Here is a 144,179-nt window from a genome sequence, read left to right as displayed (position 1 = left end):
AGGAGGTTGTATATGCAGTACCCCTTTTACAAATGTCTGAACTTCAGGTACTGAAGCCAGTTCTTTCTGGAAGAAAATCGACAGGGCCGAAATTTGAACCTTAATGGACCCTAATTTTAGGCCCATAGACAGTCCTGTTTGCAGGAAATGGAGGAAACGACCCAGTTGAAATTCCTCTGTAGGGGCCTTCTTGGCCTCACACCACGCAACATATTTTCGCCAAATGCGGTGATAATGGTTTGCGGTTACATCCTTCCTGGCTTTGACCAGGGTAGGGATTACTTCATCTGGAATGCCTTTTTCCTTCAGGATCCGGCGTTCAACCGCCATGCCGTCAAACGCAGCCGCGGTAAGTCTTGGAACAGACAAGGCCCCTGCTGGAGCAGGTCCTTTCTTAGAGGTAGAGGCCACGGGTCTTCCGTGAGCATCTCCTGAAGTTCCGGGTACCAAGTCCTTCTTGGCCAATCCGGAACCACGAGTATCGTTCTTACTCCTCTCCTTCTTATGATTCTCAGTACTTTTGGTATGAGAGGCAGAGGAGGGAACACATACACTGACTGGAACACCCACGGTGTCACCAGAGCGTCCACCGCTATTGCCTGAGGGTCCCTTGACCTGGCGCAATATCTGTCTAATTTTTTGTTTAGACGTGACGCCATCATGTCCACCTTTGATTTTTCCCAACGGTTTACAATCAGGTGGAAGACTTCTGGGTGAAGTCCCCACTCTCCCGGGTGAAGGTCGTGTCTGCTGAGGAAGTCTGCTTCCCAGTTGTCCACTCCCGGAATGAACACTGCTGACAGAGCTATCACATGATTTTCCGCCCAGCGAAGAATCCTTGCAGCCTCTGCCATTGCCCTCCTGCTTCTCGTGCCGCCCTGTCTGTTTACGTGGGCGACTGACGTGATGTTGTCCGATTGGATCAATACCGCCTGACCCTGAAGCAGGGGTTTCGCTTGACTTAGGGCATTGTAAATGGCCCGTAGTTCCAGAATGTTTATATGAAGAGATGTTTCCATGCTTGACCACAAGCCCTGGAAGTTTTTTCCCTGTGTGACTGCTCCCCAGCCTCTCAGGCTTGCATCCGTGGTCACCAGGATCCAATCCTGAATGCCGAATCTGCGGCCCTCTAGAAGATGAGCACTCTGCAACCACCACAGGAGAGGCACCCTTGTCTTTGGTGACAGGGTTATCCGCTGCTGCATCTGAAGATGCGAACCGGACCATTTGTCCAGTAGATCCCACTGAAACGTTCTTGCATGGAATCTTCCGAATGGAATTGCTTCGTAAGAAGCCACCATTTTTCCCAGGACCCTCGTGCACTGATGCACTGACACCTGGGCTGGTTTTAGGAGGTTCCTGACTAGCTCGGATAACTCCTTGGCCTTCTCCTCCGGGAGAAAAACCTTCTTCTGGACTGTGTCCAGAATCATTCCTAGGAACAGAAGACGTGTCGTTGGAATCAGCTGCGATTTTGGAATATTTAGGATCCACCCGTGCTGACGTAACACTATCTGAGATAGTGCTACTCCGACTTCTAACTGTTCCCTGGACCTTGCCCTTATCAGGAGATCGTCCAAGTAAGGGATAATTAATACGCCTTTTCTTCGAAGAAGAATCATCATTTCGGCCATTACCTTGGTAAAGACCCGAGGTGCCGTGGACAACCCAAACGGCAGCGTCTGAAACTGATAATGACAGTCTTGTACTACAAACCTGAGATACCCTTGGTGAGAAGGGTAGATTGGGACGTGGAGATAAGCATCTTTGATGTCCAGAGACACCATATAGTCCCCTTCTTCCAGGTTCGCTATCACCGCTCTGAGTGATTCCATCTTGAATTTGAACCTTTTTATGTAAGTGTTCAAGGATTTCAGATTTAAAATTGGTCTCACCGAGCCGTCCGGCTTCGGTACCACAAACAGCGTGGAATAATACCCCTTTCCTTGTTGTAGGAGGGGTACCTTGATTATCACCTGCTGGGAATACAGCTTGTGAATGGCTTCCAGAACTGCCTCCCTGTCGGAGGGAGACTTTGGCAGAGCAGACTTCAGGAACCGGCGAGGGGGAAACGCCTCGAATTCCAGTTTGTACCCCTGCGATACTACCTGTAGAATCCAGGGATCCACTTGCGAGTGAGCCCACTGCGCGTTGAAATTCTTGAGACGGGCCCCCACCAAGCCTGAGTCTGCTTGTAAAGCCCCAGCGTCATGCTGAAGACTTGGCAGAAGCAGGGGAAGGCTTCTGATCCTGGGAAGCGGCTGCATGGTGCAGTCTTTTTCCCCTTCCTCTGCCCCGGGGCAGAAAGGAATGGCCTTTTGCTCGCTTGTATTTATGGGAACGAAAGGACTGAGTTTGAAAAGACGGTGTCTTTTTCTGTTGATGTGAAGTGACCTGGGGTAAGAAGGTGGACTTTCCAGCCGTTGCCGTGGCCACCAGGTCCGAAAGACCAGCCCCAAATAACTCCTCCCCTTTATACGGCAATACTTCCATATGTCGTTTGGAATCCGCATCCCCTGACCACTAGAGATGAGCGGGTTCGGTTTCTCTGAATCCGAACCCGCCAGAACTTCATGTTTTTTTTCACGGGTCCGAGCGACTCGGATCTTCCCGCCTTGCTCGGTTAACCCGAGCGCGCCCGAACGTCATCATGACGCTGTCGGATTCTCGCGAGGCTCGGATTATATCGCGAGACTCGGATTCTATATAAGGAGCCGCGCGTCGCCGCCATTTTCACACGTGCATTGAGATTGATAGGGAGAGGACGTGGCTGGCGTCCTCTCCGTTTAGAATAGATTAGAGAGACACTTGATTTACTAATTTTGGGGAGCATTAGGAGTACTCAGTACAGTGCAGAGTTTTGCTGATAGTGACCACCAGTTTTATTTATAATCCGTTCTCTGCCTGAAAAAAGCGATACACAGCACACAGTGACTCAGTCACATACCATATCTGTGTGCACTGCTCAGGCTCAGGCCAGTGTGCTGCATCATCTATTATCTATATATAATATTATATATATATCTGTCTGACTGCTCAGCTCACACAGCTTATAATTGTGGGGGAGACTGGGGAGCACTACTGCAGTGCCAGTTATAGGTTATAGCAGGAGCCAGGAGTACATAATATATTATATAGTGAGTGACCACCAGACACACAGTGCAGTTTATTTAATATATCCGTTCTCTGCCTGAAAAAAGCGATACACACAGTGACTCAGTCAGTCACATACCATATCTGTGTGCACTGCTCAGGCTCAGGCCAGTGTGCTGCATCATCTATATATATTATATATCTGTCTGACTGCTCAGCTCACACAGCTTTTAATTGTGGGGGAGACTGGGGAGCACTACTGCAGTGCCAGTTATAGGTTATAGCAGGAGCCAGGAGTACATAATATTATATTAAAATTAAACAGTGCACACTTTTGCTGCAGGAGTGCCACTGCCAGTGTGACTAGTGACCAGTGACCTGACCACCAGTATATATAATATTAGTAGTATACTATCTCTTTATCAACCAGTCTATATTAGCAGCAGACACAGTACAGTGCGGTAGTTCACGGCTGTGGCTACCTCTGTGTCGGCACTCGGCAGCCCGTCCATAATTGTATATACCACCTAACCGTGGTTTTTTTTTCTTTCTTTATACATACATACTAGTTACGAGTATACTATCTCTTTATCAACCAGTCTATATATTAGCAGCAGACACAGTACAGTGCGGTAGTTCACGGCTGTGGCTACCTCTGTGTCGGCACTCGGCAGCCCGTCCATAATTGTATATACCACCTAACCGTGGTTTTTTTTTCTTTCTTTATACATACATACTAGTTACGAGTATACTATCTCTTTATCAACCAGTCTATATATTAGCAGCAGACACAGTACAGTGCGGTAGTTCACGGCTGTGGCTACCTCTGTGTCGGCACTCGGCAGCCCGTCCATAATTGTATATACCACCTAACCGTGGTTTTTTTTTCTTTCTTTATACATACATACTAGTTACGAGTATACTATCTCTTTATCAACCAGTCTATATATTAGCAGCAGACACAGTACAGTGCGGTAGTTCACGGCTGTGGCTACCTCTGTGTCGGCACTCGGCAGCCCGTCCATAATTGTATATACCACCTAACCGTGGTTTTTTTTTCTTTCTTTATACATACATACTAGTTACGAGTATACTATCTCTTTATCAACCAGTCTATATATTAGCAGCAGACACAGTACAGTGCGGTAGTTCACGGCTGTGGCTACCTCTGTGTCGGCACTCGGCAGCCCGTCCTTAATTGTATATACCACCTAACCGTGGTTTTTTTTTTTCTTTCTTTATACATACATACTAGTTACGAGTATACTATCTCTTTATCAACCAGTCTATATATTAGCAGCAGACACAGTACAGTGCGGTAGTTCACGGCTGTGGCTACCTCTGTGTCGGCACTCGGCAGCCCGTCCATAATTGTATACTAGTATCCAATCCATCCATCTCCATTGTTTACCTGAGGTGCCTTTTAGTTGTGCCTATTAAAATATGGAGAACAAAAATGTTGAGGTTCCAAAATTAGGGAAAGATCAAGATCCACTTCCACCTCGTGCTGAAGCTGCTGCCACTAGTCATGGCCGAGACGATGAAATGCCAGCAACGTCGTCTGCCAAGGCCGATGCCCAATGTCATAGTACAGAGCATGTCAAATCCAAAACACCAAATATCAGTAAAAAAAGGACTCCAAAACCTAAAATAAAATTGTCGGAGGAGAAGCGTAAACTTGCCAATATGCCATTTACCACACGGAGTGGCAAGGAACGGCTGAGGCCCTGGCCTATGTTCATGGCTAGTGGTTCAGCTTCACATGAGGATGGAAGCACTCAGCCTCTCGCTAGAAAAATGAAAAGACTCAAGCTGGCAAAAGCAGCACAGCAAAGAACTGTGCATTCTTCGAAATCCCAAATCCACAAGGAGAGTCCAATTGTGTCGGTTGCGATGCCTGACCTTCCCAACACTGGACGTGAAGAGCATGCGCCTTCCACCATTTGCACGCCCCCTGCAAGTGCTGGAAGGAGCACCCGCAGTCCAGTTCCTGATAGTCAGATTGAAGATGTCAGTGTTGAAGTACACCAGGATGAGGAGGATATGGGTGTTGCTGGCGCTGGGGAGGAAATTGACCAGGAGGATTCTGATGGTGAGGTGGTTTGTTTAAGTCAGGCACCCGGGGAGACACCTGTTGTCCGTGGGAGGAATATGGCCGTTGACATGCCAGGTGAAAATACCAAAAAAATCAGCTCTTCGGTGTGGAGGTATTTCACCAGAAATGCGGACAACAGGTGTCAAGCCGTGTGTTCCCTTTGTCAAGCTGTAATAAGTAGGGGTAAGGACGTTAACCACCTCGGAACATCCTCCCTTATACGTCACCTGCAGCGCATTCATAATAAGTCAGTGACAAGTTCAAAAACTTTGGGTGACAGCGGAAGCAGTCCACTGACCAGTAAATCCCTTCCTCTTGTAACCAAGCTCACGCAAACCACCCCACCAACTCCCTCAGTGTCAATTTCCTCCTTCCCCAGGAATGCCAATAGTCCTGCAGGCCATGTCACTGGCAATTCTGACGAGTCCTCTCCTGCCTGGGATTCCTCCGATGCATCCTTGCGTGTAACGCCTACTGCTGCTGGCGCTGCTGTTGTTGCCGCTGGGAGTCGATGGTCATCCCAGAGGGGAAGTCGTAAGCCCACTTGTACTACTTCCAGTAAGCAATTGACTGTTCAACAGTCCTTTGCGAGGAAGATGAAATATCACAGCAGTCATCCTACTGCAAAGCGGATAACTGAGTCCTTGACAACTATGTTGGTGTTAGACGTGCGTCCGGTATCCGCCGTTAGTTCACAGGGAACTAGACAATTTATTGAGGCAGTGTGCCCCCGTTACCAAATACCATCTAGGTTCCACTTCTCTAGGCAGGCGATACCGAGAATGTACACGGACGTCAGAAAAAGACTCACCAGTGTCCTAAAAAATGCAGTTGTACCCAATGTCCACTTAACCACGGACATGTGGACAAGTGGAGCAGGGCAGGGTCAGGACTATATGACTGTGACAGCCCACTGGGTAGATGTATGGACTCCCGCCGCAAGAACAGCAGCGGCGGCACCAGTAGCAGCATCTCGCAAACGCCAACTCTTTCCTAGGCAGGCTACGCTTTGTATCACCGCTTTCCAGAATACGCACACAGCTGAAAACCTCTTACGGCAACTGAGGAAGATCATCGCGGAATGGCTTACCCCAATTGGACTCTCCTGTGGATTTGTGGCATCGGACAACGCCAGCAATATTGTGTGTGCATTAAATATGGGCAAATTCCAGCACGTCCCATGTTTTGCACATACCTTGAATTTGGTGGTGCAGAATTTTTTAAAAAACGACAGGGGCGTGCAAGAGATGCTGTCGGTGGCCAGAAAAATTGCGGGACACTTTCGGCGTACAGGCACCACGTACAGAAGACTGGAGCACCACCAAAAACAACTGAACCTGCCCTGCCATCATCTGAAGCAAGAAGTGGTAACGAGGTGGAATTCAACCCTCTATATGCTTCAGAGGTTGGAGGAGCAGCAAAAGGCCATTCAAGCCTATACAATTGAGCACGATATAGTAGGTGGAATGCACCTGTCTCAAGTGCAGTGGAGAATGATTTCAACGTTGTGCAAGGTTCTGATGCCCTTTGAACTTGCCACACGTGAAGTCAGTTCAGACACTGCCAGCCTGAGTCAGGTCATTCCCCTCATCAGGCTTTTGCAGAAGAAGCTGGAGGCATTGAAGAAGGAGCTAAAAGGGAGCGATTCCGCTAGGCATGTGGGACTTGTGGATGCAGCCCTTAATTCGCTTAACAAGGATTCACGGGTGGTCAATCTGTTGAAATCAGAGCACTACATTTTGGCCACCGTGCTCGATCCTAGATTTAAAGCCTACCTTGGATCTCTCTTTCCGGCAGACACAGGTCTGCTGGGGTTGAAAGACCTGCTGGTGACAAAATTGTCAAGTCAAGCGGAACGCGACCTGTCAACATCTCCTCCTTCACATTCTCCCGCAACTGGGGGTGCGAGGAAAAGTCTCAGAATTCCGAGCCCACCCGCTGGCGGTGATGCAGGGCAGTCTGGAGCGACTGCTGATGCTGACATCTGGTCCGGACTGAAGGACCTGACAACGATTACGGACATGTCGTCTACTGTCACTGCATATGATTCTCTCAACATTGATAGAATGGTGGAGGATTATATGAGTGACCGCATCCAAGTAGGCACGTCACACAGTCCGTACTTATACTGGCAGGAAAAAGAGGCAATTTGGAGGCCCTTGCACAAACTGGCTTTATTCTACCTAAGTTGCCCTCCCACAAGTGTGTACTCCGAAAGAGTGTTTAGTGCCGCCGCTCACCTTGTCAGCAATCGGCGTACGAGGTTACATCCAGAAAATGTGGAGAAGATGATGTTCATTAAAATGAATTATAATCAATTCCTCCGCGGAGACATTGACCAGCAGCAATTGCCTCCACAAAGTACACAGGGAGCTGAGATGGTGGATTCCAGTGGGGACGAATTGATAATCTGTGAGGAGGGGGATGTACACGGTGATATATCGGAGGGTGAAGATGAGGTGGACATCTTGCCTCTGTAGAGCCAGTTTGTGCAAGGAGAGATTAATTGCTTCTTTTTTGGGGGGGGTCCAAACCAACCCGTCATATCAGTCACAGTCGTGTGGCAGACCCTGTCACTGAAATGATGGGTTGGTTAAAGTGTGCATGTCCTGTTTTGTTTATACAACATAAGGGTGGGTGGGACTGGGAGGGCCCAAGGACAATTCCATCTTGCACCTCTTTTTTCTTTTCTTTTTCTTTGCATCATGTGCTGATTGGGGAGGGTTTTTTGGAAGGGACATCCTGCGTGACACTGCAGTGCCACTCCTAGATGGGCCCGGTGTTTGTGTCGGCCACTAGGGTCGCTAATCTTACTCACACAGTCAGCTACCTCATTGCGCCTCTTTTTTTCTTTGCGTCATGTGCTGTTTGGGGAGGGTTTTTTGGAAGGGACATCCTGCGTGACACTGCAGTGCCACTCCTAGATGGGCCCGGTGTTTGTGTCGGCCACTAGGGTCGCTAATCTTACTCACACAGCTACCTCATTGCGCCTCTTTTTTTCTTTGCGTCATGTGCTGTTTGGGGAGGGTTTTTTGGAAGGGACATCCTGCGTGACACTGCAGTGCCACTCCTAGATGGGCCCGGTGTTTGTGTCGGCCACTAGGGTCGCTTATCTTACTCACACAGCGACCTCGGTGCAAATTTTAGGACTAAAAATAATATTGTGAGGTGTGAGGTATTCAGAATAGACTGAAAATGAGTGGAAATTATGGTTTTTGAGGTTAATAATACTTTGGGATCAAAATGACCCCCAAATTCTATGATTTAAGCTGTTTTTTAGTGTTTTTTGAAAAAAACACCCGAATCCAAAACACACCCGAATCCGACAAAAAAAATTCGGTGAGGTTTTGCCAAAACGCGTTCGAACCCAAAACACGGCCGCGGAACCGAACCCAAAACCAAAACACAAAACCCGAAAAATTTCAGGCGCTCATCTCTACTGACCACTGACGCGTCCATAACGTTCTTCTGGCAGAGATGGACATAGCACTTACTCTTGATGCCAGGGTGCAAATATCCCTCTGTGCATCACGCATATATAGTAATGCATCCTTCAAATGCTCTATAGTTAACAATATATTGTCCCTATCCAGGGTATCAATATTTTCAGTCAGGGAATCCGACCACGCGACTCCAGCACTGCACATCCAGGCTGAAGCGATTGCTGGTCGCAGTATAACACCAGTATGTGTGTATATACTTTTTAGGATATTTTCCAGCCTTCTATCAGCTGGTTCTTTGAGGGTGGCCGTATCAGGAGACGGTAACGCTACTTGTTTAGATAAACGTGTGAGCGCCTTATCTACCCTAGGGGGTGTTTCCCAACGTGTCCTAACCTCTGATGGGAAAGGATATAGTGCCAATAATTTATTAGAAATTAGCAGTTTTTTGTCGGGAGAAACCCACGCTTTATCACATACCTCATTCAATTCATCTGACTCAGGAAAAACTATTGGTAGTTTTTTCACCCCCCACATAATACCCTTCTTAGTGGTATTTGTAGTGTCAGAAATGTGCAATGCTTCCTTCATTGCCGTGATCATGTAACGTGTGGCCCTACTGGACATTACGTTCGACTCATCACCGTCGACACTAGACTCCGTATCTGTGTCTGGGTCTGTGTCGACCCACTGAGGTAACGGGCGTTTTAGGGCCCCTGACGGTGTCTGAGACGCCTGGACAGGCACTAATTGATTTGCCGGCTGTCTCATGTCGTCAACAGTTTTTTGCAAAGTGTTGACATTATCACTTAATTGTTTGAACACGATCATCCAGTCAGGTGTCGACTCCCTAGGGGGTGACATCACTAACGCAGGCAATTTGCTCCGCCTCCACATCATTTTCCTCCTCATACATGTCGACACACACGTACCGACACACAGCACACACACCGGGAATGCTCTGATAGAGGACAGGACCCCACGAGCCCTTTGGAGAGACAGAGGGAGAGTCTGCCAGCACACACCCAGCGCTATATATATACACAGGGATAACCTTATATAAGTGTTATTCCCTTATAGCTGCTGTTTATATTGTCATTTGCTGCCAATAGTGCCCCCCCTTCTCTTTTTTACCCTGATTCTGAAGCAGGACTGCAGGGGAGAGTCAGGGAGCCGTCCTTCCAGCGGAACTGTGAGGGAAAATGGCGCTTGTGTGCTGAGGAGATAGGCTCCGCCCCTTCACGACGTCCTTATCTCCCGCTTTTTTGTGTAAAAATGGCAGGGGTTAAAATACATCCATATAGCCCAGGAGCTATATGTGATGTATTCTTTTGCCACCTAAGGTATTGTCATTTATATTGCGTCTCAGGGCGCTCCCCCCCAAGCGCCCTGCACCCTCAGTGACCGGAGTGTGAAGTGTGCTGAGAGCAATGGCGCACAGCTGCGGTGCTGTGCGCTACCTTAGTCTGAAGACAGGATTGTCTTCTGCCGCCGATTTCACCGGACCTCTTCGTCTCTTCTGGCTCTGTAAGGGGGACGGCGGCGCGGCTCCGGTGACCCATCCAGGCTGAACCTGTGATCGTCCCTCTGGAGCTAATGTCCAGTAGCCTAAGAAACCCGATCCACTCTGCACGCAGGTGAGTCCGTTTCTTCTCCCCTTAGTCCCACGATGCAGTGAGCCTGTTGCCAGCAGGACTCACTGAAAATAAAAAAACCTAAATTAAACTTTTATTCTAAGCAGCTCAGGAGAGCCACCTAGCCTGCACCCTTCTCGTTCGGGCACAAAAATCTAACTGAGGCTTGGAGGAGGGTCATAGGGGGAGGAGCCAGTGCACACCACCTGATCCTAAAGCTTTTATTCTTGTGTCCTGTCTCCTGCGGAGACGTTAATCCCCCATGGTCCTTACGGAGTCCCAGCATCCACTAGGACGTCAGAGAAAGAAAGATTCAGTACTATCTGGTGTGCACTGGCTCCTCCCTCTATGCCCCTCCTCCAGACCTCAGTTAAGGAAACTGTGCCCGGAAGAGCTGACATTACAAGGAAAGGATTGTGGAATCCAGGGTAAGACTCATACCAGCCACACCAATCACATCGTATAACTTGTGATAAACTTACCCAGTTAACAGTATGAACAAACAACAGAGCATCAACCAATGGATGCCAACATAACATAACCCTTTATTAAGCAATAACTATATACACGTATTGCAGAAAGTCCGCACTAGGGACGGGCGCCCAGCATCCACTACGAGAAATAGAATTACCGGTGAGTAAATGCTTATTTTCTCTAACGTCCTAGTGGATGCTGGGAACTCCGTAAGGACCATGGGGATTATACCAAAGCTCCCAAACGGGCGGGAGAGTGCGGATGACTCTGCAGCACCGAATGGGCAAACACCAGGTCCTCCTCAGCCAGGGTATCAAACTTGTAGAACTTTGCAAATGTGTTTGAACCCGACCAAGTAGCAGCTCGGCAAAGCTGTAATGCCGAGACCCCTCGGGCAGCCGCCCAAGAAGAGCCCACCTTACTTGTGGAATGGGCTTTTACTGATTTTGGATGCGGCAATCCAGCCGCAGAATGAGCCTGCTGAATCGTGTTACAGATCCAGCGAGCAATGGTTTGCTTTGAAGCAGGAGCACCCAGCTTGTTGGATGCATACAGAATAAACAGCGAGTCAGTTTTCCTGATTCCAGCTGTCCTGGCAACATAGATCTTCAAAGCCCTGACTACATCAAGCAACTTGGAATCCTCCAAGTCACGAGTAGCCGCAGGCACCACAATAGGTTGGTTCAGATGAAAAGCTGACACCACCTTTGGCAGGAACTGCGGACGAGTTCGCAATTCTGCTCTGTCCATATGGAAAACCAGATAGGGGCTTTTACATGACAAAGCCGCTAATTCTGACACACGCCTAGCCGAGGCTAGGGCCAACAGCATGACCACTTTCCACGTGAGATACTTTAGTTCCACCGTCTTAAGTGGCTCAAACCAGTGGGATTTCAGGAATTTTTGAAAGAAAATGGATAGGGCCGAAATCTGGACCTTTATGGACCCTAATTTCAGGCCCAAAGTCACACCCGACTGTAGGAAGTGCAGGAATCGACCCAGTTGGAATTCCTCTGTAGGGGCCTTCCTGGCCTCACACCAAGCAACATATTTTCGCCATATACGGTGATAATGTTTTGCTGTCACGTCCTTCCTAGCCTTTATCAGCGTAGGAATGACTGCTTCCGGAATGCCCTTTTCTGCTAGGATCCGGTGTTCAACCGCTATGCCGTCAAACGCAGCCGCGGTAAGTCTTGGAACAGACAGGGCCCTTGTTGTAACAGGTCCTGTCTGAGAGGCAGAGGCCACGGGTCCTCTGTGAGCATTTCTTGCAATTCCGGTTACCAAGTCCTTCTTGGCCAATCCGGAACAATTAGTATTGTTCTCACTCCTCTTTTTCTTACAATTCTCAGCACCTTTGGTATGAGAGGAAGAGGAGGAAACACATAGACCGACTGGAACACCCACGGTGTTACTAGTGCGTCCACAGCAATCGCCTGAGGGTCCCTTGACCTGGCGCAATATCTTTTTAGCTTTTTGTTGAGACGGGACGCCATCATGTCTACCTGTGGCAGTTCCCATCGAATTGCAATCTGCGTGAAGACTTCCTGATGAAGTCCCCACTCTCCCGGGTGGAGGTCGTGTTTGCTGAGGAAGTCTGCTTCCCAGTTGTCCACTCCCGGAATGAACACTGCTGACAGTGCGAATACGTGATTCTCCGCCCACCGAAGAATCCTGGTGGCTTCTGCCATTGCCACCCTGCTTCTTGTGCCGCCCTGGCGGTTCACATGGGCCACTGCCGTGATGTTGTCTGACTGAAACAGCACTGGTTGGTTTCGAAGCAGAGGCTCCGCTTGACTCAGGGCGTTGTATATGGCCCTTAGCTCCAGGATATTGATGTGCAGACAAGTCTCCTGACTTGACCACAACCCTTGGAAGTTTCTTCCTTGAGTGACTGCCCCCCACCCTCGGAGGCTTGCATCCGTGGTCACCAGGACCCAGTCCTGTATGCCGAATCTGCGGCCCTCGAGGAGGTGAGCACCTTGTAGCCACCACAGAAGAGACACCCTGGCCCTGGGGGACAGGGTGATCATCCGATGCATCTGAAGATGCGATCCGGACCACTTGTCCAGCAGATCCCACTGAAAGATCCTTGCATGGAACCTGCCGAAGGGAATGGCTTCGTAAGACGCCACCATCTTTCCCAGGACTCGTGTGCAGTGATGCACCGACACCTGTTTTGGCTTCAGGAGGTCTCTGACCAGAGTCACGAGCTCCTGAGCTTTCTCCTCCGGGAGAAACACCTTCTTCTGGTCTGTGTCCAGAATCATGCCCAGGAAGGGCAGACGCGTCGCAGGAATCAGCTGCGACTTTGGAATGTTCAGAATCCAGCCGTGCTGACGCAACACTACCTGAGAGTGTGCTACACTGATCAGCAACTTCTCCCTGGACCTCGCCTTTATGAGGAGATCGTCCAAGTATGGGATAATTGTAACCCCTTGCTTCCGAAGGAGCACCATCATCTCCGCCATCACTTTGGTAAAAACTCTCGGTGCCGTGGACAGGCCGAACGGCAACGTCTGGAATTGGTAATGACAGTCCCGTACCACAAACCTGAGGTACTCCTGATGAGGCGGATAAATGGGGACATGCAAGTAAGCATCCTTGATGTCCAGCGACACCATAAAATCCCCTTCCTCCAGGCTTGCAATGACCGCTCTGAGCGATTCCATTTTGAACTTGAATTTCTTCAGATAAAAGTTCAGGGATTTCAAATTTAAAATGGGTCTGACCGAACCGTCCGGTTTCGGTACCACAAACATAGTGGAATAGTAGCCCCTTCCCCGTTGAAGGGGGGGGACCTCTACCACCACTTTCTGGAGAAAAAGTTTGTGAATTGCCTCCACCACTATCTCCCTTTCCATGGGGGAAGCTGGTAAGGCCGATTTTAGGTAACGGTGAGGGGGCATCACCTCGAATTCCAGCTTGTATCCCTGAGACACAATTTGTATAGCCCAAGGATCCACCTGTGAGCGAACCCACTGGTGGCTGAAATGTCGGAGACGCGCCCCCACAGCTCCTGGCTCCGCCTGTGGAGCCCAAGCGTCATGCGGTGGACTTAGTGGAAGCGGGGGAAGACTTTTGTTCCTGGGAACTAGCTGCGTGGTGCAGCTTTTTTCCTCTACCCCTGCCTCTGGCAAGAAAGGACGCACCTCTGACCTTCTTGCTCCTCTGAGAACGAAAGGACTGCATTTGGTAATACGGTGCTTTCTTAGGTTGTGGAGGGACATAAGGCAAGAAATTTGACTTCCCAGCCGTAGCTGTGGAAACTAGGTCCGAGAGACCGTCCCCAAACAATTCCTCACCCTTGTAAGGTAAAACCTCCATGTGATTTTTAGAGTCGGTATCCCCTGTCCATTGCCGAGCCCACAGGACCCTTCTGGCAGAAATGGACATAGCGTTAACTCTAGAGCCCAGCAGGCAAATGTCCCTCTGGGCATCTCGCATATATAGGACCGCATCCTTGATATGTGCCAGGGTCAGTAGAACAGTGTCCCTGTCCAGGGTATCTAACTCCTCAGACAGAGAATCCGTCCATGCAGCTATCGCACTACACATCCAGGCCGAAGCAATTGCTGATCTCAGCAGTGTGCCAGAATGTGTATAAACTGACTTCAGGATAGCTTCCTGCTTCCTATCCGCAGGATCCTTTAGGGCGGCCGTATCCGGAGACGGCAGGGCCACCTTCTTGGACAAGCGTGTCAACGCCTTGTCTACCCTGGGGGAGGATTCCCAGCGTAACCTGTCCGTTGGCGGGAAAGGATACGCCATGAGTAATCTCTTGGAAACTATCACCTTCCTGTCAGGGGAATCCCACGCTTTTTCACATAACTCATTTAATTAATGGGAAGGGGGAAAAGTCACTTCATGCTTTTTCTCCCCATACATATAAATCCTCTTGTCAGGGACAGGATTTTCCTCAGAAATGTGTAATACATCCTTCATAGCTACAATCATGTAGCGGATGGCTTTAGTCATTTTAGGCTGCAACTTTGCCTCATCGTCATCGACACTGGAGTCAGATTCCGTGTCGACATCTGTGTCAACTATCTGGGATAGTGTGCGCTTTTGGGACCCTGACGGCCTCTGCGCTGCAGGAGCAGGCATGGGTTGAGACCCTGCCTGTCCCCCGGTTACAGTTTTATCCAATCTGTTATGCAAGGAGTTTACATTATCATTTAACACCTTCCACATATCCATCCAATCAGGTGTCGGCGGCGACACCACACTCAGCTGCACTTGTTCTGCCTCCACGTATCTTTCCTCATCAAACATGTCGACACAGGCGTACCGACACACAGCACACACACAGGGAATGCTCTGACTGAGGACAGGACCCCACAAAAGGCTTTTGGGGAGACAGAGAGAGAGTATGCCAGCACACACCCCAGCGCTATATAACCAAGGGATTACACAGTACCTTAGTGTTTACCCTGTAGCTGCTGTTAATATATATATATATATATATATATATATATATATATATACTGCGCCTAAATTTATGTGCCCCCCCCCTCTCTTTTTTACCCTCTAAAGCACCTGAATACTGCAGGGGAGAGCCTGGGGAGCGTCCTTCCAGCGGAGCTGTGAAGAGAAAATGGCGCTGGTGTGCTGAGGAAGAAGGCCCCGCCCCCTCAGCGGCGGGCTTCTGTCCCGCTTTAATGTATAAAAAATGTCGGGGGCTCTGGCATATATACAGTCCCAGACTGTATATATGCCTCTTTTTGCCAAAAAAGGTACTTAATTGCTGCCCAGGGCGCCCCCCCCTGCGCCCTGCACCCTACAGTGACCGGGGTGTGCTGTGGGAGCAATGGCGCACAGCTGCAGTGCTGTGCGCTACCTTAAGTGAAGACAGGAGTCTTCAGCCGCCGATTTCGATGTCTTCATGCTTCTGCAGCTTCTGTTCTTCTGGCTCTGCAAGGGGGACGGCGGCGCGGCTCCGGGAACGGACGATCAAGGTTAGGTACCTGTGTTCGATCCCTCTGGAGCTAATGGTGTCCAGTAGCCTAAGAAGCGCTACCTAGCTGCACGCAGGTAAGTTTGCTTCTCTCCCCTCAGTCCCTCGTAGCAGTGAGTCTGTTGCCAGCAGAAGCTCTCTGAAAATAAAAAACCTGACAAATACTTTCTTTTCTAGCAAGCTCAGGAGAGCCCACTAGGAGCACCCAGCTCTGGCCGGGCACAGATTCTAACTGAGGTCTGGAGGAGGGGCATAGAGGGAGGAGCCAGTGCACACCAGATAGTACTGAATCTTTCTTTAGAGTGCCCAGTCTCCTGCGGAGCCCGCTATTCCCCATGGTCCTTACGGAGTTCCCAGCATCCACTAGGACGTTAGAGAAACACACATAGCTATACACACACACCTAAACAGACATAGGAAAATACATATACAGTATATGCAGAAACACACACACCCATAGCTAAACACACACTCTTTACTTTCCATGTGTTTTCTTTTTCCACACTGTGCACCTCCTGGCTCTGGCTCCATCAAGGCTCCTCACTGCAGGGGCTGAGTGCACTGACTCACTCTTCAGTAGTACACACACCACAGACTGCTGCCGAGACTCCCCCTCCCCCGTATGTCCCAGCATGCAGTGTGAGGGCCAACACGGAGACCAGGAAGCTGAGAGCTGCAGCAGCAGTGCGGTGCAGAGATGAAGGGTGATGTGACTGATCACCCTCTCACTGGCGCCGGGGACCAGTGCCAGTGAGGCTTTCTCTGTTAGAACATGTAGCTCAGTGGCGGCAGCGTGTAATGAGTCACTGTGATTCACTACACTGCCGGCTGCGGGCTCCTACACAGCGCTGGGCGGCTCCATCAGTGAGGAGGCAGGAAGAGGGGCGGCACCATCAGTGAGGAGGCAGAGAGAGGGGCGGCACCATCAGTGAGGAGGCAGGGAGAGGGGCGGCACCATCAGTGAGGAGACACGGAGAGGGGCGGCTCCATCATTGAGGAGTGAAGGGTTACCTCTTCTGTCTTTGTAAATATTACTTTTTATATGATCAATTTCCTTATAATAGTTACAGTGTAAAAGTGAATATTTCTATTTCCCTAGTGAAGGGTTAAAACATGCTATATGAACTCTTATGTGTTTGCATGGATGCGTGCTGCCCTGTGCTAGGTGCCTTTGTCTCTCATACAGATACCAGGCCTGTGTGGGTCTGGCATCCAAGGTCAGTTCCATACCAGATGAAACTCGTTCTTTCTACCCAAATATACTGTGTTACAAAAACTTTGTTAAATGTTTGAGAAACTTGTAGAAAACCCATATATGGACATCCGCCTTTTTCTGTTCTGCCTGGTAACTATTAACGAACCAATGGGAGTGTAACGACATGTCAGTTACACCCATATGCATTGTCATATATACTTTTGTTAACTTCATAATAAACAGTGTGAATTTTTACTGCTTGTGTTGTGCATGTACCTTGTGGTTAAAGTTTACACTCCAGACGTCTAAGAGGCCATCACATCGAGGGTTAAGGTATAAGGGCAAATCCTTTCAGCTGGGGGCTATGTCCGGAATTCAGTGATCGTCCCTGAATGGTAAAAATAGAGAATTTATTGTCTGTCTTTGCCATACAGGATTGCGGTCATACACTGAAGCTGAATCCGTGTCAGTGTTCCGGGAACACGTGACAAGGTAATATTTAAGTCCGGGACTTAATATTACGAAGTTTTATGTAAAAGCATAAAACAGGTATCAGGGATACCATAGAATCTTTAATGTCTGGGACTTAAAGATACGTCTGAGAAAGGACCAGGCGTCCAAGCGCAATTCTCCAAAGACGTTAGTATCTGGGATACTTAAAAAAAAAAAAAATAGACCTGGGGTCTATACATAACGTAGATTATACCTCGATCTGATCGTCTATATATATATTCTTGTATGTTGTAGTGAGATAAGTTCTTATATTTGGTTCAGACGGCTGGTAAGTTTTCGTCTGCCAGATATCTTTACTCAAACACTTTTCTTGCTTCCTGTTTAAAACGCTGTATTTTTCTGACATCTTGTACGAATGGTAAGCGTACCCGTCAAAAGATTTCATGTTCTCATTATACAGATAATATTGTGATATTGTCAATGACTAATTAACTGGTGTTAGCTAATGCATGCATAGAAAGTTTTTGTAAATTGCATTTTTTGTTGTGAAATTGCATAGAAGGTTTTTTTTTTTGTAAACTGCATTTTTGTTGTGATATTGCATAGACAGTTGTTGTAAGTTGTTGTGGAAATTGCGTAGAAAGCTGGTGTAGATTGCATTTACTATGGGAGGGGGTCAGAGTAAGACAGTCATTTATCCCCCGCCCCTCCCTGGTGAGACATGCAAGATGTATGTCGCCCGCAACTCTACCTCAGAGTATTACTTAGTTAACCCATGGGTGGATAATTTAGCGGGATGGACAGAGAAAGCAGGACAGGACCCATTCCTACGGGAAGGCAGTAATTACCCTTTCTATATGGAGATTTAAGAAAAAATGTCAGTTTAGCACAGAAGCGAAACTGCAGAGAACTGTAAATCTTTTAAAATCCCTCTCGCCTCCCCCCCTTGCATTCCAATGTATCCTGCGCTCAGAGACACAAATCTCTTGGCAGCAGTAACCCTTTCACACTAGATGGGATCGCCTCCAACTTCACTGCTGGAGGGTGCGTCCACTAGCTCTATCCCTAGCACCAATAACCCAGAGTTTAGATAATAGTAAAACACTGTCCCAAGCCCACCATTACCCTCGATGGCTGTATATCTTATTTGCGCAAAGCTTGCAAAGGACGCAGCTATACACATATGAAGGAGGTCTTTAAAACCCGTGCTCCTTTGCCTGTGCTTTTTTTTTTTGCCTGTCGCTGTGGCTTGTAAACAGAAACCTTCATAGTCTGTTACTGCGTTTTGGAAAAGGTTTAAGGACTGCTGGACAGATGACGCTGGCTTACCTTTGCTTAACTCAGAAAGCTTACTCATTTCCCCACCCACTCATGCCTATCAGAGCTCCGGACGCTTTGACAGACAGAGCCAACCCCGCAGTCAGGGAAGATTCCAAAGACCCCGCGCACTGACGGGGCCCGGAGGAGGGTATCCCAGCCTTTATTCAACTCTCCCGTCATAGTAAAGATTCACCTCTGCTGCCACTTATTATAAATGGAAGTAAAATTCCCTTTTTAGTGGACAGCGGTGCAACAACCAGTGTTTTGTGTTCTGACTTATGCAGTATCCCCTCTCACCAGAAAAGATAGAAGGTCTCCGCCCCGTGATACAGCAATTCTTACAACAGGGTATTCTCAGACATATTGTATCACCATACTGTACTCCTGTGAACCCTGTTGCCAAAGCTGATGGCAGTATAAGATTTGTACAGAATCTCAGAGCGATCAATCAGCCAATTGTCCCGATTGCACCAATTGTTCCAGATGTAAACTCACTCATTTCTGCAATCCCTGCAGATGCTGCGTTCTTCTCTGTAATTGATTTGAAGAATGCCTTTTTTTCAGCATACCTGTAGATTCACAGACACAATTACTTTTTGCCTTTTCTTTTGAGGGTAAACAACTTACCTGGTGCAGATTATTGACGCACCTGTTGTCTCCAGGCCACATTGAGGCCCTGGCAACCTCACCATGGTTCAGTCCTGCTACAGTATGCAGATGATCTGCTGCTCTGTAGTAAAACTGAGGAGGCCTGCCGAGAGGATGGTGTTTCATTACTAAACTGGCTTTGTGAATGTGGACACAAGGTGTCCAAAATAAAAATGCAATGGTGTAAAAAGCATGTTGATTACTTAGGTTTTGTGCTCACTCAGGGAGAGAGGAAAGTCAGTCCACAACGCATACAGTCTGTATTGGGCCTGGTCACCCCAACTACCCAGAAGGAACTACTGTCCTTCCTGGGTATGGTAAATTACTGCAGACAGTGGATATCTGATTGCTCTTATTATGATAACATTTTGAGACAAGCCACACTGAAGGACAAGCCTAAAACTGTACAATGGTCACAAGAAATGTTAACTGCATATGAAAGTTTAAAATGTATGTTGATAAAAAGTCCGGCACTTGGCCTCCCCAGTTATGTGCTACCTTTCCATCTATATGCAAGGGACAATTGTAAAACCATGGCGGGGGTGCTCACACAGTTTCATGGAGGGAAGTTGCGCCCCGTGCATTTTTTTTCCAAAGTCATGCCAGTGTCTGTGCAAGGTATGCCTGCCTGCCTCAGGGCTTTGGCAGCCTGTGCAATGGTTGCAGAAATGGCCACTACCCTCACTTTAGGCCACATCACAGTACTCCACACCACACATGATGTCCTGGCAATACTTAAAGGCTTACACACACAGTACATGTCAGCACAACGCCTTAGTGGATATGAAGTACTCCTTTTGAGTAACCCTACCCTTACCATTAAGTACACTGCTAGTTCTTCTGGCCCTGCACCCATTCTCAATGCCCTTTTAGGCTTGAAAGGTCCCGAGGATGAACCACCCGACCTACATGACTGTGCTGCTTCCATTGAAGCTGAAACTTCTCCCAGACTTGACATGTCTCCCGTTCCCATACCAGGCGCAGACGTAGTTTTTGTTGACGGCTCATGTAGTAGGCCCAATGACAATACATACCAGGCTGGCTATGCCATTGTCACCCTCCCTGATACTGTGTTGGAAACCCTACCAATACCTTATCAGTCCGCGCAAGCTGCAGAACTCGTTGCACTCACTAGAGCATGTCCCTCCCTTGACAACGTCCATCTGCTCACTCAACTTCAAGCTGCTGCGACTAATGCTGATCTCTCCGACTGGACTTACCCAATTCTGCAGAAAAAATCCTAAATCAGGATTAATCTGCAAAGAGGGGAAACCCTGTATACCCCAGTCCAGTGCCCCTTTGCTCGTTGCCCAGTGCCGTGGTGTTGGTCACCGTGGTGAAGCCACAACACTCCTCCTACTAACCAATGATTTTTATGTTACTAATGCCAAATCACTTGTGGACCAGTATGTTAGCAGATGCATCACTTGCCTCAGGAACAACCCTAATAAAGCTAAACACCAGCATCTTGAATACCCCACAAAAGACTCTAGGTTACTCCCCATTTGAAATACTAATGGGCAGACCCTTTTCCTACACCCTGGGCTAAGAAACCACTAGTAATACAGGAAGGAGATCTAGAACTCATCAGAGAAGAGTATGTCAGGTCCCTGATAACAAAACTGAATGAAATTGAACATGAGGTTGTTTGTAAAAACCCTTTGAATCCACAGGAACCTACACACCCCTTTAAAGTCAGAGACAGAGTCGTGGTGAAGGTGCTCCCCAGGAACAAGAGCCCAGGAGACTTCACCTATGGTCCAGAGACAGAGGTCGTAGCAGTTACCCGAACAGCAGTCCTGACAGAGGAAAGTCCTGCCTGGATCCATGCATCCCGAGTAAAAAAGGTTCCTAGACCAGACCTAGAGAGGGAAGCAAGTGATTCCAGTGAGGTACGAACCGGGGCAGACAGCCCTGACCTCCCACCTAGCGAAGAAAGAAGAACAGAAGAAGATGAGGAACCTGTCCCCTATCTTTATCCTGGGGACTACCTTGATAGCCCTACTGGCCCTCACTCACCACACAATATGTGAGGTTGATATTACACACACTAATGGGATCCCCACCTTGTGGTATAATTCCTCTAACACACACGTAGCCACATATATCCTTGACTATTTTATGTTATATACAACAAAGAAGGAAATCAGGAATGTCTGAGACAGTATATATTTGTGTTACTGACGAATGGTACTATGACATTAGATATTATGGATCTAATTGTAATTCCTGGGAATATGTGGGGTGGAATACAGGAGTAGATTGGAAATATGGCCCATCATTTGCAAAAAAAATAGATGGAGCAAATATGGAGTACCCCTACTTTCTAGACTATCCATTCATAAGATGGATGAAGGCCCAAATTCATACAGGTTTAGACTAAACATAGTGAACCCTAGCAGAAGCGACAATGAGACTTATGTACTTGGTATATGGTGGCAAGCAGGGTACTATAGTGCAAGGCAAATGTTTTATTTGTGGGACATGTATAAAAAACCCAAAACAAACCTTTAAAGCCCCATATTGCCACTTCTAAAGATATGGTGGCTATTACTAACCCTACCTTTGAAGACACCCTAGCTATTGAAACTGGTTTCCCTGACATTAATTTTTGGTTGGAATGGATGAAGTATAGTGCTAACAAACACAATAAAAGCAACTGTTATGTCTGTGGCAAATCTAGGCCCCACCTAGGTACAGTGCCCCTTAATATACCCCTAGAACAGGAAAATTGTTTTTTTTTCAGCCTTTTTAATGACACCAAAACAAATGACAGTCAGTGCGAAATGTGGAAAAGGGAATATCCCATATTGTCAAAAAATCCCAACCCAGGAAGCACCATAACTATATATCCTGGAAACTACACTTGTTATACATCTAACACCACCACAGGGAGAAATTTAAAAACCTTCCCACCAGGGTATTGTGCAAATAAGCATATTCATACTTGTAACTTTAATTCTTGTAGGCATTATAGTTTATTGTGTAATCCCCTGTGGAAAGAAACTTACCTCCAAAGGCATTGATAAGGCCCTGATGTACTATGATATAACCACCAGTCCTGTCACCTCCTCTGATAGTAAGGGACCCGACGATTATGTCCAATATCTCAAGAACTGGAGGAACAAGAAAGGAGCCTCACTCAAGAATCATGTCATATAATAATCATGATTCTAAGAGGGGATTGAAGGGTTACCTCTTCTGTCTTTGTAAATATTACTTTTTATATGATCAATTTCCTTATAATAGTTACAGTGTAAAAGTGAATATTTCTATTTCCCTAGTGAAGGGTTAAAACATGCTATATGAACTCTTATGTGTTTGCATGGATGCGTGCTGCCCTGTGCTAGGTGCCTTTGTCTCTCATACAGATACCAGGCCTGTGTGGGTCTGGCATCCAAGGTCAGTTCCATACCAGATGAAACTCGTTCTTTCTACCCAAATATACTGTGTTACAAAAACTTTGTTAAATGTTTGAGAAACTTGTAGAAAACCCATATATGGACATCCGCCTTTTTCTGTTCTGCCTGGTAACTATTAACGAACCAATGGGAGTGTAACGACATGTCAGTTACACCCATATGCATTGTCATATATACTTTTGTTAACTTCATAATAAACAGTGTGAATTTTTACTGCTTGTGTTGTGCATGTACCTTGTGGTTAAAGTTTACACTCCAGACGTCTAAGAGGCCATCACATCGAGGGTTAAGGTATAAGGGCAAATCCTTTCAAGGAGACACGGAGAGGGGCGGCTCCATCAGTGGGGAGGCAGGGAGAGGGGCGGCTCCATCAGTGAGGAGACACGGAGAGGGGCGGCTCCATCAGTGAGGAGACACGGAGAGGGGCGGCACCATCAGTGAGGAGGCAGGGAGAGGGGCGGCACCATCAGTGAGGAGGCAGGGAGAGGGGCAGCACCATCAGTGAGGAGGCAGGGAGAGGGGCGGCACCATCAGTGAGGAGGCAGGGAGAGGGGTGGCTCCATCAGTGAGGAGACACGGAGAGGGGCGGCTCCATCAGTGAGGAGACACGGAGAGGGGCGGCTCCATCAGTGAGGAGACACGGAGAGGGGCGGCTCCATCAGTGATGAGACACGGAGAGGGGCGGCTCCATCAGTGAGGAGACACGGAGAGGGGCGGCTCCATCAGGCAGGGAGAGGGGCGGCACCATCAGTGAGGAGGCAGGGAGAGGGGCGGCTCCATCAGTGAGGAGGCAGGGAGAGGGGCGGCTCCATCAGTGAGGAGGCAGGGAGAGGGGCGGCTCCATCAGTGAGGAGGCAGGGAGAGGGGCGGCTCCATCAGTGAGGAGGCAGGGAGAGGGGTGGCACCATCAGTGAGGAGGTAGGGAGAGGGGCGGCACCATCAGTGAGGAGACACGGAGAGGGGCGGCTCCATCAGTGAGGTGCCGCTGCTGTCGTCTGTCAGGGCTGTAACACACTGGCCGGTTTCTCCCGGATGGCAAAAAGCCGGACAAAGTTTGTCCGGCTTTTTGCCATCCGGGAGAAACCGGCAGAGTCTCGCACACAGGACGGCTTTGAGCCGTGTGTGATGCTGTGCGCATGCGCAGCATCAGACACGGCTTCCGAAAAAACCGTTGTGTGTGAAAGCTCCCCTTCACACACACGGTTCACTGGCTGCAAAGACGGCCCGGCCGCCGGACCTTCCAGTGGTGAGACCCGGCTGCAACCCGGCAGCCGGGCCGGGGCCGTGCAGTGTGAAGGGACCCTAGCCCTCACACTGTTAACTACAATGCCGGCACGGGAAAAAGCCGTCCGGCTTTTTCCCGGCCGGCAAAAGCCGGTTAGTGTGTTTTAGCCCTCAGAATGACAGGCGCTGGCAGCCGGCATCAACAGCGCACATCAGAGCAAGGTCGCAGAGCGGGGAGAGCACCTCTCTGACCCAGCGCCTCCCTGCTTTGCAGGACCTTGCTGAGCGGGTAGCGCCGGCCCTGGTCCTCTTCCCTCATGTGCTTATCCTTTCTTACTTTAATAATCTTCAACTGGGGTGGTAGTCATGTGACCGCCGGTCGGCTGACCGACAGTCACATGACCTCCTCCGTGAGCCCGACGGCTCACTATCCCGATGGTCGGCATGCCGACCAACAGGGACTATTTCCACTCGTGGGTGTCCACGACACCCATAGAGTGGGAATAGAACCCGTGGCGACCGCAGGTCGCCACCGAGCCCGCAGCGTGGCGAGCGCAGCGAGCCCGCAAGGGGCTTGCTGCACTCGCCCCTCCCCGCCGGGATCCCGGCGTCAGTATGCTGCCGGGATCCCGGCGTCGGTAAGGTGACCGGCGGTCAGGAGACCGCCGGTCACCCGTACTACACCCCTTCAACTGCACCAACTCCAGCAGTCTTCTGCCACCTGATACTTATTCCAGTGACATCTGCTGATGTAGTTATGTTTATTTACCCTGTACTTGTCCTATACTGTCATCAACTGTAAGTTGCTGTTTTCCTGTTTGATTATTCATGTACTCTGTAATTGGGCGCTGCGGAACCCTTGTGGCGCCATATAAATAAAGGATAATAATAATAATACTGAATCCGGCATGTTTAAAGGTCTACTGATGTTTAGAAAACGAAACTACACTTTTGATTGGTTGCTAAGGACACACTTTGTTCTCCCACCACCACTGCATTCCAAATAACAGATGTGGGAAACTTGTGATTCTCAAGCTTTTGTGGAATTGCAAGTCCAAGCATGCTACCCTTAGTGCAAACTATGCTGGGTCCTGTAGTTCCACAACAACTTCCTAAGCCTGGCAGATATTAAATATCATATAGCAAGCACTTTCTGAATGCGCCCCTGGGGTGACTCAGGTGATGTTAGTCAGTATTATGCCGTTTGATAGTGAGTGAGTGACTGGTCTGACACTGTAGGTCTGAAAACTACAACTCCCGTCGTGCACTGCGCACAGACGCGCCTGGAATGCGGAAGTAACCACACTCAGCTGCGGGCTCGGGCAAGGCTAGTCACGTGATAACCCGGAAGGGAGAAACGTTGACAGTAACTGTGCTGCTGCTGCTGGCAGCCTGTCAGATCATCCGCTGCGTGGTGCAGCAGCTGTGACTGTGCGAGACAAGGAGAAATCACAGAGCTGCAGGTGGGAAGATAATCCCGATATTTACAGAGGGATTTCAGAGTTGCCTCTTCTGCGTTAGTATCCTCGGGTGAGCGTACTCCACCGGCGGCTACACGGGTGGCAGCCTACAGCCGTGACCCAGATATTGACACTTTTAATGCATAAGACATGCGAGCAGTGAGAGGCATCTCAGCAGAGATCCCCCGAGATAAACCAGAGACATCAGCAGAGACCTCCTGCAATAAGGCTGAAAGACATCTGCAGAGACCCCCTGCAGTAAACCTGAGAGACATCAGCAGAGACATTCTGTAATAAACCGAGAGACATCAGCAGAGACCTTCTGCATCAAGGCTGAGAGACATCAGCAGAGACCCCCTGCAATAAGGCTTGGAGACATCAGCAGAGACCCCCTGCAATAAGGCTTGGAGACATCAGCAGAGACCCCCTGCAATAAGGCTTGGAGACATCAGCAGAGACCCCCTGCAATAAGGCTTGGAGACATCAGCAGAGACCCCCTGCAATAAGGCTTTGAGACATAAGCAGAGACCCCCTAAAATAAAGCCTGAGAGACATCAGCAGAGACCTCCTGCAATAATACAGGGAGACATCAGCAGAGACTCCCTGCAAGCATTACAAGTGGCAGGATTGACAGTGACCTGCAGAAATACACCTAGCAAGCAGTGAGGGTGGGGTGATCCCATAAACTAGGCAACATGTCAACATGAGGTGAAAGCCTAACAGTCCTTGTGCTTCTGGCTGTGTAGCAGAGAGGACTGAGTCCTTCCTTTCTGCCATGCACGATGCAGTATTTTCTGTATGTACTCCTTGGCTCGGTGCTGTCCATCGCATCTCCACAGCCAGCATCTGATTCCCATCACCTGCGTCCCAGCCCAGGCCAGCCTTTGAACTCCTCTCACAACTCAGTCACACCTGTCTCTCCCACCTCCAGATCCATATCACCCTCTCCCACCACCACATCACCACCGGGATTTCTGCAGATTGGGGACGGCTGCTGCTTACAGTTTGACTTTCCAGAACATAAGGAGGGTGTTATAGTAGTGAGTGTTGGAGCTGCCTCTCGCACTTCAGAACTTAGTGTCTCTTCCCTGGACACATCGGTGTTGAAGGTCCTCAACGTGAGCCGTCGGGCTGGGGGTTTGCCAGATAAGTTCTTTGCACATATCTTGTCTGGGATGCCTGGCACTGCCCCCCTTCATTTGAGACTGAAGCTTCTAGGATCTATAATCGAAGAACGTGGTGATTTTTCTATCCATGTCGTTCCCAACACCGACGCTCCAGAATTGTCAGGATTTGCTGCGAGTCATTTCTCTGAAAGCCCCCTCCTCTATGGATTGCTGCCCATCCTCTTCATTAACAAATGTGCCTTTGGATGTAAGGTGGACCTCGAGGTGCTGAAGACCCTGATAAAGCGTCCTTACCCTCTTCTACTTGGCATTGTGGGACAGTTTGTATTGATGCCTATTTATGCATACTTTCTCTCCTTGCTTCTAGGACTCTCCCAGCCATTAGCATTGGGGTTGGTGGTCACCTGCTCCTCTCCAGGCGGCGGCGGTGGATATTTGTACAGTCTCTTGTTGGGTGGAGATGTAACTATAGCCATATCCATGACCTTGGTTTCCACGGTGGCCGCTGTGGGCCTGATGCCTCTCTCGTCCTCTCTCTACGGGCGTTTTCTTGGTGTGCACCATACGCTCCACATTCCTTTTTTAAAAATCTTTGCCACTTTGCTGTTTATAGCGGTGCCAATTTCTACAGGGATGTTGATAAAATGGCGCGTTCCTCAGTTATCCCGGATCCTACTCCTTGTAATAAAGCCTTTCAGTGTTGTACTGATGGTGGGAGGACTGTTCATGGCCTATCAGATGGGCTCATCCCTGCTGAGCCAAGTGCCCTCTATACTGGTGGTAGCTGGGATCAGTGTACCACTAGTGGGTCTTCTGACTGGATACGCACTTGCACTCTGCTTGCGTCTACCCATTCCCCAACGTCGGACGGTCAGCATTGAAGTTGGGGTACAGAATAGCCTTTTGGCCTTGGCAGTTCTACAACTCTCATTCCAACGCGCTGAAGCGGACCTTTCTTCTCAGGCACCGTTCCTAGTGGCGCTGAGTGGGACCTCCGAGATGTTGCTACTGGTCCTGTTACACCTTGCCTACCGAAAACTGAAAGGCAGTAACTGAGATATTGGCTGTGTTATACCAGCTGGCTTTACAACAAATGGTTTACATGCTGCAAGCTTGTATTTTTTTATTCCTGTATCCCTGTGGAGTTCTTTTTCAACTTTCCCCTTTTCTTCTGAAATTTCAAGCGGTGGAGCGTCCAACTTTTTCTAGACATTCCTTTAAACCACAAAAAAAGTCTTAATGATATTCAGTGACCTCAGGCAGAGATGTTTACAGTACGTTCACTGAGTAAGAAAATCTGATAGATCCCTCTAATGTCTCCTTTTAAATGGGGTTGGGTGATATTCCCGCGGTCACAATACCTGAAGCGGAATCTCGATGGTCAAAATCCCAATGAATTTTGGTGAGTATTCTAATCCATCCCTCCCGCAGCTTAACCCTAACCGTCCCCTCCTGCATCCTAACCCTAATACTCACCGATTCCGCAGCCAGTATTGTGACCGTGGGATCCTTACTACATCCCTTTATATGTGCCTATGGCTCTACATAATTGAAGCTATCCACCCTCCAATGTTTTTTTTTAATGCTACTCCTCTATACTTGTCCTCAAAAGCCAAAGGTCTGTGTTCAACGTATTTTATGCACTGAGGGGGAGAAATGGCTATTTTGATACAGTTACTTTGTAATGTATGCAGGGTATTGTTCTAACTTTTTTTTTTTTTTTTTTCCTGGTACAAATTAAACAAGTAAAACCAGAGAGGTTCCTGTGTGCATCTGAGACTGTCCAGTGTTTGAACAAATAATACGCCGTAATAGTCCACGCCAACCGTGGCACAGAATAATGCTAATATATTTATATTATTTTAATTGTTATGTATATAGGGGGTTATTCACTAAGGATTGCAGATTCCCTTTTGTAGCATGCTGGGGGCCGCCCATCGCAGGGCAAGGCCGCCCAGTATGCTAACTGGCGGGCACCAGCTGCAGCCGAAACTTATATTGCGGTCGCAGCAATTGTGGATGACCCCCTGCAAGGCTGCGTATGCAGGCGGTCAGCCGCCATTTTTCCCATCGGAGCGGCTGCGTGTGACATCAGGCAGCCCCCCCACCGAAAACGAAGCCAAACCGCCCCCATTTTCCATGTGCCACCCCCACAATGGTCCGTCGCCGCTCACCCCACGAACACCTCTGCCTTTCAATTAGGCAGAGGTGTTCGCACCCATTGCGAACCGATCACATTCGGCGCACACGCAGGACGGAACTGCAGTTGCATCGCTTAGCAAGGTGACATGAATAACCCCAGTAGCGCAGCCATTTTGCACAGCACCTTACAGAGAATATTTAGTCCGTCACATCACTCCCTATCCCAGTGAACCTTCTAATTCATATTCCCTATCACATGTACACAAGTACACACTATGGTAAATTTTTTGACAGAATCCAGTAACCTAGCTGCATGTTTTTGCAGTGTGGGAGGAAGTGGGGAACATGTAAACTCCACACAGAGCCTTTGTGGGAATTGTACCCAAGACCTAGGTGCTGTTAGGCAGTAAACTAACTACTACGTCACCCATGATGCTAAGTATCTTTATCCATCTATCCATCCTGAGCAATACAGGATTCAGGAAACTTCCACAGGTTGTATGAAAAAAAAAAAAAATGTATGTTTCAAAGTCAGGATTATCATTGACCTTTAAATGTTCTTTTTTTTTCCATAGGAAGTAGTTTTATACTTGATCTGTAGAAACCTCTGTTTGTAAGTACAGTGACTCCTGTACAGATTACATATATATCACGTGTGTATATGTGAGGTTGGAGCAGATATGTCTCTCTGATAAGATATTTACTTCCAAAGGTGCTGCAGCTGGAACATAAAACCCACTGATAACTGGAATTACGAGGAGTTTTGAATTAACAGGATTTTGGGTAACGATGATCAGAGGGGTGTATTATATATGTCGTTATTGCATAGAGAAAACTGCAGCTTCACTCATGATATATTTATTTATTTGATGTGTCATTTTTCTCAACTCCAGTACTTGCAGTACTTTTATGCTTTGAGATTTCCATGTATGGGAACAAGTGCCTGTGCACTGTTGTATATTTGACTGGTGCTCTCTAAACACCTGTATATTAAGTACATTGTGAAATCAGGGTTTTAATATTGTATGTTTGCACAGAGCAAATTGAGCAATGTTTGCAAAGCAGAAACTGGCATTCAGCATGAGATTGGGCTGTATGTTGCACCTTTTACCCTTATATCTTATAAACACTATAAGCACTGTGGATAATAATAATAAAAAAAAAAAAAATTATATATATATATATATATATATATATATAATGACACTCCCTACTGTAAATCTACATATATTTAGATGTTCCCAGGAACTGTGACCAATATACTGTAGGCCAAGGCTGCAGTCTACATGCCTTTATAGAGGTCAGAGAAATTGGTGGTGACTTTTATAACGTACGTAATAATGTACACTAGGTCAGGTGTATACAACATATGGCGCCCTTCAGATACTGTGGAACTACAAATCCCAGCATGCCTTGCCATAGTTTTAGCACTCCCTAAAGACAAAACTGTAGCAGGCGTGCTACGATGTGTAGTTCCACAACACCTGGAGGGCTGCATGTTGCATACCCATGTATTAGTCCTCCAGCTGCTGTGGAACTACATATCCCAGCATCCCTGCCTTAGTTTTTACATGCCTTAATAACAAAACTGTGGCAGGGTAAAACACTGGCAGCTACTGAATGCAGCACACAAATACCCAGGTAGCTTTATTGTAATGGCCCCCATACATCTGAGATGTATCAGGACAAGAGAATATTAAACGTTTAAAAATCCCAGTCCCGACCATTTTCAGTTGGATACCCCAGACAGATCGCAGATCTATGCTGTCCACTAATCCGTGGCTCCAGTCTGCGGATTGGCAGTGCAGGTGGGTGGGGAAATTAGGGCATCGCAGCCAGTGATGTATGGGGGCCATAACATTACAGTTTAGTGTTGAACTAGGATGCACTCCTCTACCATAGCTAAAGCTTTCCTCATATTTTACCCTCCACCCCTCTCTCCTTTGCAGTGCAACATGGGTTTGCCAAGATGCAAACATGCACCTTCCAGCTCAGTGGTTATCAACTCCAGTCCTCAAATACCCCCCAACAGGTCATGTTTTCAGGATTTCTGTATGTGGAAACAGGTGGCATACTTACTGACCAGCAAAATAGATCAGCTCAAATTAAAGAAATCCAGAAAACTTGACCCTGTTTGGGGATTTCGAGGACTTGGAGTTGTGATCTAGCTGGATTCACTCCTAACTGACCCTGAATGAGTCCAGATATACTGATTGTGTCTGTAGATGTTGAGTATGGGATCCCGGCGGTCAGCATACCGACACCGGGATCCCGGCCGCTAGAATGCCGGCAGGAGGGGGGGCGGAGCGCAACGACACTTACGAGTGGGAATAGCCTGTTAGCCGGGATTCCAGCTGGCGGCATTGTCAGTGGTCAGGATTCCTGCGTCGGTATCTTGACCGCTGGGATTCCGACTGCCGGCAATGTAACTACATCCCGTCTGTAGCATTTAGAAAGTTTAAAGGGCTAATATTGGTTTGGTGACCTCAATAATGTACTCGCCACCCATAATTTTTCGGGCACTGTCCTGCCATCCCACGTACCGGCTGCAGTGTCCCGCTGGGAAAAGGGGAGGTTGTGGAAGCACCCCTGCCTCTAAACACTACAGGGGCTGAGTCTGGGGGCAGCACTGGAAACACTGGGCATGCCTCCGGAGTGGCGGGAACATGGCGTGCTGCAAGGCTACACCCTCTTCCAAAGAGGTCATGCCCCTTTTTCAGACTCCCAAATGTTGGCAAATATGCAATAACTTTTATATAGTGTTAACAGAGGATGTATTTCTTTAGCCATTACCAAAATGATGAAAATCTAGTAAAGGGAAGTCTTACATTTACGTTTAAACGCATGATCTATGGTATCCCTGGTTAATTTGCGTTTATGGGCTGGATCACGTGACAGCCAATCAGTATGTTTGAAATGTCCTGCTTCACTTTCCATGCCATGGTGAGAAACAATGTGGTTCTCTGCCATCGATGGTAAAACTAGTAAACATTGCCCATATACCATCAATAGTTTCTAATCATCGATGGTCAATCCTGGTGTGAGTGTGAGGACCAATCACAAACCACAAACAAAACACTGATCATTGCTCCTCACAGATTTTGTAAGTTGGTTAACAAGAGTTTTACACTAAGTGGAACTGCAGCTTTAAAGCCATATTTGACAATCACTGAAAGATTCTACCCAATCCGGATTTTCCAGCTCTATACAATAGCTGTGACACAGGAAGCATTGACGTGAAACGCATTCATTTTACGCACAAATTGTTTATTGATAAAGTGTCAACATTTTTGCTTCAATGATTCAATGTGTGCATTATACTGTATATATCCATTATTGTCAGGCTAGAATACACAGGAAAGCTTCTCTGTGTGTGGAGCCGAGATCAGCATTGAATGTCCAGAGCTAAAAGTATATCTGCGCACCAGTGTGATTGGCATGACAACTTCCTACATATTCTATTTAATACGTAAAGTGATTATGGGCAGATTTGAAAGTTATATCTGCGCAACTTAAATATATTTCTCCTTCATGCCATAGGGGACACTGGAGTATTCATAACAGTGGGGTATAGATGGTGGTAGATATGCCTGATACAGTACATATTAGCTTTAAATATTACTGTATAAAATAAAAACTTTTATAACTGTCCGTAGTATTTGCAAAATAATGTAGAATGCAGGAGCCAATTAATAAATTATAGGAGCCTGCAGGATCGCTTAGAGAGCCACAGAAAATGTACATCCATGAACATCAATTGAAATTTCTCCCAAAAGTTAAGTGCTCCTAGTATTTGCCCACCCTCCTATATGCTTTATGTGACATTGCTTATATGGAAACAGTCCCACTTTCTAGACACATCCGAGGTTTTAAAAAATTTCCCCTGGAAATTACCCTTTTTTTTTTTTTTTACGAATATTGACTAAATAGTTATTGTGTTTTCCTGCTGAGCCTTCTAGTTCTACACAACTAGAAACAAGCAACTCTTTGAGATCCTGGGGCCATGAGGGGAGATGTTTTAAGCCTTGCAGAGAGCTAAATTTCAGAAGTTACCCAAAGCACCCAACCAGCTGCTGTCATTTCATAGATTGTGCTAGATAAATAACAAAATCTGACTGGGTGCTTTGGGTAGCGTCTCCACCTATCACTCCAAGGCTTGATACATCTTACCCTTGGACTGTTACTTTGACATACTGGAACGTCAGAGGATCGCTTTCAATGACTACTAACTTAACTTATATTGTCTAGACCCATCAGCTTGTACTCAATGTGGGAAGCCACTTATTAGCGTAGCCCTGTCTAATATGATAGGCGCTATATAATAAAACAATAATAAAACAATAAATAATAGAAGAACCCCTAAACCAAGTTAAGGACCTAACACCATGGACAATGCTTAAAGAGCTATTGCCAGTTCCAGGGACCAGGAAAATCACTTTCCTGTTGGGACAAATTAATGCTATATAGCTTATCTTTGAGGTACATGTCTTCATTGTTCTTAAAGGATTAGCCAATGTTTCTTATAGGCACCTTAGTGTACAGGTGTTATATGCTTGACCGGCATTTCATGATGTTAGTGGTCACAATACCGACCATGGAATCCCGATGGGGTAGGTAAGTACACTTACCCTCCCCAATACCCCCCTTAACCCTAACCCTCCCCGCAGCCTAACCCTAATCCTCCACGGTGGTGCCTAAACTTAACCTTCCCTTCCCCGTAGCCTAACCCAAACCAAACCGGGGGGTGCTAAGCCTGACACCCCCCCTTCCCAGCCGGCTTACACAACATTAAGGTGCATACTTGCGAATGGGGTGTTGGGTGTCAGGATTCTGGCGTCACCATTACAGCTGATGTCTGAGCTCTGGCGCCAACATTTTGGCCACGTATTGAGATATCGGCGCTGGATCCTGACAGCTTCCTTTAGTGTACGTAGTATGTTATTTTCTTTTATAACATTTTGAATAAGTTGCACTGTGAGACTGATAATGTGAGCGACTAAAGTACAGGGGCGTGTCATGAAGGTGTGGCCTGTCCCCAGGAGGTGTGGCCTAAGCCTAGCAGGCTCCATCTCCAGATACTCTTGTTTATAGGCTTATATGTTGTAACCCATGGAGTTATAATCATCATTAGGAACATGGATCCTCCCTTTTATATTTTTCTCACAACCATACAGATGGTGTCTACTCTTTCTTACAGTTCCCTTAAGCAACTGAATAAAACATACAGTAGTTGCCAGCATATTATTGGAAGAGACTGGAGGGCAGGCACATATAGGAGGTAAGGGTGTTGCACAGTGAATTATGTAATTGTAGCACATGCTGTAAACTTTAATTTGTGGCATTGGAATGCGTGGCCATGATGAACACAATTCATGGGGAAAGTGAGGAGATGATCGGGTAACATACTCTCTGGGGAGCAGAGGTGACAATCCTGACATTTGTAACTAACCCAGACATTAGGGGAGGGCAAGCAAGTATGATATTAACGGGTCTTGTCATGAAGCAGTGAAAACAGCGGAGAAGTGAGCCAGTGCAGAAGTTTCCCATGGCAACCAATCAGCTGCGACATATAATTTTATAGAATGCACTTTATAAATGTTACCTCAACACTGGTTGCCATGGGCAAATTCTCCACTGGCTCACTTCTTCACTCTTTTCACTGCTTCATGAATAGACCCCAAAATGTGAAACACCCATCAGCCATACCATTGAAACCACCTGCCTAATACTGTGTAGGTCCCCCTTGTACCACCAGAACAGCTCTGATCCATTGAGGCATGGACTCCACAAGACCTCTGGAGCTGTCCTGTGATAGCTGGTACAAAGACGATAACTGCAGATCCTTTAAGTCTTGTAACTTGGCAGGAACTCCATGGCTCGGACTTGTTTTTCCAGCACATTCCACAGATGCTTGTTCGTATTGAGGCCTGGGGAATTTGAAGGCCAAGTCAATAACTTGGGACTCTTTCTCATATTCCCTAATGTCCTACTGGACCTCTAGCATCTGTCAGGGAAAAGGAGAAGTGCCGGGAGCCGCTGGGGATATGCTGGAATGACCCAAGTGAGCAAGATATTTAAAAGGTACCCATACTGTGGGGCATAACAAGGTGTCCTGGGCAGTACTGTGTGGGGAATAATAAAGTGTCATTACTGTGTATGGCTTACTATAGTACAGGGGTAATTACTGTGTGGGGCATAATATGATAATATGGTGCAAGGGGCATTATGGTGCGGTGCATAATATGGTGCAGGAGGCATTGCAGTGTGGTGCATAATATGGTGCAAGGGACATTATGGTGTGCTGCATAATATGGTGCAAGGGGCATTACGGTGTTTGCATAATATGATGCAGGTGGCAAACCCCTTGTAGCGAGGGTACGCCACTTGTAGTGTGGCCACGCACTTTTTTTTTTAATAGGCATACGGAAATACTTACATATAAAAACGTCCGGGGGGGGGGGGGGGTTTGGGGGCGTCATTGCGTACGGTTAGCACTGGGAGCCAAATTGTCTAGTTACAGTATTAAATGAAGGTTTCAAAAATATTATGTCCGGGGGACATGGAGCTTGTATCAAAATGTTACGAATTTGCACTGTGTGTGCCAGACGCTCCTCTTCCCAAAAGGTCTGTTGTCAGCTGTGACATTGTGAGGTGAAACTCTCTACCTGATTGTGTAATGTTATTGCAATTCCCTGTATACCTTTAAAACAGAAATGCGCTCATTTTTTGTTTGTCATAGGATTGGTATTTCTTTGTGCAGGGATGGGATGATCTGTAGGTTTGGCCCCTGTGTCATTAACCTTTGAGGCTGACACTTGTGCTTAGAGCTGGGACCTAGCCACGGTTGCCATGGAAGCAGAGTAGTCCGCTTGCCCTGCAGGCAGTCAGGACAATAATAGACTCCGCTCTGACTACAGTAATTTGGGCTGTAGGTCTGTCATCAGTAGGTTTAATTACAGTAGTCACATAAAACAATAACAAGTTTACAACAGAAACCTGGCAGCGTATGTGCAACGGCACAAAAAAAAAAAAATGAACATATTTTTTTTAATCCTTGCCCATTTGGTGGTGTACAAATGGTAATGAAAGGGTTAAATGAGATTGTAGTAAAAAAAAAAAAAAAAGTGTTTAAGCCCTGGGGCCAAGCCCACAAGGAAAACTTCCTGCGACACTGAAGGTGCCGTGGACCAAGATCGATTGGGAACCACTGACGCAAGTCCTAAATAAAAAACACTGCTATAAAGCTGATGAGGATAATAAAGCAAAATAAACAGGCAGTCACGGAAACACTGTTGTTAGGGGTTGTGTTTATGTGACCGGCGGTCACAATACAAAAGCCAGGATCCAGGCATCTGAAAATCATAACCAGTCGGCATGCCGACCAACAGGGACTATTCCCGCTCGTGGGTGTCCACGGTACCCATAGAGTGGGAATAGGACCTGTGGACAAACGCAGTGAACCACCGAGCCTGCTGTGTGGCGAGCCTGCAAGGGGCTTTGTTGTGCCCGCCTCCCTGACATCCAACAGCCTGACCGCCACTCACACATACCCAACCCGCTCTGTGTTGTGTTGCAGAGCAAAGAAACAAACAAACAAAAGCCTTGACCTGATATAAATACTATACTAAAATAAAAAGCATAGAAGGAAGTTAGAAAGAAAACTAGAACTGGAACAGCTGCAGGTTGGCATGTATAAAGCCCATACGTTTGCCATCTGAAGGCGCAAACTTTTTTTATTTTAACCCTATACATATATTTGGTGTATTATCAATATATAATATGATATGCTAGACGCCCCCCAAAAGGCAATGAATACAACGTAGTGGGAGTTCCCTGGGCACCAATAGGGCAGATAAAGTATTATGGAGTAAATACTTAATCCGTAACAATAGTAAAAACAGAAAGTAGGATTTTGGTCATCGGTAAATCCTTTTCTCGTAGTCTGTAGAGGATGCTGGGGTCCACATTAGTACCATGGGGTATACACAGGTCCACTAGGAGCCATTGCCATTTTAAGAGTTTGAGAGTGTGGGCTGGCTCCTCCCTCTATGCCTCTCCTACCAGACTCAGTCTAGAAACGGTGCCCGAGGAGAGGGACATCTTCGAGAGAAGGATTTAACACAGATAGTGTCGAGATTCATACCAGCCCTCACACACACAAGCTTGAAACTCAGCAAGCGCTGAAACATTACTTACCAAGTAACAATGCAGTACTCAACTAAAACGAAGTTGTAATGAACCAAATAATGCTAGCAGGAAAACGAATCGCTGGGCGCGCGCCCAGCATCCTCTGCGGACTACGAGAAAAGGATTTACCAGTAGGTAACCAAAATCCTATTTTCCCTTACGTCCTAGAGGATGCTGGGGTCCACATTAGTGCCATGGGGATGTACCAAAGCTCCCAGAACGGGAGGGAGAGCGCGGAGGCTCCTGCAGAACTGATAGACCAAACTTCAGGTCCTCAGAGGCCAAAGTATCAAACTTGTAAAACTTTGCAGACGTGTTTGACCCAAACCTAGTTGCTGCTCGGCAAAGTTGTAACGCCGAGACACCCCGGGCAGCCGCCCAGGAAGACCTCACCTTACAGTAGAGTGGGCCTTAACAGACGTAGGACACGGCAATCCTGCCGTAGAATACGCATTCTGGATAGTGAACTTGATCCAGCAAGAGATTGTCTGCTTAGAAACAGGACACCCAATTTTCTTGGGATCATACAGGACAAACAGAGAGTCCGAGTTTCTGTGACGAGAAGTCCTCTTCACATAGATTTTCAGAGCCCTTACAACATCCAAGGACTTTGAAGAAATGGAGGAGTCAGTAGCAACTGGCACAATAGGTTGGTTGACATGAAATGCTGACACAACCTTCGGAAGAAACTGCTGATGTGTCCGGAGCTCAGCTCTATCTTCATGGAAGATCAAGTATGGGCTTTTACAAGACAAAGACCCCAACTCCAACATACGTCTAGCAGAAGCTAAAGCCAACAAAGTGACAGCCTTCAACGTAAGAAATTTGACCTCCCTTCCTGTAGAGGCTCAAACCAATCAAATTGGAGAAACTGCAACACCACGTTAAGATCCCATCGCGCCGTAGGCGGTACAAAAGGAGGTTGGATATACAGAACGCCCTTCAAAAAAGTCTGAACCTTTTGTTTCTGGAAGAAAATGGATAGGGCTGAAATCTGGACCTTCACAGATCCCAACCTCAGGCTCATATCCACCCCTGCTTGCAGGAAGAGGAGAAACCGTCCCAGTTGAAACTCCACCGTAGGAAACTTCTTGGACTCACACCAAGACACATTTTTTTTCAAATACGATGGTAATGTTTAGACGTTACTCCTTTCCTAGCCTGTATCAGGGTAGGAATAACCTTGTTCGGAATGCTCTTCTGAGCTAGAATCAGGCGTTCAACCTCCATGCCGTCAAACGAAGCCGTGGTAAGTCTTATTAGGTGAACGGCCCCTGCTGCAGCAGGTCCTCCCGAAGAGGAAGAGGCTCGGTTCGTTTAGCAGAAGATCCAGAAGGTCCGCGTACCAAACTCTTCTTGGCCAGTCTGGAGCAATGAGGATCGCTTGAACCTTTGTTCTCCTTATGAGCTTTAGAACTCTTGGGATAAGTGGAAGAGGTGGAAACACGTACACAGACTGGAACACCCACGGAGACACTAGGGCATCCACTGCCACTGCTTGTGGGTCCCTCGACCTGGAACAATGACGCCAAAGCTTCTTGTTGAGACGAGAGGCCATCATGTCTATTTGGGGTACTCCCCAAAGGTCTGTTATTTCCTTGAACACCTCCGGATGGAGGCCCCACTCCCCTGGATGGAGGTAGTGTCTGCTGAGGAGGTCTGCTTGGAAGGTTTCCCCTTGAGTGACTGCGCCCCAGCCCTGGAGACTTGCATCCGTGGTTAGAAGGATCCAGTCCTGAATCCCGAACCTGCGGCCCTCCAGAAGGTGAGGTAATTGCAGCCACCAGAGGAGTGAGATCCTAGCCTTCGGCGACAGACGTATTCTCTGGTGCATGTGTAGATGAGATCCCGACCATTTGTCCAGGAGATCCAGTTGGAAGGACCAAGCATGAAATCGCCCATACTGCAGCGCCTCATAAGAGGCTACCATCTTCCCCAGAAGGCGAATGCACTGATGAACCGACACCCGGGCTAGCTTCAGGACATCCTGGACCATTGTTTGTATCACCAACGCTTTTTCCTCTGGAAGAAACACCCTCTGCACTTTCGTGTCGAGGATCATTCCCAGAAAGTACAACCTCCTGGTTGGTTCCAAATGTGATTTTGGAAGATTCAGGATCCAACCATGTTCCCTGAGAAGCTAGGTCGTGACATCTATGGCCTGAAACAGCTTCTCCTTGGACGGTGCCTTTATCAGCAGATTGTCCAGATATGGAATTATATTCACCCCCTGTCTGCGGAGGAGAACCATAATTTCCGCCATCACCTTGGTAAATACCCTCAGTGCTGTGGAGAGGCCGAATAGCAGGGCCTGGAATTGAAAATGACAGTCCAACAGTGCGAATCGGAGATCAGCTTGATGGTGCGGCCAAATCGGAATGTGGAGGTACGCATCCTTGATATCCAGGGATACCAGGAATTCCCCCTCCTCCAGACCTGATATCACCGCCCTTAGAGACTCCATTTTGAACTTGAACTCCCTCAGAGAGGGGTTTAGTGATTTTAAGTTCAGAATGGGCCTGACCGAACCATCCAGTTTTGCATCTGGGGAGGAACTGGTACAATAACCTGTGCCTCCACCAACTTCTGGATGGCTCCCTGTAGGATAGCCCTGTCTGCCGGCAGAGTCGGCAAGCCTGATTTGAAGAACCGGTGAAGAGGGAGATCTTGAAATTCCAGCCAGTACCCCTGGGACACAATATCTAGTACCCAGGGATCCAGGCCGGACAACACCCAGACGTGACTGAAATATCCGAGTCTCGCCCCCACTGGCCCTACCTCCAGGCCACGTGGTCCACCACCATGCTGAGGACTTTGGCGTACCTGAAGCAGGTTTCTGTTCCTGGGAACCCGCAGCAGCAGGGTTCTTGGATTTTGGTCTACCTCCTCCAAAGAAGGTGTTGGACGGTTTGGCCTTTCTTGTTTTGGCAACCCGAAAGGACTGAGATGCGGCTGAAGAAAAAATAAGAATTTACTCACCGGTAATTCTATTTCTCGTAGTCCGTAGTGGATGCTGGGAACTCTGTAAGGACCATGGGGAATAGACGGGCTCCGCAGGAGACTGGGCACTCTAAAAGAAAGATTAGGTACTATCTGGTGTGCACTGGCTCCTCCCTCTATGCCCCTCCTCCAGACCTCAGTTAAGGAAACTGTGCCCGGAAGAGCTGACACAACAATGAAAGGATTTGGAATCCAGGATAAGACTCATACCAGCCACACCAATCACACCGTACAACTCGTGATAACCATACCCAGTTAACAGTATGAACAACAACTGAGCCTCAGTAACAGATGGCTCATAACAATAACCCTTTAGTTAAGCAATAACTATATACATGTATTGCAGAGAGTCCGCACTTGGGACGGGCGCCCAGCATCCACTACGGACTACGAGAAATAGAATTACCGGTGAGTAAATTCTTATTTTCTCTGACGTCCTAGTGGATGCTGGGAACTCCGTAAGGACCATGGGGATTATACCAAAGCTCCCAAACGGGCGGGAGAGTGCGGATGACTCTGCAGCACCGAATGAGCAAAGGGAAGGTCCTCCTCAGCCAGGGTATCAAACTTGTAGAACTGAGCAAATGTGTTTGAACCCGACCAAGTAGCAGCTCGGCAAAGCTGTAAAGCCGAGACCCCTCGGGCAGCCGCCCAAGAAGAGCCCACCTTCCTTGTGGAATGGGCTTTCACTGATTTAGGATGTGGCAATCCTGCCGCAGAATGAGCTTGCTGAATCGTGTTACAGATCCAGCGCGCAATAGTTTGCTTTGAACCAGGAGCACCCAGCTTGTTGGGTGCATGCAGGATAAACAGCGAGTCAGTTTTCCTGACTCCAGCCGTCCTGGCTACATAGATTTTCAAAGCCCTGACTACATCTGGTAACTTGGAGTCCTCCAAGTCCCGAGTAGCCGCAGGCACCACAATAGGTTGGTTCAAATGAAACGCTGATACCACCTTAGGGAGAAATTGGGGACGAGTCCTCAATTCTGCCCTGTCCATATGGAAGATCAGATAAGGGCTTTTACAAGACAAAGCCGCCAATTCTGACACACGCCTAGCCGAAGCTAAGGCCAATAGCATGACCACTTTCCACGTGAGATATTTTAGTTCCACGGTCTTAAGTGGCTCAAACCAGTGGGATTTCAGGAAACCCAACACAACGTTAAGATCCCAAGGTGCCACTGGAGGCACAAAAGGGGGCTGAATATGCAGCACTCCCTTAACAAACGTCTGAACTTCAAGCAATGAAGCCAGTTCTTTTTGAAAGAAAATAGATAGGGCCGAAATATGGACCTTTATGGATCCTAATTTTAGGCCCATAGTCACTCCTGACTTAGGAAGTGCAGGAATCGACCCAGCTGGAATTCCTCTGTAGGGGCCTTCCTGGCCTCACACCAAGCAACATATTTTCGCCATATACGGTGATAATGTTGTGCTGTCACGTCTTTCCTAGCCTTTATCAGCGTAGGAATCACTTCATCTGGAATGCCCTTTTCCGTTAGGATCCGGCGTTCAACCGCCATGCCGTCAAACGCAGCCGCAGTAAGTCTTGGAACAGACAGGGCCCCTGCTGTAACAGGTCCTGTCTGAGAGGCAGAGGCCATGGTTCCTCTGAGATCATTTCTTGTAGTTCTGGGTACCAAGTTCTTCTTGGCCAATCTGGAACGATGAGTATAGTTCTTACTCCTCTCTTTCTTACTATCCTCAGTACCTTGGGTATGAGAGGAAGAGGAGGGAACACATAAACCGACTGGTACACCCACGGTGTCACTAGTGCGTCCACAGCTATCGCCTGAGGGTCTCTTGACCTGGCGCAATATTTTTTTAGCTTTTTGTTGAGGCGGGACGCCATCATGTCCACCTGTGGCTGTTCCCAACGGTTTACAATCTGCGTGAAGACTTCTGGATGAAGTCCCCACTCTCCCGGGTGGAGGTCGTGCCTGCTGAGGAAGTCTGCTTCCCAGTTGTCCACTCCCGGAATGAACACTGCTGACAGTGCTAGCACGTGATTTTCCGTCCATCGGAGAATCCTTGTGGCTTCTGCCATCGCCATCCTGCTTCTCGTGCCGCCCTGGCGGTTTACATGGGCGACCGCCGTGATGTTGTCTGATTGAATCAGCACTGGTTGGTTTTGAAGCAGGGGCTCTGCTTGACTCAGGGCGTTGTAAATGGCCCTTAGTTCCAGTATATTTGTGTGTAGTGAAGTCTCCTGACTTGACCACTGTCCTTGGAAGTTCCTTCCCTGAGTGACTGCCCCCCATCCTCGGAGGCTTGCGTCCGTGGTCACCAGGACCCAGTCCTGTATGCCGAATCTGCGGCCCTCGAGAAGATGAGCACTCTGCAGCCACCACAGCAGAGACACCCTGGCCCTTGGGGACAGGGTGATCATTGCATGGAACCTGCCGAAGGGAATTGCTTCGTAAGAAGCCACCATCTTTCCCAGGACTCGCGTGCAGTGATGCACCGACACCTGTTTTGGTTTCAGGAGGTCCCTGACCAGAGATGACAATTCCTGGGCCTTCTCCACCGGGAGAAACACCTTCTTCTGTTCTGTGTCCAGAATCATGCCCAGGAAGAGCAGACGCGTCGCAGGAATCAGCTGCGACTTTGGGATATTCAGAATCCAGCCGTGCTGTTGCAACACTTCCCGAGAAAGTGCTATGCTGACTAACAACTGCTCTCTAGACCTCGCCTTTATAAGGAGATCGTCCAAGTACGGGATAATTATAACTCCCTTCCTCCGAAGGAGTATCATCATTTCGGCCATTACCTTGGTAAATATTCTCGGTGCCGTGGACAGACCAAACGGCAACGTCTGGAATTGGTAATGACAATCCTGTACCACAAACCTGAGGTACTCCTGGTGAGGTGGGTAAACGGGGACATGCAAGTAAGCATCCTTGATGTCCAGCGACACCATAAAATCCCCCTCTTCCAGGCTTGCAATAACCGCCCTGAGCGATTCCATTTTGAACTTGAACTTCCTTATATAAGTGTTCAAGGATTTTAAATTCAGAATGGGTCTCACCGAACCGTCTGGTTTCGGTACCACAAACATTGTGGAATAGTAACCCCGTCCCTGTTGAAGGAGGGGAACCTTGATTATCACCTGCTGGAGGTACAGCTTGTGAATTGCCGCCAGTACTACATCCCTTTCCCTGGGAGCAGCTGGCAAGGCTGATTTGAGGTAACGGCGAGGGGGAGTCGCCTCGAACTCCAGCTTGTATCCCTGAGATACAATTTGTACAGCCCAGAGATCCACTTGTGAGCGAACCCACTGGTTGCTGAAGTTTCGGAGACGCGCCCCCACCGCACCCGGCTCCACCTGTGGAGCCCCAGCGTCATGCGGTGGACTTAGAGGAAGCGGGGGAGGATTTTTGTTCCTGGGAACTGGCTGCCTGGTGCAGCTTCTTTCCTCTACCCCTGCCTCTGGGCAGAAAGGATGCGCCTCTGATCCGCTTGCCTTTCTGAGGCCGAAAGGACTGTACATGATAATACGGTGCTTTCTTAGGCTGTGAGGGAACCTGAGGTAAAAAAGTTGACTTCCCGGCTGTTGCCGTGGATACGAGGTCCGAGAGACCGTCCCCAAACAATTCCTCACCCTTATAAGGCAAAACCTCCATGTCTTTTAGAATCAGCATCACCTGTCCACTGCCGAGTCCATAATACTCTCCTGGCAGAAATGGACATTGCATTAATTCTAGATGCCAGCAGGCAAATGTCCCTCTGTGCATCCCTCATATATAAGACAACGTCTTTTATATGTTCTATGGTTAGCAAAATAGTATCCCTGTCGAGGGAATCAATGTTGTCTGACAGGGTATCAGACCATGCGGCTGCAGCACTACACATCCATGCTGAAGCAATAGCAGGTCTCAGTATAGTACCTGAGTGTGTATACACAGACTTCAGGATAGCTTCCTGCTTTCTATCAGCAGGCTCCTTTAAGGCGGCCGTATCCTGAGACGGCAGTGCCACCTTTTTTGATAAGCGTGTGAGCGCCTTGTCCACCCTAGGGGATGTTTCCCAACGTAACCTATCCGTTGGCGGGAAAGGGTACGCTATCAGTAACCTCTTAGAAATCACTAGTTTCTTATCGGGGGAACTCCACGCTTCCTCACACAATTCATTTAATTCATCAGATGGGGAAAAGTCACTGGCTGCTTTTTCTCCCCAAACATAATACCCTTCTTGGTATTAACCGGGTTAATATCAGAAATGTGCAATACATTTTTCATTGCAGTAATCATGCATCGGATGGCTTTAGTAGACTGCATTTGTCTCATCCTCATGTACACTGGAGTCAGACTCCGTGTCGACATCTGTGTCTACCATCTGAGCTAGCGGGCGTTTATGAGCCCCTGATGGCCTCTGAGACGCCTGGGCAGGCGCGGGCTGAGATCCCGGCTGTCCCAAGGCTGCTGCGTCATCGAACCTATTATGTAAGGAGTTGACACTGTCGGTTAAGACCTTCCACATATCCATCCAATCCGGTGTCGGCCCCGTCGGGGGCGACACCACACTTATCTGCCCTTGCTCCGCCTCCACGTAACCCTCCTCATCAAACATGTCGACACAGCCGTACCGACACACCGCACACACACAGGGAATGCTCTGACTGAGGACAGGACCCCACAAAGTCCTTTGGGGAGACAGAGAGAGAGTATGCCAGCACACACCACAGCGCTATATAACACAGGGATTTACACTATAATGAGTGATTTTTCCCAATAGCTGCTTAATATATATTATTTGCGCCTAAATGTATGTGCCCCCCCTCTCTTTTTTACCCTTCTTGTATCAGGAATACTGCAGGGGAGAGCCTGGGGAGCTGCTTCTAACGGAACTGTGAAGGAAAAATGGCGCTGATGTGCTGAGGAAGAAGGCCCCGCCCCCTCAGCGGCGGGCTTCTCCCTGCAGTTTCTGACTGAAAAATGGCGGGGGTTTTACACATATACAGTCACAGACTGTATTATGTGTATTTTTATGCCAAAAGTTGTTTCATTGCGTAGTATCAATTTTGCGATCAGCCGGCTCCTTTAAGGCGGTAGATCCTGGAACAGGCAAAACCACCTTTTTGGATATTCTGGATACAGATGCATCAACTATAGGTGGGTTTTCCCATTTTTTCCTATCCTCCTCAGGGAAGGGGTATGCAAGCAGAACTCTTCTAGGGATCTGGAATTTTTTCTCCGGGTTTACCCATGCTTTTTCAAAAATAGCATTTAATTCTTTGGACGCAGGGAAGGTTAGCGAGGCTTTCTTATTGTCAGTGAAGTAAGCCTCCTCAACCTGCTCAGGTGTTGTATCAGCAATATAATATTCAACACATCCCTAATAGCTTCTATCATCAACTGCACCCCTTTAGCAGAGATGCGGCCCCTCTGTGCACATCCCCATCACCGTCTGCCGTGTTAGAATCGGTATCCGTGTCATCTTGCATAATCTGGGCAAAAGCACGTTTGTGGGAACCTACAGAGGGGGGCCCTGAGGTAACAGAACCGGACCAAACTGCCATAGAGTTCTGTAAAACCTGAGTTGCAGATTCATTCTGTGCAACCCTAGTAGAAATTTGAGAAATCATAGATTTGATAGAGGCTAACCATTCAGGCTCCCTTGCTGGTATCTGCGCTAAACCAGTGCAATCCTGATTACATGGAATGAGATCATCCTGAGAGGGCATATCCTCTGCAGGTTATGACACAGAGTCCCTGGACATAGCTAAATGGAGACCCCAAACACTCCACACACACAGGGGAGGCTATACAGAGTTTCACCCCCAAGAATGGCAAGAGAGACACAGAGATTGGAGCCAACCCACACACAGCGCTTTCAAGGTATAGGGAGACCACAACCAGCGCTGACTGTGTACCTTAATAGGTTACACAGTCTGTACACAGCCTCCCTCCTTCCCCTTCTACAACCCCCTGGTACCGTAAGGGATAGCTGGAGTTGATCTGGAGGGACTGCTCTCACTGACAGCGTTTCTGCAGGCAGGAAAATGGCGCTGAACGCTGCTGGGTCCGCTCTGAGGAGAAGCTCCGTCCCCTTAATGGCGCTGTCTTCCCGCTCTTCAGGAGATTATACTGGCCTGAGGATTAATGCTGGCAGCGATCCTAGGACCCTGACAGAGGTCAGTGTAGGGTGTAGGCACTGGATCAGGGCGCCCCACACAGTGCCGCACTATGTACCGCTTAGCCCCAGAACGCAGTTAGTACTGCGCCCCATACCCTGTTGCCGCCATCTTCACACCGGCTCCCCGCTTGCTGTCGTGACTGACTCACCACAGATCTTCTGGCTCTGTAAGGGGGTGGCGGCATGCTGCCGGGGTGAGCGATCACCTGTGGCGGGGAACGTTCGATCCCCTCAGGAGCTCAGTGTCCTGTCAGCAGAGATAGTGGCTCAGACCCGCAGGGCGGACACTGCTCCCCCCCTTAGTGCCACGAGGCAGGGAGGCTGTTGCCAGAAACCTCCCTGTAAAATAAAAAACTCTAAAATAAACTTTTTCCAGAGAAGCTCTGTAGAGCTCCCCTAGCTGTGACCGGCTCCTCTGGGCACATTTTCTAAACTGAGTCTGGTAGGAGGGACATAGAGGGAGGAGCCAGCCCACACTCTCAAACTCTTAAAGTGCCAATGGCTTCTAGTGGACCCGTCTATACCCCATGGTACTAATGTGGAGCCCAGCATCCTCTAGGACGTAAGAGAAATATGTATATATGTAGCATGTTTGGAGACAAATGTGTCACATGTTGCATCTTTTTAAACAGGAAACTTTACATTCAAAATGTCACGCCAACCTTTATTGCAATTTTCATGGCTGTTCCCTAATCTCCTGAAGAACATTCTCGATATCTTCTGTAATGCGAGAAACATGGATCCCTAACCTATATGATGTGGCTTCCGTGTTATTTTCAACACTGTTGTTGTTGACTATTTTTCCAGGAGGCTGGGGTGGGTGACTTGGCCACTCTCCATCGAGTCAAATGTCAGTGGAAGCGGGGGTGTCAGTGGAATGGATCGTAAATGTGCGATTTTTCGCACATCTACGATCCATGCTGAATTAGGCCCATAGTGCTACAATGTAGCAGCCGCAGCTTTTTTCCAGTACAAGATCAGTTGTGTTCCGTATGCAGACTGTCACACACAATATGCACGTGTTATATCAAATTAATCTGCACAACCCCCGGTGTATCCTATTCGCATCGTGTTGCAACTAAGGTGCATTTTTGGCAAAAAAGATGCCCAACGCTAGCAGAGTTGCGTAGGACCTGGCGGCTCACTCACACTGGGCATCTCTTGCTGCACGGCGTATTGAGGATGGATGTATGAGGACACATCTGTGTAGGTTACTGCATATTTGCACTTCTGCAATTTGCTAATAAATACCCCTTTGTATAGATCTTTGCATTAATACATACAATTGCCTAACAAATACAAGAATAAGGTTCACATAGATAATTGATCATTAAACCCTGGGACTTTATTGTTTTAGGTTATAAATTGATGCTCTTACAAAACACAATGTATAGTGGCACTGCACAATTCCCTTGCACTGGGTATTACTACACCCTGCAGGGGGCGCAGAGACCTAATCCCAATAGGACACTAATACAAATGAACAGGAAGTAATCATTGTGGGCAGGAAGTGGCAATGTCTGCAATGTTTAGGAGGGCTGTCAATAAAACGTAATCAAAGTTTAATCAGTAAGGACGTAACAAGTGGGTTTGGTGCAAAATGAAGCAGAAACTAAAAATAAACCAATAATCAGAAGATTCAATTCTAAAATGTTACCAAGATACATGTGTAGGCCAGCAGTGTGATACCTGTACATGGTGGCGGAAATTCAGACCTGATCACTAGGCTGCGTTTTCATATAGCGGGCGATCAGGTCTAAACTGCGCATGTGTATGCACCGCGGTGCACAGGCACGTCGCAGGGGTACAAAGCGGATCGCCGTTCAGCGATGGGTTTGTGTGAAGGATCCATTCACACGGGCGTTCGCAAGGAGATTGACAGGAAGAGGGCGTTTGTGGGTGGTAACTGACCGTGTTCTGGGAGTGTTTGGAAAAACGCAGGCGTGTCCTGACGTCAATGCCGGCCCCGGACAGGCTGAAGCGATCACAGCGGCTGAGTAAGTCCTGGGTTACTCAGCGACTGCACAGGATCTGTTTGTACAGCTCTGCTACACATGCGTTCGCACACTTGCACAGCGAAAATACCCTCCCCCTGTAGGCGGCGACTCTCTGCTTGCAGCAGTGCAAAAATCGCTTGCTAGTGATCAGGTCTGAATTAGGCCCTCGGTCAAGTAATACTGCACAAAGTTATGGCTGTAAAAGTGGAAGCAGAATGGGCAATACCAAGATCTCACTCCACTACCTTGCTTTCTATTCTGCCTCAGGCACTATAGGGAGGGGAACCCATTTTCCAGAAATCCCTGGTTATACCCCTTTTTAGACCAAAATCCCTGGTCCGACCCAGAATTTTGGCTCTGACTCAGGTTATTCCTGGTTCGGGGCCCATTTACACTGCTGCAGTGTCACCTGTTCTACCGGTGCTTGGCGATGACATCATCCCATAGATTATAAGCTTGCGAGCAGGGCCTTCCTACCTCTACAACTATTTGTAATGACCCAGGTTGTCTTATAATTGTGTCCAGTTAACCGCAACGGAATTTGCTTTGCTATATAAGAATCTGTTACTAAATAATAAATAAATCTCCAAGCGCCAGTGAGCCGGCTCCCCCTATTCTATAAACATCCGTTTACACCTTCCCATTACCCGGGTCCTTCCCTTGTTTAACCATGGTCGCTACCCGGGTTCGATTCCCAGGACACTGGACCCAGATTATTTTTCTAAGACCCTTTCACAACGAGCCGCAACCTGGGGTCGACCCAGCAATAACTCTGGTTATTTCAGCAGTGTGAAAGGGGTATTATTTTGCTATTGCCAGTCCATGCAGGGAAGAGCTTCAGACTCTTTAAGGAACACTTGAGAACAAACACAAAGTGAACTTAAAACAAAAAGTGAAGGGTGGGGTGGAATAAAAGTATTCAGAGACAAAACAGAAAAAAAAATACATATTTTATACACATACATACTTACAACTTTCAAGCAGACTGAAGAAAAACATTACTGTTCTATTGCTTTAGGACAGTATACAGTTTCACATCTCGATTTCAAAATGGCAACTGTCCATATTTATTTGTGCAACTAGCGCTAACCACAATTTGTGAATAAAGTGGCCCAGTCACCCAGGCGCAGTCAAGGCAGACAATATGTGGTGTGAACCCAATATCCAACCTATAAAGTGGGAACTAGAGACATCACTGAGGCATGCAAGAGATGTCGCAAGTTACTAATGTACGGATAAGGCTCCATTCCCTTGAATATTGGTTCAGTCCACAAAATGGCTGCTACTGCTGCGTGTAGGTGAGGAAACCTCTTAAAAGAACTACGGGGACAAATCAACTGAGAGGTCAGAGGTCATTGTGATTTAAATCTCTAGCGCCAGTCACAATACCAAGGTTGGTTTGGCACGTTGTCCTTGGAAGACTCGTGAAAAGTCCTCAAACATTTCTAAAAAGCAAGATGGGTACATGTTTATTTTTCTCCCAGGCTCCCTTATTGGTGAGGAGATTACACCCTCGGTTTACCATGTTTTCTCATTGGCAGCCTCCCAAGGCTATTACACTAGGTAGGTTAACCCACCCGGTCACTGCTCACACTTACATATACAAGTAGAATACGCTTTCACAATATTATTTTAACCCCTTAATGTAAGATTATGACTTACATGGAAATATGTTATTGAAGAAAGAAAAAAAAATAATTAAAAACATCCAGGACAGACTATACTTGTTAAATTTTAGGCTTATGCAAATTTTACTTTGCGCCAGTCTTAAGCAGCACATAGCCCTCTGGGTAGGCTTCACTGGCAGTGGTGGTGCAAATTCTGTTTCTTCATTTTTCTATTACGTAAGATAGGATTCTTATATAGTTTTCAAACGTCCTTGCCTCTTGTCACAGATTCACACTTTTATTTTTTGGGGAAAAAGGATGGTCCAGGCCAGAAAAAAGCATTTTCCATAAGTAAATATGGGTAGCCGTCGAGTGCTTCTTGTCCCATGGTTCTAGTAGTGCTGAAGTGTGATCAGACATTTTCCATATATACGACACAGTTTTTTCTTACCTAACCAAATGTCTTAGGGTTGTTGTAATATAATAATCAAAGCTGGCGATCATTAAGTTGGCAAAAATGTTTCATTATTAAATGCTGGGAATCAGCTGGTAGTTACATAAATGAATGTGGTAACTTTTTATTCTGTGTTTTTTTAACCATCGGGTTGCAAAGTCTGTGAGGCATCTGCAAGTTGCGTGGGGAACAACTGCATCCCCTGTCCAGGAGCTTCCAAAGGTACCTACACAACATCCTGGATTACACTAGTACTCGTATATATTTCTTGTATCCTCTGTCGCTCTTGTAGTCTTCTACAGTAACCACACCCAAAGAGAAATCAATAGCAAAAATAAAAAAATAATAAACCACGGATGACAAGACTGTCTTGTGCAAATAAGTCCTCTGACCACTTGGTGGCGCCGGACACACACGGCTACCTCTTGTTTCAAATGTCTTCTGTGAAGAAGTGCAGAGAATGATACAGATGGCTTCCTACAGTCTCTTTATAATAATGTGTCCATGCTCTCTTCATTATAACTATCACAATGATCAAGAACTTTCCTGGGGAAAAATAGGGAAAAATGTAACCAGTTGTTTAATCGTCTCCATGTAAAGGTATTTGACATGAACATTTCATCACAACTCTGTGTTGATCTTGACCCTACCACTATATAACCCTCAGTCTGTAGCTTCTTGCTGCCTCCTTTCCCCCCTCATATCATGTCACTGTGCCTGTCACATGCAGCCACTAACACATCACTTATCTTTTGTTATACTCTGTGCTGCTGGGGGATCCTGCTCCTACCACTATATAACACAGTCTGTTACTTCCTACTGCCTCCATTCCCTCCTCACATGTCACTTTCCCTGTCACAACACTCATCTTTTGTTATACTCTGTGCTGCTGGGGGATCCTGCTCCTACCACTATAATTCACAGTCTGTGACTTCCTCCTGCCTCCATTCACTCCTCACATGTCACTTTCCCTGTCACAACACTCATCTTTTGTTATACTCTGTGCTGCTGGGGGAGCCTGCTCCTACCACTATATAACTCTCAGTCTGTGGCTTGCTGCTGCCTCCATTCCATTCTTATCACTGCTCCTGTCACACACAGCCCTGTCCTCACTGACACGTCCCTCGTTTCCTGATATACTCTACGCAGCTGAAGGACTTTGAATCTTTATACAACTCTCAGTGGAGGAAATTCAATTGCATGCGATGCTGTTTAGCTACAGGCACTAAATCACAAAGCTAAACAACATTGCATTCTATTGAATTCCCCCAGTCTGTGGTTTCCTGCTGCCTCTATTCCCCTCTGCACATCATGACACCTGTTGCATGCCGCTTTATAAACACAAGATCCATGCACTCACTTCCCGATATACTATGTGGTGTTTTTTAAGAAGCAATAATTAATGGGTGGCCATTGTTAAAATTCAATTGTTTTGGGCGCCCTTTAATAATCACACCCAATTAGACAGGGATTAGCTGTGTAAAGCAGCAAAACCGGATTAAACTAATGGCGCGAAGGGAAAAGTGCTATTTGGGCGCCCAAACAGCCGACTCTTCACACATTTCAGCTCGTTACCTCCGGGGGCTGCGAGTTGATTTATGTGCAACCGTGGCTATTCGTATGGAGCAACAATTGAATTGCCCCGTCAAGCGCCCAAAACGAACAGCCGTGGTAAAAACAATTGAATCACCCGCTAAGTGACATATACATACAATTATAAATTCAAGAGTTATAAGGAAATAAACAATAAGGTAGGAATAAGAATAAGGGAAGACTTAGGTACAGTAGGGACTACACCGTCATTTTATTAGTTGCAACATTCTGCTAATGCTGGGAGAATGATTATGTAACCAGGTGAGCATTACCTGGCCATGTCCTTGGTTTCTTGTCGTGTAGTAGGCATTTTAAGCACATCTATCAGCAGCGGGAGCCCTCCTTCTTTAATCAACAGGGGGCAGTATTTGTCCGCTAGATTAACAAAGAAAAACATGAATTATACCATGAAAAGGGACCAGCCGACCCTTGTTTCTACTTTATCAATAATATTTATGAGCTGTGAGTGATAGCAGTCCTTTGAGAAAATGTGTGTATGTGTGTGTATATATATATATATATATATATACACACACACACACACACACACACACACATACACTTATATATATTTATTATAAACAGTATATGTGCTATAGCATGAGTATGGAATCTTTGCGTGGAATTTTTTGTTTTGGGATAAGTTTTTTTTTTATACCTGTAATACAGAGCAAGACAACAGGGACTGACGTAAATAGCTGATTCATTCTCTGTACAGCGCTGCGGAATGTGTGTGTGCTATATAAATAACAGTTAATAAATAATACATGACTGTCAGTAATTACCACATGGCTCGGTAATTATCTTTTCAATCAATACAGCACAAATAGCTTATGCAGCAGTGTCACCGAGGGTATGTGGTTACAATACCGGCTGTCTCAATACCGACAGGGGTACTATACTGCCGCCGGAATACCAGCAAAATAGGTAATTCTTCCACTGTAGGTGTCCACAGCACCCACAGAGGGAGAATAGCCCGCTGGGGGCTTCATTGTGCCCGCCTCCTGCCGGCATTCTGGCGCGCAGGATGCCGATGTCGGTATACGGACATTCAGCATACCGTGTGTCGGCATCCCAAACAAATCCCGTCATCGAGGCATTACCACCCAGTGCAGACACTCTGCCACTGTGTAATCATGTAACCCAATGATCAGCTAATAATAACAGAAATATTCTAGCCTTGCTCTGCTACACCAGCCTGCAGAACCACAGGGAGACAATGACACTTTATTCTAGGCAGACAGCCAGGAGCAGTACAACTGTAACCTCATTGCCAGCCATACAGTAACCTGTGTTGACCACACAATAAGCTTGACGAGTTTATTCTTTAAGGTTCTCTGAACTTGCAAACCAGGGACAAGTTATAGGGGGTAATTCTGACTTGATCGCAGCAGAAATTTGTTAGCAGTTGGGCAAAACCATGTGCACTGCAGGGGGGGCAGATATAACATGTGCAGAGAGAGTTAGATTTGGGTGGGTTATATTGTTTCTGTGCGGGGTAAGTACTGGCTGCTTTATTTTTACACTGTAATTTAGATTTCTGTTTAAACACACCCCACCCAAATCTATCTCTCTCTGCACATGTTACACCTGCCCCCGCTGCAGTGCACATGGTTTTGCCCAACTGCAAACAAATTTGCTGCTGCGATCAACTCTGAATTACCCCCATAAATACATCTCCACAAGGGGCAACGCTTTCTGCTGGTTAAATAAATGTGGAAGGCTTCAAAGGAAGGGATTGGAAAATATTATTATTAGGTGTAGTTTTCTGTAAAGGACCTATGATACATTAGCCACATGATTTATCGAGAGACGTTCTATTACAAAGGAAATATAATTCTGTAACAATTTATAGAGAAGGGTTCTCCTAATCAAATGGACCAATCAATCTCCTTGTGTATTCAGCTACGATACATGGTGACACGTCTCTGCCACTGAGTTCTAATCATCCTCTCACCAACGTAGGAGAGTGGAGAATTCGTAAGACAGTCACTGCACTCGCCATTACCTATAATGCAAGGAGCTACTAAATACATCTATAGGCCCTTATTCAATTCCTGGCAATGCACAGCACGGTACAATACTGCACACTAACATCGTAAACTTTCCTGTAAAACCCTTTGGGGTACAAGGTAAAATTGCTGATGGTGGTCGTGAAGTGCCACCGTCCCAACCGCATTGTATTAATAGCTCCAACAAAATGACAAATGTCCCTTGGGGTTAGGAAGAGAGGCAACTGCGATACTCACGATATACAGATACAAGATTGTACAGGGCCCATGTCGCCCAATGCTGGCTGACCGGAGAAACATTCTGGGGTAGAAGCCGAAGAATTGGCTCAAATGACCTTCAGAACAGACAAAGAGCAGTTAGAGGAATCCTCAGGAGAGAAGGCACTTTGAGAATGAGGGTGGTAAATGTACTTTGAATGCCGTTTTCTTCTACCCAGACTAAAAAAACCCCAAGCCAAGCATTAACACATTATAATGAACTAGTAAAGGGACCCGGACCACCTTGGTCTGCCCCTGCATGCTCCGCCCCCTGCAATGACTGCTGCTGATCCGGTCCATCATTACGCCCCGATCCCCAGGCCCCCCCTTCAACTCTAACCTGTTCCCCCTACTTACCCCATCCCCTATCTGCGGCGCTAGGGCTGACCCATGGGAGCCATTGGAGGGGTGGCGCATGACCTGCCTTGTGCAGCATGCACTCTGTCCAGTTGGTGTCTAAAATGGATACCCCTTTGACAGTTTGACACGGTTGGTGTAGCGATTAGCATTAACGCCTCACAACACTGAGGTCCTGGGTTCGATTCCCACCAAGGTCTAGCTGTGTGGAGTTTGTATATGTTCCAAGCACTCATTTGTAAAAAATAACCCTCGTGTATGTGTGTGCGCGTGCAGGTGGTAGGAAATGTAGATTGTAAGCTCCTCTGCAGCAGAGACTGATGTGAATGGCCAAATATTCTTTGTACAGCGCTGCAGAGTGTGTGTGTGTGTGTACTATAGAAGTAACTTAGCAAACAACGTTACAACAGGACAGATTCACTTGTAATGATTACAGCCAGACAAACAGACCTTGGGAGCCAATGGAAGAATCTACCCAGACAAATCTATATATCGGAAGGTAATGAAAGAAGGGAAGGAGAACAGAAAGAGAAACAGCGTTCCACTGACCGGTAGTTAATATTCCTTCTGGAGCTGATATCCCAACTCTGAATTGCTGTCCACATACGTTCCTCCACCTCCTGGCGTGTCGGTCCTCCAATGTACCAGGACTGGGGTCCATCAAACATAATGTGTGACAGCACCCCGCAGGCATTGTAGGACACTTCAATCCCATCTGCTTTGCTTTCCAAGAGGTTGCTGCCAGTGGTGGAAGAGTCAGAGTCAGTGCATTAATCCCCTGACTCATTACTAAGTATAACCTAGCCAAGACAAGAACAGTACCTGAAAACTGTGATGAACTGTGACGTCATCAGCTGTGGCCGGAGTTCCCGCACCTCTGCCACATTTCCCAGAAGCCCCAGCATGTTGCGATGAAGTTCCTGCTTTTCTGGAAATTCCTATGGATGGCAAACAGACATCGTAGCAGCATCCGAAAGAATAAAACATTGCCTAGCAACAGCTCAGGAAGCGCGCTTACTCTTAGGCAATCCAGAAATAGTTTCATGCCGCTGTAATTGAGGAACATCTCACAGTTATCTGGGGTCTCATCTGTGATGTTCCACAGGGCACTCCATGAAAATTCCATCACCTGGTCACACTGCCAAAGAAGACAACCAGAATCAACACATTTACTATGGCGGTAATTAATCAGGTGGCAGTCCTCTTAGCTTGACGAGTTTTAATTAAAATAATTTCTTATGCAAATTACTTTGAAACACTTTAAATAAGGGATTTAATGCAAATGGATAATAGCTGAATAGCAGTGTGGGGCACACCAGACCTGTTATTTTGTTATGGCGCGATACACAATGGTTAAGTAAGAAGCCATTACCAGACAGAGGGTCTCACACTGTGATCGGAACTATTCACATTGGCTATGAGTAGGCCACAACGGGTTTAGTATGAAATACCTACAATCAAAAACCTCACTGTCAAAATCCCGACAACAATTGACCGACGGTCAAAATCCCGACAACAACTGACCGACGGTCAAAATCCCGACAAGGTCAAAATCCCAACAAGGTCAAAACACTGACATTTAAAATACCAACAAGGTCAAAATATCGTCATTTAAAATGTCAACAGGTAAAAAAGTTGACACGAGTTTTTAATATTTTTTGTTGTGTATGTCGACATGGACACCGTATAAGTGTACCGCGTCCCCTCGCATGGCTCGCTGCACTCAACATGCATCGGGCACTGTTATATTCCACCTCTAGGTCCAGTGGGATGGTAAAGCATGAACAAGTCGGTTTCAATGAAAAAAAAAATCCTGAAAAATTCATGGCGACTTTGTGACCTGTCGTCATTTTAAATGTCGGTATTTTGACCTTGTCGGAATTTTGACCGTTGGGATTTTGACTGTAGGTAAATTGACTGCATCCCGGCCACAACCTTAGGGTAAGGTGAAGGAGATGTCCTCCAGGAAGCAGACATGCTGTAGGCTGTCTGGAAGCTGCCATCAGAGTTTCTCTTAGTGGGGAGTACTGCTTCCATTATACTGCAAGGAAATGTACACCTCTCGATGCCTAACACACAATAAATGATAATGCTCGGTCCTGATTTTCTAGATTACCAATTATTTATATAGCGCACAGATATTCTGCAGCGCTTTACAGAGAATATTTGCTTATTCACACCAGTCCCTGCCCCAGTGGAGCTTACAATCTATGGGGCAGATGTATTAAGCCTGGAGAAGTGATAAAGCAGTGATAAGTGGAAGGTGATAACACACCAGCCAATCAGCTCCTAACTGCAAATTTACATATTGGAGCCGATTGGCTGTTGCGTTATCACCTTGCACTTATCACTACTTTATCACTTCTCCAGGATTAATACATCTGCCCCATTATTCCCTATCACATGTACACGCACACACATTCACGCTAGGGTTAATTTTGTTGGGAGCCAATTAACCTACCAGTACATTTTTGGATTGTGGGAGGAAAACCACGCAAGCACGGGGAGAATATAGAAACTCCGCACAGTTAGGGCCATGCTGGGAATGGAACCCATGACCTCAGTGCTGTGAGGCAGTAATGCTAACCATTACACCATCCGTACTGCCCCTTTTTGTATATTACAAAAAACCTGAAATAAAACGAAGAAGCCTTCTCTAACACACATCGCCACGGACATGAGATTAAATATTTACTAATATGGTCAGAATGAACAAAGCTGGCTGGATAAAGAACATACAGATGTGTCCTCATTCGTCTTTGCTGCAGTGACGCCAAACAGCCCCTCTTGGCACGCCAGGTCGCGTGAGAATCTTCTGGCACCGGGCGTCTTTTTTGCTTCCAATTTGCAGAAAATACATCTCAGTCGTAACACAATGCGACTACAGCAGAGACTGTGCTGATTGATATACTGTAGAACACTTGATCTGCGTGCAACTGATACCCCTTTTACACTCGCATGAAAATCCCGGGATATTGCACGTGAACGCGCATCATCCCGGGATTTTTCTCAGTGTAAATGGGTACAGGGACAATTTCCCGGGACGAGCATGCCGGGATTTCATCCCAGGTCTAAAGCAGGGTTGAACCCGGGACCGTCCCGGGAAGCTGGGTAGTGTGAAAGGGCCCGTCCCGGGATTCACTACCCGGGACTGTTAAAAGGCCTCCGATTGGAGCTTTCATGGGCTCAGAAAAGATGATGTCATCTTTCAGAGCCCATTCGCCTTGCCGGAGACCTCATCTTTATAATGATGACGGCTCTTCGACTCTCGTCCTCCTTCCCCAAGTTTGCTTAACAGACTGAGCTGCCCGGGAATGAAGCACTGATGCTTAAAATCATCGATGGGAGATCACATATATATTTTTATTTTTAATATATATATATATATATTTTTTTTAACCATCGATGGTTAGTGATTACATGGCTATCGATGGTAGCCATCGATTAGGGTGCTCCAATGTGTCCATCTCTCCTTTTCATGCCTCACTGCCTTTGGCTCCGCCTCCAGCTACGCCCCCAGCACCTGAATTATAGGGATATCCCGGGATCAGTGTAAATGGGGCTGTCCCGGGTCCATCCCAGGTCTTAGTGCAGTGTGAAAGGGGTCACTCCCGGGAATGCATCCTGGGACGCATCCCGGGAGTGACCCGGGAGTGCGAGTGTAAAAGGGGTATAAGTCTCTGAATCTGTACACAAAGTGCTACAGTGTACCAGAGGCAGCTGTTTTCCAATACAAGTTCTGCTCTGTATACAGATTTAGGGCCTAATTCAGACCTGATCGCAGCAGCAAAATCTTTCTGTAATGGGCAAAACCATGTGCAGTGCAGGTGGGGCAGATGTAACATGTGCAGAGAGCGTTAGATTTTGGGTGATATTGTTTCTGTGCAGGGTAAATACTGGCTGCTTTATGTTTACACTGCAATTTAGATTTCAGTTTGAACACACCACACCCAAATCTAACTCTCTCTGCACGTTACATCTGCCCCACCTGCACTGCACATGGTTTTGCTCATTAGAGAACAATTTTGCTGCTGCGATCAGGTCTGAATCACCCCCTTAGTCACACACAATATACAAGTGTCATATACCACTATTCAGCAAGTCTCATTGGGTGTCCTAGGGGCTAATTCAGACCTGATCGCTGAGCAGCGATTTTTGCAGCCCTGGGATTGGATAGTCGCCGCCTACAGGGGGAGTGTATTTTCGCTGTGCAAGAGTGTGATCGCATCTTTAGCAGAGCTGCACAAACAGATTTTGTGCAGTCTCTGCGCAGCCCGGGACTTACTCAGCCGCTGCGATCACATCAGGCTGTTCAGGACCAGATTTGACGTCAGACACCCTCCCTGTGAACGTTTGGTCCCGCCTGCGTTTTTCCAAACACTCCCTGAAAACGGTCAGTTGCCACCCACAATTGCCCTGTTCATGTCAATCTGCTTGCGATCGCCTGTGCGAATGGATCCTTCGCACAAACTCATCGCTGAGCGGCAATCCGCTTTGTAGCCGTGCAACGCGCCTGCGCATTGCGATGCATACACATGCGCAGTTTGTGTCTGATCGCCCGCTGTGCGAAAACGCACAGCAGCGATCAGGTCAGAACCGGCCCCCTAGTCACATTTCTTTGCGACTATGATGCATTTTCGGTTAATAAATAAATACGCCTGACATTAGAGCAGGGTTGCATGGGACTTGGCAGCTCACTCGCACCAGGCATCTTGTGCTACATGGAGTATTGAGGCTAGACTAAAAACATTTTCATTGTTAAATTATAGTGGAACCAATGTTCTTTATTTGCCTGAAATAAATACAATAAATAATGTTTATTCACCTTTCCACTAAGGAGTGGGTTCTTATTAAGTAAAAAAGCAGACTCAGTATTAACAAATAGACAAAACGATGATATATTGATAAACATTTTGCGCTGGATCCTGAGTTGCACGAGGCTGCATTCTGAATGGCAATGTACTGAAAATGGGGTGCCAATGCGACTATACACACGTCCTGATGTGTACGCATCTGCGTGATCGCACAGTCCCTCTTAGTTCTGTACGCGAGTGCAGCCACCATTATTATCATTGTCACTTATACGTATCCTATGCTAGGTGCAGGAGATCCATCCGAATTAGGAGTCCAGAATACATATATGACTAACTATGGCTACACACCAATAACATGCCAACAAGACTGTTCTCTTGCGTACAATCGCAATGCTGCCCCCCATTGGCCACCCAGGAAAGCTCATTTAGCGTCCGCAGACAAACGGCTGGGATCCGTTCGTAAATATGCGTGTGCAGGCTGGGACATGTGATCAGTGAGCGAAATATCACCGGAGGAGGCCGCAAAGTGAGTTCCGTGCGACCAAGAATCGGGCCCCGTGAAAAAATAAAAAAAATAAAAATAAAAAATTATATATATATATAATAAGAATTTACTCACCGGTAATTCTATTTCTCGTAGTCCGTAGTGGATGCTGGGAACTCCGTAAGGAACATGGGGAATACACGGGCTCCGCAGGAGACTGGGCACTCTAAGAAAGAATTAGGACTACTGGTGTGCACTGGCTCCTCCCTCTATGCCCCTCCTCCAGACCTCAGTTAGGGAAACTGTGCCCGGAAGAGCTGACGCTACAAGGAAGGGATTTGGAATCCCGGGTAAGACTCATACCAGCCACACCAATCACACCATACAACTCGTGATACTATACCCAGTTAACAGTATGAATAACAACTGAGCCTCACGCACAGATGGCTCATAACAATAACCCTTTAGTTAGGCAATAACTATATACAAGTATTGCAGACAATCCGCACTTGGGATGGGCGCCCAGCATCCACTACGGACTACGAGAAATAGAATTACCGGTGAGTAAATTCTTATTTTCTCTGACGTCCTAGTGGATGCTGGGAACTCCGTAAGGACCATGGGGATTATGCCAAAGCTCCCAAACGGGCGGGAGAGTGCGGACGACTCTGCAGCACCGCATGAGCAACTCAAGGTCCTCCTCAGCCAGGATATCAAACTTGTAGAATTTTGAAAACTTGTTTGACCCCGACCAGGTAGCAGCTCGGCAAAGTTGTAATGCCGAGACCCCTTGGGCAGGCGCCCAAGAAGAGCCCCCTTCCTCGTGGAATGGGCTTTTACTGATTTAGGATGCGGCAGTCCAGCCGCAGAATGTGCAAGTTGAATCACGCCACAGATCCAGCGAGCAATAGTCTGCTTAGAAGCAGGAGCACCCATTTGTTGGGTGCATGCAGGATAACAGCGAGACAGTATTTTTGACTCTAGCCGTCCTGGAAACATAAATTTTCAGGGCCCGGACTACATCCAGCAACTTGGAGGCCTCCAAGTCCCGAGTAGCCGCAGGCACCACAAAAGGTTGGTTCAAATGAAACGCTGATACCACCTTAGGGAGAAATTGGGGACGAATCCTCAATTCTGCCCTGTCCCTATGGAAGATCAGATAAGGGCTTTCACATGACAAAGCCGCCAATTCTGATACACGCCTAGCCGAAGCCAAGGCCAAATATATATATGACCACTTTCCACGTGAGATACTTCAACTCCACGTTCTGAAGTGGCTCAAAACAATGTGATTTTAGGAAAACCAACACTACGTTGAGATCCCAAGGTGCCACTGGAGGCACAAAAGGGGGCTGAATATGCAGCACTCCCTTAACAACGTCTGAACTTCAGGCAGCGTCTTTCCTAGCCTTTAACAGCGTAGGAATCACTTCATCTGGAAAGCCCTTTCCCGTTAGGATTCTGCGTTCAACCGCCAAGCCTTCAAACGCAGCCGCGGTAAGTCTTGGAACAGACAGGGCCCCTGCAGCAACAGGTCCGTCTGAGAGACAGAGGCTATGGGTCCTCCGAGATCATTTCTTGTAGTTCTGGGTACCAAGTTCTTCTTGGCCAATCCGGAACTACGAGTATAGTTCTTACTCCTCTCTTACTTACTATCCTCAGTACCTTGGGTATGAGAGGAAGAGGAGGGAACACATAAACCTACTGGTACACCCACGGTGTCACTAGTGCGTCCACAGCTATCGCCTGAGGGTCTCTTGACCTGGCGCAATACTTTTTTAGCTTTTTGTTTAGGCGGGACGCCATCATGTCCACCTGTGGCCGTTCCCAACGGTTCACAATCTGCGTGAAGACTTCTGGATGAAGTGCCCACTCTCCCGGGTGGAGGTCGTGCCTGCTGAGGAAGTCTGCTTCCTAGTTTTCCACACCCGGAATGAACACTGCTGACAGTGTTAGCACGTGATACTCCGCCCATCGGAGAATCCTTGTGGCTTCTGCCAACGCCATCCTGCTTCTTGTGCCGCCTTGTCGGTTTACATGGCCGACAGCCGTGGTGTTGTCTGACTGAATCAGCACCAGCTGGTTTTGAAGCAGGGGTACTTGCTGCCTTAGGGCATTGTAAATGGTCCTTAGGTCCAGAATATTTATGTGTAGGGAAGTCTCCTGACTCGACCATTGTCCTTGGAAATTTCTTCCCTGAGTGACTGCTCCCCAACCTCGGAGGCTTGCATCCGCGGTCACCAGGACCCAGTCCTGAATGCTGAATCTGCGGCCCTCGAGAAGATGAGCACTCTGCAGCCACCACAGCAAAGACACCCTGGCACCGGGGACAGGGTGATCAGCTGATTCATCTGAAAATGTGATCCTCACTAGTCTAACAGGTCCCGCTGAAAATTCCTTGCATGGAACCTGCCGAAGGGAATTGCTTCGTAAGAAGCTACCACCTTTTCCAGGACTAGCGTGCAATGATGCACCGACACCTGTTTTGGTTTTAGGAGGTCTCTGACCAGAGATGACAACTCCTTGGCCTTCTCCTCCGGGAGAAACACCTTCTTCTGTTCTGTGTCCAGAAACATACCCAATATCAGCAGACGCGTCGTAGGAACCAGCTGCGACTTTGGGATATTCAGAATCCAGCCGTGCTGTTGTAGCACTTCCTGAGATAGTGCTACTCCGATCAACGACTGCTCCTTGGACCTCGCCTTTATAAGGAGATCGTCCAAGTACGGGATAATTATAACTCCCTTCTTTCGAAGGAATTTCATCATTTTGACCATTACCTTGGTACACACCCTCGGTGCCGTGGACAGACCAAACGGCAACGTCTGGAATTGGTAATGGCAGTTCTGTACCACAACCTTGAGGTACTCCTGGTGAGGTGGGTAAATGGGGACATGTAGGTAAGCATCCATGATGTCCAGTGATACCATGTAATCCCCCTCTTCCAGGCTTGCAATAACCGCCCTGAGCGATTCCATTTTGAACTCGAACTTCCTTATATAAGTGTTCAAGGATTTCAAATTTAGACTGGGTCTCACCGAACAGTCTGGTTTCGGTACCACAAACATTGTGGAATAGTAACCCCATCCCTGTTGAAGGAGGGGAACTTTTATTATCACCTGCTGGAGGTACAGCTTGTGAATTGCCGCCAGTACTACCTCCCTGTCCTGGGGAGTAGTTGGCAAGGCTGATTTGAGGTAACGGCGAGGGGGAGACGCCTCGAATTCCAGCTTGTATCCCTGCGATACCACTTGTAGAACCCAGAGATCCACCTGTGAGCGAACCCACTGGTCGCTGAAGTTCCGGAGATGCGCCCCCACCGCACCCGGCTCCTCTGTGGAGCCCCAGCGTCATGCGGTGGACTCAGTAGAAGCAGGGGAGGATTTTTGTTCCTGGGAACTGGCTGTCTGGTGCAGCTTTTTCCCTCTCCCCCTGCCTCTGGGCAGAAAGGAAGCACCTTTGATCCGCTTGCCTTTCTGAGGCCGAAAGGACTGTACCTGATAGTACGGTGCTTTCTTAGGTTGTGAGGGAGCCTGAGGTAAAAATGTCGATTTCCCAGCTGTTGCTGTGGATACGAGGTCCGAGAGACCATCCCCAAACAATTCCTCACCCTTATAAGGCAAAACCGCCATGTGCCTTTTAGAATCAGCATCACCTGTCCACTGCCGGGTCCATAATACCCTCCTGGCAGAAATGGACATTGCATTAATTCTAGATGCCAGCCGGCAAATATCCCTCTGTGCATCCCTCATATATAAAAGACGACGTCTTTAATATGCTCTATGGTTAGCAAAATAGTATCCCTGTCGAGGGTATCAATATTATCTGACAGGGTATCAGACCACGCCGCAGCAGCTCTACACATCCATGCTGAAGCAATTGCAGGTCTCAGTATAGTACCTGAGTGTGTATATACAGACTTCAGGATAGCCTCCTGCTTTCTATCAGCAGGCTCCTTTAAGGCGGCCGTATCCTGAGACGGCAGTGCCACCTTTTTTGACAAGCGTGTGAGTGCCTTATCCACCCTAGGAGATATCTCCCAACGTGACCTATCCTCTGGCGGGAAAGGGTACGCCATCCGTAATTTTTTAGAAATTACCAGTTTCTTATCGGGGGAACCCCACGCTTCTTCACACACTTCATTTAACTCATCTGATGGGGGGAAAAACACTGGCTGCTTTTTCTCCCCAAACATAATACCCTTTTTAGTGGTACCTGGGTTAATGTCAGAAATGTGTAACACATTTTTCATTGCCGTAATCATGCAACGGATGCCCCTTGTGGATTGTGTATATGTCTCATCCTCGTCGACACTGGAGTCAGACTCCGTGTCGACATCTGTGTCTGCCATCTGAGGTAGCGGGCGTTTGTGAGCCCCTGATGGTCTTTGAGACGCCTGGGCAGGCACGGGCTGAGAAGCCGGCTGTCCCACGGCTGTTACATCATCCAGCCTTTTATGTAAGGAGTTGACACTGTCGGTTAATACCTTCCACATATCCATCCACTCTGGTGTCGACCCCGCAGGGGGTGACATCACATTTATCGGCACCTGCTCCGCCTCCACATAAGCCTCATCAAACGTGTCGACACAGCCGTACCGACACACCGCACACACACAGGGAATGCTCTGACTGAGGACAGGACCCCACAAAGTCCTTTGGGGAGACAGAGAGAGAGTATGCCAGCACACACCACAGCGCTATATAATTAGGGATTTACACTAACACAAAGTGATTTTTCCCTATAGCTGCTTTACATGTATAGTTTGCGCCTAAATTTTGTGCCCCCCCTCTCTTTTTAACCCTTTGAGCCTGGAAACTGCAGGGGAGAGCCTGGGGAGCTGTCTTCCAGCGGAACTGTGAAGAGAAAATGGTGCCAGTGTGCCGAGGGAGATAGCCCCGCCCCCTTCACGGCGGACTTCTCCAGCTCTTATATTAATATTATGGCAGGGGATTTTTGCACATATATAGTTTATTAGACTATATTATGGGCTTTTTGCCAATTTAAGGTACTCTAATTGCAGCCCGGGGCGCCCCCCCCAGCGCCCTGCACCCATCAGTGACCGGAGTATGTGGTGTGCATAGGGAGCAATGGCGCACAGCTGCAGTGCTGTGCGCTACCTTAATGAAGACCGGAGTCTTCAGCCGCCGATTTCCAGGACGTTCTTCTTGCTCCTAGCTCTGCTAGGGGGACGGCGGCGCGGCTCCGGGACCGGACGACCGAGGCTGGGCCTGTGTTCGATCCCCCTAGAGCTAATGGTGTCCAGTAGCCTAGAAGCCCAAGCTAGCTGCAAGCAGGTAGGTTTGCTTCTCTCCCCTAAGTCCCTCGTAGCAGTGAGTCTGTTGCCAGCAGATCTCACTGAAAATAAAAAACCTAACAAATACTTTCTTTACTAGAAGCTCAGGAGAGCCCCTAGTGTGCAACCAGCTCGAGCCGGGCACAGATTCTAACTGAGGTCTGGAGGAGGGGCATAGAGGGAGGAGCCAGTGCACACCAGATAGTACCTAATCTTTCTTTTAGAGTGCCCAGTCTCCTGCGGAGCCCGTCTATTCCCCATGGTCCTTACGGAGTTCCCAGCATCCACTAGGACGTCAGATAAATATATATATATATATATATATAGACTTATAATACATGGATGATCTATGATTGATTAAAGCATTGAACAAACCTTCTGAGTGCCGCCCATATCTTCACACACATAATATATATATATATATATATATATATATATATATATATATATATATATAGGAACCAGAGTCTAGTGCTCTGTAATTACTATACAAGAGGATACTACTCACTGTTTTGTCCTGGAGTTTCTTCTGTATTAGTTTCAGCATAGTCTATAGAGATAAAAATAGGATTTTGGTTACCTACCGGTAAATCCTTTTCTCGTAGTCCGTAGAGGATGCTGGGGTCTACATTAGTACCATGGGGTATAGACGGGTCCACCAGGAGCCACTGGCACTTTAAGAGTTTGAGAGTGTAGGCTGGCTCCTCCCTCTATGCCCCTCCTACCAGACTCACTCTAGAAACTGTGCCCGAGGAGACGGACATCTTCGAGAGAAGGATATAACACAGATAGTGGCGAGATTTATACCAGCTCATACATACAAGGCACATCAAGCTAACCAGCTTGAAAAGCTCAGCAACTGCTGAAACATTACTTACCAAGTAACAATGCAATACCTAACTAAACAAAGTTGTACTGAACCAAATAAAGGTTGCAGGAAAACGAAGCGCTGGGCGGGCGCCCAGCATCCTCTACGGACTACGAGAAAAGTATCTACCGGCAGGGAACCAAAATCCTATTTTCTCTTACGTCCTATAGGATGCTGGGGTCCACATTAGTACCATGGGGATGTACCAAAGCTCCCAGAACAGGAGGGAGAGCGCGGAGGCTACTGCAGAACTGATTGACTGAACGTCAGATCATCACAGGCCAAAGTATCGAACTTGTAGAACTTAGCAAACGTGTACGACCAAGACCAAGTTGCCGCTCGACAAAGTTGTAACGCATAAACACCCTGGGCAGCTGCCCAGGAAGACCCCACCTTACGAGTAGAGTGGGCCTTAACAGATTTTGGACACTGCAATCCTGCCGTAGAATAAGCATGCTGGATAGTGAACCTAATCCAGCGAGATATAGCCTGCTCTGAAGCAGGACACACAATTTTCTTGGGATCATACAGGACAAACAAAGAGTCCGATTTCCTGTGACGAGTAGTCCTCTTCGCATAGATTTTCAAAGCCCTCACAACATCCAAGGACTTTGACGAAATTGAGGAGTCAGTAGCCACTGGCACCACGATAGGTTGGTTGATATGAAATGCCGACACAACCTTTGGAAGAAACTGCTGACGTGTCCGGAGCTCAGCTCTATCTTCGTGGAATATCAAGTAAGGGCTTTTACAGGACAAAGCCCCCAGTTCTGACACACGTCTATCAGAAGCTAAGGCCAACAACGTGACAGCCTTCCATGTAAGAAATTTCACCTCTACCTCCTGTAGAGGCTCAAACCAGTTCGACTGGAGAAACTGCAACACCACGTTAAGATCCCAGGGCGCCATAAGCGGCACAAAGAGAGGCTGGATGTGCAGAACTCCTTTCAAAAAGGTCTGAACTTCAGGGAAGGCAGCCAATTGTTTCTGGAAGAAAATGGACAGGGCCAAAATCTGGACCTTCACAGATCCCAACCTTAGGCCCATATCCACACCTGCTTGCAGGAAGAGAAAACGTCCCAGTTGAAACTCCACCGCAGGAAACTTCTTGGACTCACACCAAGAGACATATTTCTTCCAAATACGATGATAATGTTTAGACGTTACCCCTTTCCTAGCCTGCATCAGGGTAGGAATGACCTTCTTCGGAAATGCCCTTCCGAGCTAGTATCAGGAGTTCAACCTCCATGCCGTCAAACGTAGCCGCGGTAAGTCTTGATAGGCGAACGGCCCCTGCGGCAGCAGGTCCTCCCGAAGAGGAAGAGGCCTTGGCTCTTCCTGCAAGAGATTCAGAAGGTCCGCGTACCAAGCCCGCCTTGGCCAGTCTGGTACAATGAGGATCGCTTGAACTCTTGTTCTCCTTACGAGCTTTAGAACTCTTGGAATGAGTGGGAGTGGTGGAAACACGTACACCAACTGTAACACCCACGGAGACACCAGGGCGTCCACTGCCACGGTTTGTGGGTCCCTCGACCTGGAACAATAGTGTCGAAGCTTCTTGTTGAGACGAGAGGCCATCATGTCTATTTGGGGTAAACCCCAAAGGTCTGTTATTTCCTTGAACACCTACGGATGGAGACCCCACTCCCCCGGATCGAGATCGTGTCTGCTGAGGAAGTCTGCTTCCCAACTGTCCACTCCCAGAATGAAGATTGCAGAGAGCGCCAACACGGTTTTTCTGCCCAGAGGATGATTCTCGTCACCTCTGACATCGCAGCTCTGCTCTTCGTTCCGCCCTGTCGGTTTATGTAAGCCACCGTCATTACATTGTCCGACTGTACTTGAATGGCCCGATTTCTTAGAAGATGAGCCGCCTGAAGAAGACCGTTGTAGACGGCTCTTAGTTCCAGGATGTTGATCGGCAGGCCGGCTTCCAGACTTGACCACCTTCCTGGGAAGGATTCCCCTTGAGTGACTGCGCCCCAGCCCCGGAGGCTCGCATCCGTGGTTAGAAGGACCCAGTCCTGAATCCCGAACCTGTGGCCCTCCAGAAGGTGAGGCAACTGGAGCCACCAGAGGAGTGAAATCCTGGCCTTTGGCGACAGACAAATTCTCTGGTGCATGTGTAGATGAGATCCTGACCACTTGTCCAGGAGATCCAGTTGGAAGGCCCGAGCATGGAACCTTCCGTACTGGAGAGCCTCGTAAAAGGCCACCATCTTTCCCAAAAGGCGAATGCATTGATGAACCGACACCCGGGCTGGCTTCAGGACATCCCGGACCATTGTTTGTATCACCAACGCCTTTTCCTGTGGAAGAAACACCCTCTGCACGTCCGTGTCGAGGATCATCCCCAGAAACACCCTCTGCACGTCCTTGTCGAGGATCATCCCCAGAAAAGACAACCTCCGGGTTGGTTCCAAATGAGATTTTGGAAGGTTCAGAATCTAACCATGGAGTAGGCGGGTTGCGAGTACAATGGACTGCAACAGCTTCTCCATGGACGATGCCTTTATCAGTAGATCGTCCAGATATGGAATGAAGTTTACCCCGTTTTCGGAGTAGAACCATCATCTCCGCCATCACCTTGGTGAACACCCTTGGTGCTGTAGAGAGGCCGAATGGCAGGGCCTGGAAGTGGAAATGACAGTCCAGTAATGCAAAACGGAGATAAGCCTGATGCGGTAGCCAAATCGGAATGTGGAGGTACGCATCCTTGATATCCAGGGATACTAGGAATTCCCCCTCTTCCAGACCTAATATAACCGCCCTGAGAGACTCCATTTTGAACTTGAACTCCTTCAGAAAAGGGTTCAGTGATTTTAGGTTCAGAATGGGCCTGACCGAACTATCTGGGTTCGGTACCACGAAAAGGTTTGAATAGTAACCCGTGGCTTGCAAATGAGGAGGTACTGGCACAATGCCTCCACCAACTACTGGACCGCTGCTTGTAGGACAGTCCTGTCCGCCAGCAGAACTGGCAAGCCTGATTTGAAAAATCGGTGAGGAGGGAGATTTTGAAATTCCAACCTGTATCCCTGGGACACAATATCTATCACCCAGGGATCCAGGCCAGATGATACCCAGACGTGACTGAACTGTCTGAGCCTCGCTCTCACTGGCCCCACCTCCAGGCCGCACGGTCCACCGTTATGCGGAGGACATTGGCATACTGGAAGCAGGCTTAGTTTCCTGGGAACCTGCCGCAGCAGGTTTCTTGGATTTAGCTCGAACTCCCCTAAAGAAGGTATTGGACGGTTTGGCCTTTCTAGGCTTGTTAAACCGAAAGGACTGTGATGCTGATGAAGAGAAGGATTTCTTCGGAGCAGGTGCAGCTGAGGGAAGGAACGGAGACTTACCCGCTGTAGCCGTGGATATCAACGCATCCAAAGCTTCCCCAAAGACAGCCTGACCTGTGTAGGGTAGGGACTTCACACTTTTCCTGGATTCCGCATTGGCCGACCACTGGCGCAGCCACAGTCCCCGACGAGCTGAAACAGACATGGAAGAGATCCCCGCAGCCATGGAACCCAGTTCTTTCATGGATTCTACCATAAAACCTGCTGAATCGTGAATGTTACGCAAAAACAATTCAACATCACCCTTATCCATTATGGGGTATATGCAATTACCGGCGAATCGCGGCAATTTTTCGCCCGTTTTTTAATTCGACACAATTCGACCGTCGAATTCCGGCAAGTGGGTGCCGGAATTCAACATATTCAATAAAAAACGGATTCGACAGTCCCGCTGTCGAAAAACGTCCGATTTGACGGATTTTGATCCGATTTTAAAAAAAATGGTAAAAAACCCGAAAAAAAATTGCGTGGGGTCCCCCCTCCAAAGCATAACCAGCCTCGGGCTCTTCGAGCCGGTCCTGGTTCTAAAAATCCGGGGGGGGAAATTACAGGGGATCCCCCGTATTTTTAAAACCAGCACCGGGCTCTGCGCCAGGTGCTGGTGCAAAAAATACGGGGGACAAAAAGAGTAGGGGTCCCCCGTATTTTTTACACCAGCATCGGGCTCCACTAGCTGGACAGATAATGCCACGGCCGTGGCATTAAATATCCAACTAGTCACCCCTGGCCGGGGTACCCTGGGGGAGTGGGAACCCCTTCAATCAAGGGGTCCCCCCCCCCAGCCACCCAAGGGCCAGGGGTGAAGCCCGAGGCTGTCCCCCCCATCCAAGGGCTGCGGATGGGGGGCTGATAGCCTTGAGAAAATTGAAAGAATATTGTTTTTTCCAGTAGTACTACAAGTCCCAGCAAGCCTCCCCGCAAGCTGGTACTTAGAGAACCACAAGTACCAGCATGCGGGAGAAAAACGGGCCCGCTGGTACCTGTAGTTCTACTGGAAAAAAAATACCCAAATAAAAACATGACACGCACACCGTGAGAGTAAAACTTTATTTCACACATGTCGACACACACACATACTTACCTATGTTCACACGCCGACCTCTGTCCACTTGTCCAAGTAGAATCCACGTGTACCTGTGAATAAAATTATACTCAACTCAATCCAGTGTCCGGATCTTTTAAAATAATCCTCGTACTTGGCAAAACAACAAAACGAACACCCGGACCAAACGGACTGAAAGGGGTCCCATGTTTACACATGGGACCCCTTTCCCCGAATGCAGAGACTACCCCGTGACTGCTGTCACAGAAAGGTCTCTTAAGCCAATCAGGAAGCGCTACTTCGTGGCACTCTCCTGATTGGCTGGATGCGCGTCTGCTGGCAGACAGCGCATCGCACAGCTCAATCCATTAGTTTAAATGGTGGGAAAACTTGCGGTCAGCGGTGGGGTTACCCGCGGTCAGCCGCTGACCGCGGGTGACCTCACCGCTGACCGCAAAGTTCCCACCATTGAATATAATGGAGAGGCTTTGCGATGCGCTGTCTGACAGCTCAGACGCGCATAGCCAATCAGCAGAGTGCCAGGACGTTGCGCTCGCTGATCGGCTGAAGGGACCTTTCTGTGACAGCAGTCACGGGGGGGTCTCTGCATTCGGGGAAAGGGGTCCCATGTGTAAACATGGGACCCCTTTCAGTGCGTTTGGTCCGGGTGTTCGTTTTTTTTATTTTGCCAAGTACGTGGATTATAATCTGGACACTGGATTGAGGTGAGTATAATTTTATTCACAGGTACACGTGGATTCTACTTGGACAAGTGGACAGAGGTCGGCGTGTGAACATAGGTAAGTATGTGTGTGTCGACATGTGTGAAATAAAGTTTTACTCTCACGGTGTGCGTGTCCTGTTTTTATTTGGGTATTTTTTTTCCAGTAGAACTACAGGTACCAGCGGGCCCGTTTTTCTCCTGCATGCTGGTACTTGTGGTTCTCCAAGTACCAGCTTGCGGGGGAGGCTTGCTGGGACTTGTAGTACTACTGGAAAAAACAATATTCTTTCAATTTTCTCAAGGCTATCAGCCCCCCATCCGCAGCCCTTGGATGGGGGGGACAGCCTCGGGCTTCACCCCTGGCCCTTGGGTGGCTGGGGGGGGGACCCCTTGATTGAAGGGGTCCCCACTCCCCCAGGGTACCCCGGCCAGGGGTGACTAGTTGGATATTTAATGCCACGGCCGCAGGGCGCTGTATAAAAGTGACCCCCGGCTGTGGCATTATCTGTCCAGCTAGTGGAGCCCGATGCTGGTGTAAAAAATACGGGGGACCCCTACCCTTTTTGTCCCCCGTATTTTTTGCACCAGCACCAGGCGCAGAGCCCGGTGCTGGTTTTAAAAATACGGGGGATCCCCTGCCCCCCCCCCCCCCCCCCCCCGATTTTTAGAACCAGGACCGGCTCGAAGAGCCCGAGGCTGGTTATGCTTATGAGGGGGGACCCCACGCCATTTTTTTTCTGATTTTTACCATTCCATTTAAAAAAAAATAATAATAAAAAATAATATTTTTTAAAATATATAAATAATACTTGTGCCTCCAAAATAGACAAACCAAGTACCTAATCCCTTCTAATATAAATAGATATGCTATTACCAATAAAAAAAACACCAAAAAAAACATGTTTTTAAATTTTTTTATTAGATTCCGCCACCAAAGTGTGGCGGATTGAAAATGACGAATTTACTGTCTAAAAGCACTGTTGTCGAATTTCCAAACTTCAATTGAATATACTTTTGGCGAATTGCCGCATTTGTACCATTGCAGAAATGTCGAATTTGACAAATGTCGAATTTCAAAAAGTCGAATTTGGAAAGTCTGTTTTTTTGACGAAAAGTACTGAATTGCATTGTCGAAAATTTTTTTTTGGCGAAAATGTCCAGTTTTTCGACATTTTCGGGAATTCGACCGCAATTGCATATACCCCTATATCCAAATCCTCAAGTAAGGTTCCTGACCATTTTACTATAGCTTTTGCAACATGCACTAGCAACAGTGGGATGTAATATGGCCCCCGAAGCGGTGTACATTGATTTAAGTGTATTATCAATCTTTTGATCAGCTGGCTCCTTTAAGGCGGTAGATCCCGGAACAGGTAAAACCACCTTTTTTGAGAGTCTGGACACAGATGCGTCAACGATTGGCGGGCTTTCCCATTTTACCCTTTTCTCCTCAGGGGAAGGAAACGCCACCTGGACCCTTTTAGGGATCTGGAATGTTTTCTCAGGGTTTTCCCATGCTTTCTCAAATATAGCATTTAATTCCTTTGACGCAGGGAAGGTTAGCGAGGCTTTCTTATTTTCAGTGAAAAAAGCCTCCTCAACCTGCTCAGGTGTGGTATCATTAACATTCAACACATCCCTGATAGCCTCTATCATCAATTGCACCCCCTTTGCAAGAGAGGCAGACCCCCGCAACACATCCCAAGTACCGTCTGTGGTCTCAGAATCGGTATCCGTGTCATCTTGCATGACATGAACAAGCGCACGTTTGTGGGGGTATATAGCGGAGCGTCCTGAGGTACCAGAATCGGGCCATACTGCCATAGAGTTCTGTAATACCCCTGGTTGCGGATTCATTAATTGCAACCCTATCTGAAATCTGAGAAATCCAAGATTTGATAGAGGAAAACCACTCAGGTTCCCTTGCTGGAATCTGTGCTAAACCAGTGCTATCCTGATTACATGGAATGGGATCATCCTGGGAGGACATATCCTCCACAGCATATGACACAGTGTCCCTGGACATAGCTAAAGGAGACCACAAAACACCCCACATACACACAGGTGAGGGCAGACAGAGTTTCACCCCCAAGAATGGCAAGAGAAACACAGAGATTGGAGCCAACCCACACACAGCGCTTGTAACCAAAGGGAGACCCCTTGTCAGCGCTGACTGTGCACCTTAATAGGATACACAGTCGTATTGCAGCCTCCCCTCCCTTCTACAACCCCCTGGTACCGTGAGAGATAGCTGGAGTTGCTGTGGAGGGACCTTCTTTCTTCTGATCAGCGCTGTGCAGGCAGGAAAATGGCGCTGAACGCTGCTGGGTCCGCTCTGAGAAGCTCCGCCCCAAAAATGGCGCTGTCTTCCCGCTCTTCATCTAATTATACTGGCCGGAGGATTGATGCTGGCTGAGATCCTGGGACCCCGACAGGCTTTGTGACCAGTGTAGGGTGTAAGCGCTGGCCCAGGGCACCCCTCAACGCGCCGCACTATGTACCTCTGAGCCATCCCGGAGTGCAGTTAATACTGCGCTCCTACCCTGCTGCCATCTTCACACCGCCCCCCCGCTTGCTAGGGGGGTCGGTGTCTTACTCGCCACAATCTTCAGCTCTGTAAGGGGGTGGCGGCCTGCTGCTGGGGTGAGCGATCCCCTGTGGCAGGGAGCGATCTATCCCCTCAGTAGCTCAGTGTCCCGTCAGCGGAGTAAGTGGGTCAGACCCCACAGGGTGGACACTACTCCCCCCCTTAGTCCCACGCTGCAGGGAGGCAGTTGCCAGCAGCCTCCCTGTAAAATAAAAAACAGTAAAATAACTTTTTAGTAGAAAAGCTCTGGAGAGCTCCCCTAGCTGTGACCGGCTCCTCCGGGCACATTTTCTAAACTGAGTCTGGTAGGAGGGGCATAGAGGGAGGAGCCAGCCCACACTCTCAAACTCTTAAAGTGCCAATGGCTCCTAGTGGACCCGTCTATACCGCATGGTACTAATGTGGACCCCAGCATCCTCCAGGACGTAAGAGAAAGTACAAATGTATTTCTTAAAACCACCTGAAACACAAGCCCACACCCTGGGTAAATGGCAATAAGCGCCAGCACCTACCATGACAAATCCCATCTTGCCCACGGCCTCCTTGTGGTCGTTATCCACCTGGCAGACCAGGGCATTGCAAAGATGGACAGCGATGCGCTGGATGGACTCGTCCTGCCGTGTCGGGATCAGTATATTAAGCAGCAGCTCATTCACCCTCTGGTACTGGAACTCCAGCTCTTCGGGGATGCCGAAATTACACAGCGTCAGGCAGCAGTTTCTCTGCACCTACATAGGGAAGATGTGGAACAGAGCAAGAGCTGACAAGTTCTAGGTGACTCATGTGACATTACTAAGGGGCACACATGGGTATTAGGACTCCTGGGTGATAAACCCGGCACTTCACCGGGACAGCCCTGCATTGGAAGAGTTGACCCAGTGGGTTCAGTATGATTTACCAACGGACACAATACCGACGGTCATAATCCCGACACGGTCAAAATACAGACATTAATTATGCCGACATGTTCAAAATGCCGACAGTCAGAATACCGACATCTGAAATGCCGACATGTCATAATACTGACATGGGATTTTCTGTTTGTTTTTGTGTGTGTCAATGTCGGCACTTCTCGACATGGACACCGCCCAAGTGTACCGCTGTGCTCGGCATGCTTCAGGCACACTATTACATTCCCCCTCCAGATCCACTGGGATGGTAAAGTACGAATAAGTCGGTATTGGGGCAAAAATTCCTTAAAACACATGTCGGCATTTTAACATGTCGGCATTTCAGATGTCGGTATTCTGACTAGATCAGCATTTTGAACATGTCAGAAAAATGAATGTCAGGATTATGACTGTCGGTATTGTGTCTGTTGGTAAATCAACTGCTAGCTGACCCAGCAGATAAGTAATCATGCATTAAAGACGCTGGTATACATGCAAATAAGGGCAGGGTGTATAGCAATCTAATTGCGACACATGATACATCTCACCCTTTATATTACAATCACTCTTCGGGAAGAGCATGTAAGGAATGTTCTTTCCTAATATGCCTCTATCTCAGCAACTGATATATAGGTGGAGCCACCACACAACATTCTCCGCATTACCATTGAGAATCAGTGCATCACACACCCTCCCCCATAATGTTACAGACGTTCTTCCTCAGCTCTCAATTATGGTCTTATTACAGCAGATCTCTGATCGCAGGGGGTTCCCGGGACGGTAGTTCCACTATTTGTTATACTGAGGGTTTAGGATTATTTAAGTGGGTAATTAAGAACTGGATAATAAATATTTTGTAGTCATGGCAACGCCTTACTGTCACTTCCTGGTATGATTCCATTCCGTTTAGCACCACTTGGATGACCTGCCGCCGTAGCCTCACGCTCTGCTCACTGCGGTAGTCAGAATTTGTCAGGTAGAACAGGGCGGCACTTCCCGTCACCTGGATCGTTTTATCGTACTTGTGACACTTGAGGGCAGCGATTACCAACTGTAGAGAAAAGAGAAGGATGGGAGCACATTCTTCTCCAACGGAATAACACACAAGCAATGACCTTAGTTATTTACTTTCCATAAAACAAACACATTTCAAAAGACAATCCTAAAATTTGGCCACTGCTTAGTTGTATATACAGCAAATGGAAATCATTGCATAATTTTACTGGCATGGTGTTTCAGCTCCAATAGATTTAACTCTTTAGTGCCTATTGCTCAGCTTCCCCTGTAAAACCACAGTCTGCAGTGTCCCCCAGATTGGACAACAGAGGACAAGGCAGCCAGCCAGCCATTGTTCCTGATCATGTGATCTTAAGGGGGGTACACACGGAGAGATCTGTGTTTAAAATCTAAGCGATCTGACTAGATTGCTTAGATTTTAAGCACGGATTTTATCGTGTGTATGCCCCCCAGCGATAGCGATGCGCGGCCCCGCGCGTTATCATCGCTGGTGCAAGACTGGCCACTTCAGCGCTGTGTGAAATGAGTGCCCCCCTTGCTCAGCACACATCACGCTGTGCTGAGCGGGGGGGGGGGGAGAGATGTGTGCTGAGCGGTCTGTGATAAGATTGCTCAGCACACATCTCTCCCGTCAGTACTGGCCTTTACAGAACATCTCCGCAGTCCTGCTAATGGAAGACAAGGTAGTATAGAGTAATCTCTGATCTTGAGACTGGAAGATGGCTGTGTGCAATAGTCTTATCTCTAGACCTGTGCAAATCTAAAATAATGAAAGTGAGAGACTTCAAAATAGGATTACACCTCTTTCATTAAATAAACTAACTTTAAAGGGCAAGCGGGACTTATCCTCAACACACAAAAGCAAGAAACGCATAAATCGTTGCCCAAGTGACTGCTGCGTTTTCCTGTACTGGTAGAGCGGAAGTCCCGCAGCAGCATCAGGGAATCACATGTGTGCACACGGTGTGTGATATGTCAACAGACAGTGAAAACGCTAAGAGTGTGAGACTGGGAGTCTCAATCTCCCTATCCCTGAAAACGTGGGTAGCCCTCATAAGAACCAGGAGTCCAGACGTCACCCACCCCACTACAAAATAAAAAAATAAACAGGGGGCATCCTCTTATTAAAGATCAGAGGATCCCCTTTGAAATTTGAGTGCCTCTCTTAGCATGCATTCATTTTATGATAATAGAGACAGAGGACGGTTACCTGCAAGGCCCGCAGCGGCTGGTTGCACCTCTCTATACGAGCAATATCGAACAGGAGATTTATGGCACGGGAGGTTATCTCAGGACGATGCTCAGTGTACGATTCAATGGTATTCAGCACTTGCTCCTCATTTTTGTCTCCACTCACCTAAGGGATGTGAAGTTCCAAGGCATTATTCACATATGAGTAACATGGGTGTGGTATAGCACATAGACAGTTACAAGATAGACACCATATGGTCGACAGTCAAAAGTCAGACAGGGTCAAAAGTCAGACAGTCCAAAGTTCGACAGGGTCAAAAGTCAGACACACAAAAAAAAACATTTTTAACCCAAATTTGGGGAAATTCGTCCGATCGCCACGCTTCGGGCTCGGTGTCTCCCTCCGCTCCGCTCGCCACAACTTTACTAAAAGGTAATAGTTTGTGACATGAATAGTAAATGAGGCAAAAGTTGTAAAAAACACAGAAAAACAAAAAAACATTTATTGTTTTGTGTGTCTGACTTATGACCCTGTCTGACTTTTGACCCTGTCTATAGACTGGAACCCGAGTAACATTAGGAATACAATAAATACAGTGCATGTCAGGAACATCACCTTGTAGGCCGGGATGTGCGTCAGGTGGCAGAAGAAGGTTTCAAAAAGGCCCAGGAACTGCAGAGGCCTCTTCAGGGATCGGAATGGAATGATACTGCTCTTACTAGGGTTGGTACTGCAAGAAACATGACAATTATACAGCACTGATAATATATTCTAGACACAGCGGTTTGTTCTCACCGACTCACCTGATCATCAGCAATAAGCAGAGGATATGTAAAATATTCATCACTTGAGTGTATTTCTTTTTTAAATGAATTGAAGCAATTTAAGAAGAATTTCCAGAAATACTGTCCCAAACTCCCTGACACACATACCTAGGAGGACCCAATTCGTCGTCCATCTTGGAGGTGGCACAGTTCTCCAGCATTGTGTGACCAGAGATGTCCAAGGAGACTAGTTCTTCCAGGTTCTGCATAAACAGGTTTAGTACCTTGCGAGTGAGTTTGAACTTGTAGTAACTTGATAGTCTATCACGGGAGATATCCAGGTGCCTGCAGCAATCAAAGGAAAGGAAATATGTTTGTGAACATTGCACTTAAACACCCCCCCAAAAAAAAAAAGATAAGTCCAAAGGGGGGAAACTGAATTTAGAGCATACTTGGAACTACTTCTGGAACTTCTGGGAGACTCATGAATTTGGAGACATACTCCCGGAAAAGTGGGCAACTCTCCCACAACTCGCCAGCCACCAACACTTGTTAAGTAAAGTAGGAAGGACTAGCGGCATAACGATAGATTAGCTATGATCAAGTCACTGTGGCCCCGCTGGGGCCAAAAATCGTGGCAAACCTTCACAGGGTAGGGCAGCATTAAGCACTGCTCCCATACCAACCTCCTCAGTCACCCTCTCCACGGACCTTTCCAAATATGACATGCCAAAGATGGCAAGTATACTATAGAGGAGGAGTGGGCAATATGCATCCCTCCAGCTGTTGTTGAACCACTCATCCCAGCATGCCCTGGCACAGTTTCAGCATGCACTTATAGCAAAATTGTGTCAGGGCATGTTATCGGCTGGATACACACAATTTGTAGTGGTTATAGTGGTGATCCTAACAAAGTCCAGAGGATTGAACCAAGACTACAGAAAAAGAGGGATACCCAACAAATAACAGAAGCAAAACTAATAGTTGAAAATTAGTATGTGCCATAAAACTCAAGTAAATCTTTTACTGCCTGCTACCTATAGCAATTCTCACCAAAGGACAAAAATAACCTCCAGGTCTGAGTCATCAACCACCTCACCTACATATCTGGAGAACACCCTGGAGTCAGATATCCCAAGACTGATGTGTAGCAGGAGTCTGGTGCTTCCGTGGAATGTTGAGGTGGCAGACAGATTCCCCCTTAATAGAAGAGATGAGACCCTTGCAGGGTCATGTACCAACATTGCCATGCCCATTGGCCAACTATCTTGCCTGTTGATGTAACAGCGGAGCCCAAAGTCTCCTTCCGTGTCCTACAGGCAGGGAAAAATAGTTTCCTCAGGCTCCCATAGAAGGACAGGGGAGGGAAGTATACTGATCAGCTCCTAGCAAACGTCAGACAGCAGTAAAAGCTCAGTATACACCGACCCCAGGCAGGTTCAACCAACTCTCAAGAATCCTTTGCATGTAAGTGCGGTTGTTGAATTTTTACTCCACCCCATGTTGTGCAAGATTGTCAAGTACTGAATGGCCACTAGTGTGCCACCTAGAAACAGTATCCGTTCAGATGGTCGACCATGTTATGGTCGACAGTCATTAGGTCAACCATTATTGGTCGACATTGACATGGTCGACATGGACACATTGTCGACACATGAAAATGGTCGACATGACTTTTTCACATTTTTTTCCTTTTGTGGAACTTTTCCATACTTTACGATCCACGTGGACTACGATTGGGAACGGTAATCTGTGCAGAGCGTAGCAAGGCACCTTGCCCGAAGCATGGAGAGCGAAGCGAGCCATGCGAGGGGACGCGGTGCACTAATTGGGGTTCCCCGTTACTTTACGCAAAAAAACGACACAAAAAAAAGTAAAAAAACTCATGTCGACCTTTTCATGTGTCGACCATGTGTCCATGTCGACCATGTCAGTGTCGACCAATAGTGGTCGACCTAATGACTGTCGACCATAACATGGTCGACCATTCATACCGGAACCCCTAGAAACAGGTCCCACCCTGGACAACCTTCCCTAATAGAACAATGAGGACAGTAGGCACTAGTGTGGCACTTAGATACAGGTCTAGTCCTGGACAACATTTCCTAAGAGAGCAACGAATATTGAGGGGAGTGGACACTAGTGTGGCACCCACAAACAGATCTTGCTCAGGACAATGAAGGATGAGGGAAGTGGACAGGAGCAGTGCACAAAACAAAAATGATAGAGGACTGTAAACCAGACACAAAATGTAACACAAGCTGCAGTGCCTAGAGGCAGGCTGACTATGCACTGCAAAACAGACTCAAGGTTCAGCGTACCTACGCTGCCTGACTTCTGGCAGACTTGCTGCTAATCTGCCCTCCAAGATCCAGATGAGAGATTGCCACTGTCCAAAAGTATGGTCCTGTAACAATATTCTCTACTTATTGTGCCCCTACTGGGGCCCTACTCTCTACTCACCTGTGCAAGCGCCAGCACCAGAGGGGAGTGCCACAATGAAGAGCCTGCTCCTCCACCCCTGCACTTATCTTTCGGCTATGACTGCGGCAGCAGTTACCAGGTTCCCCCCACCAGTAGGTCTATCCCACGTCGGTCGGGAGCAGGCAGGCAATATATAGATGTACCTTTAGTTCATTCCGCAGCTGCATAGGCTATGCGAATGATGGCAGAGTTGAGGAGGCTTCCAATTTAAGTTAATTAAATTAAAAGAAAGTCTACAAACAGCCCTTTACACTTAGACAAAATTAAACTTCAGGAGGGCTACCATGGGAATAGTGGAGAGAAAAAATAGGCTTTTAATACCTACCGGTAAATCCTTTTCTCCTAGTCCGTAGAAGATGCTGGGGACTCCAAGAACACCATGGGCACACTAAAAAGACTTTGACTGGGTGTGAACTGGCTCCTCCCTCTATGCCCCTCCCCCAGACCTCAGTTATAGAAACTGTGCCCAGGAGAGACGGACATTTCGAGGAAAGGATTTTTGTTAAACTAAGGGCGGGAAACATACCAGCCTACACCACAAACATACCGTACAACTGGAGTAGCAGGAAACCAGATAACAGTATGAACTAACAACAGCAACAAGCTGAATATAACTGATACACAAACCACGTGTAACCGAAAATTACCAGTATCAATACAAATGCAAGGAACAATTCACACTGGGATGGGCGTCCAGCATCCTCTACGGACTAGGAGAAAAGGATTTACCGGTAGGTATTAAAATCCTGTTTTCTCTTACGTCCTAGAGGATGCTGGGGACTCCAAAAGGACCCTGGGGTCTATACCAAAGCTTCAGACCGGGCGGGAGATTGCGGACGACTCTGCAGCACTGTTTGAGCAAACATGAGGTCCTCATCAGCCAGGGTATCAAACTTGCAGAACTTAGCAAAAGTGTTTGAACCCGATCATGTAGCTGCTCGGCAAAGTTGAAGTGCCGAGACCCCTCGGGCAGCCGCACAAGATGAGCCCACCTTCCTGGTAGAATGGGCCTTTACTGACTTCGGCAACGGTAGCCCAGCCGAAGAATGAGCGTGCTGAATCGTATTACAAATCCTGCGTGCAATAGTCTGCTTAGAAGCAGGATTTCCAATCTTGTTGGAAGCACACAGAACAAACAGAGCCTCTGTTTTCCTAATAAGAGCCGTTCTGGCGACATAAATTTTCAAAGCTCTTACAACATCAAGAGATTTTGGGACTGCCACAGCATCCGTAGCCACAGGTACCACAATAGGTTGATTTATGTGAAACGAAGAAACCATCTTCGGCAGAAATTGTTGACTAGTCCTCAATTCCGCTCTATCCACATGAAAAATCAAATATGGGCTCTTGTGAGACAAAGCCGCCAACTCGGATACTTGTCTGGCAGACGCCAAAGCCAAAAGCATGACCACTTTCCAAGTGAGAAACTTTAACTCAACCTTACGCAAAGGTTCAAACCAGTGAGACATAAGAAACTGCAATACCACTTCAAGATCCCACGGCGCCACGGGTGGCACAAATGGAGGATGGATATGCAGCACTCCCTTCACGAAAGTCTGAACTTCCGGAAGGGCGGTCAATTCTTTTTGAAAGAAAATAGATAAAGCCGAAATCTGCACTTTGATGGAACTCAATTTCAGGCCTGCATCCACGCCTGCCTGCAAAAAATGGAGGAAACGACCCAAGTGACCTCCTCCGCAGGAGCTGCTTTGGTTTCACACCACGACACATACTTTCTCCAAATACAGTGATAATGTTTTGCCGTAACCTCCTTCCTAGCTTTAAGGAGAGTGGGGATGACCTCCCCGGGAATATCTTTCCGAGCTAGGATTTGGCGTTCAACTTCCATGCCGTCAAACGCAGCCGCTGTAAGTCCGAAAACACGCAGGGCCCCTCCAGTAACAGGTCCTCTCTTAGAGGAAGCGGCCAAGGATCTTCTACAAGTAATTCCTGAAGATCCGGATACCAGGCCCTCCGTGGCCAATCTGGAACGACGAGTATTGCCTGAACCCTTGTTCGTCTTACGATCCTCAACACCTTTGGAATGAGAGGAAGCGGAGGGAACACATACACCAACTGAAACACCCACGGAGTTACCAGGGCGTCCACTGCACTGGCTTGGGGGTCCCTTGACCTGGAACAATACCTCGGAAGCTTCTTGTTGAGGCGAGACGCCATCATGTCTATCAGAGGAATTCACCAACGCCTTGTCACTTCTGCAAATACCTCTTGATGAAGAGCCCACTCTCCTGGATGGAGATCGTGTCTGCTGAGGAAGTCTGCTTCCCAGTTGTCCACGCCCGGGAGGAAGACTGCTGACAGAGCGCTCACGTGCTGTTCCTCCCAGCGAAGAATTATTGTGGCCTCCGCCATTGCCGCCCTGCTCCTTGTTCCGCCTTGGCGGTTTACGTACGCCACCGCAGTTATGTTGTCCGACTGGATCAGGACAAGGAGACCCTGAAGAAGGTTCTTCGCTTGCAGGAGGCCGTTGTAAATGGCTCTTAACTCGAGAACATTTATGAGGAGACAAGATTCCTGGCTTGACCACTTTCCCTGGAAACTTCCTCCTTGCGTGACTGCGCCCCAGCCTCGGAGACTTGCATCTGTGGTCAGCAGGACCCGGTTCTGGATTCCGAATCGGCGTCCCTCTAGCACAGGGGTGGCCAACCAGTCAGAGGCAAAGAGCCAGAAAAGATCCACAGTAAAGGTGAAGAGCCACTATCATAGGCGCGCGCGCAAAAATGGGGGCGTGGCCTAGTTGTCGCAAAGCCACACCCCATTTTTGTGCGCACACCTTTCGGTATCACATTTGTAGGAGTGTGACCGTGTGTCATAACCCCGTTTTTAGTCATGTTGTTCAGTGCTACATACATATAATGCCCCAGTACAGTACCACATACATATAAAAATGCCAAAAAATGGGTGCCTCCACAGTGCCAGATACACATGTCCCCACAGTGCCAGATAAATATATGCCCCCAGTGCCAGATACACATATCCCCACAGTGCCAGGTACATGCCCCACAGTGCCAAATACCTATATTCCGCACAGTGCCAAATACATATATGCCCTACAGTGCCAAATACATATATGCCCCACAGTGCCAGATACACGTCCTTACAGTGCCAGATATGCCCCCAGTGCCGGATACACATGTTCCCAGAGTGCCAGATACAAAAGCCCCCACTGTGCCAGTTATGCCCCCAGTGCCAGATACACGTCTTCACAGTGCCAGCTATGCCCCCAGTGCCAGATACACATGTCCCCACAGTGCCAGCTATGGCCCCAGTGCCAGATACACATGCCCCCACAGTGCCAGCTATGCCCCCAGTGCCAGATACACATGTCCCCACAGTGCCAGCTATGGCCCCAGTGCCAGATACACATGCCCCCACAGTGCCAGACATGCCCCCAGTGCCAGATACACATGCCCCCACAGTGCCAGACATACCCCCAATGCCAGATACACGTTCCCACAGTGCCAGATACACATGTCCCCACAGTGCCAGATACACGTCCCCAGTGCCAGATACACTTCCCCAGTGCCAGACATGCCCCACATATGCCCCAGTGCCAGACATGCCCCCAGCGCCAGACATACCCCCAGTGCCAGACACGCCCCAGTGCCAGACATGCCCCCAGTGTCAGATATGCCCCCAGTGCCAGACATGCCCCACATATGCCCCCAGTGCTAGATATGCCCCAGTGCCAGCCATGCCCCCAGTGCCAGATATGCCCCACATGTGCCCCCGAGCCAGACATGCCCCCGTGCCAGATATGCCCCCAGTGTCAGACATGCCCCACATATGCCCCAGTGCCAGACATGCCCCAGTGCCAGCCATGCTCCCAGTGTCAGATATGCCCCAGTGCCAGACATGCCCCTACATATGCCCCCAGTGCCAGACATGCCCCCAAGCCAGACATGCCCCGAATGCCAGATATGCCCCAGTGCCAGCCATGCCCCCAGTGTCAGATATGCCCCAGTGCCAGACATGCCCCACATGCGCCCCCGAGCCAGACATGCCCCAGTGCCAGATAAGCTCCCAGTGTCAGACATGCCTCACATATGCCCCAGTGCCAGACATGCCCCCAGTGTCAGATATGCCCCAGTGCCAGACATGCCCCACATGCCCCAGATATGCCCCCAGTGCCAGACATGCCCCAGATATGCCCCCAGTGCCAGACATGCCCCCAAGCCAGACATGCCCTGAGTGCCAGACATGCCCCCAGTGCCAGACACACGTCCCTAAAGTGCCTCAGCGCCCCCCCCCCCCCCCCCCCCCCCCAAGTGCTGCTCACCGTTCTGCTCTGCTGGAGGGGAGGAGAGCGCAGCATGCGCCTCTCCTGCCCCGCTGACTCCAGAGGCGGTGTTTATCTTCAATTCGGCGCCGGCCTGTGAGCCAATCAGAGATCGCGGTCCGGCAGCCAATCAGGAGCCTTAGCTGCCGGACCGCGAGCTCCGATTGGCTCATGGGCCGGCGCCGAATTGAAAATACCGCTGCCGGAGTCAGAGGGGCAGGAGACGCGCACGCTGCGCTCTCCTTGCCTCCCCTCCCCTCACACGCCGGAGACCTGCTGTGCTGGGCAGTGTGTGTCGGGCAGCGGTGGCCAGGTGCGGATCGAGCCGCATGCGGAGGATGAAAGAGCCACATGCGGCTCGAGAGCCGCGGGTTGGCCACCGCTGCTCTAGCAGGTGAGAACCCTGCAGCCACCACAGGAGAGAAATCCTGGCCCTGGAAGATAGACTTATTTTCCGGTGCATGTGCAGGTGAGACCCGGACTATTTGTTCAGCAGATCCCACTGGGCATGAAACCTGCCAAACGGAATGGCTTCGTAAGCCGCAACCATCTTCCCTAGCACTCGAGTGCATTGATGAATCGACACACTTGTCGGCCTCAGAAGCTCCCTGACCATGGTCTGGATTTCCAGAGCCTTGTCCTCCGGAAGAAACACTCTCTGTAGCTCCGTGTCTAGGATCATGCCCAGGAAGAGCAGCCGAGTGGACGGGATCAACTGAGACTTTGGCAAATTTAGAATCCAACCCTGATGTCGCAGAACCGACAGGGAAAGATCCACACTTCTTAACAACTGTTCCTTTGACCTCGCCTTTATCAGGAGATCGTCCAAATACGGGATAATTGTGACCCCTTGCTTGCGAAGGAGAACCATCATTTCCGCCATTACCTCGGTGAAAACCCTCGGGACCGTGGAAAGCCCAAACGGTAACGCCTGAAATTGGTAATGACAATCCTGCACCGCAAACCTCAGGAAGGCCTGATGAGGAGGGTATATCGGGACGTGTAAGTAAGCATCCTTTATGTAGACTGACGCCATAAAATCCCCCCCTTCGAGGCTGGAGTTCACAGCTCGAAGAGACTCCATCTTGAGCTTGAAAATTTTCAAGTATGGATTGAGGGATTTCAGGTTCAGAATCGGTCTGACCGAGCCGTCCGGCTTCGGTACGACAAAGAGGCTCGAATAGAACCCTTCCCCCCGTTGGGACGGGGGAACCGGCACAACGACGCTCTGTTGACACAGCTTTTGTATCGCAGCATTTACCACTTCTCTTTCTGGAAGAGAAACTGGCAAGGTCGACATGAAAAAGCGGCGGGGGGGCATCTCCTGAAACTCCAGTTTGTACCCTTGGGACACTATGTCTAAGACCCACGGATCCAGAGCCGATTGAAACCAGACCTGGCTGAAGAATCTGAGACGGCCCCCCACCGATACGGACTCCCGCAGGGGAGCCCCTGCGTCATGCGGTGGATTTGGTAGAGGCGGGGGAGGACTTTTGGTCTTGGGAGCCTGATACGGCAGGCGACTTCTTTCCCCTTCCTCTACCCTTTGAAGCGAGGAAGGACGAGCCCTTTCCTTTTTTGTATTTATTAGGCCGAAAGGACTGCATCTGATGATGGGGTTCCTTTTTCTGTTGTGTGGGAACATAAGGAAGAAAAGATGACTTACCCGCAGTAGCGGTAGACACCAGGTCAGCAAGGCCGTCACCAAATAAGACACTACCTTTAAAGGGGAGAGCTTCCATATTTTTCTTGGAGTCGGCAACAGCATTCCATTGATGAATCAACAGCGCCCTCCTGGCCGAGACCGCCATGGCATTAGCTCTTGATCCCAAGAGGCCAACATCCCTCGCCGCATCCTTTAGGTAATCTGCAGCGTCCTTGATATAACCAAGAGTCAAAAGAATGTTATCCTTACCAAGGGTATCCATATCAGAAGCCAAATTATCAGCCCACTTAGCAATAGCACTACTCACCCATACCGACGCCACAGCCGGTCTGAGCAATGCACCAGTATTAACGAAAATGGCCTTCAATGTCGTCTCCAGCTTGCGATCCGCCAGATCCTTGAGAACAGCCGTGTCAGGAGACGGAAGCGCTACCTTCTTGGACAATCGGGATAGAGCCTTGTTCACATTGGGAGACGACTCCCATTTTTCCCTGTCGTCATAGGGGAAAGGATATGCCATCAAAATTCTCTTGGGAATCTGCCACCTTTTGTCAGGTGACTCCCAAGCCTTTTCACAAAGCGCATTCATTCACCTCAGGCCTTTTCCCTTTAAATAACAAACTCTTGTGTCAGGAACGGCAGGTTCCTCAGATATATGTAAAACATCTTTGATGGCTATAATCATGTACTGAATACTCCTAACAACCCTCGGATGTAAAGAAGCCTCATTGAAATCAACATCGGAATCAGAGTCCGTGTCGGTACCTGTATCTGCCATCTGGGTAAATGAACGCTTTTGTGACCCTGAGTTGGTCTGTACCTGAGACAAAGCGTCCTCCATGGATTTTCTCCATGTTTGTGTCTGAGAATCAGATTTATCCAGCCTCTTAGACAATAAAGCCACATTTGCATTCAGTGTACTCAGCATATTCACCCAATCAGCAGTCGGCTGTGCCGACAGAGTCATTCCCAAATCCCTCTCTGTGCCCCCAGTAACAACCTCCGGGGAGGAACACTCAGCTCAGACATGTCGACACGTAGTACCGACACACCCACACCGGCCAAAAACAAGGGGACAGACCCACAGGGAAGCCTGTAGAGTGAAACACAGAGAGAGTATGCCAGCTCACACCCCAGCGCCCATATACTACAAAGAACTAATATATGTGTCTAGCGCTGTAATATAGGATAAAAAGCACCAAATTTCATGTGCCCCCCCGTTTTGCTACCTTGTTACTTGAAGGAGCTTGGAGGTCCGGGCCAGCATCTCTGCAGCGGCTGTGGAGAGAGAGAAAATGGAGCTGGTGAGCTGTGCGGCTAAGCCCCGCTCAATTTTGAATTTTTTATTATACTGGCGGGGGTATTGTATACGGTGCCCGGGCACCGAATATGCGTTCTGCCAGTTCATTGACCCTCAGTAACTGCTGCCCAGGGCGCTCCACCCCAGCGCCCTGCACCCTGTGAGTGCCGTTGGTGATGTGTGTGGAAGCATGGAGCGCTGCGCTGTACCGTTACTGAAGTCTTCTGCCGTCTGATGTCTTCTGTTCTTCTAATACTCACCTGGCTTCTTTCTTCTGGCTTCTGTGAGGGGGGTGACGGCGCGGCTCCGGGAACAAGCAGCTAGGCGAACCAAGTGATCGAACCCTCTGGAGCTAATGGTGTCCAGTAGCCTAAGAAGCAGAGCCTTTAACTAAGAAGAAGAAGTAGGTCTGACTTCTCTCCCCTCAGTCCCACGATGCAGGGAGCCTGTAGCCAGGAGGTCTCCCTGAAAATAAAAAACCTAACAAAAGTCTTTTCTAGAGAAACTCAGTAGAGCTCCCCTAGTGTGTGTCCAGTCACTCCTGGGCACAAAGTCTAACTGAGGTCTGGGGGAGGGGCATAGAGGGAGGAGCCAGTTCACACCCAGTCAAAGTCTTTTTAGTGTGCCCATGTCTCCTGCGGATCCCGTCTATACCCCATGGTCCTTTTGGAGTCCCCAGCATCCTCTAGGACGTAAGAGAAAATAAGAATTTACTCACCGGTAATTCTATTTCTCGTAGTCCGTAGTGGATGCTGGGAACTCCGTAATTTGAGGCTCATAGACACTCCTGTTTGCAGGAAGTGCAGAAATCGACCTAGTTGAAATTTCTTCGTGGGGCCTTCCTGGCCTCACCCACGCAACATATTTTCACCACATGTGGTGATAACGTTGTGCGGTCACCTCCTTCCTGGCTTTGACCAGGGTAGGTATGACCTCTTCCGGAATGCCTTTTCCCTTAGGATCCGGCGTTCAACCGCCATGCCGTCAAACGCAGCCGCGGTAAGTCTTGGAACAGACATGGTACTTGCTGAAGCAAGTCCCTTCTTAGCTCCCGAGGCCATTAGTCCTCTGTGAGCATCTCTTGAAATTCCGGGTACCAAGTCCCTCTTGGCCAATCCGGAGCCACGAGTATAGTTCTTACTCCTCTACGTCTTATAATTCTCAATACCTTGGTTATGAGAAGCAGAGGAGGGAACACATACACCGACTGTTACACCCGCGGTGTTACCAGGACATCCACAGCTATCGCCTGAAGGTCTCGTGACCTGGCGCAATACCTGTCCCGTTTTTTGTTCGGGCGGGATGCCATCATGTCCACCTTTGGTCTTTCCCAACGGTTCACAATCATGCGGAAAACTTCCCGATGAAGTTCCCACTCTCCCGGGTGGAGGTCGTGCCTGCTGAGGAAGTCTGCTTCCCAGTCGTCCACTCCCGGAATGAACACTGCTGACAGTGCTATCACATGATTTTCCGCCTAGCGAAAAATCCTTGCAGTTTTGCCACTGCCCTCCTGCTTCTTGTGCCGCCCTTTCTGTTTACGTGGGCGACTGCCGTGATGTTATCCCACTGGATCAATACCGGCTGACCTTGAAGCAGAGGTCTTGCTAAGTTTAGAGCATTATAAATTTGCTCTTAGCTCCAGTATATTTATGTGGAGAGAATTCTCCAGACTTGATCACACTCCCTGGAAATTTTTTCCCTGTGTGACTGCTCCCCAGCCACTCAGGCTGGCCTCCGTGGTCACCAGCACCCAATCCTGAATGCCGAATCTGCGGCCCTCTAGAAGATGAGCACTCTGTAATCACCACAGGAGAGACACCCTTGTCCTTGGATATAGGGTTATCCGCTGATGCATCTGAAGATGCGATCCGGACCATTTGTCCAGCAGATCCCACTGAAGAGTTCTTGCGTGAAATCTGTCGAATGGAATCGCTTCGTAATAAGCCACCATTTTTACCAGGACTCTTGTGCAATGATGCACTGACACTTTTCCTGGTTTTAGGAGGATCCCGATTTGCTCGGATAACTCCCTGGCTTTCTCCTCTGGGAGAAACACCTTTTTCTGGACTGTGTCCAGAATCATCCCTAGGACCAGCAGACGTGTCGTCGGAACAACTGCGGTTTTGGAATATTTAGAATCCACCCGTGTTGTCGTAGAACTACTTGAGATAGTGCTACTCCGACCTCCAACTGTTCTCTGGACCTTGTTCTTATCAGGAAGTCGTCCATTTTCTTTGAAGACGAATCCTCATTTCGGTCATTACCTTGGTAAGGACCCGGGGTGCCTTGGACAATCCAACGGCATCATCTGAAACTGATAGTGACAGTTCTGTACCACGAACCTGAGGTACCCTCGGTGAGAAAGGCAAATTTTTGGGACATGGAGGTAAGCATCCCTGATGTCCCGGGACACCATATAGCCCCCTTCTTCCCGGTTCGCTATCACTGCTCTGAGTGACTCCATCTGGATTTGAACTTTTGTAAGTGTTCAAATATTTCAGATTTAGAATAGGTCTCACCTAGCCTTCTGGCTTCAGTACCACCATATAGTGTGGAATAATACCCCTTTCCTTGTTGTAGGAGGGGTACTTTGATTATCACCTGCTGGGAATACAGCTTGTGAAATGTTTTCAATACTGCCTCCCTGTCGGAGGGAGACATTGGTACAGCAGACTACAGGAACCTGCGAGGGGGAAACGTCTCGACATTCCAATCTGTACCCCTTGGATACTACTTGTAGGATCCAGGGGTCCTGTACGGTCCCAGCGTCATGCTGAGAACTTGGTAGAAGCGTTGGAGGGCTTCTGTTCCTGGGAATGGGCTGCCTGCTGCAGTCTTCTTCCCTTTCCTCTATCCCTGGGCAGATATGACTCTTATAGGGACGAAAGGACTGAGGCTGAAAAGACGGTGTCTTTTTCTGCAGAGATGTGACTTAGGGTAAAAAACGGTGGATTTTCCAGCAGTTGCCGTGACCACCAGGTCCCATGGACCGACCCCAAATAACTCCTCCCCTTTATACGGCAATACATCTTTGTGCCGTTTGGAATCTGCATCACCTGACCACTGTCGTGTCCATAAACATCTTCTTGCAGATATGGACATCGCATTTACTCTTGATGCCAGAGTGCAAATATCCCTCTGCGCATCTCGCATATATAGAAATGCATCCTTTAAATGCTCTATAGTCAATAAAATACTGTCCCTGTCAAGGGTATCAATATTTTTAGTCAGGGAATCCGACCAAGCCATCCCAGCTCTGCACATCCAGGCTGAGGCGATCGCTGGTCGCAGTATAACACCAGCATGTGTGTGTATACTTTTTAGGATATTTTCCAGCCTCCTATCAGCTGGCTCCTTAAGTACGGCCCTATCTGTAGATGGTACCGCCACTTGTTCTGATAAGCATGTGAGCGCCTTATCCACCCTAAGGGGTGTTTCCCAACGCGCCCTAACTTCTGGCGGGAAAAGGTATACCGCCAATAATTTTTTATCGGGGGAAACCCACGCATCATCACACACTTCATTTTATTTTATCTGATTCAGGAAAAACTACAGGTAGTTTTTTCACATCCCACATAATACCCTTTTTTGTGGTACTTGTAGTATCAGAAATATGTAACACCTCCTTCATTGCCCATTAACGTGTGGCCCTAAAGGAAAATACGTTTGTTTCTTCACCGTCGACACTGAAATCAGTGTCCGTGTCTGGGTCTGTGTCGACCGACTGAGGTAAATGGGCGTTTTACAGCCCCTGACAGTGTTTGAGACGCCTGGGCAGGTACTAATTTGTTCGCCGGCCGTCTCATGTCGTCAACCGGCTTGCAGCGTGTTGACATTATCACGTAATTCCATAAATAAGCCATCCATTCCGGTGTCGACTCCCTAGAGAGTGACATCACCATTACAGGCAATTTGCTCCGCCTCCTCACCAACATTTTCCTCATACATGTCGACACACACGTACCGACATACAGCACACACATAGGGAATGCTCTGATAGAGGACAGGACCCACTAGCCCTTTGGGGAGACAGAGGGAGAGTTTGCCAGCACACACCAAAACGCTATAATTATATAGGGACAACCTTTATATAAGTGTTCCTCCCTTATAGCATTTAATATATATTCATATCGCCAAATCAGTGCCCCCCCTCTCTGTTTTAACCCTGTTTCTGTAGTGCAGTGCAGGGGAGAGCATGGGAGCCTTCCCACCAGCATTTCTGTGAGGGAAAATGGCGCTGTGTGCAGAGGAGAATAGGCCCCGCCCCCTTTTCGGCGGGCTTCTTCTCCGGAGTTTGTGATATCTGGCAGGGGTTAAATACATCCATATAGCCTCAAGGGCTATATGTGATGTATTTTTCGCCATACAGGTATTATACATTGCTGCCCAGGGCGCCCCCCCCCCGCGCCCTGCACCCTCCGTGACCGCTGTGTGAAGTGTGCTGACAACAATGGCGCACAGCTGCAGTGCTGTGCGCTACCTGATGAAGACTGAAAGTCTTCTGCCGCCTGGTTCCGGACCTCTTCAATCTTCAGCATCTGCAAGGGGGGTCGGCGGCGCGGCTCCGGGACGAACCCCAGGGCGAGACCTGTGTTCCGACTCCCTCTGGAGCTAATGGTGTCCAGTAGCCTAAGAAGCCAATCCATCCTGCACGCAGGTGAGTTCACTTCTCTCCCCTAAGTCCCTCGATGCAGTGAGCCTGTTGCCAGCAGGACTCACTGAAAATAAAGAAACTAAAAACTTTTTCTAAGCAACTCTTTAAGAGAGCCACCTAGATTGCACCCTGCTCGGACGGGCACAAAAACCTAACTGAGGCTTGGAGGAGGGTCATAGGGGGAGGAGCCAGTACACACCATGTGATCCTAAAAGCTTGCTTTTGTGCCCTGTCTCCTGCGGAGCCGCTATTCCCCATGGTCCTGACGGAGTCCCCAGCATCCACTAGGACGTTAGAGAAATGGACATTGCATTAATTCTAGATGCCAGCAGGCAAATGTCCCTCTGTGCATCCCGCATATATAAGACGACGTCTTTTATATGTTCTATGGTTAGCAAAATAGTATCCCTGTCGAGGGAATCAATGTTGTCTGACAGGGTATCAGACCATGCGGCTGCAGCACTACACATCCATGCTGAAGCAATAGCAGGTCTCAGTATAGTACCTGAGTGTGTATACACAGACTTCAGGATAGCTTCCTGCTTTCTATCCGCAGGCTCCTTTAGGGCGGCCGTATCCTGAGACGGCAGTGCCACCTTTTTTGATAAGCGTGTGAGCGCCTTGTCCACCCTAGGGGATGTTTCCCAACGTAACCTGTCCGTTGGCGGGAAAGGGTACGCCATCAGTAACCTCTTAGAAATCACTAGTTTCTTATCGGGGGAACTCCACGCTTCCTCACACAATTCATTTAATTCATCAGATGGGGGAAAAGTCACTGGCTGCTTTTTCTCCCCAAACATAATACCCTTCTTGGTAGTAACCGGGTTAACATCAGAAATGTGCAATACATTTTTCATTGCAGTAATCATGCATCGGATGGCTTTTGTAGACTGTGCATTTGTCTCATCCTCATCTACACTGGAGTCAGACTCCGTGTCGACATCTGTGTCTACCATCTGAGCTAGCGGGCGTTTATGAGCCCCTGATGGCCTCTGAGACGCCTGGGCAGGCGCGGGCTGAGATCCCGGCTGTCCCAAGACTGCTGCGTCATCGAACCTTTTATGTAAGGAGTTGACACTGTCTGTTAAGACCTTCCACATATCCATCCAATCCGGTGTCGGCCCCGTCGGGGGCGACACCACACTTATCTACCCTTGCTCCGCCTCCACGTAACCCTCCTCATCAAACATGTCGACACAGCCGTACCGACACACCGCACACACACAGGGAATGCTCTGACTGAGGACAGGACCCCACAAAGTCCTTTGGGGAGACAGAGAGAGAGAGTATGCCAGCACACACCACAGCGCTATATAACACAGGGATTTACACTATAATGAGTGATTTTTCCCAATAGCTGCTTATTATCTTATTTGCGCCTAAATTTATGTGCCCCCCCTCTCTTTTTTACCCTTCTTGTACAGGATACTGCAGGGGAGAGCCTGGGGAGCGTCCTTCCAGCGGAGCTGTGAAGAGAAAATGGCGCTGGTGTGCTGTGGAAGAAGGCCCCGCCCCCTCAGCGGCGGGCTTCTCCCGCGTTTTGTATAGCTTAATGGCGGGGTTTTTTGCACATATACAGTTTTCCAGACTGTATTATGTGCATATATTGCCAAAAGGTATTCTTATTGCTGCCCAGGGCGCCGCCCCCCCCCCCAGCGCCCTGCACCCTACAGTGACCGGAGTGTGTGGTGTGCAGTGGGAGCAATGGCGCACAGCTGCAGTGCTGTGCGCTACCTTAATGAAGACCGGAGTCTTCTGCCGCCGATTTCATCTCCTTCTTCTGTCTTCTGGCTCTGCAAGGGGGACGGCGGCGCGGCTCCGGGAACGGACGATCGAGGTCAGGCCCTGTGTTCGAACCCTCTGGAGCTAATGGTGTCCAGTAGCCTAAGAAGCACAAGCTAGCTGCAAGCAGGTAGGTTTGCTTCTCTCCCCTCAGTCCCTCGTAGCAGTGAGTCTGTTGCCAGCAGATCTCACTGAAAATAAAAAACCTAACAAATACTTTCTTTCTAGCAAGCTCAGGAGAGCCCACTAGGAGCACCCAGCTCTGGCCGGGCACAGATTCTAACTGAGGTCTGGAGGAGGGGCATAGAGGGAGGAGCCAGTGCACACCAGATAGTACCTAATCTTTCTTTTAGAGTGCCCAGTCTCCTGCGGAGCCCGTCTATTCCCCATGGTCCTTACGGAGTTCCCAGCATCCACGAGGACGTCAGAGAAATGGAGCTTTTGGAGGTAATTTTGAAAGTGCTCCAACTCCTACACCACACTATACCCCAGTATATCCAATGCCCCCCCATTGGATGAAGAAGAATAATAAAAAATGAAGGCAATGTCTGTGCTAAAATACGGTAACACTGGAAATTACATAGACCACTAATGTCTTGTTCACATACGGACTGTGGTGGTCATTCCGAGTTGTTCGCTCGTTATTTTTTTTTTTCGCAACGGAGCGATTAGTCGCTCATGCGCAGTGCGACTGCGCCAAGTAAATTTGCTATGTAGTTAGGTATTTTACTCACGGCATTACAAGGTTTTTTCTTCGTTCTGGTGATCGTAATGTGATTGACAGGAAGTGGGTGTTTCTGGGCGGAAACTGGCCGTTTTATGGGAGTGTGTGAAAAAACGCTACTGTTTCTGGGAAAAACGCGGGAGTGGCTGGAGAAACGGAGGAGTGTCTGGGCGAACGCTGGGTGTGTTTGTGACGTCAAACCAGGAACGAAACTGACTGAACTGATCGCAGATGCCGAGTAAGTCCCGAGCTACTCAGAAACTGCTAAGAAGTGTCTATTCGCAATTCTGCTAATCTTTCGTTCGCAATTTTACTATGCTAAGATTCACTCCCAGTAGGCGGCGGCTTAGCGTGTGCAAAGCTGCTAAAAGCAGCTTGCGAGCGAACAACTCGGAATGAGGGCCTGTATCGGAAAACTGATATAACCCGAGGGGTCTGTGGAGGGCATATGTAATTCCCATCATTTGGAAGTTTGCCTTGGTATAAAATCTTTACCAGTCACCCACTGAAGACACCCCCCCCCCCTCCCCCCGTTCCTCACATCTGCCTGCAACTGTAATGGATAATTCTTCAGAAAATAAAGCTTGGAAAATATTAATTACAAACTATATTTGGGATGGGCTGTCAGACAGAATAGGTGATTGGACAATCAATGCCTCTGTCAAATCAGCTGCTTTATGCCAACCTCATACCATGCTATTTGTATCTGCAATTCTTCAGGCTATCATGCCAGGAAAACAATCCTTTACAGCTGCTGGCAGAGCGAGCTTTTGTGGTTCCAGCATGAGGCTCTTAATTTTCAACTGGGTGGAGGTAAAACATTTCCTAAATAACTGGGCGGAGGTAAAACATTTCCTAAATACCTGGGCGGAAGTAAAACATTTCCTAAATATTCTAGATATTTATACAGAACTTTTTCATTAGAAAAATACATACACGTAAATCAGGGGCTACGAACGTACCTGAGTTTCTGCAGCTGTACTATGACTCGGATGTGCTCCTCAGACAGGTCCATGTTGTACAAGACTAGAGACACCAATGTGTCTTTCCACTGAGTCAGAAAGCTGATGTCGTTCATCTGAATTCCCGAAAGATTTAGAGCTTTTAAACAAAGCAGAGGGCGCAGCATCATCTCAATGTCTACCCCCTTGGTGATGCAGCCAAGGTTTAGGAAACGTAGCTGTTGGAATCCCTGAAAAGTGAAGTCCCGGGACAGGATCTGACGGGTGGGGTTCACCAGGCAGTCCGTGTCGTCATAGCGACCCAGGTTCTCCTCTTCATAGAAGATGTTGCTGCATCCAAAGAGGCTTAGGGATACTAGGGTAGATTTGAAGTTTGCCAGGTTCTGCAGGCTCTTGGCTGTCAGCCTCTCACAGTTTGTAAGGTACAGTTCAATCAGGTCCTGCGGACAGCAAGAATAACATTTCAAATCTACATGCATACCTCCCAACTGTCTGATTCCTGGGCCGCAAAAGGGGTGGACTCTCGGTAAAAGGTGACCGTTTCTGGGTGGATTGAGGGATGGTCTGGGCGGAGTGGAGTTTTGGAGGATCATGGGTGGGGTCTATTTAAACCCGATTTGGCATTTGTAAATGTTGGGAAGTAATCAAGTGCTGGGAGATTGAATTACGTTGTATGGAGCAGAAATGTGACATGAATATCAGTGCAATGAGCTCATTATGATAATATATATTAGTGATAGGGTTGATGCATGTTATAAATCGCAAAAGAATATTTATACATATATGTGATGTATTTCTAAGTTCAAATGGTATTTTACAAGCTAAAATGATATCAGTGTTTTAATTGTATGGTCTCTAGGACTTCTGCTGTTCAACCTAAATAAAGTATAGTACATCCTAACTAATTGGGTGTTGCAATCAGCAAAATGTTATCTGTCGCAATGCTTACTATCACAGCTGGCAGGGCATGGAGACATACAAGCATGGTGAGGAGGAAGGACCAGGTGCTGCAAAGCATTATCACAGATATAATTGCTATTTATAATCTTTTATATGAAGCTGTACAATGCTCTACATAAAAAAAAATGACACACGGAGAACATTACACCCAAAACGGACGTTGGAACCTGGAGAACTTTGTAAAAGTAGGCACAGAGGACAAATGACTGGAGATCCTGGATCTTCGTCAGAGGAAGGAAAACTTTCTGACACTGCACGTTAAATAAGAGACCCAAGAAGACCATCCTATGGGGGTAATTCCAAGTTGATCGCAGCAGGAATTTTGTTAGCAGTTGGACAAAACCATGTGCACTGCAGGGGAGGCAGATATAACATGTGCAGAGAGAGTTAGATTTGGGTGGGTTAGTTTATTTCTGTGCAGGGTAAATACTGGCTGCTTTATTTTTACACTGCAAATTAGATTGCAGATTGAACACACCCCACCCAAATCTAACTCTCTCTGCACATGTTATATCTGCCTCCCCTGCAGTGCACATGGTTTTGCCCAACTGCTAACAAAATTCCTGCTGCGATCAACTTGGAATTACCCCCTATGAGCCGGAGTGAAGTTGGGTTTGGGGTAATTTAGAATTTGACCGTGAGTCTCTAAGAAGTTCACCTTTGTGAGGAGGTCATCCAAATAAGGAATGATGGGGATTCCCTTCTGCCTCAACAAGGACACCATATGGGCCATGACCTCTGTGAAAACACTGGGAACAGTGGAGAGACTGAACAGTAGGGCATAAAACTGGCAATGGAGGTGTCCTACAGCAAAGCAGAGAAGCTGATGATTGCTCTTCAAATAGGAATGTGAAGGTAAATGAGACTGACAGACACTAAGGGGTATATGCAATTGCGGTCGAATTCCCGAAAATGTCGAAAAACTGGACTTTTTCGCCCAAAAATTTTTTTCGACAATGCAAGACTACTTTTCGTCAAAAAAAACGGACTTTTGAAATCCGACTTTTTGAAATTCGACATTTGACACATTCGACATTTCTGCAATGGTACAAATGCGGCTTTTCGACAAAAGTGTATTCAATTGAAGACTGTAAATTCGACAGCAGTGCTTTTCGACAGTAAATTCGTCATTTTCAATCCGCCTCACTTTGCTGGCGGAATGTAATACATTTTTTTAAAAACATGTTTTTTTGTGTGTTTTTTTTATTGCTAATAGGATATCTATTTATATTAGAAGGGATTAGGTACTTGGTTTGTCTATTTAGGAGGCACAAGTATTATTTATATATTTTTTAAAATATATATATATATTTTTTTTTAAATGGAATGGGTTAAAAACCAGAAAAAAAATGCGTGGGGTTCCCCCTCCTAATCATAACCAGCCTTGGGCTCTTTGAGCCGGTCCTGGTTGCAAAAATACGGGGGGGGGGGGGGGGGGAATGACAGGGGATCCCCCGTATTTTAACAACCAGAACCGGGCTCTGCGCCTGGTCCTGGTGCAAAAAATACGGGGGACAAAAAGCGTAGGGGTCCCCCGTATTTTTTGTACCAGCACCGGGCTCCACTAGCTGGACAGATAATGCCACAGCCGGGGGACACTTTTATACCGCTCCCTGCGGCCGTGGCTTTAAATACCCAACTAGTCACCCCTGGCCGGGGTACCCTGGAGGAGTAGGGACCCCTTAAATCAAGGGGTCCCCCCCCCAGCCACCCAAGGGCCAGGGGTGAAGCTCGAGGCTGTCCCCCCCATCCAAGGGCTGCGGATGGGGGGCTGATAGCCTTGTTGAAAATGAACGAATATTGTTTTTTGCAGAAGAACTACAAGTCCCAGCAAGCCTCCCCCGCAAGCTGGTACTTGGAGAACCACAAGTACCAGCATGCGGGGGGAAAGCGGGCCCGCTGGTACCTGTAGTAGTTCTGCAAAAAAAATACCCATATAAAAACAGGACACACACTGTGAAAATACAACTTTATTTCACACATGCCGACACATACATACTTACCTATGTTGACACGCCGACTGCCACGTCTCCAATGTCGACGAATCCGGGGTACCTGAAAATAAAATTATACTCACCTAAATCCAGTGTCCTATGATATTTGTAATCCACGTACTTGGCAAAAAAAAAAAAATAACGCATACCCGATCCACACGGACTGAAAAGGGTCCCATGTTTACACATGGGACCCCTTCCCCGAATGCTGAGACCCCCTGTGACTACTGTCACAGAGGGTCCCTTCAGGCAATCAGGGAGCGCCACATCCTGGCACTCTCATGATTCCCTATGCGCGTCTGAGCTGGCAGACAGCGCATCGCACAGCACCTCCATTAGTTTCAATGGTGGGAACTTTGCGGTCAGCGGTGGGGTTACCCGCGGTCAACCGCTGACCGCACGTGACCTCACCGCTGACCGCAAAGTTCCCACCATTGAAGATAATGGAGGGGGCTGTGCGATGCGCGTCTGAGCTGTCAGACGCGCATCGCACAGCCCCCTCCATACAGCCAATCAGGAGAGTGCCACGACGTGGCGCTCCCTGATTGGCTGAAAGGACCCTCTGTGACAACAGTCACGGGGGGTCTCTGCATTCGGGGAAAGGGTCCCATGTGTAAACATGGGACCCCTTTCAGTCCGTGTGGATCGGGTATGCATTTTTTTTTTTGCCAAGTACGTGGATTACAAATAAAAGACCAGGACACTGGATTTAGGTGAGTATATCATTTTATTTTCAGGTACCCCGGACGTCGACAGACGGAGACGTGGCCAGAGTCGGCGTGTCCACATAGGTAAATATGTGTGTGTCGGCATGTATGTAATAAAGTTTTACTTTCACGGTGTCTGTGTCCTGTTTTTATTTGGGTATTTTTTTTTGCAGTAGAACTACAGGTACCAGCGGGCCCGTTTCCCCCCCGCTTGCTGGTACTTGTGGTTCTCCAAGTACCAGCTTGCAGGGGGAGGCTTGCTGGGACATGTAGTTCTGCTGCAAAAAACAATATTCTTTCATTTTACACTCTGGCTATCAGCCCCTTATCCGCAGCCCTTGGATGGGGGGGGGGGGGGCAGCCTCGGGCTTCACCGCTGGCCCTTGGGTGGCTGGAGGGGGGGGGGACCCCTTGATTTAAGGGGTCCCCACTCCTCCAGGGTACCCCGGCCAGGGGTGACTAGTTGGGGTTTTAATGCCACGGCCGCAGGGACCGATATAAAAGTGTCCCCCGGCTGTGGCATTATATCCCCAGCTAGTGGAGCCCGGTGCTGGTTCCAAAAATACGGGGGACCCCTACGTCTTTTGCCCCCCGTATTTTTGGCACCAGGACCGGACACAGAGCCCGGTGCTGGTTCTAAAAATACGGGGGATCCTCTGTCATTTTCCCCCCCGTATTTTTACAACCAGGACCGGCTCAAAGAGCCCGAGGCTGGTTATGCTTAGGAGGGGGGACCCCACGCAATTTTTTTTCGGGTTTTTTACCGTTTTTTGTACCGTCTGAAAAGTCGATTCAAAATCCGTCAATTGGTCCGTTTTTCGACAGCGGGACTGTCGAATCCGTTTTTTATTGAATATGTCGAATTCTGGCACCCGCCGGCCGGAATTCGACGGTCGAATTGTGTCGAATTTAAAAACGGGCGAAAAAGTGCCGCAATTTGCCCGGAATTGCATATACCCCTAAAAATTTGGCACACTCCACCGCACTGATAACCGAGCACAGAGACTCAATCTTGAACTCTGCCAGAAAAAGATGTGGAATCAGCTGTTTTAAATTGAAACTTGAACAGAATGACCAATCCGGAGGTGGGAAAGCGGCCACCTTCTTGGAAAAATGGAACCAAAACATTAACTTTGGAATCTAAAAACGAAATGAACAGCTGACAGCAGAGCCGTACATTTGGATGGGTCCTGGGGAAGAGAAGTGACCATAAACCTTGAGGGCAAGGGCATACCACGTCCAGGATGTAACCTTTGAACACAGTACTGTGAATCCAGCGGTCATGAGTGGACTGAAGCCAGATGTCCTGGAACCTAAGCATATGGGCCCCTACCACTGTAGGATGGGTCCGGACCCCCTGGGAGTCATACAGCTGGCTTATCAGAGCACGTCAACCTGGGTTAGTAAGAACTGGCAGAACAGCGTCCTCTGAAGCTTCCTCTCTGGGCGTAAGTAAGAGTGCCTCCAAAGGTCTGAGATTTGTCCCATCCAGAGAAGCGAAAGGAACAAAACCGGGGAGGTTTTGCCTTAGTAGTAGAGACCTAGAGGTAGGGCTCTACCCCTAAGGGCAGGATGATGCTTCAGCTACTTTGTCCCACTCTGTAAACAGGGACTGAGGAACAGTATAAAAAAAGAAGAAATAAGGTCTGATGGAGGTGGGAGGGGCCGAGCTTCACACCTATTTAGTGTCTATACTCTTGTGCCCCACTACCCATTGTCAAGATATGCAGTGTCCCCCAGATCAGATGACAGAGGAACCAGTAAAGTATACATCAAAAGTACAAAGTACAAGAGTGGACAGTCAAAAATAAGAATTTACTTACTGATAATTCTATTTCTCGTAGTCCGTAGTGGATGCTGGGAACTCCGTAAGGACCATGGGGAATAGCGGCTCCGCAGGAGACTGGGCACAAAAGTAAAGCTTTAGGACTACCTGGTGTGCACTGGCTCCTCCCCCTATGACCCTCCTCCAAGCCTCAGTTAGGATACTGTGCCCGGACGAGCGTACACAATAAGGAAGGATTCATGAATCCCGGGTAAGACTCATACCAGCCACACCAATCACACCGTACAACTTGTGATATGAACCCAGTTAACAGCATGATAATAGAGGAGCCTCTGAATAGATGGCTCACAACAACAATAACCCGAATTAGTTAACAATAACTATGTACAAGTATTGCAGACAATCCGCACTTGGGATGGACGCCCAGCATCCACTACGGACTACGAGAAATAGAATTATCGGTAAGTAAATTCTTATTTTCTCTGACGTCCTAGTGGATGCTGGGAACTCCGTAAGGACCATGGGGATTATACCAAAGCTCCCAACGGGCGGGAGAGTGCGGATGACTCTGCAGCACCGAATGAGAGAACTCCAGGTCCTCCTCAGCCAGGGTATCAAATTTGTAGAATTTAGCAAACGTGTTTGCCCCTGACCAAGTAGCTGCTCGGCAAAGTTGTAAAGCCGAGACCCCTCGGGCAGCCGCCCAAGATGAGCCCACCTTCCTTGTGGAATGGGCTTTTACAGATTTTGGCTGTGGCAGGCCTGCCACAGAATGTGCAAGCTGAATTGTACTACAAATCCAACGAGCAATAGTCTGCTTAGAAGCAGGAGCACCCAGCTTGTTGGGTGCATACAGGATAAACAGCGAGTCAGATTTTCTGACTCCAGCCGTCCTGGAAACATATTTTTTCAGGGCCCTGACTACGTCCAGCAACTTGGAGTCCTCCAAGTCCCTAGTAGCCGCAGGTACCACAATAGGCTGGTTCAGGTGAAACGCTGAAACCACCTTAGGGAGAAATTGAGGACGAGTCCTCAATTCTGCCCTGTCCGGATGAAAAATCAGGTAAGGGCTTTTATAGGATAAAGCCGCCAATTCTGACACACGCCTGGCCGAAGCCAAGGCCAACAGCATTACCACTTTCCATGTGAGATATTTTAAGTCCACAGTGGTGAGTGGTTCAAACCAATGTGATTTTAGGAACCCCAAAACTACATTGAGATCCCAAGGTGCCACTGGAGGCACAAAAGGAGGCTGTATATGCAGTACCCCCTTGACAAACGTCTGAACTTCAGGAACTGAAGACAGTTCTTTCTGGAAGAAAATCGACAGGGCCGAAATTTGAACCTTAATGGACCCCAATTTTAGGCCCATAGACACTCCTGTTTGCAGGAAATGCAGGAATCGACCTAGTTGAAATTCCTCCATCGGGGCCTTACTGGCCTCGCACCACGCAACATATTTATGCCAAATGCGATGATAATGCTTTGCGGTTACATCCTTTCTGGCTTTAATCAAAGTAGGGATGACTTCATCTGGAATGCCTTTTTCCTTCAGGATCCGGCGTTCAACCGCCATGCCGTCAAACGCAGCCGCGGTAAGTCTTGGAACAGACAGGGTCCTTGCTGGAGCAGGTCCCTTCTTAGAGGTAGAGGCCACGGGTACTCTGTGAGCATCTCTTGAAGTTCCGGGTACCAAGTCCTTCTTGGCCAATCCGGAGCCACGAGTATAGTTCTTACTCCTCTCCGTCTTATAATTCTCAGTACCTTGGGTATGAGAGGCAGAGGAGGGAACACATACACCGACTGGTACACCCACGGTGTTACCAGAGCGTCCACAGCTATTGCTTGAGGGTCCCTTGACCTGGCGCAATACCTGTCCAGTTTTTTTGTTGAGGCAGGACGCCATCATGTCCACCTTTGGTTTTTCCCAACGGTTCACAATCATGTGGAAGACTTCTGGGTGAAGCCCCCACTCTCCCGAGTGGAGGTCGTGGCTGCTGAGGAAGTCTGCTTCCCAGTTGTCCACTCCCGGAATGAACACTGCTGACAGTGCTATCACATGATTTTCCGCCCAGCGAAGAATCCTTGCAGCTTCTGCCATTGCCCTCCTGCTTCTTGTGCCGCCCTGTCTGTTTACGTGGGCGACTGCCGTGATGTTGTCCGACTGGATCAGCACCGGCTGACCTTGAAGCAGCGGTCTTGCTAGGCTTAGAGCATTGTAAATGGCCCTTAGCTCCAGGATATTTATGTGAAGTGATGTCTCCAGGCTTGACCACAAGCCCTGGAAATTCCTTCCCTGTGTGACTGCTCCCCAGCCTCGCAGGCTGGCATCCGTGGTCACCAGGACCCAGTCCTGAATGCCGAATCTGCGGCCCTCTAGAAGATGAGCACTCTGTAACCACCACAGGAGAGACACCCTTGTCTTTGGTGACAGGGTTATCCGCTGATGCATCTGAAGATGCGATCCGGACCATTTGTCCAGCAGGTCCCACTGGAAAGTTCTTGCGTGGAATCTGCCGAATGGGATTGCTTCGTAGGAAGCCACCATTTTTCCCAGGACCCTTGTGCATTGATGCACTGAGACTTGGCCTGGTTTTAGGAGGTTTCTGACTAGCTCGGATAACTCCCTGGCTTTCTCCTCCGGGAGAAACACCTTTTTCTGGACTGTGTCCAGGATCATCCCTAGGAATAGAAGACGCGTCGTCGGGATCAGCTGCGATTTTGGAATATTGAGAATCCAACCGTGCTGCCGCAACACTACCTGAGATAGTGCTACCCCGACTTCCAACTGTTCCCTGGATCTTGCCCTTATCAGGAGATCGTCCAAGTAAGGGATAATTAAGACGCCTTTTCTTCGAAGAAGAATCATCATTTCGGCCATTACCTTGGTAAAGACCCGGGGTGCCGTGGACAATCCAAACGGCAGCGTCTGAAACTGATAGTGACAGTTCTGTACCACAAACCTGAGGTACCCTTGGTGAGAAGGGTAAATTGGGACATGGAGGTAAGCATCCTTGATGTCCAGAGACAACATATAATCCCCTTCTTCCAGGTTCGCAATCACCGCTCTGAGTGACTCCATCTTGAATTTGAACCTCTGTATGTAAGTGTTCAAGGATTTTAGATTTAAAATAGGTCTCACCGAGCCGTCCGGCTTCGGTACCACAAACAGCGTGGAATAATACCCCTTTCCCTGTTGCAGGAGGGGTACCTTGATTATCACCTGCTGGGAATACAGCTTGTGAATGGCTTCCAATACCGCCTCCCTGTCGGAGGGAGACGTCAGTAAAGCAGACTTTAGGAAACGGCGAGGGGGAGACGTCTCGAATTCCAATTTGTACCCCTGAGATACCACCTGAAGGATCCAGGGGTCCACTTGTGAGTGAGCCCACTGCGCGCTGAAATTCTTGAGACGGGCCCCCACCGTGCCTGAGTCCGCTTGTAAAGCCCCAGCGTCATGCTGAGGACTTGGCAGAGGCGGGAGAGGGCTTCTGTTCCTGGGAACTGGCTGTTTGCTGCAGCCTTTTTCCTCCCCCCCTGCCACGGGGCAGAAATGAGGAGCCATTTGCTCGCTTGCCCTTATGGGGCCGAAAGGATTGCGCCTGATAATACGGCGTCTTCTTATGTTGAGAGGCTACCTGGGGTAAAAATGTGGATTTCCCAGCAGTTGCCGTGGCTACCAGGTCTGATAGACCTACCCCAAATAACTCCTCCCCTTTATAAGGCAATACTTCCATATGCCTTTTGGAATCCGCATCACCTGACCACTGCCGCGTCCATAACCCTCTTCTGGCAGAAATGGACAGCGCACTTACTCTTGATGCCAGTCGGCAGATATCCCTCTGTGCATCACGCATATATAGAAATGCATCTTTTAAATGCTCTATAGTCAGTAATATACTGTCCCTGTCTAGGGTATCAATATTGTCCGTCAGGGAATCCGACCAAGCCACCCCAGCACTGCACATCCAGGCTGAGGCGATTGCTGGTCGCAGTATAACTCCCGTGTGAGTGTATATACATTTTAGGATATTCTCCTGCTTTCTGTCAGCAGGTTCCTTAAGGGCGGCCGTCTCAGGAGAGGGTAGTGCCACCTGTTTAGACAAGCGTGTGAGCGCTTTATCCACCCTAGGGGGTGTTTCCCAACGTGCCCTATCCTCTGGCGGGAAAGGGTATGATGCCAATAACCTTTTAGGAATTATCAGTTTTTTATCGGGGGAAACCCACGCTTCATCACACACTTCATTTAATTCCTCAGATGCAGGAAAAACTACAGGCAGTTTTTTCTCACCAAACATAATACCCTTTTTAGTGGTACTTGTATTATCAGAAATATGTAAAACATTTTTCATTGCCTCAATCATGTAACGTGTGGCCCTACTGGAAGTCACATTCGTCTCTTCATCGTCGACACTGGAGTCAGTATCCGTGTCGGCATCTGTGTCTGCCATCTGAGGTAACGGGCGTTTTAGAGCCCCTGATGGCCTTTGAGACGCCTGGACAGGCACAAGCTGAGTAGCCGACTGCCTCATGTCATCAACCGTCTTTTGTAATCACGTAAGTCCTTCCATAAGCCCATCCACTCAGGTGTCGACTCCCTAGGGGGTGACATCTCTATTACAGGCAATTGCTCCGCCTCCACATCATTTTCCTCCTCAAACATGTCGACACAATCGTACCGACACACAGCACACACACAGGGAATGCTCTGATAGAGGACAGGACCCCACTAGCCCTTTGGGGAGACAGAGGGAGAGTATGCCAGCACACACCAGAGCGCTATATATATATATATAGGGATACCACTATATAATGTGTTTTCCCCTTATAGCTGCTGATATTATCAAACTGCGCCAAATTAGTGCCCCCCCTCTCTTTTTTACCCTTTTCTGTAGTGCAGGACTGCAGGGGAGAGTCAGGGAGACGTCCTTCCAGCGGAGCTGTGAGGGAAAATGGCGCCCGTGTGCTGAGGAGATAGGCTCCGCCCCCTTCTCGGCTGACTTTTCTCCCGCGTTTTGCTGTATTCTGGCAGGGGTTAAAATACATCCATATAGCCCTGGGGGTTATATGTGATGTATTTTCGCCAGCCAAGGTGTTTTTATTGCTGCTCAGGACGCCCCCCCCTAGCGCCCTGCACCCTCAGTGACCGGAGTGTGAAGTGTGCCTGAGGAGCAATGGCGCACAGCTGCAGTGCTGTGCGCTACCTTGTTGAAGACTGATGTCTTCTGCCGCCGATTTTCCGGACCTCTTCTTGCTTCTGGCTCTGTAAGGGGGCCGGCGGCGCGGCTCTGGGACCGGACTCCGAGGCTGGGCCTGTGTTCGGTCCCTCTGGAGCTAATGGTGTCCAGTAGCCTAAGAAGCCCGAGCTGGCTGCAAGCAGGCAGGTTCGCTTCTTCTCCCCTTAGTCCCTCGATGCAGTGAGCCTGTTGCCAGCAGGTCTCCCTGAAAATAAGAAACCTAAAACTAACTTTTTCTAAGAAGCTCAGGAGAGCCCCCTAGATTGCACCCTGCTCGGTCGGGCACAAAAATCTAACTGAGGCTTGGAGGAGGGTCATAGGGGGAGGAGCCAGTGCACACCAGGTAGTCCTAAAGCTTTACTTTTGTGCCCAGTCTCCTGCGGAGCCGCTATTCCCCATGGTCCTTACGGAGTTCCCAGCATCCACTAGGACGTCAGAGAAAGCAAAAATACAAATACTACAAAGGTACTTCAGACAAGGAGAAAGGCTACAGCAAATTGCTGCAGCTAGAGTCAGCAGGCAAAGGTGAGCTGCAGGGGAAGACACAGTGATCCAGTACCCATCGTATGGACAAACCGAGTGTCAGAGGGGGAGAAGGAAACAAAGCCTAGGAGCACTGTTGGCAAGGTCAGTGAAGGGAAGGAATAAGAGGAATGAGAGCCTTGCCCAAGAGCTTATGTTTTAAAGGGGCAGGGAACAGTTGGAGGGGGAACAAGGGAGGAGGCAAGGAGGGTAGAAAGAAGTAATGCCAGTGGAGTCAATAGGAAGGGTGGTAGGCTCTAGTGAAGAGGTGTGTCCTTAGAGAACACTTAAAACTAGAGAGAGAGGAAGAAGGTCGGACTTGACAATGCAGTGTATTAGAGGGGAGGGGGGCCCAGAGGGAGAAATCTTAGAGGTGGGCATGGGAGGAAATGCACAGAGAAAAGGTAAAGCGGCATCCAGAGGAGCAGAGAGGGCGGGAGGGAGCATGGGCTGAAATGAGGCTGGGATGTAGATGGGGGATAGTGATTAAGGACTTTGGTGGTCATTCCGAGTTGATCGCTCGCTATCAGTTTTTAGCAGCCGTGCAAACGCTATGCCGCCTCCCACTGGGAGTGTATTTTAGCTTAGCAGAAGTGCGAACGAAAGGATCACACAGCGGCGGCAACGTTTTTTTGTGAAGTTTTAGAGTAGCTTAATACCTACTCAGCGCTTGCGATGACGTCAGACTGTTCAGTTCCTGTTTTGACATCACAAACACGCTCTGCGTTTGGCCGGCCACGCCTGCGTTTTTCCTGGCACGCCTGCGTTTTTTTGATCACTCCCTGAAAACGGTCAGTTGACACCCAGAAACGCCCACTTCATGTCAATCGCTCTGCGGCCAGCAGTGCGTTTGAAAAGCTTCGCTAGACCCTGTATGAAAGTACATTGTTCGTTGTAATTGCAGTTTTTTCCCCTCATCGCTGCACAGCGAACGAATGCAGCTAGCGATCAACTCGGAATGACCACCCTTATAAGTAAGGGTCAGAAGCATGAAGTGGATTTTGAGGGTGATAGGTAGCCAAAGTATGAGGTTAATGAGGTTTGCAAGGAGGAGGCAGAATATATATATATATATATAATAAATACAGGGGGGAGGGGTTTGTAAGAGGGTTGCAGAACTAAATTGCTATATCAGGATGAACATATCCTTTAGATTAAGAAATCAGGCTACTAGAGTTGATAAAAAAGGAACACAATCAGGCTTGCTAAGACAAGCATTAATATGCAAGCGTCCAGGTTGAAACAATGCAGGTTACACGATAGCAGACACTGATTGCACACAGACCAAATGACAGCGATATTCCTGACAAGCACACTGTAAGCCAATCTGTTTGTGCACAGATCACATTGCTCTCGAAGATATATTTCTGCTCTTGGACTGAACAAAGTGGGGAAAATGGAACTAGCACAGGTAATAGTAGCCTTCTGTGTAATGTGCAAAGAATAACCGCTTCCTCTGGCAGGGGCCGATTCAGAGCTGGGAGCAAAGCCTTTGCATCTGGGCAAACCATGTTGCAATACAAAGGGTGCAAATATATTTATTTCATTGCATGCAGGGTAAATACTGCCTGCATTTCCATGTAGCCCACATATACAGGGGAGCATTATCTAGTTTTCAGTTTAGAAACGACCCTGTTAAATCTAAATCTCTCTGTACATTTAACCCCCTACCTCCCCTTTTAGGATTGCTTTATTCCCCTTTGGGGTTTTTTGCCTTGTTCCCCTAAGTATGGAAAAAAATCTATATAGTCAAACTATACCATAGCTACAGACATGGTCAATGGGTTTCATGGGAGTCTATAATTAATACTTAACATAACGTCAGCAAAACATATAAAAGTCGGCTAATATTCATGCAAATATACAGACAAATGTTTAATTTCTACAAAATAATGTGCCCACATTCTAATACCCCTTTTCCACTGCCACTATAGCCCAGGTTATTGCCATGTTAACCCGAGTTGCGGATCAGTGGAAAAGGGTAACCTGGGTCCAGTGACCTCAGAATCCAACCCAGCTAGTTTGAAGGGTTGGTCTCGAGAAGGACCTGGGTTAAGGGGCAGTGTAAATGGGTAACCCGGGTCATCTGACCTGGCTCCTGTTTAAAGCATGGGGAAATCCTCATACCTGCACACACAGGATGCTGGTGCTGCTGTACTTCCTAGTTTCGGCTGCGTTGACATTGAACCGGGGTCAGGCCAGTGATAACAGGGGGCGGAGCAGGAATATGCACTGGGGGCGGAGCTAATGCTGCTGCTACTGCTGAGACTCCGGGGTGCTACTGCACCTGTGTGCAGTGTTAATTGCTCCGACACAGTAATACAACGGGTTGGAGCTGCTGTGTGAAATGGAGAGTTCTGGGCTTGACCTGCTCTAGGACCGTGTTTCAAATCCCAGGTCAGCCCCGGAATTTAGGTGGTAAAGGGGTATAAGTGTCTGGCCCATGCTGCTTCATTTGAACTAGACCAGTAGTTCCCAAACTCGGTCCTGAAGCAGTACTAACAGTACGGGTTTAAATTATATCCGTGCTTGTCCACAGGTGACTTAATTAGTACCTCAGTCAATATGATTTAACCATCTGTGCTGAGCCATGGATATCTTTAAAACCTGGATGGTTAGTGCTCCTTGAGTACTGAGTTTGGGAACCACTGAACTAGACAATACCTAGTTGACACTGGGGCATGTGATTGGTTATCCAGCTGACCATACCCCATCGCACTAAGTGACCCCAGTATCCTTTATAGATGCTAGAGAAAGTGGTTTACAGAATGAATTAGCAGGTTCTGTTTTTCAGACTGACAGGGCAAATACGTTTTACTAGGCGGTAGCACAGCTTTAAGGATTTCCTATCACAATATATTTCCACATTTCGTTCTAACAGTGTTATGGGTGCACTATGACTGCCCGACTGTCGGGATCCCAGCGCCTAGCATACCGGCGCCGGGATCCCGACCGGCGGATTGCCAGCAGCAGGGTGAGCGTAGCTCGCTACGCTGCGGGCACGGTGGCACGCTACGCTATTTATTCTCCCTCCGCGTGTGTCGTGGTCACCCCAAGAGGGAGAATAGTTGTCGGGATCCTGACAGCCGATATATCGAGTGCCACCCCAGTGTTCTACCTATTATCTACATATTTACTACAACAGCTCTTGTCTATTAAACAAAGACAAGCAGTGATAAGTGCAAGGTGATAACGCACCAGCCAATCAGCTCCTGTCAATTTACATGTTGGAGCTGATTGGCTGGTGCATTATCACCTTGCATTTATCACCGCTTTATCACTTCTTTATGCCTTCTCCAGGCTTAATACATCTGCCCCACTGTGGCTTACTGAAAGCAGCTCTATAAAAGCCCAGACAGACTGGTACCGGGATGCTCACTTGCTTAGAGATGGCTTCTAGATCTTGGTCCTGGACAATATCCTCCCTTAAATGTAGACGTGTGAGACGGGTGCTCTGCGGCTCAGCGAACAGGGTGAAGAAGCTCTCGTGGGGCTCAAAACTGCTGTCCGAATTCACCAGTTCAATGTACCTTATAAAAGAAAAGGTTTGTGTCACAACCGGAAACTAGTATTATTACACCAAATCCCACCGCAAGCAACAAAAAGAGAGATGATCTTCTATCAGGCTTGGAAGACTGGTGGCTTTTCATCTACTGTTGATCTACAATACTAAGCTCTGCCAGCTAAAGGTCCAGCACAGGAGACAATACGGCACTACAGTTCTGAGACTACATGCACTGCAAGGAAGACTGTTATCACAGTGTTTTGTGGCCAGATGTAAGGTGGAAGCTATAGTACAACCACGGCTGGAGATCCACAGCTGTAATGAAAGCTGGATACATGCACTGATACCACCAGCATTGCACCTCATGCCTTAGTGATCGCGTAGGTGACAAATGCACTTAAAAAATACAGACATAAAACCGGACACATATATGCACAATCACAAAGCTAGTGGTGTACAGAAACATACTCATTCACCAGCCGGTCACAGATTTCGCTGGGCAGGAAGATATCTGGATGTAGACGCAAGGTTTCATTGTCTAAGAGGTAGCAGAGAGTCCCCTTTAAGTTCCGGAGGCAGAAGTCAGTGCAGATGGTCATGAGAGACTCCGGGCTGTCAGACGCCATCTTGGTAAGGTGCGGTAGAGTAAATGTTACTGGGTAGAATGGGCACCAGAAAGATGGATGCCCTCCTCCTTTGTTAGCTTTTCTGGCTCATTAGGGGAGCACGTTTCTAGGATAAAAACAGAAATAAGACATTACCACCCTCAGAAGTAATATACACTTGCAATTTGCTGAGATTTCCCAGGCAGCCGCCTGGTTATGGATTGGAAGGGCAGAATTAATATTCTAAGCTACAAAAGTTCTGAGGTGATGCGTTTGGCATTCCAATAGTCAGGATAATAATGCCCTATGGCAGAGGTTCCCAAACTGTGTGCCGTGGCTCCCTGGGGTGCCTCGGGACACTTGCAGGGGTGCCCTGGGTTGGTGGTCCAGGACCAATTCAAATTATTCATGGTCAATGTAATAGGCAAAACCAGTGCTGGTGGCTGCCAGTCATAAAATATGTGGCCAAACAGAAGCAAATGTTGTCCCTCACCACACAACTGACCCTAAGGATGACATATAAATGCGATCTACTTAATGTAATATTTCTTTCTAAATTTCTCTATAAGAAAATTTTGGCCTAGGGGTGCCGTGAAAAAAATTCTGATATTCTAGGGCGCCGTGATTCAAAAATGTTTGGAAACCACTGCCCTATGGTATTTTCCACCGTCCTCTAAGGGCTGCCTAAGGTACTATTTGAATGGAAAATGTACACTTCACTGAACTGCTAAACCTTACGTAACAGCTGGTTTTGTCTATGTGGCAAATTAATTAAAAATGCCATCCTCAAGCACAGGTCAAATAGCCGAATGAGCTTCATTGTGCCAACTTAAACATCTGGCAACAATTCTGCATACGAAAAAAGTAACCAAATAAAATGATGCCCTTCCCCTGATGGCACCTTATGCCACAGTGTAAGAGAAGTGGTAAAATGACCAGGAACGTGTTTAATCCAGGATGGTAAAAGATACTATACTTTCAGGTAATAACACCACACATGCACACCTTCCTACAGTACTATTTTAGCCGTTACAGTACTATTTTTTAATGGCCTGTCCCGGAAAACAGGGGCTTTGTTCCGGGTTCAGTGTCTCCGGATTTCTGTAGCAGCACTGCAGGGACACTCCCCCTTTTCACGTGACCACGCCCCATTTCCTCATCTGTACCGGTTTTTAGCTCAGAGATGTTGGCGGGTATGTACCTGAAGAAGTTTACCTCAGAAGCTCTCTATCACTATACTCGCCATTGTGGGCGCTCATCAGAATGCAATGGAGAGGACGTGGCTATACCCCTGGTGAGCTCCTGGCCAAGAAAGTGCCGGGCATATTACACCTTCCCGTACAACCACTATCTGAGCCGCTGCCTATAATGCAATATAATATAGGTACTGATTAATGAAAGATGCACCCAATCAATTCACTGAAAACCAGTGACATCACGGAGATACTCTCTGGTGGGGATGTCAATAGTCCCTAGTGAACGGATAGACTGTATTCTCATAAATCTAAAATTCAGTCTAAAATAAGAAAAAGAAAGGTATACAGGTATACAGTAGTTAGGCATCAGTTCCAGCCTTATATTTTGGTCTAAAAAAAAAAAAAAGGTCATGTTACAGAAGTGTCTTCATACATCTAGCGTCAATACAACATGCGGCATGACTTAGCTGCTCCAAGAGGTGTAGTGTACTGTCGTTTCCTTTCCATTTTGTGTCATATTTGCACCACAGACCACTCATGGTACTAGTGACTGCAGCTTTAAATCCACAGATTTAAACACATAGAAAGTGCACATAAAACACAGCGGTACTTGGCGTAAGAAACAGCGACCGCTACATCGCAGCACTTCGTATACAGATTCAGACTCATTCACACACAGATGTACAAAGATGTACAAATGTCAAACATCAAACTGATCAGTGTAATCGAGCAAAGTAGATTTGTAGCTTCCACTTGTTTTATTTACGTGAATAAGACACACATCTTGTGTGAGAAAGACGCTTGACACGACCAAGGAGAGGGGCTGTTTTGGCACGACAGGCACAGGATATGAGAACACATGTACCTTAAAAAATGCAATTGCACAATATATTTCAATCTCTGTACTCGAGATTCTGGCGGTCACGAGACCGACGCCGGAATCCCGACAGCGGGAAACTGACAACCGACATCCCGAAGGTCAGTATCGAGCTGGGGGCTAGGGCCCCGGGGCGGAGGATTCTGGGGAGGGGGGGTTAGGCACTGGGACAGTGGGGCGGGGGGAGTATTGGACCTTGCCAAATAATAAGAATAGTGTCTTGTGCTTGTATTGGTGCCTGTCATTATTGGCATGTCTAACAAAGGTCATGATCGGCTATTATTTTCTCTCTGAGTCACTGGTAAAACACGCTCCGTCATTCCATTACGTAGAGAGAGTGATAATCAGAGCACTAGATGGTAACGCTCAGAGGATAACCTGTTGGATGAGTAATAAGCAGATTCAAGCACTGCTATGGAAAGACAACTGTAGGCTAATCAGGTGAATGTATTCTGACTCCGCAGACCATAATACATGTCAGCATGTAACACTTTCACATCAGCTGAGCGTGTGAATGGTTTCTCCATACACAAACAAATGATCAAAACAATGAGGCTAAATGAAAGCTTTGTATATTATCCTACGGTTACAGACGAATTACAGGCATTGGGAACTGTCTCTTTCTCAGTGGAACAATGATGATCTGATAACTATTTTATATATGAACTTGTAGAAGATGAACAGAAAGTAAGGATGATTAAGAACCTGACAATACATAAACATGATATAACACCCCAATTCCAGTACTAAAGAACAGTATGGTTCTGGTACACAGGACCTCTGCCATATGATGACCAATCCCGGGATTTGGTGCAAAAATTGTCCGGGGTTCAAACCCGGTATTGGATGTTTCAATCCTAGGGATTTCGGGATTAGCCGCAACCTTTGAATTTTCAATGTCGGGCAGCGCTGAGCGTTCTCCGGAGGCTTAGACGCTGCCAGGCTCCCCCTGCTCAGCTCCTCCTGACCATGTTTGTGCGCACTGCGCTGCGCAGCCTGATGCCAGCCGCCCGAACCTCACTGTCTGCTCTGCCCCACACCAAGTGGACTCGCCCGTCCAGACGATGGTGAGTTGTGTGGGCTGGGCGGGGCAGGGGTACGTGACACATTGAAAACAAACCAATCCTGGGAATCCCAGGACTGATAATTTTTCAATCCAAATGTCCCAGGATTGGCCACCCTACTCTGCAATGTGTGAGAGACAGTTCCAGTAGCAGTCACACTATAGAGCTGCAGAAGGAGAGCCCTGATTTGAAACTAAACTTGCTCAATACCAGAACATAATGTGATCCTGAGACCATTCAAATTATTATCATAAGAAGAATAACACAATTTTTGGTACACACCATTAAATCCACTTCTCCGAATCCATCTGGAAGACACTACGGTAGCAGTTTAAACATGGTAACAGTGGGGCAGATGTATTAACCTGGAGAAGGCATAAGGAACCAGTGATAAGTGCAAGGTGAGAGACACCAGCCAATCAGCTCCAATATGTAAATTAACAGTTAGGATCTGATTGGCTGGTTACTTTATCACCTTACACTTATCACTGGTTTATCACTTCCTTATGCCTTCTCCAGGTTAATACATCTGCCCCAGTGTCCCCCAATGAAGGAGAACAGAGGATAATTTGGAACTCAGAGGCAAATGTATTAAGCCTGGAGAAGGCATAAAGAAGTGATAAAGCAGTGATAAGTGCAAGGTGATAATGCACCAGCCTATCAGCTCATAACTGTCAATTTACATATTGGAGCTGATACGCTGGCGCGTTATCATCTTGCACATATCACTTCTTTATCCCTTCTCCAGGCTTAATACATCTGCCCCTCAGTGTTAAATCCACTTCTCTGAATCCAGCCTGGGACACTCCCGCTACCAAGTTTAAACTGCTAATGCAGTGTCCCACAGATGAAGGAGAAACATCCATTCTATAAATCACTGGGGAAAGTGCAAGTATTTCACAAATGGTTGGGGGCAGGGCCGTCTTTTCGTATGGGCTCAATGGGCTCTTGCCCAAGGGCCCCAGGAGTGTAAGGGCCCTAGGCTGATAGCTGAGGGTCCCCTCTTTCCAGGGGTACCAGGTTTTTGAAAATCGGCCGTGGGGAACTGGAGATATCCGACTTGAAAGCAGGTGTCCCCATCCAAGCCTGTTAATTGCTATTCCCAGAAAGATATCTCTGGTTCTGTCTGACTTAGAGTTTCTCTGATGGATAACCAAAAAGCTGTGACTCTCCACTTTTGATGGACACTGGCAGCTTGTCTGTACTATGCCCAGAACCAGAGATATAAGCCGTCAAGCAGCTGGTCCCTGCTCCAGCTCCACACGCCTAGTATGCAGTTTTAGATTTTCGTTGGTGGATTGCTCTGGCTACTGAACTCTGATCCCCAAGTCCCCAGTACCTCCTGAAAGGTGGGACTCTCTAGTTTTTTATCCCATTCAAAGCTAAGAAATATATTTTCAGGAACATGAGATATCTGCAGTCAAGCAAGCTGCCCTCCCACCAGAAAATGATAAATATTAAGCCCACTCCACTATCCACCCCTCCCCTACGTATTAAACACCCCCTAACACCCAGGAAGTCATGTACCAGGGCCCCTTCATTCAGCCCAATGCCCCCTTCTACAGTTTAGCCCCATCTGTGCAGTAAAGGAGTAATTATCAGAAATGACTGCTCCAGGTCCTACATGCTGAGCGGAAGATAGAGCACTCCCTACCGCCCGCGGTACATCAAAGCTGCCACTGATAGCACCCCCCACCCCTACCGCTGGAGGATGGGTAGGGGGCCCAGTGCATTGCTGTGCCCAGGGCCCTACACTGCTGTTAAGACGGCCCTGGTTGGGGGACCAAAAAAAGATGACCTATACCACTCCACTATTTAGGGGGAGATGGTGTTACACAGACATTATTATATATCGATTTTGCTTTAACTATTTTGCTGCTGAGGGTTTTCTCACTCCTGGGCTGAGCCTATTTTCCATTCATCCCATTCCATTATCAATATAAATAATTGATATTATGCAGTATCCACATAAAGTATATATTGTTTTCCAGAACACTTTGTGGTGAATTCAATTGTTATCGCACCCCTGATTTCCCGTCTAAAGTGACGGGAGATTGCAGGGCGATATTCAATTGCCTCCACTTATTGCGCTGATCACGCCCATCACTCTCGGGTTTAGGCGTGCAAAGCACCTAAACACGACTACAGTGATGGGCGCGAGCGTGATCAGACCCAGTTGGGCGCCCGAGGGTAGCGAGCTGAAATGACCTTCTCGCGCCTGTTGGCAGCAACATTTGAATAGCTGCCGACAGGCACAATGGCAGGGGGGACATTTGAATCGAGGCCTTTGAATTTTCCAAAAAGAACATTAGTCTTTTTCATCTTTCTTACATGTCAAAATAAAAAAAGGAACTAAAATGATCAAAAAAAGTGTTTAGTTTTTTCTTGAGATTACAAGAAAGTGAACGGAAGGCAAATAGGAATATTCTTACATGTATAATAAGACATACAGTATGTGGTGGTTCTTGCTTCAGCATTAATCATTATTCCAAAATAGAAGTATTCTACAAGTAGGTTTCACAATAAATTCTGCACTTGAAAATGACCACGTATTTTTTTGTGTGTGCACATTTTCACCATCATGATTGAATCACTAGTATATAGTAATGGGTCTGATTCAGCTCTGGTTATTAGTGCGTCCTGATGCACAGGATGGCAGCAGACTGTCAGTGAGTTTCCCAAAATGGAGCAGTATCGCCTCCGATGCGGGGGAGGGATGAGACCAGGATCTCCGTTGGAGGACAGAGATTTCCTGGCCTCTAGGTAGCTCCTGTGACGGCCAGCTTGCATGGGTCGCGCAGCCGGGCAGATGATCCGATACTGTGTCCTAAGACGCAGCTCGGATCAGTAATGCATCAGGAGGCGTGACGCCCACTGCTGCATTCTCATATTAGTGCTATGGCTGCTGCTTCCATGCAGCAGCGAGAGCTCCTCTCTATCAGGCCCAATATGAGGCCTAATTCCGCAGTGGGCCTAAATTTCAGTGGTGAGCTCATCTTTGTACGCAGTGCAACTGCGAATTTATGTAAAGGGTGCAGACGACAGATTCTGGACCATACACCAGCTGTGCTTTGACTCCGCTGCTTTGCCCAAAAAGTAGCACCATTGAACGCACATTCATTGTAACATCTTATATCTCAGAACCCTATGATTGCCCATTATGTCGGTCAGATCATGGAGGCTGGTGACACTGCAACTGCGTCTGAGTAGCGACCCCGTTACTTCCTGGGAATGCCCACCGACATGGCCTCAGACACATGCACAGTACTGCAAGCATCGCCCGCTTGAAACAGAAATCGCCATTGCATCCACCGCTGAATTAGGTTCCTATATGATAACCCAACAAGGCATACTACTTATTTTCTTTTTCTATTATTATACAACCTACTGCATTAAGGGGCAGATGTACCAAGCCCTGTTGCAGGCTGTGAATGGGGGAGATAGGGGACTTCCATTCCCCCTCATTCCCTTCATTACTATCTGCTTTGTATACGTATCTTTTTAAAGTGACATCATGGCGCACAAGCGAGACTAGGTCACGTCCTGTTGAAGTCCTCTTTGACTGGTTGTAACTCCCCACCGGTGACTGGTACTAGTGAGCATAAAATTAGTTTTGGGGGGGATTTTTCACATTGTGCCCTCCACAGTGGACGCCTACTGGGACTCGCCGGTCGAATTTTTACTGTATATGCAGAGGACCAGTCCCACTCATCACCTGTAGTGAATGAGGTTAAGAGAAGAAACTTGCTGTATAGCTGCCCCCCCTTGCTCCTAGTTGGTTGACCTGCAGGAATCTAGTATCTGTGACAACCACCATTTGTGAGATAATCCCACAACAACGCATGCACAACAGCTAATACTGCCATAGTCAGAGACGGAGGTTGAAACTCGAGCAATATGACACCTCTGCTCTTTCTTGTAATGAGAGTGCTGATTGGACTGCTGCAGCTAACGTATCGTGTTCTCGGGCACGAGAACTCAAATCCCGAAGCTCTGCCTCCTCTAGTGAATGAGCTGAGCAGTCGTTGCTTTGTAGGTTATAAATAGGGGGGGGTTCCAGGTGCCAGAAACCTGTTATTACACTACAGTTTTGTTACTGGATTGAGATCTTAGGGGGGAATTCATCTGTTTATGCATGCATGATCGCGCCGCCTTATCTGCAATTTAAATGGACGGGACAATATTCAATCAGGGTTTTTTTTGCCTATGTTGTGGCCAAATAGACCAGCTTTAGCCGCTTAAAGCGGCTCAACACATCTAAAGTCCTGGTTAGCGTGCCCAAATCCCGGACTTTCCGTTCATTTCTACTCGCCACCTCAGGAGGCTCCTTGCAGAAGTCATGCTATCATTGAATAGCAGCCATTGGACACACAATACTGGACCGTGCTTTGAAAACAACTGAATTCCCCCCTATGTGATGGAGTGGGCCAAAGGCACGTAGATAGGCAGTGCATGACATTACTTCACATGAGCTTGAACACACAACACATGCACATTAATGGAACATGAGGTACTTTGTGTAAAGCACAAGCACAAGTGCACTGCAATAAAATGTCTCTCCCACTGTGCCTTAAGCAGCACTTCGCACATGACACACTATGCTAATGCTCACATAGCTGAGCATCAAAGTGGTGGGCATTCCTTGGCAGTGACTGGGACGTGTCCTGAAATGAGAGTAAAATGGGAGTTGCCTGAAAGGGGCGTGTTATGGGAGTGTTGAGGGGCGTGTCAGTGCAAGTAAGCTGCGTTCTCGGACGCAGAGCTAAAGCTACAGGTCATGTTCAGAACAGACACACTGTGTCAATGGTGACCTAATAACAGAGTGTCTAGAACCACCGGCGGTGTTACAGCATGCAGGGGCGAAGAAAGTAGGCATCAAAGGGCTTGCACAGTCAGGCACAAGCTAGTACACAGAGAGTAGGCTGAAACTAGCATTTGAATATAATCACACCCACGACTCCAGCAACAAGCGCTAGGGCGGAAGCAGCAGCGTCCAACCCTAAATCAGGCCCATAGTGCACAAACCTCCTGAAATGTAGACGGTATGTATTGCACTGGGCAGCACAGATGGTGTTATGGCTAGTATTACTGCCGCACAGCACTGAGGTCTTGGGGTCAATTCCCACCAATGTCATATTTGTGTGAGGTTTGTATGTTCTCCTTGTTTCTGTGTGGGTTATTCCTCCCACAATCCAATAACATACTGGTAGGCTAATTGGATTCTGACACAAATTAACCCTACAGTATATACATGTGGTAGGGAATATAGATTGTAAGCTCCACTACGGCAGGGACTGACATGAATGGTCATATATTCTCTATACATCGCTGCGGAATAAGTGCACACTATATAATAAATGTGAATTAATAAGGAGTTATACAATTAACAATTACGATAGTAAGGATTTAATTACTTAGTCCAAATATGGGGTAGAAAAGTGGCTTTATACACATGCAGCTCACTAGAGTCATAGAATAGCCGACTGGATATACAATCTTCACTTCACACAATAGCTGTGTTCAGTTTTCCGGGAACATCACATCACTTGTCTGTGCAGAAGGAGGACCCTGCTCTTCCACTACCATTCTCCCAGTCTGTGGCTTGCTGTCTGCCTTCATACCCTCCTCGCATTTCAAAACTGCTACTCCGTAATATACAGCTCCGCCTTTACTAACATAACCGTGCAAGTGGATAGGTCACATCGTTCCACGAGGTCAGCACGCTCATCTCCTGAAATATTCTGTGCTGTTGTCAACATTCTCATGATCTGATTGGCTACACGTTGTTCCGTGGCCAGTTCTACACTAAAAGTATAAGGACGAGCAGTTTATGAAGACTAATAAAATGAAGGCGCTATAACGCTAGACAAATGTACATCAATAGTACAATATACTATATTCAAATGCTTACACATAAAACATAATGTTAGCACGTATTACATGGTCACAGCAAATCCTTATACAGGGAAACTACACTACCAAACTAAAGGGACTGCAGGAATTGGGAGAGAGATAATATATTGCATAATAGTATACATGGGCAGTACGGGTGGTGTAACGGTCAGCATTACTGCCTCACAGCACTGAGGTCATGGGTTCCATTCCCACCATGGCCCTAACTGTGCGGAGTTTGTATATTCTCCCCGTACTTGCGTGGGTTTCCTCCGGGTACTCCGGTTTCCTCCCACACTCCAAAAATATACTGGTACGTCAATTGGATCCCAACAAAAAAATTAACCCTAGTATGAATGTGTGCGCGTGTACATGTGGTAGGGAATATAGATTGTAAGCTCCACTGGGGCAGGGACCGATGAGAATGTGAATGGTCAAATATTCTCTGTAAAGCGCTGCGGAATATGTGTGTGCTATATAAATAACTGGTAATAAATAAATCGAGGAAGCAGGCTTCTGTACAGTTCATGGAACACCGTGACTACTAACATCCTTAATAGTTTACCTTTAAAGTGTAGATTATGCCTTATAATACACAAGGTATAATTTACAAAAAGCTAAACACTCGAGAAAATGTGTACAGGTGTTTGCCACATTGCTAACCCCGGCCCTGTTGTGCAAAAATACAATTGATAATTAATGCTTAATTAATTAATCAGTAAACTCCACACCTGTGGGTATATGTAATAGGTTTCAGTTTGCCGGAGGTGCGGGATGTCAGCGAGAATGGCCGCATTTTTAAGGTGGCAATCGTTTACAAGGCAAATTCAACCGATGTTGTCCTAGAATGGCCGTATTTTTAAAATGGCAATCATTTACAACAATTGCCGCTTTAAAAATACGGCCATTCTCGGCCAACATCCTGCATCTCTAGCAAACTCAGACCCTATTATATGTACCTCCTGAAGTCAGTGGGAAGGTGATGATACACCTCAAAAACTGAAAAAAAAGCAGCAAAATTATGCAAGGTGCTAGGAGTGGGTATTACAAACATATACATACCCACTTAGAGTGGAATTCAATTGTTGCCGCCCCCCTCCCGACCCCTATCACGCCTGCCGGTAGCTATTCATATGTTGCTGCCGACGGGTGCAACATCAGCATTTCAGCTCGCTACCTGCAGGGGTGGTGAGCTGAAATGCACAAAAAGTGACCCGTTTGGGCGCCTAAATGGGACTTTTGCAATCGCACCCATGACTTTAAACCAAACTGCTATGGGCACGTAGGGGTGATAATGGGGGTCAACTGAATATCACCTCGTAATCTCTCGTCACTTTAGACGGGAGATCAGACGCGATATATAAATTGAATATCGCCCTCAGACTTAATTGTCAGTGCCGGTAGGGTGAGCTTGCCGGCACTGTGACAGCCAAAGGCAGGCAATCTCTAATAATCGCACGCCACTGCGATTGGTTTAGGGCGGTCGCTTGGCATTATCAATATATTAAATGTGTTTGTATAGGTATATATATTTTCTGACGAAAGTTTTAAAACTAACTAAAACGTTAACCAGCTAGAAGGTGCCAGCCGCCTGATTACCACTACAGTACAAGACCCGTGAGTGCCGCCATTCCGTGTGTGTGTGTGTGTGTGTGTGTGTGTGTGTGTGTGTGTGTGTGTATATATATATATATATATATATATATATGTATATATATATATATACATATACACACACACACACACACACACACAAATACTTGCACTGCAGCTTGGCACTCTGGGCTCATGAAACTCTGTGCACATTTAGCTTCACGTCCTGAGGAGAAAGCCTGCGGGCTTTGAAACGTTGACGACGCACCTGAATGTTATGTTGTTCTTGTGAATACACTAAGTTTTTGGAAAGCATCTGGGAGTGCCGCCTCGTCCTTATATGTAAAGACATTGGTAACTTTATATATATATTATACTATATATAGTCTGATTTCACAGTTGTACATATACATGAAATACAAGTAAAATTTGGTAACTCTATAGAGGAATATGGGTCATTGGGTCGACCACACTTAGGTCGACAGTCATTAGGTTGACAACTATTGGTCGCCATGCAGTAGGTTGACAGAGTTTCTAGGTCGACATGGTCCATAGGTCGACATGTTCTAGGTCAACATTACAAAAGGTCGACATGAGATTTTATTTTTTGGGGTGTTGTTTCCTTCGTAGAGTGACCGGGAACCCCAATTAGTGCACTGAGTCCCCTCCCATGGCTCGCCATGCTTCGGACAAGGTGCCTCACTCCGCTACCGCTGCTCTCGGCACAGGTTACCATTCCCAATTGTAGTCCACGTTGATTGTAAAGTATGAAAAAGTTGAAAACAAATTGTGAAAAACTCATGTCAACCTTTTGTCATGTCGACCTAGGGACCCTGTCGACCTAGAAACCCTGTCGACCTACTAAATCAACCAATAGTGGTCGACCTAATGACCGTATCCCCTATAGAGATGTACATTTGAGACGTCTTAATGTAAGTAAATATTAATCCATGGTTCTTGGCGTTACCTGAGGAGCACCTGTAGCAGATACGGTAAAAAAGTGACAGGGACCATTTTTGTAGTTTAATAAATTCTACACACTGGAGGTGCAATCCAAATTTTGATCCGACTGTCTAGGTGTTATCGTTCACGCAATGCAAGCAACACATCGGTAATGACGTCTTTATGTCAACCCCATTTTCATCGCCTTAGGGGTGTTTTATTAAAATTCTAATTATAGTTATATATATATATATATATATATATATATATATATATATATAGTTTTCCTATTTCCTATTGTAGATATCATAATGTGAATCTAATACTGGAAGATTAAATATATTGGGGGAGATTCAATTGTTTGAAAAGTCAGTTGGGTGTCTATTCTAATAGACTGGAAAAAACAGACACCGAACCAGCTTTTCAAACAATTGAATATCCCCCATTATCTCATAACTAATTAAATAAAACTACACTATGCTTCCAACATCCTCAATAAGAGGCAGTTCAAACAATAATATAACACAAGTGGCAGCATGGAAAGACGTGTTATCCCCAGGAACAATAAGGGTAGTGAGGTTAGTACATTTCCCTACTGAACGCTATGCTGCAGGTGAAATGTCTGTAAACACCAGTACAGAACTGTGGGGCAGATTTATTAAGCTTGGTGAAGTGATAAAGTGGAAGGTGATAAAGGACCAGCCAATCAGATTTTAACTTCCATGTCACAGGCTGGGTTTGAAAAATGACAGTTAGGAGCTGACTGGCTGGTGCTTTATCACCTTCCACTTTATCACTTCACCGAGCTTAATAAATCTGCCCCTGTGTCCCCTTAGAAGAAAATGGAAAACACTTCCAATGCTAATAGTACAGTACCTTAGGGTTGAGCTCTGTTGCAGCAGGAGAGTGTTGTGCATACACCCGCTGGCCTCCGGAGCACTGACTGCAGCAGAGGCGGAAACCTCAGCTCATGTGTTGTAACAGTATCATTTCTAGTGTAACAGACTCCACATGGTATCATTGGAAGTGTTTTCCTAATCTTCTAAGGAGGACATTTGTATTGTATGCATACCCAGGATGCAGTAAGATGCCATATGTCAGGGTCCTGGCAGTCGAAATACCAAAACTGGAATCCTGACTCATAAACGAGATTTATGGTAAGAACTTACCGTTGTTAAATCTCTTTCTGCGAGGTACACTGGGCTCCACAGGGAATGACATTGGGGTGTAGAGTAGGATCTTGATCCGAGGCACCAACAGGCTCAAAGCTTTGACTGTTCCCAGAATGCCTAGCATCGCCTCCTCTATAACCCCGCCTCCGTGCACAGGAGCTCAGTTTTGTTAACCAGTCCAATGCAGTAGCAGGCAAAAGAGACGACAACTGTTAGTAGTCACATACACCACACACTCACCACAGGAGAAAGTGTCAGCGACTAATGCCATACCAACCCAAAGAAGCTAAGTGCGTCAGGGTGGGCGCCCTGTGGAGCCCAGTGTACCTCACAGAAAGAGATTTAACATCGGTAAATTATTACCATAAATCTCGTTTTCTGCTGCGGGGTACACTGGGCTCCACAGGGAATGACATTGGGGATGTCCTAAAGCAGTTCCTTATGGGAGGGGACGCACTGTAGCGGGCACAAGAACCCGGCGTCCAAAGGAAGCATCCTGGGAGGCGGAAGCATCAAAGGCATAGAACCTCATGTACGTGTTCACTGAGGACCACGCAGCCGCATTGCACAATTGTTCAAGGGTCGCACCATGGCGGGCCGCCCAAGAAAGTCCAACCGACCGAGTAGAATGGGCCTTGATGGTAGCAGGAGCTGGAAGGCCAGCCTGTACATAAGCATGTGCAATCACCATTCTAATCCATCTGGCCAGGGTCTGCTTGTGAGCAGGCCAGCCCTGTTTGTGAAAACCAAACAGAACAAAGAGAGAATCCGACTTCCTGATGGAGGCAGTTCTCTTCACGTAGATACGGAGAGCCCGTACCACATCCAAAGACCGTTCTTTGGAAGACAAATCAGGAGAGGCAAAGGCCGGAACCACAATCTCCTGATTAAGGTGGAAAGAAGACACCACCTTAGGTAAATACCCGGGACGTGTTCTAAGAACCGCCTGATCACTGTGAAAAATCAGATATGGTGACCTACAAGACAAGGCACCCAAGTCTGACACCCATCTAGCAGAGGCAACAGCCAGCAGAAACAATACCTTAAGACAGTGGTTCTCAAACTCGGTCCTCAAGACCCCACACAGTGCATGTTTTGCAGATAACCAAGCAAGTGCACAGGTGTATTAATTACTCACTGACACATTTTAAAAGGTCCGCAGGTGGAGCTAATTATTTCACTTGTGATTCTGTCAGGAGATCTGCAAAACATGCACCGTGTGGGGTCCCGAGGACAGAGTTTGAGAACCTGTGCCTTAAGAGAAAGCCACTTAAGGTCTGCAGATTCAAGAGGCTCAAACGGAGACCCTTGCAATGCCTCCAGAACCACCCACAAGTCCCAAGGAGCCACCCGCGGGACATAAGAAGGTTGAATCTGCAACACACCCTGAGTGAACGTATGCACATCAGGTAAGGTCGCAATTTTTCTCTGAAACCAAACTGACAAGGCAGAAATATGAACCTTGATGGAGGCCAGACGAAGGCCCAAGTCCAGGCCTTGTTGTAGAAAGGCCAAAAGTTTGGCCGTACTAAACTTGTAAGCGTCATGATTGTTAGATGCGCACCAAGCAAAGTAAGAATTCCAGACCTTATGATAAATCCGAGCAGAAGCCAGTTTCCGGGCCTTCAACATTGTTTGAATGACCACCTCAGAAATTCCTTTAGCCCTTAAGACGGAAGCTTCAGGAGCCACGCCGTCAAAGCCAATCGGGCTGATATATGCGGGCCGTGAACGAGGAGATCTGGGCGCTGTGGAAGTAGAAGGGGACGCTCTATCGAGAGACCCTGAAGGTCTGAGAACCAATGCCGTCTGGGCCACGCTGGAGCGATCAGAAGTAGGATTCCTCCTTCTTGCTTGAACTTCCTTATTACTCTGGGCAGGAGTGACACCGGAGGGAACACGTGTGGCAGCCGAAAGTTCCATGGAATTGCCAGTGCATCCAAGAACGCTGCTTGAGGATCCCTTGTCCTTGCTCCAAAGACCGGAACCTTGTGATTGTGTCGAGATGCCATCAGGTCCACATCTGGTAGGCCCCACTTGTCCATGAGGAGTTGAAACACTTCTGGATGGAGGCTCCACTCTCCGGCGTGTACGTCCTGACGACTGAGAAAGTCCGCTTCCCAGTTTAGGACCCCCGGAATGAACACTGCCGATATGGTTGGCAGATGGCATTCTGCCCACTGAAGAATCCGTGATACTTCCTTCATTGTCATGCGGCTTCGAGTGCCGCCTTGATGATTGATGTACGCCACCGTGGTGGCGTTGTCCGACTGTACTTGAACAGGTCTGTTCTGTATTAAATGCTGGGCCAAGTTCAATGAGTTGAACACCGCCCGCAATTCCAGAAATTTCAACTCAACCTTACGCAAAGGTTCAAACCAGGAAGACATGAGAAACCGTAAGACCACATCAAGATCCCATGGAGCTACAGGAGGCACAAACGGAGGATTGATATGCATTACTCCTTTCACAAAAGTCTGAACCTCTGGGAGGGCAGCTAATTCCTTTTGAAAGAAAATAGACAAAGCCGAAATCTGCACTTTGATGGAGCCTAATTTCAGGCCTGCATCTACTCCCGCCTGCAAATAGTGGAGAAAGCGACCCAAGTGAAAATCTTCCGCAGGAGCCATTTTAGACTCACAACCAGGAAACATAATTTCTCCAAATACGGTGATAATGTTTCGCCGTAACCTCCTTCCTAGCCTTAATGAGAGTGGGAATGACCTCCCTGGGAATACCCTTACGAGCTAAGATCTGGCGCTCAACCTCCATGCCGTCAAACGCAGCCGCCGTAAGTCTGGAAACACGCATGGACCCTGTAACAACAGGTCCTCTCTTAGAGGAAGCGGCCAAGGATCTTCCACCAGTAATTCCTGAAGATCCGGGTACCAGGCCCTTCTTGGCCAATCTGGAACGACGAGAATCAGCTGAACCCTTGCTCGTCGAATGATCCCCAGTACCTTTGGAATGAGAGGAAGTGGAGGGAACACATACACCGACTGGAACACCCACGGAGACAACAGGGCGTCCACTGCACTGGCTTGGGGGTCCCTTGACGAGACGCCATCATGCCGATCAACGGAATTCCCCAAAGTTTTGTCACGTCTGAAAATACCTCTTGGTGAAGAGCCCACCCTCCCGGATGGAGATCGTGTCTGCTGAGGAAATCTGCTTCCCAGTTGTCCACTCCCGGTAGGAAGACTGCTGACAGGGCGCTCACGTGTTTTTCCGCCCAGCGAAGGATTCTTGTGGCCTCCGCCATTGCCGCTCTGCTCCTTGTTCCATCTTGAGGGTTTATATGTGCCACCGCTGTGATGCTGTCTGACTGCACCAGGACAGGTCGACCCTGAAGAAGGCTTCTTGCTTGTAGCAGGCCGTTGTAAATGGCTCTTAACTCGAGAACATTTATGTGGAGACAAGCTTCCTGGAGTGACCATTTCCCCTGGAAATTTCTTCCTTGGGTGACTGCGCCCCAGCCCCGGAGACTTGCATCTGTTGTCAGAAGTACCCAATCCTGGATACCGAACCGGCGTCCCCCTAGGAGGTGAGAACTTTGTAGCCACCACAGGAGAGAAATTCTGGCTCTGGGAGACAGACTTATCTTCCGGTGCATGTGTAGGTGAGACCCGGACCATTTGCTCAGCAAGTCGCACTGAAACACCCGGGCATGAAACCTGCCAAATGGAATGGCTTCGTACGCCGCAACCATTTTCCCCAGAACCAGAGTACAGTGATGGATTGACACACTCGTCGGCCTCAGAAGTTCCCTGACCATCGTCATCAGTCATCAGTTCCAGAGCTTTTTCTTCTGGAAGAAATACTCTCTGTAAATCCGTGTCCAGAATCATGCCCAGAAAAGGCAGCCGAGTGGTCGGAATCAACTGAGATTTTGGCAAATTGAGTACCCAACCGTGCTGTCGCAGAACCGACAGTGACAAATTTACACTTCTCAGCAACCGTTCCTTGGACCTCGCCTTTATCAGGAGATCGTCCAAGTACGGGATAATCGTAACCCCTTGTTTGCGAAGGAGAACCATCATTTCCGCCATGACTTTGGTGAAAATCCTCAGAGCCATGGAAAGCCCAAACGGCAACGTCTGAAATTGGTAATGAGAATCCTGTATCGCAAACCTGAGGAAGGCCTGATGCGAAGGATATATCGGGACGTGTAAGTAGGCATCCTTTATGTCGACTGACGCCATAAAATCCCCCCCTTCCAGGCTGGCAATTACAGCTCGAAGAGATTCCATCTTAACTTGAAAACTTTCAAGTATGGATTGAGGGAGTTTAGATTCAGAATTGGTCTGACCGAACCGTCCGGTTTCGGCACAACAAAGAGGCTCGAGTAGAACCCCTCCCCCCGTTGGGACGAGGGAACGGGAACAATGACCCTTTGTAGACACAATTTTTGTATCGCTGCCAGCACCACCTCCCTGTCCGGAAGAGCCACTGGTAAGGCCGAAATGAAGAACCGGTGAGGGGGCATCTCCCGAAACTCCAGCTTGTATCCCTGAGACACAATCTCTAGGACCCAAGGATCCAGGTCTGATTGAATCCAGACCTGACTGAATATTCGCAGATGGCCCCCCACCGGTCCGGACTCCCCCAGGGAAGCCCAAGCGTCATGCGGTGGACTTGGTAGAGGCAGGGAAGGACTTTTGGTCCTGGGCGCCTGACACTGCAGGCGGCTTCCTTCCTCTTCCTCTACCTTTTGAAGCGAGGAAGGACAAACCTTTTCCACGCCTGTATTTATTGTGACGAAAGGACTGCATCTGCTGATGTGGTGCCTTTTTCTGTTGTGTGGGAACATAAGGAAGAAAAGAGGACTTACCCGCAGTCGCGGTAGAGACCAGGTCAGCCAAGCCGTCCCCAAACAAGACAGTACCTTTGAAGGAGAAAGCTTCCATAGCTCTCTTGGAGTCGGCATCAGCATTCCATTGATGGATCCACAACGCCCTCCTGGCCGATATCGACATGGCATTGGCTCTTGATCCCAAGAGACAAACATCCCTCGCCGCATCCTTCAGGTAATCTGCAGCGTCCTTGATATAACCAAGAGTCAAAAGAACATTATCTTTATCAAGGGTATCCATATCATTAGCTAAATTCTCAGCCCATTTAGCAATAGCACTACTCACCCATACCGACGCCACAGCAGGTCTGAGCAATGCACCCGAATAAGCGAAAATGGACTTCAGAGACGTCTCCAGCTTGCGATCCGCCGGATATTTGAGGGCTGCCGTGTCAGGAGACGGAAGCGCCACTTTCTTAGATAAACGAGATAGATCTTTGTCAACATTTGGAGACGCCTCCCATTTTTCCCTGTCATCAGAGGGGAAAGTATACGCCATGTAAATCCTCTTGGGAATCTGCCACCTCTTGTCCGGCGACTCCCAAGCCTTTTCACAAAGAGTATTCATTTCATGAGAGGGGGAAACTTCACCTCGGGTTTTTTTCCCTTGAACAAGCAAATCCTTGTTTCCTGTACCGCAGGTTCATCAGAAATGTGTAAAACATCTTTTAGAGCCACAACCATGTACTGAATACTCTTAACTAAACGTGGATGTAAAGCAGCCTCAGTAAAATCGACGTCGGAATCAGAGTCCGTGTCGGTATCAGTATCTACCACTTGAGTAAATGGCCGCTTTTGCGTCCCGGATGGGGTCTGCACCTGAGACAAAGCCTCTTCCATGGACTTTTTCCACACCTGTGTCTGTGACTCAGACTTATCTAACCTCTTTGATAAAGAAGCTACATTCGCATTTATCGTACTTAACAATGCGAGTAAATCAGGGGTCGGCTGCGCCGACAGGCCCAAATCTAGCCCCACATCCGCTCCCCCAATAACCTCCTCTGGTGAATAACATTCAGCCTCAGACATGCCGACACGTAGTACCGACACACAGATACACACAGAACGTCTCAGCTAGGTGACAGGCCCACAATGAAGCCCAGATAGAGGACACAGAGGGAGTATGCCAGCTCACACCCCAGCGCCCATATATCCCGTCAAAAGATATATGTACCCAGCGCTGCTTAAATAATAATAAAAATGCACCACACTGCGGCCTCCCCCCCCCCTCCCGATTAGCTCCCCGTTACTTGTGAGAGGAGATGTGGAGGTCCCGGGCAGCGTCTCCTTCAGCCGCGTGTTGAAGGAGAAGATGTCGCTGTGAGCCGTAAGACGAAGCTCCGCCCCTTCCCGGCGCGCTTCGGCCCGCCAAATTTGAAAATTAAAAGATGCCGGCGGGGGTTTGAGAAACGGTGCCGAGGCACCGAAAAGCCTTCTGCCGGTCCCCGAACCTCAGTAACATGCTGCCCAGGGCGCCCCTCCCCCCCCCCAGCGCCCTGCACCGAGAGTGCCGTTGGTGAAAGTGTGTGGGGGCCTGTTGCGCAGCGTTACCGCTGCGCTGTAAATGGTTACTGAAGTCTTCTGCCGTCCTGAAGTCTTCTGTTCTTCTCATACTCACCCGACTTCTTTCTTCTGGCTTCTGTGTGGGGATTGACGGCGCGGCTCCGGGAAGAAGCAGCTAGGTGAACCAAGTGATCGAACCCTCTGGAGCTAATGGTGTCCAGTAGCCGAAAAGCAGAGCCCTTAACTAAGTAGAAGTAGGTCTGCTTCTCTCCCCTCAGTCCCACGATGCAGGGAGCCTGTAGCCAGCAGGTCTCCCTGAAAAAACAAAAAACCTAACAAAAGTCTTTTCCAGAGAAACTCAGGAGAGCTCCCCTAGTGAGTGTCCAGTCAGTCCTGGGCACAAAGTCTAACTGGAGTCTGGAGGAGGGGCATAGAGGGAGGAGCCAGTTAACACCCAGTTTAAGTCTTTTCAGTGTGCCCAAGCTCCTGCGGATCCCGTCTATACCCCATGGTCCTTTTGGAGTCCCCAGCATCCTCTAGGACGTAAGAGAAAACTATATACAAGTCTTGCAGATTTAGTTCGCACTGGGACGGGCGCCCAGCATCCTCTACGGACTAGGAGAAAAAGATTTACCGGTAGGTTTAAAATCTTATTTTCTCTTACGTCCTAGAGGATGCTGGGGACTCCGTAAGGACCATGGGGTTTATACCAAAGCTCCAAACCGGGAGAGTGCGGATGACTCTGCAGCACCGACTGAGCAAACGCAAGGTCCTCCTCAGCCAGGGTATCAAACTTGTAGAAGTTTGCAAAGGTGTTTGAACCCGACCAAGTTGCTGCTCGGCAAAGCTGTAATGCCGAGACACCTCGGGCAGCCGCCCAAGAAGAGCCCACCTTCCTAGTGTTGTGGGCCTTTACGGAATTTGGTAACGGCAATCCAGCCGTAGAATGAGCCTGCTGAATTGTGTTACAGATCCAGCGAGCAATAGTCTGCTTAGAAGCAGGAGCGCCAACCTTGTTGGCTGCATACAGGACAAACAGAGCCTCTGTTATCCTAACCCTAGCCGTCCTGGCTACATAAATCTTTAAGGCCCTGACTACATCCAGGGACCTGGAGTCCTCCCAGTCCCCCGTAGCCACTGGCACTACAATAGGTTGGTTCATATGAAAAGAAGAAACCACCTTAGGCAAAAATTGAGGACGCGTCCTCAACTCAGCTCTATCCACATGGAAAATCAAATAGGGGCTCTTGTGGGACAACGCCGCCAATTCTGACACCCGCCTTGCAGATGCCAAGGCCAATAACATGACCACCTTCCACGTGAGAAATTTTAATTCAACTGTTTGAAGAGGGTCAAACCAGTGAGAACTCAGGAATTTTAAGACCACGTTAAGGTCCCACGGTGCCACTGGGGGCACAAAGGGGGGCTGGATATGCAGCACTCCCTTCACAAACGTCTGGACTTCTGGGAGAGAAGCCAATTCCCTCTGAAAGAAGATAGATAGGGCCGAAATCTGGACCTTAAAGGAGCCTAACTTCAGGCCCATATCCACTCCTGTCTGTAGAAAGTGGAGAAATCGGCCCAAATGGAAATCTTCCGTAGGAGCATTCTTGGCTTTACACCAAGATACATACTTCCTCCAGATACGGTGATAATGCTTAGCCGTCACCTCCTTCCTAGCCTTGATGAGAGTAGGGATGACTTCCTCCGGAATACCTTTCTCAGCTAGGATCCGGTGTTCAACCGCCATGCCGTCAAACGTAACCGCGGTAAGTCTTGGAACACACATGGCCCCTGCTGTAACAGGTCCTCCCTGAGAGGAAGAGGCCATGGATCTTATGTGAGCATTTCCTGAAGATCTGAGTACCAGGCCCTTCGAGGCCAAACTGGGACAATGAGTATTGCCTACACTCTCTTTAGTCTTATGAGTCTCAATATCTTTGAGATGAGAGGAAGAGGAGGAAACACATAGACCGACCGAAACACCCATGGTGTCACTAGGGCGTCTACTGCTACTGACGCCATCATGTCTAATTGAGGAATTCCCCAAAGACATGTTATCTCTGCAAAAACTTCTTGATGAAGTCCCCACTCTCCTGGATAGAGATCGTGTCTGCTGAGGAAGTCTGCTTCCCAGTTGTCCACTCCCGGAATGAAGACAGCTGACAGAGCGCTTACGTGATTTTCCGCCCAGCGAAGAATCCTGGTGGCTTCCGCCATCGCCACTCTGCTCCTTGTCCCGCCTTGGCGGTTTACAAGAGCCATGGCTGTGACGTTGTCTGACTGAATCAGAACCGGGAGGCCCCGAAGAAGAGTTTCCGCTTGTTGCAGGTCGTTGTATATGGCCCTCAATTCCAGTATGTTGATGTGTAGGCAAGCCTCCTGGCTTGACCATATTCCTTGAAAATTTCTTCCTTGTGTGACTGCTCCCCATCCTCAGAGGCTCGCATCCGTGGTCACCAGAACCCAGTCTTGAATCCCGAACCTGCGACCCTCTAGAAGGTGAGCACTCTGCAGCCACCACAGGAGAGACACCCTGGCCCTGGGGGACAGGGTTATTTTCTGATGTATTTGTAGATGAGACCCGGACCACTTGTCCAGAAGGTCCCACTGAAAAGTCCTCGCATGAAACCTGCCGAAGGGGATGGCCTCGTAGGCTGCCACCATTTTTCCCAGAACTCGAGTGCATTGATGAACAGCCACTCTTTTTGGTCTTAGCAGGTCTCTGACCATGTTCTGGAGATCCTGGGCTTTTTCCAATGGGAGAAAAACCCGCTTTTGTTCCGTGTCCAGAATCATGCCTAGGAACGATAGCCGAGTCGTTGGAACCAATTGTGACTTTGGCAGATTGAGAATCCAACCATGCTGTTGCAGCACTTTCAAGGAGAGCGACACGCTCTCCAGCAATTTGTCTCTCGATCTCGCCTTTATCAGGAGATCGTCCAAGTATGCGTTAATTGTGACTCCCTGCCTGCGCAGGAGCACCATCATCTCTGCCATTACCTTGGTAAAAATCCTCGGGGCCGTGGAAAGCCCAAACGGCAACGTCTGAAACTGGTAATGACAGTCCTGTACAGAGAATCTCAGGTATTCCTGATGAGGAGGGTATATGGGGACATGAAGGTATGCATCCTTAATGTCTAGTGACACCATAAAATCCCCCCCTTCCAGGCTGGATATGACCGCTCGGAGCGATTCCATCTTGAATTTGAACTTTTTTAAGTACAGGTTTAGGGATTTCAGATTTAAAATGGGTCTGACCGAACCATCCGGCTTCGGGACCACAAACAGGGTTGAATAATACCCTTTTCCATGTTGAACCAGGGGAACCTTGACCACCACTTGCTGTTGACACAGCTTTTGAATTGCAGCTAACACTACTTCCCTCTCCGGTGGCGAAGCTGGCAAGGCCGACTTGAAAAATCGGCGCGGGGGGGGGGGGGGGGGGGGGGGGGGGCACCTCTTCGAATTCCAGCTTGTAGCCCTGGGAAACAATTTCGATTGCCCAAGGATCCACTTCTGAAAGAACCCAGATTTGGCTGAAAAGTCGAAGACGTGCCCCCACCGGTGCGGACTCCCTTAGGGGAGCCCCAGCGTCATGCGGTGGATTTTGTAGAAGCCGGGGAGGACTTTTGCTCCTGGGAGCTAGCCAACGCAGGTGTTCTTTTCCCTTTACTCTTACCTCTGGCAAGGAAAGAGGAGCCCCGACCTCTTCTGGCCTTATGCGACCAAAAGGAATGCATCTGATATTGTGGAGTTTTCTTTTGCTGTTGGGGAACAAAAGGTAAAAATTGAGATTTACCTGCAGTAGTTGTGGCAACCAGGTCCGCGAGCCCCTCCCCAAACAACACTTCACCCTTGTAAGGTAAAACCTCCATATGTTTCTTGGAGTCTGCGTCACCCGTCCATTGGCGGGTCCATAGAGCTCGCCTTGCAGAAATAGCCATCGCATTGGCTCTGGAACCCAGCAGCCCAACGTCTCTTTGAGCGTCCCTCATAAATAAGACTGCATCTTTAATGTGGGCTAATGTTAATAAAATGGTATCCCTGTCTAGGGTATCAAGGCCCTCTGACAAGGTATCTGTCCATGCTGCAACTGCGCTACATACCCATGCCGAAGCTATTGCCGGTCTGAGCAAAACACCTGTATGCACATAAATAGACTTTAAAGTAGTCTCCTGTCTGCGATCAGCAGGATCCTTGAGGGCTGCCGTGTCCGGAGATGGTAGCGCCACCTTCTTGGACAGGCGCGTCAAAGCCTTGTCCACCCTGGGAGAGGATTCCCAACGCACCCTGTCCTGAGCAGGGAAAGGATACGCCATAAGAATCCTTTTGGGAATCTGCAGATTTTTATCTGGAGTTTCCCAAGCTTTTTCAAACAACTCGTTCAGCTCATGAGAAGGGGGAAAGGTTACCTCAGGTTTCTTTTCCTTATACATGCGCACCCTCATGTCAGGGACAGAGGGGTCATCTGTGATATGCAAAACCTCTTTCACTGCAATAATCATACACTGAATACCCTTTGCCACCCTTGGGTGCAATCTTGCATCATCGTAATCGACACTGGAATCAGAATCAGTGTCGGTATCAGTGTCAGCTATTTGGGATAGGGGACGTTTTTGAGACCCCGACGGGCCCTGTGACCCAGCCCAATCCGTGGATTGACCCCCAGATTTTTCCCTGGACTCTGCCAGGTCCAGTCTCTTATGTAATGAGGCCACACTTGCATTTAACATATGCCACATGTCCATCCATTCATGAGTCAGCGTTGCCGACGGAGACACACCACTCATTCGCTCCACCTCCTCCTTGGATGAGCCTTCCGCCTCAGACATGCCGACACGCACGTACCGACACCCCCCCACACACAGGGATATATCTATAAGGGGACAATTCTCCAACAAGGACCTTTGGAGAGACAGAGAGAGAGAGTATGCCAGCACACACCCAGCGCCTACAGATACTGGAAAATAACCCAGATAGCGCTTTTATCACCAATCAATGTGTAATACAGTCACTGCGCCTTGAAAATGCCCCCCCCCCTCTTTTCCAGCCCTCTGTCACCGAGTTCAGCAGGGGAGAGTCCGGGGAGCCAGCTTCTCTGCAGCGTTCTGTGGAGAATATGGCACTGTTAGTGCTGAGGGATCAAGCTCCGCCCCCTCCAGTGGCGGGCTTCAGTCCCGCTTCAATATGTAAAAAATGGCGGGGGATTTCTCCATTTACTGCCTCAGCAGCCTAATGCCTCCTGATATGCCATACTCGAGGTTTATTGCTGCCCAGGGCGCCCCCCCCTGCGCCCTGCACCCATCAGTGCCTGTACTGTGTGTGTAGTGTGTGGGAGCAATGGCGTGCAGCGTTACCGCTGCGCGCTTACCTCAATGAAGATCTGAAGTCTTCTGCCGCCTTGAAGTCTTATTTTCTTCTTATACTCACCCGGCTTCTATCTTCTGGCTCTGCGAGGAGGACGGCGGCGCGGCTCCGGGACAAACGGCGGGGTGAAACTAGTGTTCCGACTCCCTCTGGAGCTAATAGTGTCCAGTAGCCTAAGAAGCAGTGCCTATCATTTAAGTAGGTCTGCTTCTCTCTCCTCAGTCCCACGATGCAGGGAGCCTGTTGCCAGCAGTGCTCCCTGAAAATAAAAAAAAAACCTAACAAAATTCTTTATTTAGAGAAACTCTGTAGAGCTCCTCTGGGCACACAATCTAACTGAGGGGTGGAGGAGGGGCATAGAGGAAGGAGCCAGTGCACACCCATACTAAAAGTTCTTTATAGTGCCCATGTCTCCTGCGGAGCCCGTCTATACCCCATGGTCCTTACGGAGTCCACAGCATCCTCTAGGACGTAAGAGAAATTAAAATATGCCCTCCTCTCTGATTGGGTGCAGGATGCCAGAGTGATCACGACTTAGAATCATGTTCACATGTCATATGTCGGTATTTTGCACCACATCCGTTTATGAACACTTCATTTGAAATACCCCTTTCAGATCTCCAATGCTGGATCCCACACGGGAATTGGAAACGGGTCCTTCCCGGGTGGGATCCGGCATTGGAGCCTCTGCTCTGGCTTTCTGACCCGGCAATATGCCGGGTCGGTTACCATAGTGGTGGGGGGGCGGAGCCAGCAGCTAGGGTGGAGGTGGCTCTGGGAGATGAGCTCATCTCCGTACCGCCTCTCTCCATGTAGTAAACGGGTCCCGGATCGTATTGACGAGGGTATCCGTTTACGCTGCCACTGACCAGGTATTCAACCTGGAAATAACCCTTCTAATTACCAGGGTTGAATTACCGGGTCAGGCAACCCGGGAATTCCCATGGGGCCCTTTCACATCGCACACTGACCCGTGTCGACACGGCAATATGTCGGGTCGATTCCAGGTTATTTTTGCGATGTGAAAGGGGTATTATATAGAGTCCAGGAAGTGAATTTACTACCTTCACTAACCTTATCGTTCCTGAGGAAAACTATCTTTCCACACTGCCACTTGTGTTCTATTATTGTGTCAACTATCTGCTATGGATCAGGGATGTTGGAAGTATCCAAACATGGTAATTTTATTATATCAGTTATGAGATCTCAGATTTAATGTTCCAGTATTGGAATCACATTATATCTGCAATGTTTTATTCTTCTAGTTTCATATTTAGGTCGGTATCCTATTAGCAGTGGTAATTAACCGCTGCTTAAATACTAAGTACACAAAAGTGATTGGACACTGACAGCAAATAGATCAGCGAGATTTTATTGGCGTCAGTACTTTGTAGGTCCACCACGTGCAGTGATTACTGCAGGCACCAACTGTCCACAAGTTCCTGAATGATAGCCGGCGGTAGGTTTTGTAATTCCACTTTAAGTACAGTAACCAACTGCGACACTGGAAGGTCGAGTCGGCCTAGAATGCAGCCGGCTCTTCAATTAATCTGAACTGGCCAGTCCAACCGGGTTACAGAATTTTTTGTAACCAGTCCAGCGTCGCCCTGAAAACATGACATTGCGCAGACTACGATGATCCCCTATTTCAAATTCATTTAGCTCCTTCCGTCAAGCCATTTTGCTAGCAAGTTTTCTAATCCGTGCCACACTACCCATTTCATACCATCCCAAACACGTGTCTGCTGCAGGAGCACACCACTTCAGGGGGTGGGGGGTGTACAATGGCTTTTGTTTACATAGTATATGTTAGCTAAGGGCTATCCAATTAGTCCCGTAAACTGGCATTTATCAGGGATTATGCTTCAGGTGCCTGAGCATAATATGCGACAAGCAGCCTCCGGAAACGTAATAACACACAGGATCGGGAGCTTATCCCTTATCCTACGATATCGCGGGTCCTTTTTCGGACGATAAAAACGGCTTATAATTGGATAGCATGATAATGACCATTATTATAGGCTGAAAAAGGATTGTACCTAAACGGATACCGCGCGCGTGAGTGAGTGAGTGAGTGAGTGAGTGTGTGTGTGTAAATAGATTGTTTAAATGGAAGACAATCTCTTATTCTACCTAGGAAGAGCTACTGATTTAAACCAGAATCAAAGAATTATGTAAACATAGAAACATAGAATTTGACGGCAGATAAGAACCACTTGGTCCATCTAGTCTGCCCCTTTTTTTTTATCCTTTAGGTAATCTCAAAACTTTTTAAACCTTAATTATTTGTTAATTCTTTGTAAGGATATTCATATGTCTATCCCAAGCATGTTTAAATTGCTCTACAGTCTACCACCTCTAATGGGAGGCTATTCCACTTATCCACTACCCTTTCTGTGAAGTAATTTTTCCTTAAATTCCCCTGAACCTGCCTCCCTCCACTTTCAGTGTATGTCCTCGAGTTCTAATACTTCTTTTCCTTTGAAGAATGTTTCCCTCCTGAACTTTGTTAAAACCTTTGGGGGTATATTCAATTGAAGTCGAAAACTGCCGTCTGTCGAAAAGACGTCAGTTTTCGACTTTTTAAGGTCGAATCGTGATTCGACCTATTCAATATATCCCAAATATTTTCGACAAGTCGAAGAATTCGACTTGTCGAAAAGCACATGGATCAGCGGAATAGCTGCCGATCCACATGCTTGTGTCAAAAAAACGGGTCCAAAACAGACAGGTTTTGGCCCCCTTTTCGACCATCTCAGTCCGACATAAAAAAATGTCGGACTGAGATGAGGGATTAGAGCAGGAGAGGGGGAGAGCAGCGCTGGAGGACAGCCGCCGCTCACAGCAGCGTCCACCCGGCTCCAGCAAGCGAGACCTCACTTGCTGGAGCCGGGTGGACGCTGTCGTGAGCGGTGGCTGTGAGAGAGGGGGAGACGGGGAGCGGGACAGAGCGGCGGCTGTGACGGGGGACAGAGCGGCGGCTGTGACGGGGGACAGAGCGGCAGGTGTGACGGGGGACAGAGCGGCAGGTGTGACGGGGGACAGAGCGGCAGGTGTGAGACAGGAGGGATGGGGGAGAGCCGCGGGCAGATGGGGGAGAGCCGCGCAGCGGCTGCTGTAGCGCTGCTCTCCCCCGTCTGCCCGCGGCTCCCCCCCCACACACATCTCAATTCGACTTTTGTAAAAGTCGAATTGAGATGTCCATTGAATAGGCAAGGTCGGATCCATTCCGACAAATGAATGTCGGAATGGATCCGACTTCAATTGAATATACCCCATGGTATATTTTAAAGTTTCTATCATGTCCCTTTCCCTTCTCTCCTCCAAACTATACATGTTAATATATTTTAGCCTTTCCAGGTAAGTTTTGTGATGTAGGCCATGCACCATTTTAGTTGCCCTTCTTTGTACACTCTCTAATGTATTTATATCCTTCTTGAGATATGGTCTCCAGAACTGGACACAGTATTCCAGATGAGGCCGTACCAATGACCTATACAGTGGCATTATCACTTCTTTTTTCCTGCTACTGATTCCTCTCCCTATGCAACCAAGCATCTGACTTGCCTTTCTCATTGCTTCCATTATAGTACCCTTGATACTATATTTAGCCTTTGTGTTTTTGAGACCCAAGTGCATGATTTTGCATTTTTTAGCATAAAACTGTAGTTGCCGCGTTCTTGACCATTTTTCAAGCCTAGCTAGGTCATCAATCATTTGTTTTACCCCTCCTGGTGTGTCTACCCTGTTGCATATCTTTGTATCATCTGCAAAAAGGCATACTTTCCCTTCAATACCATTTGCAATGTCACCAACAAAGATATTGAAGAGAACTGGTTTGAGTACAGATCCCTGGGGTACTCCACTGGTAACATTTCCCTCCATAGATTGCACTCCATTTACTACAACTGTCTGTTTTCTATCCTGCAACCAGGTTCTTATCCATTTAACTATTCTATAATCCACCCCCATGCTTTCAAGTTTATTTAGCAGTCTGCGATGTGGGACAGTGTCAACTGCCTTACTAAAGTCTAGATATGCTACATCTACAGCTCCCCCTTGATCTATTATTTTCATCACAGAGTCGAAAAAAGTCAATAAGATTTGTTTGGCATGATCTCCCACCAGTAAATCCATGCTGTTTTGGATCCTGTAAGTTGTTTGATTTAAGATATTCCACAACTCTTTCTTTTAGTAGTTTTTCCATTACTTTCCCTACTACTGATGTAAGGCTTACTGGTCTGTAGTTACTTGCTTCTTCCTTGCTTCCACTTTTGTACAGTGGAACTACATTTGCTCTTTTCCAGTCCTCTGGAATGGCACCTGTATTTAGTGACTGTTAAATAATTCTGTTAAAGGTGTAATCAGCACATCTTTTAGCTCTTTTAGTATCCATGGGTGCATCCCATCTGGCCCCATTGATTTATCCACTTTTAGTTTTGAAAGTTCTGTTAGGACCTTCTCCTCTGTAAATGTATTTTCATCTACCTTATTTTTATGAATGTCCTTGCAACTTAACTGTGGCCCCTTTTCCCTTCTCCTTCAGTAGTAAATACTGAGCAAAAATAATTATTTAGGTGATCTGCTATTGCCTTGTCTCCCTCCACCAAATGCCCACTCTCTGTCTTAAGTCTTATTATTCCTCTATTTGATTTTCTCCTTTCATTTATATACTTAAAAAAAGTTTTCCCCCTTTATCTACTGACTGGGCCATTGTCTCCTCAGCTTCTGCCTTGGCACGTCTGATCACTTTCTAAGCATCCTTCCGTCTGTCAAGATACACCTCTTTGTCGTTATTATTTTGAGTCTGTTTGTATTTGCTAAAAGCCATTTTTTTTTTTTTTGCTTTCACACTAGTTAATACTTCTTTTGCGAACCACACTGGCTTCCTTTTCCTGGTGCTTTTCCTAACCCTTCTGATACAAAGGTCTGTTGCCCTTAGTATTGCACTTTTCAGTTTTTCCCACCTCTCCTGCACCCCTTCCAAGTTCCTCCAGTCTGCCAATGAATCACTTAAACATCTCCCCATTTTTGCAAAGTCAGCATTTCTAAAATCCAACACCTTTGTTTTTGTGTGACAGGAGTTGGATTCTGTCTTTATACTAAACCATACTGCTTGATGATCACTGGATCCCAGGTGCTCACCCACATATATGTCAGATATCCTGTCACCATTTGTAAGAATGAAATCTAATATTGAGTCTTTGCGAGTGGGCTCCCTCACCAATTGCTTGAGAGATGCTCCCTGTAAGGAATTTAGAAATTTGCCACTTGTAGCTGAACTTGCAAAGGACCCCTCCCAATTTACATCAGGTAAATTAAAGTCTCCCACGATTATGACTTCTCCCTTTAAAGCCATTTTAGAGATGTCCAATAATTGGTCCCTGGCCTATATATATATATATATACATACACATACATATATCTCATTACCTATACTTAAATATTGAATTTCCTATTATTTTCATTTTTTTTTTCTTTCTTTCTTAATACCCACTCCTAGCACCATTCACAATTTCACCACAAAAAAAACTAAACACCCACAAAGAAAAAAGAAAGAAACTCAATGGGGTCGATTCAATTCGAAGTGATGTTGATAGTGCCGGGAAGGAGGTCCCGGAGCTATTTAATTGTCTTAGTCACCATTCGGGAGATGCCAGTTACCTCGCCTTATGGTGGGTGGGGAACCTGACTTATGTGCCTGCCGCTATGCTATTTGCGCCTCGCTAAAGACATGAAACAGCATTGTGCTTTAGTTGGATTTCTGCTCGCACCTCAGGAGGGGTGCGAGAAGAAATCCTCTGCTTGGGCTTAATAGCGTGGCCAATTGAATAGTTCCGGGACCTCCTTGGAGCACTATTAACACTGCTTTGATTTAAACTAATCCCATTAACACAACAAAAATATATTGAATAGAGTCATACACGTGTGTGTATATTTAGATTGATACAGTTATATATCTATATACATTGCTACAAATGCACATTTTATACAATACCTATATATTTTAACATTTATATTACTACTTTTACCCTACCCCAGTTTATTTACTTTGTCCCCAACACTAGAGCCCACTCAGACGTGCATATCAACCCCAGATCTGAATGATAGTATTCTTTCAATACAAAATCTAATCTCCACTTTCCCTGAACTAAGAGTCACATGACAGATAGCATCAGCTGACCTAAGAACATTGTTTATCTCTAGATAAAGTTATACAAAAAGATAATTATAAGAACGTCAAAGTCCATTGACATATATTATAAGAACATAATGAACCGTCTGCAAATACTTCATAACGATGATTCATAAACTATAAATTGCAAACTTGTCTTTACAATGCAGTCTAACAAGAATCAAGAGCAGCATGAATTCTGTCACCATTACAGTGGCGGTGACTCTCTTGTAGATGGAACAAAAGACAGCAAGCCACAAGAAACTGGCATCACTGATGCCCAAGACCACAGGCAAAAGAGGGAGAGGGGTGGGGGGAGTTCCAGTCGCCCGGAAACTCCCTTCCCCACAGCCTGTGTAGATGCAAGTTTCAAGTGGGCGAAAGGACCTCTGACATCAGGGGTAGGAGCTAGGCCGGTGGGATACTAATTGCCACCAACGACTCTTTTAGTAACCCGAAGCGTGGCAAGCGTACATTTCGGGTACCCTGTTCGGAACTTGCTCCTCCCCCTGGGGACGTCAGAGGTCTTTTCCCCAACTTGGTTTTAGCTAGGGTAACCAGACTATTCCTTTAAACTGGGATACTCATGAATTACACAGTTTCTGTGGCTGCTTAAAACCAGGTGAAATGCAGGCTTGTAGTCAGCCAGCCACAGAACCTGTGTAATTCATGAGTGTCCTAGGTTAAAGGGATAGTCTGGTCACCCTATTTTAGCCATAACCCCACAGCCTGGCCAGCGGTCACTACATGCAGTATAAGGGGCAGAATGGAGCTGCTGCACATGCCCAGTGGCAGATTTTCCTACCTATTCAGCCCCACAGTTGCTAGTGAACTGATAATCCAAAACAGTCCCTCCTGTCTGTGATGGCAATAAGTGGAAATAACTCATATGAAAAGAAAAGAAAAAAAAGCATATTGTAGGAAGATTAATTTATACCAATCCGGTGTTTGAAGGACAAAACAAAAGCAGTTTCTGAACAAAAACTACACTGGTTGCTCAATGCACACTGCCATATTTATATATGAGAGATCCACACACCTAATCTTTAACCTTGAACGCTAAACACCCTGTTCTGTTCCAAAGCATGATGGAGCGGACTTCCTTAGCCATTCACATTCAAGAGACAAGACAAAAGCATTTCTAATGCCCTTATCGTTTTCTCTACTTACAATATCTACCGCTCCGTACCGCCCGAGCTGAGGGACTTCGCAGAGACTGCAAATCGCAAGTCGGTCACCCTTACAGTGCACAAAGTTGTTTGTTTTAAAAAAATAAGCCTTCTTCATCTATCGACTTGATAACTTGGGTAAAAAATAATAAACAAAATATATCAAGAACACGCCGGCTTGCAGACAGCAAAATAATTCTACAGAAACATCAAATACCCTAAAACATTGTATTATGTACACGGCTTTTAAAATAACAAATCTAAGTTCATTCAAAAAAAATATGGGGCCTGTAGCTGCAGACATTGGCTGGTGACCACAGGTTGCATCAGGTTTTGTACAAATGAGGGGAATACTATGTAATGTGGTGGGAGCTCCCTCAGCTGTAATGGGGCACATATCAGAGCACTGCACCATTATTACACATAAGGTGACATTGTATCATAGCCCTGCCAGGGCACTGGGACAGCCTGGTGCCCACACTACCCTGCCAGCAGCAGTCAGGCGGACTGTGTTTCTGGGGGGACACTCTCACCCTTTAATAGCCAGTGTGGTCTCCCGCAGCCTACCCCGGGGACTCCTCCTGACGGTGCCCGGCACAGACACGGCGGCTCAGGGCTGGGTCTCTCCGTCCCGGGCCGTGCTCACAGCCGATCCTCCTCCTCCTCCTCCTCCTCCTCACTTGGGTATCCTACGGGCTCCGCTGTCAACAAATTCCGCCATCACTTCCGGTCTGCCCCCATAGCAACCGGAGCGCTTCTGTTACCAGGCAGGAGGTCCCCCGGAAACAGCGACCCCGGCATTTCAGTTCCACAACACAGTTCAGTTTACAGTGTTGAAAGTGATGACAAAGATAAACTGTAATAGTTAGGTCATGGGATAATATGAATGTGGTGGCAGAGTAGGATAAGGTGCTGTATTACACACAGCAGGGGCTATTATCACAGTGGTCTGTGGGGCAGATGTACCAGGCGGTAATAAATAACCTAATTCCGTGTTTTTGGTGGGGAAAAAATGGCTCAATAGGTCAAAAATAAATACATTTGTGATTTTTGCAGTTGTGTTGTGTTGTGCCTGACTGCAATATGGCTGCGCCATTGCCGGCTTTAGCAGAAAAGCATGCTGGTATCGCCAAGTTGTCATGTCATTTATAACGCTGTCTCAAGCTGGTGCTATGGTTGTTTGCATGTTCCACCGATGTCTTTACCAATATGCTGTGTTTTTTTTATTACATATTTTTTCTCCTCAGTTTTTTCATGCGCAGTTGGGCCAACCTGTTGCCGTTACGTATGTCATTAGCATTATGCTGGCGCGCTATACATGAGGCACTGAGATCACTTGAGGGGAGGTTTTTTACTCGCCCAGTAGACTTATGTCTTTTTGGGGTAGATGTATTAAGTGTCATTATGGGGGAGAAGTGTTACCTGCGCTGATAACAGTTCTCCCGCATGTATGAATGTGCCGGTGTCTGCTGCATGACAAGATAGCACGCCGATATGCAGGGCAATGTATTAATGGTCAGTAGCTCTGAACGTTCCAACACCTGCAGTCATCGATTTTAACATCTGCAGGTGTCGTTGCCCATACACCACAGCAGGGTCAGCACTGACCCTTGCTGTGGTGGCTGTGGGCTGCACGGGAGATCTTGCGATAACAGCGAGATCTTGCGCATACCCAGTGAGACGGCCAGGAGGTCTTCCACAGAGCCTCAGCGTCCTACAAAAAGCACGCATGAACAAGGCACTGAGGTGCGAAGGCTGCTGGGAGAGGGATAATCGGCACATGCGCAGAGGGAACCAGCGCACCGAACAGGACAGCCGATAGTGGGAGAGCGCACATCACCCTGCAGGTCATTTAACGCTCTCCC

The 144,179-nt window shown here is 47.9% G+C and overlaps 2 protein-coding genes across 4 annotated transcripts; one reads left to right on the top strand and one right to left on the bottom strand.

Moving 5' to 3' along the window:
- The first annotated feature begins 25,281 nt into the window (after nucleotides 1-25,281).
- On the top strand, nucleotides 25,282-28,296 carry SLC10A3 (solute carrier family 10 member 3). The gene has a single exon (XM_063936520.1). It carries the CDS (start codon nucleotides 26,198-26,200, stop codon nucleotides 27,596-27,598), a length of 1,401 nt encoding a protein of 466 aa, XP_063792590.1. The 5' UTR covers nucleotides 25,282-26,197; the 3' UTR covers nucleotides 27,599-28,296.
- Nucleotides 28,297-48,936: 20,640 nt separating this feature from the next.
- ZER1 (zyg-11 related cell cycle regulator) lies at nucleotides 48,937-143,043 on the bottom strand. Of its 3 annotated transcripts, none has more exons than XM_063936517.1 (16): nucleotides 142,848-143,043; nucleotides 110,373-110,636; nucleotides 109,779-109,929; nucleotides 95,194-95,633; nucleotides 77,490-77,666; nucleotides 77,173-77,287; nucleotides 76,576-76,722; nucleotides 75,226-75,399; nucleotides 73,971-74,186; nucleotides 65,387-65,428; nucleotides 55,303-55,422; nucleotides 55,107-55,222; nucleotides 54,834-55,022; nucleotides 53,907-54,004; nucleotides 51,930-52,032; nucleotides 48,937-50,610 (listed from the first exon to the last, which is right to left on the bottom strand). In XM_063936517.1, the coding sequence occupies exons 2-16, from the start codon at nucleotides 110,528-110,530 to the stop codon at nucleotides 50,553-50,555; spliced, it is 2,304 nt and encodes a 767-aa protein (XP_063792587.1). In that variant the 5' UTR covers nucleotides 110,531-110,636; nucleotides 142,848-143,043; the 3' UTR covers nucleotides 48,937-50,552. The 3 variants fall into 3 exon arrangements, with proteins under 3 accessions (XP_063792587.1, XP_063792588.1, XP_063792589.1); XM_063936518.1 differs by having other exon boundaries at nucleotides 142,882-143,043; XM_063936519.1 differs by lacking the exon at nucleotides 142,848-143,043 and adding an exon at nucleotides 122,950-122,971.
- Nucleotides 143,044-144,179: the final 1,136 nt, after the last annotated feature.

The sequence above is a fragment of the Pseudophryne corroboree genome, chromosome 8, assembly GCF_028390025.1.
Source record: "Pseudophryne corroboree isolate aPseCor3 chromosome 8, aPseCor3.hap2, whole genome shotgun sequence".
NCBI classification, from domain to species: Eukaryota; Metazoa; Chordata; class Amphibia; order Anura; family Myobatrachidae; genus Pseudophryne; species Pseudophryne corroboree.
This window is presented reverse-complemented; position numbering and strand designations above follow the sequence as displayed.

Bases quoted from the DNA above. Each gene is read 5' to 3' on its own strand.
- SLC10A3 (XM_063936520.1), top strand. From the start codon at position 26,198: ATGCAGTATTTTCTGTATGTACTCCTTGGCTCGGTGCTGTCCATCGCA.
- ZER1 (XM_063936517.1), bottom strand. From the start codon at position 110,530: ATGGCGTCTGACAGCCCGGAGTCTCTCATGACCATCTGCACTGACTTC. The intron at 74,187-75,225 runs GTAAGGCGTTGC...TTCCCTATGTAG, and splicing joins AATCATACCAGGAAGTGACA to GTGCAGAGAAACTGCTGCCT. The intron at 55,023-55,106 runs GTACTGTTCTTG...CACCACTGGCAG, and splicing joins CAGTTCATCACAGTTTTCAG to CAACCTCTTGGAAAGCAAAG.